Source organism: Pavona decussata, unplaced genomic scaffold (genome assembly GCF_977016875.1).
Source record: "Pavona decussata unplaced genomic scaffold, jaPavDecu1.1 SCAFFOLD_322, whole genome shotgun sequence".
Lineage (NCBI taxonomy): Eukaryota > Metazoa > Cnidaria > Anthozoa > Scleractinia > Agariciidae > Pavona > Pavona decussata.
In genome coordinates, this window is record NW_028145712.1 from 1,052,341 (window position 1) to 1,193,882 (window position 141,542).

At 39.4% G+C, this 141,542-nt stretch overlaps 12 protein-coding genes and 3 long non-coding RNA genes across 20 annotated transcripts in view; 5 read left to right on the top strand and 10 right to left on the bottom strand.

Annotated features, from left to right (window-relative positions):
- LOC146453841 (cation-independent mannose-6-phosphate receptor-like) overlaps positions 1-17,050 on the bottom strand; it is a 72,755-nt gene extending 55,705 nt beyond the window's left edge. For both annotated transcript variants that reach the window (XM_085096148.1, XM_085096147.1), the window contains exons 1-4: positions 16,891-17,050; positions 16,405-16,684; positions 12,024-12,198; positions 1,476-1,768 (exon numbers count right to left, since the gene is read on the bottom strand). In XM_085096148.1, the coding sequence (XP_084952274.1) occupies positions 1,476-1,768; positions 12,024-12,198; positions 16,405-16,684; positions 16,891-17,036 (894 nt within the window). In that variant the 5' untranslated portion in view covers positions 17,037-17,050. The remainder of the gene's footprint in view (positions 1-1,475; positions 1,769-12,023; positions 12,199-16,404; positions 16,685-16,890) is intronic.
- LOC146453842 (uncharacterized) lies at positions 3,108-8,683 on the top strand. Its single transcript, XM_085096117.1, has one exon. The coding sequence runs from the start codon at positions 3,296-3,298 to the stop codon at positions 8,321-8,323; it is 5,028 nt and encodes a 1,675-aa protein (XP_084952243.1). The 5' UTR covers positions 3,108-3,295; the 3' UTR covers positions 8,324-8,683.
- Positions 17,051-19,735: 2,685 nt separating the features above from the next.
- Positions 19,736-37,597, bottom strand: LOC146453843 (myophilin-like). Of its 2 annotated transcripts, none has more exons than XM_085096126.1 (6): positions 37,437-37,597; positions 32,083-32,216; positions 31,473-31,539; positions 22,160-22,264; positions 20,791-20,823; positions 19,736-20,339 (listed from the first exon to the last, which is right to left on the bottom strand). In XM_085096126.1, exons 1-6 carry the CDS (start codon positions 37,482-37,484, stop codon positions 20,313-20,315), a joined length of 414 nt encoding a protein of 137 aa, XP_084952252.1. In that variant the 5' UTR covers positions 37,485-37,597; the 3' UTR covers positions 19,736-20,312. The 2 variants fall into 2 exon arrangements, with proteins under 2 accessions (XP_084952252.1, XP_084952253.1); XM_085096127.1 differs by lacking the exon at positions 37,437-37,597 and adding an exon at positions 33,805-33,945 and having other exon boundaries at positions 20,224-20,339.
- LOC146453844 (uncharacterized) lies at positions 22,335-24,791 on the top strand. The gene is given in 6 exon segments (XM_085096138.1): positions 22,335-23,312; positions 23,315-23,366; positions 23,427-23,538; positions 23,642-23,765; positions 23,947-24,051; positions 24,505-24,791. Coding segments are annotated over 6 exon segments (726 nt in total). The 5' UTR covers positions 22,335-23,260; the 3' UTR covers positions 24,786-24,791.
- On the top strand, positions 26,294-30,766 carry LOC146453845 (uncharacterized). 2 transcript variants are annotated; one of them, XM_085096120.1, is made up of 7 exons: positions 26,294-26,421; positions 26,608-26,827; positions 27,171-27,323; positions 27,460-27,869; positions 28,544-28,784; positions 28,987-29,285; positions 30,079-30,766. In XM_085096120.1, the coding sequence occupies exons 1-7, from the start codon at positions 26,417-26,419 to the stop codon at positions 30,281-30,283; spliced, it is 1,533 nt and encodes a 510-aa protein (XP_084952246.1). In that variant the 5' UTR covers positions 26,294-26,416; the 3' UTR covers positions 30,284-30,766. The 2 variants fall into 2 exon arrangements, with proteins under 2 accessions (XP_084952246.1, XP_084952245.1); XM_085096119.1 differs by having other exon boundaries at positions 26,341-26,827.
- A 1,662-nt stretch (positions 37,598-39,259) lies between the features above and the next one.
- LOC146453846 (calponin-1-like) lies at positions 39,260-46,952 on the bottom strand. The gene is made up of 6 exons (XM_085096111.1): positions 46,643-46,952; positions 42,848-42,996; positions 42,154-42,238; positions 41,401-41,499; positions 40,703-40,735; positions 39,260-40,025 (listed from the first exon to the last, which is right to left on the bottom strand). The coding sequence occupies exons 1-6, from the start codon at positions 46,694-46,696 to the stop codon at positions 39,813-39,815; spliced, it is 633 nt and encodes a 210-aa protein (XP_084952237.1). The 5' UTR covers positions 46,697-46,952; the 3' UTR covers positions 39,260-39,812.
- A 398-nt stretch (positions 46,953-47,350) lies between these two features.
- Positions 47,351-55,608, top strand: LOC146453847 (uncharacterized). Its single transcript, XR_014859419.1, has 3 exons — positions 47,351-47,596; positions 49,337-49,417; positions 55,141-55,608. It is a non-coding gene; the product is annotated as an uncharacterized LOC146453847 (long non-coding RNA).
- On the bottom strand, positions 52,515-54,676 carry LOC146453848 (uncharacterized). Its single transcript, XM_085096189.1, has one exon. It carries the CDS (start codon positions 54,468-54,470, stop codon positions 52,515-52,517), a length of 1,956 nt encoding a protein of 651 aa, XP_084952315.1. The 5' UTR covers positions 54,471-54,676.
- A 768-nt stretch (positions 55,609-56,376) lies between the features above and the next one.
- LOC146453849 (transgelin-2-like) lies at positions 56,377-68,831 on the bottom strand. The gene is made up of 6 exons (XM_085096218.1): positions 68,661-68,831; positions 60,695-60,834; positions 59,484-59,544; positions 58,374-58,478; positions 57,997-58,029; positions 56,377-56,800 (listed from the first exon to the last, which is right to left on the bottom strand). The coding sequence occupies exons 1-6, from the start codon at positions 68,709-68,711 to the stop codon at positions 56,603-56,605; spliced, it is 588 nt and encodes a 195-aa protein (XP_084952344.1). The 5' UTR covers positions 68,712-68,831; the 3' UTR covers positions 56,377-56,602.
- A 1,727-nt stretch (positions 68,832-70,558) lies between these two features.
- LOC146453850 (muscle-specific protein 20-like) lies at positions 70,559-85,258 on the bottom strand. Of its 2 annotated transcripts, none has more exons than XM_085096211.1 (6): positions 85,099-85,258; positions 81,991-82,130; positions 79,725-79,812; positions 78,564-78,671; positions 78,349-78,381; positions 70,559-71,015 (listed from the first exon to the last, which is right to left on the bottom strand). In XM_085096211.1, exons 1-6 carry the CDS (start codon positions 85,147-85,149, stop codon positions 70,818-70,820), a joined length of 618 nt encoding a protein of 205 aa, XP_084952337.1. In that variant the 5' UTR covers positions 85,150-85,258; the 3' UTR covers positions 70,559-70,817. The 2 variants fall into 2 exon arrangements, with proteins under 2 accessions (XP_084952337.1, XP_084952336.1); XM_085096210.1 differs by lacking the exon at positions 70,559-71,015 and adding an exon at positions 73,290-74,743.
- Positions 85,259-87,823: 2,565 nt separating this feature from the next.
- On the bottom strand, positions 87,824-93,844 carry LOC146453851 (uncharacterized). The gene is made up of 3 exons (XR_014859403.1): positions 92,761-93,844; positions 90,706-92,365; positions 87,824-89,728 (listed from the first exon to the last, which is right to left on the bottom strand). It is a non-coding gene; the product is annotated as an uncharacterized LOC146453851 (long non-coding RNA).
- A 3,660-nt stretch (positions 93,845-97,504) lies between these two features.
- LOC146453852 (uncharacterized) lies at positions 97,505-99,902 on the bottom strand. 2 transcript variants are annotated; one of them, XR_014859409.1, is made up of 4 exons: positions 99,406-99,902; positions 98,722-98,795; positions 98,315-98,362; positions 97,505-97,695 (listed from the first exon to the last, which is right to left on the bottom strand). It is a non-coding gene; the product is annotated as an uncharacterized LOC146453852 (long non-coding RNA). The 2 variants fall into 2 exon arrangements; XR_014859408.1 differs by lacking the exon at positions 99,406-99,902 and having other exon boundaries at positions 98,722-98,963.
- Positions 99,903-105,891: 5,989 nt separating this feature from the next.
- LOC146453853 (protein MFI-like) lies at positions 105,892-118,233 on the bottom strand. Its single transcript, XM_085096195.1, has 13 exons — positions 117,959-118,233; positions 117,509-117,561; positions 116,243-116,331; positions 115,149-115,296; positions 114,402-114,731; positions 113,665-113,757; positions 112,189-112,242; positions 111,741-111,891; positions 110,874-111,010; positions 110,199-110,263; positions 108,664-108,837; positions 107,453-107,508; positions 105,892-106,201 (listed from the first exon to the last, which is right to left on the bottom strand). The coding sequence occupies exons 1-13, from the start codon at positions 118,017-118,019 to the stop codon at positions 106,146-106,148; spliced, it is 1,467 nt and encodes a 488-aa protein (XP_084952321.1). The 5' UTR covers positions 118,020-118,233; the 3' UTR covers positions 105,892-106,145.
- A 2,068-nt stretch (positions 118,234-120,301) lies between these two features.
- LOC146453854 (armadillo repeat-containing protein 2-like) lies at positions 120,302-139,035 on the bottom strand. Its single transcript, XM_085096166.1, has 17 exons — positions 138,668-139,035; positions 137,302-137,428; positions 136,172-136,918; positions 135,289-135,391; positions 134,594-134,769; positions 133,490-133,540; positions 132,756-132,901; positions 132,212-132,311; positions 130,916-131,056; positions 130,208-130,294; positions 129,860-129,956; positions 128,105-128,227; positions 126,676-126,789; positions 125,631-125,763; positions 124,484-124,564; positions 123,701-123,780; positions 120,302-122,829 (listed from the first exon to the last, which is right to left on the bottom strand). The coding sequence occupies exons 1-17, from the start codon at positions 138,889-138,891 to the stop codon at positions 122,663-122,665; spliced, it is 2,697 nt and encodes an 898-aa protein (XP_084952292.1). The 5' UTR covers positions 138,892-139,035; the 3' UTR covers positions 120,302-122,662.
- A 41-nt stretch (positions 139,036-139,076) lies between these two features.
- LOC146453855 (anaphase-promoting complex subunit 4-like) overlaps positions 139,077-141,542 on the top strand; it is a 3,320-nt gene continuing 854 nt past the window's right edge. The window contains exon 1 of the mRNA XM_085096172.1: positions 139,077-141,542. This exon is cut by the window's right edge and continues 854 nt beyond it. Within this exon, the coding sequence (XP_084952298.1) occupies positions 139,190-141,514 (2,325 nt within the window). The 5' untranslated portion in view covers positions 139,077-139,189 and the 3' untranslated portion in view covers positions 141,515-141,542.

Here is a 141,542-nt window from a genome sequence, read left to right on the forward strand (position 1 = left end):
GATTTTTTCATAAAGGGGCAAAAAATAAGCAATTATGAGTGAATTGGGATATAAAAATTTAATTATGACACATACAGTACCGTGCAAATGTAAGTTGACAGTCCCTTGAACCACGAACTTCGTGACTAGATCCTCGAAACTCGAAAGGTTCGAGTATCCAGGCGCGAGTCGAGTGCATCAACTTTCAAGGCAGGGAAACAAAGAACTTTTCGAGTGATAAGTTTTTCACACGTCTCATCCGAGGTCACAGTTCAGTTCCTTTCTACAGGAACCAACTCTGCGACACAGCCAACTGTGTTTGCGTTTTTGTTGGGGCGATGTGCGCACGTGTGTGCACGTGTATGATCAAGATGGAAAGAGTTCGCTCTTTAAGCGTTTCTCGGTTTCTTGCCAATTACAACCAAAAGTATTGAGCGTTTTTAATCAAGAAAATGCTGTTTTTGAAGTTTTGATTCGAAAGATTAAGGTACAATCAAGCATAATTTTGTGCATGCAGCGTACTAGTTTAGTGGGGTTAAAAGCGATCGCGCGTGACCATTCTCAGCTTGTGAAACAGCGGCTGAAAAAGCTGCAATCTTTTATTTTCGCTTCCTTCACTGTTAAAACTGGGTTTAGTGAACAAGTAATCCAGTCATCTGTCAGAGGAAGACACTGTTACAATCCGAAATCAGTTGATAGAAAATGAAGAAAACGTGACATTGCCTTTTGAGATGATCTCAATGACAATTATGCAAATTGGTAACACTACACCGAAGATGTAAACATTCGCGGCAGCTTTCAAAGTCTGCTAAAAAAAAAAAAGCGAACGGCCATGTTGAAGTTTCCCCGGTTCCTTGCCAAATTCCACCGAGGTATTATTCACCACCTTGGTTCAGAGTTTTTTATTGTTTCTTTTGCAGAAGGATCATAAGTGATGGATTTGTATCAGCAGTCCTGATAGGCTAACTCAAAGAGAAGAATTGTTTGCGTTGCGCCAATAAGCAATTCTTAAGAATGAAAAAGCTAGCACCAGGCCCCGAAACTGCCAAAAAATGAAAATGACGCCTTGAACTTCGATTGTTTGCGATGGTGTCGGAACGTTTCTTGGGCTTTTTCGAAATTTAATCGTCTTGAAACTAAGTGCAGACGTGTAATTTTTTCAGATTAGGCATTTATTTATGGTTTTTATTTAAGAATTGTGCATTTTTTTGTGAATTGTGCAATTTTTTATGAATTGTGCAATTGGATACGATTTGAGGTCAATTGTGTGAAATCGCACCATCGCACAATATCACATGGCCTGATTACAGTCACCATTACCTTACCATGAATTATATGCCCAGGCACCACTGTGGCAGCATGGCACTCCATGCAATACAAGCTACATGTAATGGTTATCAATAAGGTGTCACACAACTTCATCAAACAGGATGACATTACACTCTCAAAATTACATGTTCAGACATCTTTCATACTGCTCCTGTCCAATGGCTTACCGATTCTCTGGGACACTTGAATGTTATGGTAGTCACCGGATTTTCCCTGCATCCTTGGACCTTCTTGGTTGTATTATATACAAGGATTATGTCATTAGCTGAAGAGAAATATAGGTTGCTAGCAAAGTTGATATTCCCAATATCTTCTGAGGTTTGAAGGTTCTTGTCAACTCTACACATTGCACTGTTTGTTGGGCAACCTTGTGTGCGGCCACCAGGGACGCTGGTTATTCCTCTGCAAACGTTGATGTGAAAGTCAAAGTTTTTTATTGAAGTAGCAACTTCGTAGCCACCTGCAACAAAACAATAAAGGTAATTATTATTAATTGGAAGTGAAGGATAGAGTAAAATGTGACCTCTCACGCGAAAATGTTCCTTACCAATATGGTATGCCTTTTTTAAACGGATAGCCATTCATAAGCCATTCATGTCATTTGAACCATTCAAGCTATCTGTTTCAAAAAAACTGTGAGCCGTTCGGACAGCTTGATCTATCCATGCCCTGTACTGCATATTTACATATGTAAATTAACTTACTAGGGAACTTTCCATTCACCAGAAAAGGCTGGACAGATCAGGCAATTCACAAAATGATTACACGAATATTTGAAAGACCAGTTATTACATGTACACTGTATGTGGGTGTATTCTATAGTGGGGCAATTCTCATCAGATAACATAAACCCTTTGAGCCCAAATACCAACTGGCAGCATGTAAATGTAACTTCACCTTACAATGCATTACTACATGTATGTCATCAAACATGTAGGTCACAGAATGAAGGAACTTATCACCAAAAATAAAATCTCTTGATGTTTCAAACAAATTCTCCAAACAAGTACCACAAGAAATGATTGTATAGAGGACAGTGATGAGAATACAGTTGAACCTCTGCTAATGGACACTTCCGGTAAGGAGACACATGGTCATGCTCTCAGCTACAAGCAAACACTACATTTTTAGCCTTCCTGAAGCGGACACTTTTTCTGGTCCTGAGGGTCTCCACTTACGGGAGTTTCAACTGTATGCAACAACATGGTAGAAGCAGATTATCCTCACAAGATAGGAGAGTGCAGCTGTAGTTTTTAACAACAACAACAAATAATTTTATTTTAATTCCACACTGGAATACAGAAGAAATAAAAGTATACACTGCTTATGCAAGGTATAATGCCACCTAGAAAACAACTAATAAGGTGATCTAGCTAGGAGGCAAAACAATAACTACTGTATGTATAAATGTCAAAAGTAGTTGAAACAGGGAGGCACAAGTACAAAAATAAAAATAATGCACACACAACAGACTTTCTAAGTACATAATGTAGAAATAATGATGATGAAAAATAAAGAGGAAATGTTGAAAGATTTAATATGAAGTGGTAATAGCCTTTTTTGAGGAATGCTTGGAATTGTAGAGACTAAGGCTCTTTCAGGATTCTTTAATATTATTCCACACAACAGCTCCCTTAAAGCAAATATTAAATTAAGAAATAGTCAATTTAAGCAAGCTGTTTGGGTACACCCATGCAACCACCGCCATTACTCGCATAGTTTTATTGTTGTGCATAGTTCACGCTTTAGTTCACACCATAGTTCGCATAACTCTATTGTTACCTTGGTTACCTGTTCGCTTCGCGAGTGTGTTAGCTTTGCATTTTGATTCTCTGTTGAATAAACGTGGACGCTCGTTCGAAGTTTCTGCCCTAATCATTGGCGTGGTGGCAGCGTTTCGGTTCAACGGACCCACAAAAGACGTCAAAGTGTTCTTTTCGCCCCTTCGATCGATTGTGTCTGAATTTCGTGAGTTTAACTCTTCAAGATGACTTCCCATAGAGCGCCGAAACAGTGGTCGCTAACCTCGAACGAAACAATTACTTCAATTGAGGCTTGGGAGAACAACCTAAAGTATATTTTGTCCCTCGATCCTAATTTTGCAGATTTTCTTACCGATGGTTCGTCCTGGGGTAAGAAAACGAATGCTTCGCCTCTTCGCGGTTTCTCGAATGATCCTGAATCTGTTCCTGCGGCCCGAAGAAGAACTGCAGCTCAGAAGGTGACACATCTGGAAATGATGCTTGGCCAAATAGCGAACTACTCTCCAATTATTTCTAGGAATTCCATCGTTAAGAACTCAACTTCTATAAACGGCGTTTGGCAAGCGATCCGACAGCATTATGGCCTTCAGTCCACTGGTTCACGGTTCTTAGATCTCGCGTATATTTCTCTGAAACCTGAGCAACGTCCAGTGGATTTGTTCCAAAGCTTGATGGCCTTCGTTGAGGATAATCTTCTCACAACTTCTAGCGGTATTACTCATCACGGTGAGGCTCCTGTGGCCGACGAGGAACTTTCGCCTTCTCTAGAAAATTTTATCGTGTTAACTTGGCTTCGTTTGCTACATCCAAACCTACCTCGGCTTGTCAAACAGCGCTATGGTACTGAGTTACGTTGCAGAACTCTCGCTTCCGTGAAACCGGAAATTTCCCAAGCACTTGATTCACTTCTCGACGAGCTTCACACCAGCGATGAATTTAAAATCCTCCGCTCTGCTTCTCAAACGGAACATCGCGCATTGTTTGCTTTTACCCGTCGCAGAGGCCCTCCCAAACCGCGACCATTGAAGGTGTGCCCTCTGTGCCAACAGGCTGGACGCCCCGATTTACACTCTCACTTCTTGAGTAATTGCAAGTTCTTGCCTGAGTCTGACCGCCTTTTCATGTCTAGAATTCGACAAGTGGCTGGCCTTGACGTCGATATAAACAGTTGTGATTGTTATCAGAATTCCGACCCAGTGGAGTCTCCAGTTCCCCTAGACACACCCGTGATGCAGAATTGTGGCCCTGGTGTCCTTCCTACAATGGAGTCAACTGTTTCCAGACGTGTTAATATATCCCAGTCTCCGTTTCTTCACGCCTTTTTTCGTCACCATCCTTTACGTTTAACTATTGATACTGGCGCTGAAACGAACATGATGAGGGCTTCTCTAGCCAAACACATCGGTGCAAAGGTCACTAAAAGCACCCAGACCGCCCTACAAGCTGATGGTCGTACTCCGTTGTCCGTGGTTGGTGAGACCCGTCTCCAGCTGGTTCGCCGTGGCAGATCCTTTATGCTGGAGGCCCTCGTTGTAGAGGACTTAGACGTGGATATACTAGCTGGGACTCCCTTCATGACTTCAAATGACATAGCTGTTCGCCCTGCCAAATATGAGATCATTATTGCTGGGTGTGATGTAGCATCTTATGATTCTTCTCACATCTCTCAAGCCCATCACGCTGTTAGAGCCTGTCACCTTCTACGTGCTCCTTGCGCCAACACTACTGTCTGGCCCGGTGAGTTTCTTGAAGTCGACGCCCCTTCTGAGTTTCTTAAAGATTCTCCACTCGCCATCGAGCCTCGTACTGACTCAGTCTCATCTAATCACTGTAAACCTACACACGCATGGCCACAACCCATCATCGTCCAAGCTGTCGGGGGTAAACTGAGACTTCTCAATGACACTGATGAGCCCTTACTGATTCGTAAGAACGATCATTTCTGCCAAGCGCGCCTAACCGTTCCTGATCCTGCTTCAGATCCTTCTCCGGTCGAAACTTACCCGGCACCGAGTATGCTATCAGCACCTCTCCTTACGCCTGCCGAGTCAGTGTCAGTAGATCCTGATGGTTTATTGTCCTCCTCTCAGAAAGCTTCTTTCAACTCTCTTCTGAAGGAATTTCAAATTGTCTTCGATCCTCGCATCCCTGGTTATAATGGAACAGCTGGTCCCATCGAAGGAATTGTGAACATGGGTCCTGTAGAGCCTCCCCAGCGCAAAGGCCGCGTTCCACAGTACTCGCCCGATCAACTTGATCTGCTCCAGAGCAAGTTCGATGAACTAGAGGCTCAAGGTGTCTTCCGCCGCCCCGAAGACCTGAAGGTTGTTGTCGAGTACCTCAACCCTTCTTTCCTGGTGAAAAAGAAAAATGGTGGCTTTCGCCTGGTCACAGCCTTTACCGATGTAGGCCGTTACAGCAAACCTCAACCTTCGCTAATGCCGGACGTAGATTCCACCCTTCTAAAGATTGCCCGCTGGAAGTACATCGTGGTCTCCGATCTATCCAAGGCTTTTTATCAAATTCCTCTTTCAAAGGATTCAATGAAGTATTGCGGCGTAGTTACCCCTTTTAAAGGGGTCTGCGTCTACACACATTGTGCCATGGGTATCCCTGGTTCCGAGACAGCCTTAGAAGAGTTGATGTGCCGTGTCCTTGGCGACCTCCTACAAGAAGGGTGCGTTGCTAAGATAGCCGATGACCTTTACTGCGGCGGGGATACTCCTCAAGAGCTCCTCATGAACTGGCGGAAGGTCCTTTCCGCTTTAGACCGCTGTAATCTGTGCCTTTCCCCCGAAAAGACCGTCATTTGTCCTGCCTCCACCACCATTCTCGGTTGGATATGGTGCCAAGGCTCTATCCGTGCTTCACCTCATCGTGTAGCTGCTCTAGCATCGTGTGAGCCTCCCAAGAATGTTCGCGGTCTCCGCTCCTTTGTTGGTTCCTATAAAATGCTTGGACGAGTCTTGAGTGGCTGCGCTAAGTACCTCACTCCTCTTGAGTCTCTTGCGGCTGGCCGCCAATCTCAGGACACAGTGACCTGGTCTGATGAGCCCCTTGTATGTTTCCGCTCTTGCCAAGAGGTGCTTACTTCCAACAAATCCATCACCCTGCCAAAGCCTGAGGATCAGCTATGGATCGTAACCGACGGTTCCGTCAAGATGAGTGGACTTGGCGCCACCCTCTATGTTCCTCGCAACCAGAAACTGCATCTCGCCGGCTTCTTCAGTGCTAAGTTCAAAAGACATCAAGCCTCCTGGTTGCCCTGTGAAATAGAGGCTCTGTCTGTTGCTGCCGCTGTCAAGCATTTTGCTCCTTACACAATCCAAGCCAAGCCGAAGTCTTATGTCCTAACTGACAGCAAGCCTTGTGTACAAGCCTTCGATAAGTTATGCCGGGGTCAGTTTTCTTCCAGCCCTCGTGTGACGTCTTTCTTATCAGCAGTTAGTCGTTACCAAGTCTCACTGCTCCACTTAGCTGGCTCTGCGAACCTCCCTTCTGATTTCGCCAGTCGAAACGCCCCTGCCTGTGATGTCCCCCGTTGCCAGATTTGTTCATTCGTCTCAGAAGCTGAGGACTTGGCTGTTCGCCCTATTTCTGTTCAAGACGTACTGTCCGGACAGGCCTCTCTGCCCTTTACAAGTCGTGCCGCCTGGCTTCAAACTCAATTAGAGTGTCCGGATCTCAGACGAGTTCACTCTCATCTTAAGCAAGGTACTCGTCCCTCAAAGAAATTGACAAACATCAAGGACGTCAAGCGTTACCTGAACTCAGTCTCCATTTCTCGTGACGGTCTCCTTGTTGTTAGACGAGATGAACCTTTTTCTCCGCCAAGAGAGTGTATAGTCATCCCTCGCTCTGTCATAGATGGCTTTCTCACCGCCTTACATGTGAAACTGGACCATCCTTCGCGCCACCAGATGAAGCTGGTTACTCAGCGTTACTTCTTCGCATTGGACCTTGACAAAGCCCTGGACTGGTGCTCCCAGTGTTGCCACCTGTGCTCTTCCCTGAAAAAGGTTCCCTCCAGCCTCGTTGAGCAGTCTACCTCTGATCCTCCTGACGGTGTTGGTATATCCTTCGCCGCAGACATCATAAAGCGCTACCGTCAGTTGATACTTGTCGCCCGCGAGACTACAACCTCCTTCACAGCCACCTGTTTATTGGATGATGAGCGGCGCGAATCAATTCGTAACGGTCTTCTCCGCTTATGCCTTGAGCTGCGTCCCCTGGCTGGTCCCCCTTCCGTCGTAAGAGTAGATCCCGCTCCTGGCTTTTCCGCATTGTCAAGCGATGAAACTCTTCGGCAATATGGTCTTGCGTTGGAGGTCGGGCGTATCAAGAACCCTAATAAGAACCCTGTGGCTGAAAAGTGCATTGCCGAACTTGGGGACGAACTTCTACGTATTTGTCCAGGGGGTGGCCCAATCTCCCCCCTTTCCTTGGCTGTGGCGACCGCTAATCTCAATACCCATATCCGCAACAGAGGATTGTCTGCCCGAGAGATGTGGCTTCAGCGCGACCAGTTCACTAACCGGCAGATTCCTGTAACGGATCTCCAGCTTCTCAGAGAGCAGCACTCCTCACGCCTCAGAAACCACCCAGTTAGCGAGAGATCCAAGGCTCCTGGGCGCAGTCCTCCCACTTCACCGTCTGTTGAAGTAGGCAATCTCGTTTACATTACCTCTGACGGCTCCAAGAATCGTGCTCGTGATCGATATCTCGTGGTTTCTGTTGAGGGCCTGTGGTGTAATGTGCGGAAGTTTACCGGTTCTCAGTTGCGTTCTACCTCTTATCGCGTCAAACGGTCTGAGTGTTATCGCGTTCCTGAGCACGTTGACCCCTCGTTCAACCTCTCCCGTCGTTACAACGCCGATCCCTATTGTGAAGATGTCGCCGTGGAACCTCGTAGTGATGAATGCTTTAATGAGGAAACCAATCCTGTTCCTGTTCCTCCGCCCCCTCCTAGCCCGTTTGTCCCTGTGGTTCCTGTCGAGCTCGCTACACCTCCAGATCCTCAAGCAGCTGACACTTGTTCAGATTCCGAGCTTTCTCCAGCTCCGGAGGGAAACGCTCCCCACTTCGCTACGGCTGGTCCTCTTGCAGATCGAAGAGACTCTCTTACTCCACCCCTGTCAGACGATTTTAGTGTTCCAGTCTCCGAACAAACCTCCTCCTCTGCTAGTTCCGGTCCACGCAGGTCCAGCCGTTCAACTCGCCGCCCCGCTTATCTTAGTGACTATGTAACTTAGTTGTGAACTGCGTAATTAACTTTCGTTTATGTTTGTCTCCTTAAGCTGTGCTACTTCGCCAGTGCGCTGAGAATTTTACCCATTGCACGACTGTCATTTTTCCTGTAGTTTAGCTTCGCTTTGCTTTGTTGTTCCTTTTTTTCCTTCATTTGTAAGCGAGAGGAAGAAGAAGTCACGCCATTACTCGCATAGTTTTATTGTTGTGCATAGTTCACGCTTTAGTTCACACCATAGTTCGCATATCTCTATTGTTACCTTGGTTACCTGTTCGCTTCGCGAGTGTGTTAGTTTTGCATTTTGATTCTCTGTTGAATAAACGTGGATGCTCGTTCGAAGTTTCTGCCCTAATCATTGGCGCACATTATATTGTAACCACGTTGTGTAACAGTATCTATGATCTTTAACCCTTTCCCGACCAAGAGTGCCATATGGCACAAGACGCAATTATGAGCTCAGTATTTGGTCAATTTGTGTGAAATTTGCACAACCAAAAGATCTTTGAAAGATCTATAACTTGAAGGTATAAAATCATGCCCCCCCCCCCCCCCCTGCTATATAAGACTTGATTTACCACCCCTCAAACTTTTGGATTTTTTTTCCTTTTATTTCAGGATCTTTACATGTAGAATACATGATTTTAAACTGAACCTGCATCAGCACAGTTTTGACTGGAATGAGTTGGATGTGAATGAACCAAAATTGTACAAAAACGGTACAGTTAGGTATTTACTGTAACCAAATCTCATTTAATATTTCTTTAACTGAGCAATATTTTGCTCTAGTCACAACACTTTTTTTTTTTTTTTTTTTTTTTAATTATTTTATTATACAATACTTTCCTTACATTTACAATACTTACAATACAGTACAATATTGACATGCCAATAGAAGACTATGTTAGAAGCTATTTAGTTAGATTAATTACAAAGAATTACAGTACTTTAGGTAATGTCTGACGGTTTACATGTACCTTTTACAAAACGGTTCTACTAAACGTTACACTACTAATAAAGACAAAACTAAGAGAAACAGCACTAACAGATACGTTATTACTTAATAAGAGTAAGAAAAAAAAATTACACCAAAAGTGGAACATCAAGGAAAAAGAAACTAAAGGGCCAAGAAATAAAGGGTTAATTATTATTATTATTATTATTATTATTATTATTATTATTATTATTATTTATTTATTTTTTTTTTTTTGTTAAAGGAGAACCTTCAAAATATTCAAGTATAATCGTCTATTTTATGGGTTGTTGTCTATTTTAAGGAAAGATTAAGGAGTTATAATGACTGAAGTATTTGGTGCCACTTTTGCTGGAAAGCGTTTTGTGTTCCTGTAACAATAGAAACATGTTTTTCTACTTTTAAATTACATCTAACTTGATTAAGATATTCAATTAACATTTGTTCGCTCACTGTTTTAAAGAAAACTGGATCATCTGTATTCGGAGCGTAAATAGTGCAGATTGTCAAGGTCAGCTCACCAACTTCCAAATCAACAATAATGTATCTGCCCTCTTTATCACAGAGCTGCCTCAAGATTTTGAAGGAAAAGTTGTTATTAAAAAGAATAGCGACACCTAATTTGTTGCTCATCAGACCACTGAATAAAGCTGAATAGCCCCATTCAGCTGCCCAATTCTCAGAAGACTTTTCCGTACAATGAACTTCTTGTAACATATAAATAGAAAAATTTTTCTTTTTAAGCCAATAAAATAATTCTCTCCTTTTTTCATCATTAGCTAAGCCTCGGACATTAAGCGAAGATAAAGTTATTTTAGCCATCTATAAAGAAGTAAAGGAAAAAAAAACTATTGTAGGTATTCCGATATTTGCATACGTCATTCGTAGGGTTGTTAATCCTTTTGCAAAACTTGGCCATATACAAGACATACAGTGAAATAAAGACGAGTTTAAACAAATAGTTACATTAATTACAGAAAACATAAAAAGTATACTTAAGTTGGGTCCGGCTTAAAGGCTCCTGTAAAGACACTTGATACTCTGTTCACGGTTGCGGTCTGTATCTTTTACCATTTATGTACAGTTTGTCGTAAACCAGTTTTGTATCATGACCCTCCTTCTTTGCTTCTTTCATTGCCTTGATTAAACCCTTCCGTATTTCAACGATCTCTCTCGGAAAATCCTGTGAAATGCCATAATTTGTGCCTGCTAGTGTACGGGCATTCGATAGTATGCGCTCCTTATCTTTGTGAAAGCTGAACTTTGCAATGATTGGGCGAGGTTTCTTGTCTTGCCTGACCTTGCCAAGGCGATGTGCCCGTTCGATCGGTATTTCATCAATTTCTTCCTCCATATTGAGGTTTCTTTCTAGGAAGGTGTATAGCAGAGTTTCTGTCGTGGAACTGGATTCTTGTCACTCTTCGGGGATATTGTAGAAAATAAGATTATTCCGTCTGCTATGGCTTTCGAGCTTCACAGCACGTTCCTTTTCCACATCAACAGCTTGTGTTAATTTATTCACACTTTCGGTGAGCGTTGATAGCGTCTTCTGTTGAGCGTCGGCTTTCTCAGTCAAGGTCACTATGGACTTATGAGCAAACTCTAAGCTTTCTCTCAAATCGGAGTTTTCTTTCTCCAAAATACGCTGTTTTTCCTTGAGCTCTTCGATTTCCTTTATTCCAGCTAGAGCAATATCGAGTTTACGATTGATTTCTGTTAGCGTCGCCGCCATGGACGGATTCGTTTCGCCTGCCGTCAAAAGTTCGTCATCTGTCTGAGAGCCTTGCGTTGTCCTTTTTCTTTTACGACTATCTTGACCTATTTCCGCGGCGTTCCCCTCTTTATTTGACATTGTGTCTAAACGAAAGGAGCCCTCTTTCTACGCCATTCGAAGGATAAGTCGCAGAGCACAGAAAACAGCGTCTGTTCCTGTCGAAAGCTCGGCCCAGTCCTTCACAACACTTTATTAGTTCACTACATCGATATCAATAAATAATTTTTGAAATTCTGGTAATTTTGATTGTGTACAGATTCAAAAGAAATAAATTACGTATGTTTCAACATTGACATTTGTATCAACCCACTTGCAATCCTTTCTTTCATTCCTTCCAGGGAAAATTAGGAGCAATTGACTCCCAACTTAACAAGTTGAGGATTGTTTGCTATCAGAAGTACAGTTTATAAAAGTGAGTGTATCTGCATCTTATTTTGGTGCAAACTTGTGATGTTTTACATATAACAAAATTACATCACATATTAAACTTATCAACAATAGATGAACGTGTGGGAGAAGCTTGGAAGGTTGGTGGAACCAGGAACTGCATTCAAGTGAGGCAGGTAACCATGACAACCATGTGAGTGGCATCCACCCAGGCACTGTCACACTGAAAATCAGTGGAAAACTAGCATATTTATGTATACATGCCAAAAAGGGCGGGTAGGGTAAGGAAGCAGCAACTTTGCATGCGTGTGCAACATGAAGCAATACGAACGAAATGACCTGACCTCAACAGGGGAGCTGTAAATTCCCGACAGCCCCTGCAAAGTTATGCGGCCACCCCAAATAATTTGAACAGAAACTGCTGGCCACCCAGTCTCGAGTTTAACTTAGCCTAAATAACATGTAACCACGTATAATTTCGTAAATTGTCCTTGAGATCGAAAGCAACTCTGCAATTTTGGCATGGTGGTTGCAAAAAAACAGTGAAAAACATTGTTTTGTTATATTTTTTACCTTTTAGTTTTATCAAGGGTGTAAGATCCCTTAGCTGGTGATCATCTCCATACAGTGAACAAGGCATCTCAGGATCTAACGGCTTTTTGAGCTTGCAAACCTCATTTGTTACAAACTCAAACACTGCCACACACTTTTGAGCACTAATTGACTCATCCACAAATTGAGGTGACCCCTAAAATAAACAAAACAGGTGAGGTAGAGTTCAATGCTTTGGAATAGTTTGCCAGTCTCACATATGATTTATCCAGATTTTCACATGTACACTGTACAATTGTACATGTAGGGCCTCAAGACGTAGCTATTTAGCCAAGCTTATGCCTGAGCTAAACACTGTCATCATACATTATTTTATCACGTTCAAAGAAGGCAATCCTAATTGTGTGTCTGTTGCTTTGTGTGCAAGAAAAAAAAAACAGAAATAAAACAATATGTTTCTGAAAAGAATCAGAGACGTTTTCTGTTCCTACGTGTGATCAAATGGAGAAACATATTTTAGGGAAAAAAAAGGTTTCCACACCAAAGCTGTGTCATTTGCAGGGCCGTGAATATCTTACACCTGAACAAACTCACTATGGCTGAGGCAAATGTGGCCTGAGTTGGATGGGTTTCAGGGATGGATTCCAGGGACTTCTTACAAAGCTGTGTCTTAAAGATAAATCTTTTAATTAATTTAAGCACAAGGGGATTTGTTTCAGTATTAATCCTGTTTGTACAGCATGTACGTGACTGGTTTATATTCATTTGACAAATAGTCAGTGACAGGGACCTGTTCCACAGTGCATATGTGGAGACCATTCATTAAAATGACCACGAATCACAGGGACATGCAGGGCTGCAAATAACGGCCGGTCAACGGACAATGTCCGGTCAAAATCGGGTATTGACCGGACAAATCCTTGGATTGCCGGACATCTTGTCCGGCCCTTTACCGACTCGTTCAGAGAAATTTTCTATTTGATAATCACGAGGGACAACATTCGTGTTTCCGAAAGAAAGAAAAAAAAAACGAATATGAAACCAGACAAATTAGTGGTTGAGAAATTCGTGGTAGTCGCAAATTTCTACGGTGTCATCAAGTCCTGTCGCAACCGCAAATCATCGTGCCTTCCCGGCGTTATTTTATTTTACTTTAAGTATTCCAATTTAGTATAGGGTTTTACCTTTGGCTAGATACCATGATTGACTCTTAAATAAAGTGATTGATTGTTTGATTGACTGAATGATCGGAAAGCACCCTCACGAAGAATAATCTCGCTTCACCGAGAATACTCCATGTAACATTTGCTGCAAAGTGAGAAAAGCGAACAAACTATACGTTACTCCGGCACACCCTACAAAACATGCTTGGTTACTAAACTTTCTGGTGATTTCATCACTTGATGCAACTCAAAAATGGAGCGTATAACAAAAAAAAGTGGAAGAATAAGGTTGTCTTAAAGGGATTCTAAATGGAAGAAAGTCAGCGAGCGCAACAATTGTACTTTGAATAAGACGCCATGCATTTAATACAATTACATACAGTGCTGCGAATTTCGAAACCCCAAGACAATATGAATTAAAGTTAAGTGTTTCTTGTTTATGTTTACATTTCAGTTAGCTTCTTTTTTCAAATTAATTAAGAGATCGATTGAACCCTTCAGCTTTCATATATTCTGCACATTTTACTTAAAGTTCAGTTGTAGAAATGATGTGGCGATTGCCAAAGTGTAATGTTTAATTATAAGTGATTTTGCCAGATCAGTAAAAGTAAAACGGACAATTGCGATTGTATCTTGCGTAACCGTTCCACATACTGAATATGAGGCTGCTTCTCCAGTAAAGAGTAGTAAAACTATTAACTTGTAATTTTATTGCCAAACCGACTTGGATTCAGTTGTTTTTTAGTTATAAATGGATTACTATGCAATCTGGGTTCACTATCGCAAGAGTTACGACTGTTAAAATTTGACCGGCCAAAAACGGGTAGTGTCCGAGCAAAAACATGTTTGACCGGACAACGTGACCGGCGCCTGCCCGTTAGTTATTTGCAGCCCTGACATGCATGTATTGAATGGAGCAAATTTTAGTCCCTATAACCAGATTTTTTAAGGGTAGATCACACAAAGGGATACAAAGACTTGGTACCACAACAGGGCATCAGTACGTGAGGCTAGCATTAGAGATAATGGGTACAATGAGCTGGAAGATTTCCATGAAGTCCTGTACATTAATTACACATGCACCACTGTCATACTGTAATTATGCATCAGTCAATTCCAGCAATTCCCCCCTCCCTTGGCTTAATGGGGCATTTTTCCACATTACCCATTGAACAGGTCAGACAGTACCCAACCCCAGGTCATTTGACGGCTTTGTGATTTTTACGTCATAGCACTCTCACTTCCATTCAGTCTAGTAAAGACAATAAATCCATGATCCACAATCACCTAGATACAATGTACAGTGCAGGCCAAAATTAAGCAAACCAAAACATACGCGTATAACAGGTCTGCTGAGAGAACTTAGTACGATGAATAATGCGTTTTGGCATGTACAGTATGCATAGTTCGCTTGATTCTGGCCTGCACTGACCTAAGGAGGGGAAAAATGAGATGGTAGACAACAACAACAATACTTTATTTCAGATCCACAGAAGAAATGATTGCTGTGACAACAATAAGAAATGAGACTGATTTGAGATTTAGTTTAGCCCAAATTAACATTCTTACAATAAAGGTAGGGACATTACTGGAAATTGACTGAGCCTATAAAGAACAGACATGACAAGAGTTAAGAGTCAGAAACTGCATACATGCTTTATAATAATAAAATAGCTTATTATATCCCTTAGTTATGTCTGGGTCAATTCCAAAAGCGATCATCCCCCCCAGGCAAACCCCCGGGCATTTGACTTTTTTAAAAATGCCTGATCAAATTCCCCGCTATATGGGCCGATTTCTAGGTCAAATGCCCCACTGGTTGGGGCTGAAAAGTCATCGTGTTGTTTTTTTTTTTTGTTTTTCAATAGCTCTATTAATATAATATCTGGTATTGACGACGGAATTATTAACGAAATATTCTCATAAAGTACAGCGCAAGGATTACAGTCAACCCAGGTCACGCGTGAACAGAATTTCCAAGAATGAAATGAACATTCGAATTTCTCTTTGTAATGTCCGACGTGTGAATGGAATGTTGGACATTTCTCTAAAAATCGTTCCGAAAAAGACGCATTAACTGAAAAAAAAGATTCAAAATACTTGAGAAACAATTGTTATTCTTGAAATATTCAATTTTGCAATGTAAAGAAAAATGCATAGCTTTATCCTGTCAATAAGCTAGGGAAATTTATGCGGGAACTCCGAAATCTCGTTGGCGATGTTCAAAACTGACATGTAAATTTCAAAACTCCGTTCAAATTTCGAAAATACCGTTCACGCGTGACCTGGGTTGACTGTAAAACCGAAGCCCGAACAAAAATTACGCATCAATGCATCATCATCCAAAATCGTTATGTACTTGTGCTAGCGATTTTATAGTTTCGAAGGATTCGACTAGACTCTCAGTGCATGGCTAACGCTTTTGTGTGCTGAACGCTTCATTAGTGTAGTGTGCTTGCTCCCGATAATTGTACGCCGCGATAATTTTAAGAGTACGCTTTAGATTACTAAAGATTAGCTAAAGAAAGGCTTCACAGCTTTCGAATGTTGACGCTAAAACAGCTTTCCTCACGTCCTTCTGAAAATTCCAAACCTTGTATAATGGCATATTTCTGAATATTTTAATACGCTGGAGCTCGCATATATCGACATAAATTTTGTCGAAAATCACGAGGAGTTGTGACATGTTACATGGAGTACAAATCATTTTTAAACGTGATCGCTGACCAGCATTTTTTCGACGGGTCAAATGCCCGATGGGTCGGGTTTCTATTCGCGTCAAATGCCCCACTATGTGGAGCCGAACAGGGGTCAAATGCCCGGGGGTTGCCCGGGGGGGGGGGGGGGGGGATGATCGCGCTTGGAATTGACTGATACATTAGTGTGCACAGTGTGATTGGTCAATTTTGCGGGGGCCGTATTTCATTGTATGGTCCACTAAATTTGAAAGTTTCTTTTCTCGCGCACCTAGTTAACCTCAGAGATCTAATAAATATCTTACTAACCTCGTTTTCTCAGCCCGTACTGTAAGTTATGGATCCTTGTTTTTTCCGGTTGATTTATCAACATGGCCCATGCACTTCAAGCTTTGGCCATAAATCAACAGTAAAAAAATTGGTCTGTAACTTACAATATGGACCGCAAACTCACTAAGTAAGAGGCATGTATGGCGCTGGGTGGAAATCTTTCCCAGGTAGCTACTTATTGGAGCACTAAGGCTAATGAGTAATTCAACTTACCAGAAACTTTCCGCATTTCATAAAGATCGTGGTAGTCCAACTTTTTGATCCACTACTATGGCCATTGCAATTCCCACCTGTATACTCTATGCTAAAACCTGCAGCGTCAGCTGTGGTGTTAATAACTCTATTACTTAAAGATCCAAGATTCTCTCGAGTATCTGGTGCGTCATCAAGTGAAGAAGAACACACGGATGAGTCCTTATCGCAACCATTATGTGCGACATGCGCGCAAACGTTGATGTAATATATCGTCTTGTCTACAATGACCTTCCAGTTCCTGAAAGAGAAAAACGATTTGGAGCCAAGGTTTAGCTCAATCCAACACGAAAAATTTTAAAACGTTACCATCGGGACCAATGAAATGAAAACCTTATTCTCTCTTTCAGCTCAGCTCAGCTGAGATCGCGAGGAGGAAGTTTCGAACCAGATGTTTTGTTTGGTTTTACGAAACTGTAAGAAGCATACTTAGTTCAATTTTCTTACCAATTTGTGATTGAGTAATTATCTTTTCCAACTGTGATCGTGCATTTCGCTGGAAGGTCGGCGTACGTGCATGGCGCAAATAAAAACAACAACCATAGAGAAACTTGAAAGCCTTTCAATTCGGCCGCCATTTTGGATTTTGGCATTACAATGCGTAACGATTACGTCAACCTCAGAAAGTTATCATGTGACAATCCAGTGATCGTCATCGTAAAACAAAGGTTGCGTGACAGCCCACATCATGTACTGTGAAAGCATGAAATAGCCAGCAAGGACTGAAGGAATATTCATAACACAGTCAAACCTCCCGTAGGCGGACACCTCTCGTAAGCGGACACTTGGTCAAATTTTCAGCTTCATACAAACACTGCGGGTCAGTTATTAAATGACAGTTTAGGCGATGCTAAGCCATGTCTGCTGCTGATATGACAGTAACAAGAAGGCTTGCATCCCACTGACTAGAAAACTGTTTATCTACTTAAAATAAAGCACTTATAAACAGATTTGGAGGCCCACTTATTGTCTTAAGCCGCAGCCTAAGTTAGACTCCGGCCCGACATTTTTTACCTGGCTCATAAACGGACACCTCTCTAAGGACCCTTTTTTTGGTCCCAAGGGGGTCAGCTAACGGGAAGTTCGACCCTTGTGGATAGATGTGGTTCGACTGTAGGCATATTTTCAAATAGTATCACTGTGAAGATCTGTTACATTAAAGAAACAAAGTAAGTAAACGTATAAAAGCAAGATATAACATCCATATTTTAAGATACTTGTAAGTATGATATCTTTCATGTACATGTAAACATCCTTGGAGACCCAGGTCATAGGGGAATAGATATGATTGAGTGAGAGAGTGTTTTGCGAAGATGGTGGACAGTTGAATAAGGCCCCAATGATTTAGGCTTCATTTTGTTAATTTTTAGACTGCAGGGCTGAGTTGCTCGAAGCATAGTTAGCGCTAACCATTGGTTAAGAGGTATTAAAACCTATAGGTTGTCATGGTATTTAACCCGGGTTAGCGCTAACCATGCTTCGAGCAACTGGTCCCAGAATGCCCTGGATGCCATAAGCCTTAATTTTAAGCAAGCAAGGAGTTTTTCGTTTGTTTGTTTGTTTGTTTGTTTGTTTGTTTGTTTGTTAGGCCGAGTTTTGCTGTTGTCGTCATTGTTGTTGTTTTGGTTTTCATTTTTTTTTTTTTTTTTGGTCTGTCGTACGAATATTCGTGATCTTCATACACTAAAAGGGAAAAGGAAAGTGTGGCTGTAGATTCAGAGCAGAAAAAAGCGCTGCCCAGTTTTTCCGGTTAGCGGGTTGATGATCTCAGTTATGCTCAGTCAGCTCTCCAGCGGCTCCAGTGAAGTTGTCTTTACACGGCTCCCTATTATCGTTGCCCAAAATATGGCTAACTCTTGATACTGGTGGTATAATTGATGTTAGGCATTTCGTTACGAGTTAGCGTATGTTATATGGGTAAACTTATCCGCTGAGAGCGGCTGGGGATTGAGGAGACACCCTAGTTGCTCGGGCGCGAGCGTCGGCACTTAGTGCCCCACAAGATCATGCTTTATGCGATTCGCCTCTCTCACTTTAACAATCTGAAATGTCTGCGCTATCTTTGCACTAACAAAAACAAAGACAAAAATGAAATGTTTGTTTTGAGGAGCTCAGTGACACCGGAGACTACAAATCAATTATAGATATTGTTTGAAATAACCAATTAACGCTCCTCGTTCATTGTCCAATACCAGGAAAAATCTCGTTGGTAAAGCAAGTTCGCGCAAGTTAGACGGGTTAGCGCCATGCGCGCGCGGTGTATTTCGTCACAAAGCATTACAATTCTGATTTCTCAATGGGCATGCACTTTGCGAGTGGTAGATCAACATCTAAAAGTGCTGAACAAGAAACAACTTTTCTTCAGTGAAAATAGAGAGCTTCGATAATGCCGAGAGATCACTTCCATAAATCTTTCGAAGAGGAGCAACGGAGAGAAAGAAAGCGCGGAAGAAGACGGCGTCGCAAAGAAGTAGCGCAAAAGGCAAGCCGCAGGGAACAGCATCACCCGGGAACATTTCCCATAATTGTGGAACGCACAAGGGCCAGCCCTTCCTCAAGACACAGAAGTAGAAAATACTATTCACCTGAACCATCGTCTTCCCATAGCGGTTATGAATCTGCAGAATACAGCGAAGGTGAGGAGTTTTACAGTATAGGGTGTCTTAATCGAGAACCTGCCGCTTACAGTACAAGAACCAAGCTGCCCGCGCCAAAGCCGGTGGCAGAACCGTCCTATCAGAAGAAGCGATCCAGGAAGAAGAAAAAAGGAATTAAAATGGATGAGGATCACACACACCCTCTGTACCCCGGTTATTTAGAGAGACCCCCATCCCGAAACGGAATTAGTTTTCCGGTGGATTCATCCCAGTACCGAAGTGTGGATCCTATTCCCGCGAGAAAAAGCATGGAGAGTATGCCAGGTTTCTGTGACATTCCAGATATTAGGTGCATCAAGAGACCAAAGAAACTCCCTCCGATAGACAAAGAAAACAAGGGCCATACAGATGAATTTCCTTTTATGAAGCGTTACTAGTTTGAACTGCAGTTTAAAAATGTTAATCATAACTGCTCAACTGCCTCAGATTTAATCGATCACTAGTAAAATCAAAATTTTGTCGAAAACATGACTTTGTTAACCTAATTTAAATTGTGATCATCATTTTATTTGTATCAATATTTTTAGCACGCATTAAAGCTCCTGATGTCCTAATTCCTTCAGTTTCCTGTCATTATCGATCAGGCTTCGAGCATCTTTATCCCACAAATAAATAGACCAGACCTGAAAGACCTGCACGGTATTGTAAAATGAAACGTTTATTTAAGACATATTTATAAACTATAGTTGTGAGGATGAAGGAAAACAAAGAGTTAACTAAATTACGACTTCAATATCGCGTCAGTTTGAAAACATCAATTTTATAATTTTCAAACGAAACGAAAGGAGAGTGCGAACAAAAAGAACGCACTTGAAAATAAGAAACTTGGACGCGCAAACCTTCATTTTTCCCTCCCTTTTCCCCTTCCCCCTGACACACACACAAGCACAATACCCCTTTTCTCTCGCATTTGCTCCTACTTGAATTTTCACGCAGTGTATGCCACTCAGACCGGGCCTCACCATGCGTACGTTTTGTCGAATAGTTCTGATAGTCACTCTGTTCTTCAAGCCAAACGACCGGTGTGATTCCGAAATGCCAAGCCGCCGAGTTCACAACATAGAGGTTTCGTAACCGGAATGCAGACGTCCATTTGCGAACTTTTTCCCAAAGGCGAAGGTAATTGAATTTTATCAAATTATACTGTCAGTTCAATATCTACATAGCTCAAAAAGAATGTCGCAGAGATGTGTTCAGGGACCATAAAGCTTCTTACAGCTTCACGCCTTTCTTTTCGGCCTGTAGGAAAAAAGAAATAAAACAAAATTGTTGTTACAGCTTTAACGCCCATAAATGTGACCCGTAGTAGATAAGAAAAACCTCTTGTGAACTTCTGGTGACTGAGGCCAGTTTTAATTGGCAGCTGCCAGCCAGGAAGCCGACTGAAATTCATGTTTGACCTTGAGCTGGTTTTCTAGTTTCTCGAATTCTGATTGGACGGTCGTTCTCACGGAGGAGGCGAGTTTATTGATAAGCTGCGTCTACACGAGCAATTTTTTGCCTGCATGGGCGATACGATTTTTTTCAAAACTTGTTGCTTCGCCAGAACACGGGGAAATATCTAACATCAATACCGATCAATGCAATTCAAAACGTCCTCATTTTTGCGCGCGTTATGATTATTTGAGTGAGAAGAGAAACAGTTAGTGAGGATTAAATATTACGAACGTTTAATGCTATGCAAACGTACCTCTTCTTTGAGCCATCTCAAAGCTATAAGGACCTGTAAGAACCAGACAAAATAAATCACGTTATAAAAAGGCCACACAAACATAAGTTTGCAGTTGAGTAAAAAAAATCAACGTCAATCATAACATTGTAAACCATATACGTTCTGTGAAATCTATCGCAAAACTGACGTTGCCACTCTAACTCCTTCATTAAGGGTGCGTTCGATTGACCCTATTCCGGAATAGGAATACATACAAGAGCATTCAACGATGACAAGAAATGCCTCGTGAGAGGTTTTAGGAGTTACTGGAGTACGAGACGGCTCTAACATGTGTCAGCGAAAGTTTGCAGAAATGGCTCCCAAAGTTACTTAAAAAAGAGAAATCCAACAGCTATTCCGCTTATTCTTATTCCAGAATAATACGGTCAATCGAACGCGACCTAAGGCTCTTCTAAAGCAATTTTGGGGAACTGGTCATGACAGGTTCGAAGAGGAACCACCCTTTCTGGGGTACAGGGGTTATCAAGGACACCACCTATCTCATGAACATTACCAACAAAATTGTATTGGCTTTAGAATTTGAGTTGACACAGAAATATTCAGCTAGCAAGAGTCAGCACTGCTAGATAAACAAGAAAAGTGAGGTTTGAATCTCATTGCTATTTTTTGCTGCTAAATAGTGGGGCGGCTATGCAATAAAGACACCTTTTCTCGATGTTGAGGGAGGCGGTGTAGGCAGAGACAACCATCTATTTTGTGGTTTGGTGGGTCCTGCTCGAGTATAGCCTGCGAGCAAGCTCTCGAGGGGTAGGGGGTGGGGTCCTTCTCCCTCCCTCCCCCCCCCCCCCCGAGAGCTTGCTCTCAGGCTAGCTCGAGTATAGTAGTTTTACCACTCCCCTTATGCCAGGATACCAAAAATCAAGAACTACTACACTCACATTTTAAATGGAAGAAAGATCCTCCCAGTTACTACGCAACTTAAACAGTTGCGAAAAGAAAGCCTGAAAAAAAAATTTCTGAAAAAAAGGCTTTCTTTTCGCAACTGCTTAAGTTGCGTTCTAACTGCGTGGATCTTTCTTCTATTTGACCACAAGTGTATTACGAACTCACAATATGACCAGCTCCAAGTTGGCTTGATAGTTCAGTTGGTAGAGCACTGCACCGGCATCGCAGAGGTCATGGGTTCAAATCCCGTTCAAGTCTGAATTTTTTCCGGCTTCCTTTTCGAAGCTGCTTTAGTTGCGTACCAACTGCGAGGATCTTTCTTCTATTTGATCTTTCATCCGCAGTTCAAAACTGATATATGTTTCACATATTTACATCTATTTACTCACATTTTAGTAATTATACTTCCATTATTTCGAATGGCAAATAAGTCCGTTCTCACCTGAGGTACATTCTGTTTCTCGTACAAATCTACGGTGACAAAGACGTACTCCTTTTGAACGCCATAAGCAGTCAAAAATTCGCTAAACCAGCCTATGTTTTCCATCTGCAATTAGTGAAACCGGAAAAAAAGTAATTATCATAATCATCATATACTGATATAACAACGACGACAGGGCTCAAAAACGGCTGGGCATGCGCAGTGGGAGCCATTCCTTCTTCCCGCCATTCGATTTTCAAAATGGCGGACGACGAATCAAAATTTAACACGTCATTGTAACGGCCCCTCGCAGCACCCTGCTCGCTCTTGGTTCGCAAAAACAAACGGCCAGACTTGTACAAACACTTGTGCTCAATTTTTTTTCTCTGATCGAAGAGATCGAGACAGCGTTTTCCAGTTTTTCAAGCGATGAACACACCTCCCTAACGGGGAAATTTGTAGCGCTACTGAATTTAATTTAAGGTACAGTTTTGCCGTAATATAAGGTCCTCTCACGTTTGCTAAGGTTTTGAAGCGAAAATTTTTGTAGCTTGTTTATTTCTATGGAACATATCAAATATGACTTTTGATTCGTTCTGATGAAAATTTTTAAATGCTTCTTGTTCATGGACTTCACTCACATTGGTAAAGACGAAGAGGTGGACGACAAAATCGTGAGTAGAAAACACTAAAGTTCCTGCTCTCGTTGTGTTTTAAGTCGTGATAATTTTCATTCGTCTCTAATATGGCGATTATGAATCGTATGCTAATAGATGAAAGGTTCATTTTATGTCAACGAGATTTCAAATGGCAATGAAATCTGCAGTATAGTGTAGTATCAGCTGTAGTACTGTGCACTTGAAAGCTAAATAAATCGTTTTATATCTTCTATCCGTGTGTGTATCTATTGATTCTTGTTCCTTGGCCACGCAAAATTCCCGCCTAAATCCGCGGCTGCCAGGCGTGTTACCAGCGTCGTTGTGACGCAATTAAATTGTTGCAAGTCGGTGTTCAAGTTTTTTTTTTTCTGACCCGTTATGTATTGTATTTACGAGAAACGGAACCTTAGAAATGGCCCTCGTTCCACCTGTTGGGGGAATGTTTGTTCATATAACGGGATAGATGCACGATCCGCCGGTTTCACTGTAAATGTTTCGCTGTGCAAAAAGCACCATGGTGAAAAAACGCGTGAAAACGCAAGAAACTGTTGCTTCCCTTTGAAAAGCCAGTCAACATGAGTCGGTGGTACAGTCCCGTGTCCACAACGTCTGTTTCCGGTGTTTGACAGTTGCCTGGCGACAGGTTTTACGCCAGGCACTTTCATATGCCGGAAGCACCTGAAATCCGCGGAGCAGGACAAGGGAATTTGTTCAAAAGAAAATTACACACCGCCAAAAAAGGTAAATAAGTTTAATTGCTTTACTTGTCTGTTTTTCCCCTCTTTGTTCCGTGGAAGAATAACGCATAAATTCTTTTTAAAAGTGTGTGCTTTATCCGGTATAGCGCTCATACACGTCCTGTGATGAGACCGTGAACTATGGAGACCTAATGAAAAAAGTACAGATATTGGAAGAGGAAAAGAAACAGTACAAGGAAAGAGAAACGATGCTTCTAAAAAATCTAGAAGGTATTAGCTCAATGTCTCTAGAGAATAAATTATTTACGCCATGCTCAAGAAATAAAAAAATATATTTAAAAAAGTGAATGTTGTTGCCCAACATAACTGCTACATATGTTTAAAGATGAAATAATCCCACTAATTAAAGACTTTTAAAAAAATTTAAATTCTGTTGATTTTACACTGTCAGACATCTCACAGAAAAATGCTCAGCTGGTTGAAATGCAAAGGCAGCTTCAGGACAAGAATCATGAACTCCAAAATGAAACACTAATACTTCAGAGGAAAATTAAAGGTAAAACCAAAACCAGATTTCCCAGTGCATTAACCTCCTTTCCCCCCCCCCCCCCCACCCAAAGCCCTCTCCTCTACTCCAATGATTTTGCATACAGCACCTGTAAGAAGGCACATCTAGTACTATTACTTTTTGCACAAAGCTATTGTATATTATTCTATTTGTGCCACATAGCATACAAAGAGAGATTAAAATTACTTAAAACATTATATCTGTACATTAAAATAACTAAAACTATTAAACTGAGAGAAATATATATCTGGGATAAAATGTTTTCTGTCCACAATAAAACTTTGATATATTTGTAAGATTCTAAGGCCATAAGGAGTACTCCTTCATGCTCTCCTTTTGTCAGTGTCTTACAAAAAAGCATACAGTACATTAATTTAATAACTGGCCTGTACAATGTAAATAATATTTTAATCAGTCTCATTTAAAATCATTTTGCTAAAGGAGACACAACATTCAGTACACTGTTCAAACAGTTCCATACGGCCCTCACAAGACACTATGCCAGTGGTGGAGCAAGCCTTTACAACCCTTCACAAATGGAAGCCTTTTGTAACAAGCACTCCCCAGGAATGTTTGAAGACATACATGAAGCCATATATAATGATGACAAGAGAACACCATCACTGAAAAGAAGGAATCTTCAAAAAACTAGAGTTGTTGCCATTCTTCATAATCTGAGTTTCTTTCGAAACCAGGTAGTTTGTTACATGTACATGTCTTAAAATCCCTGAATGATAAATCATGTTTATTCATTCATTTGTTTAAGAAATCATTCTTAAGTGCAAAACAAAACTGGAAAATAAGAATATAAAAAATGTACCGATAAAAACAGTTTGGCTGCCAACCAAAACCTTAGGGAACAAAGGAGATTTTCTTATAAAAATGATAAGATCAGACAAAAAAGCTACCCAAGAAACAAAGAAGTGCATACACAGAAAAGGCCTACATACAAGATTCCCCAAAAAGTATTTGCAACCCCAGCTACTACTTATTGTTATATACACAACACAGATTCTAATGGAATGACTCATGTGTTCATCTGCAGAAAAACAACAGACTGCAAAAGGCAAATGGCCTCAATTTAAAGTTTTCAGGGGCATCCTATAATTCCCTTATGGCTGGCCAAGTGATGGGATATTCTGTCCATCCCAATTCAGTTCGTAACCACCAAAAAGAACTGGCGACCAAAAACCAAAAGGAAATTCAAAAGGTCATACAAGAAGCAATTCAGGTATACATTGAAATAACTTTTTCCTCAATTAAGTGGCCAACACCTCAAATGAACACCAATCAGGGTCATGAAATCTGTCGAGGCTGCTTTATGCTATGATTTATCAACCAGATCTGTTGCCTTGACAATACCAGACCATACATTGTTTATGTATCTCGACAGCTCATTTACAGGTTGTTCATGAAATAAAAGTTGGTTTGATATAGAAAATCTGTTGCAGAAAAACAGATTTGTCATTCTCAAAGGACCTGCCCTTGAACAAAAATTCAAAGTCAAAATTGGGTAACAAAAAGTTATTTCATACAGATACTGTACTGCCCCAACAAATAACTTGTTACATGTTAACCAGTCATGCACCCTCTCCAACAAGATCAAGATGAAAGGGTGTACTTATTTCTCATTTAATGGCAAGAATAAAAATAATTGTCCAAAATACAAGCCAAACAAAATGATGCTAAACACTCACTTGAGGAAATATAGTAATAAAAAATCTAAGCAACTTACATTACTGAACATTGAAATTGAGTTGACCATTACCTCTGAAGTTTCCAGACAGCAAAATGCAATAGTGCATGAGCACTCATGCGAGTTAATTATTTGAAATTACTATACAGTTCAACAGGTCCAGGTTTTAATGTCTATCAACCTGCTCATTTCAATAAATGTTTCATTACATGTACATGTAGAAGAGAGCCCTCATCATACTGATCGAGGATGACATCCATTTCATCCATGCATCCCATCAACCGACCACGAGTCAAACAAGTACTGCCTGGCACATGTGCACTGGACTCATTGATGTCCACAAATCTGTATTAGCAGTCCCTAGACCATGTCAAATTCAAAATGTCCATCGTACTGTTGATGTTGTGAACAAAAATGGTGTTATCCAAAGGTGCAGAGGAGGAATTTCTGTCCAAGCAATCCTTCAACATTTCTCTGGATCTCTTTCACATTACTTCAATTCAAGCTACATGGCCACACTGTCCCCAGAGCACAGAACGCTGAAGATGGCTGATGCCAAGGAGAGCTGTGAAAACCTACGGTAAAAAAAAAAAAGAAAAAGAAAAGGAAAAAAAGTGCCACCCTTAGACTTGTGTTTGTACATGCACTTTTATCCATATGAAGTATGCACATTTTTAATCACATTATTGTAGAAACTTAACACAATTTGCAGGGCCCCACTGAAAACTGCCAGGGCTAGTGGGCTCCCTGGATAAATATCATTATTATTATTACAAGCATTTATCCATGTAATGACCCAAGAACAAGAAAATGTCAGTGAGAAAGAGTTATATCATTCAATTTTCTAGGGTCTACTCTGATGAAGCCAGGCATGAACTGGAACTGTTGAAGACAACATGGTTGATAGATGAGTTTGAACAAAAACTGAAGAGTGTGCAAGACTATGAGAAGTCTCTGGAGCAACTTTTGCATACAGCCCCTGAACTTAAGGAATACCTCAGTCACTTTGTGGCAGTCATTACAGGAGACTACCCTACATGGAAATACAACAAGAAAATCATTGCAAAGGTGGCCATTGAACCATTTATGTGCTCATTGATCTCCTTTTCAGCAAGAGTAAATTAATTTGAACACAGTTCCTTACCAGTCAGCTTCTTAATTCTGAATTTGCACAATGTTTTCAGTTTGGATATTGGACCACTTTTATTATCATCCCCACTAAACCTTCCTCCAACTATTCGACTCCCTTTGCTGTGCAAGAAAAGATGCTGAAATTCACTCTTTGTTGTGGGTACACATGTACATGTGGCTAAGTTACAATAAAAGTGGGGAGGATACAATGTACATTTAACTTGAATGTAACATGAACACTGATCTCTCTTTTTTTATTCTGATGTATTTTCATCTACAGTGGAAGAGCGAGGTTAATCCGTCAAGCCCAATCCCCTCTCTTATTCCTTGGCAAGGACCATTCCATGTATCTTTGAATGGAGATGAATCAACTGTGTTACTGTTTAGACCTTTCTTTGCAAAACTGTACAAGGCACTTTTTGGAAGAAACAAGGTATTGGTATGGTAACATTAGAAACAACTCAAGTTTACAGGACATGCTGGATGTGCTGAATGTATTATTCTGTACACAAAAGTAAATTTACTCTCTTACATCCACAAATCTTTTTTTTTCTATTAAAATTTATTAGGTGTTGCCAAACAAACCCAAAGCTCACAAAATAGCAACACTTACTACTGTGGCATTTGGCGGCTGGACGATAATCCGTGAGCAAGTTCTTCAGCTGTTTGGACAGGTCTGCAAGGATCCTGAGTATATGCTACTCCTCCACTTGTTTGATGAAATCCTTCCACTGCTCTTCTTCTTTTACAACACAGTGTTCAGGGGTGGTGATTTTAATGCATGGCTTGTGGCATTACTGCGAACTTCCTTGACGTTTATCACATTTAGAAGGCGTAATTATGACAAGGCTACCCTGTGCCAGCTGTCAGACATAGTGTACCACCTAAATGAGAACAAGGAGCTTATTTCCAGAATACAACAACACCTACAAATGTTTACTGAGAAGAAAGTAGAAATTTTCCACTCTGTCTTAAGAAGGTTTGTAAAATGCCAATGAAAATTTATTTGTTACAAATTTATTATTGCCCCATATGTTCAACATGCTTTATCAAAGATTAGTATCATGTGATGATTAAAATTTAATCACATGAAATAAACACTCTATATTTAATATACAGTGTATATTTCATTGTATGTAACTTCAAAATCTGTTGCAATAAAATTTTTTTATCTACACTGTATGATGTATCTATCAGATCTTTGTATACAGAAAGCTTGTCTATAGACCGTATGCAAAAACTGGCTGGCATTTTAATATTCTTTGTTTGCATTCAAATTAGCCCTACTTACCTTGTTCTTGAGTTCAAGAATCAAAAGAAAACTATGCGTTGAATACATGTAAGGCTTAAAGGGCTAAACTAAATGCAGACAAAAGAATATTAAAATGTCCGCGTCATTTATCATAAGGTCTATGAGTATGCAATTTTTCGTATAAAAAAAAAAAAAACAGGAGAAGTATGTTGAAGTGACAAGTCTTAAGTGAATTTATGTCAAAGTGATTTCAAACTTAATAATTTCTATTTTTCATTACTACAAATGTAGGGAACAAAGGTTAATATAAATTTAACTAACTTGAAATTCCTTTTGAGCTACGACATTTATTTATTCAGTTATTTATGCATCGGCTGTTTGCTTTTTTTTTTCTTGATCAGAAATGTACCTGTGTGGGCACTGCCATGTCAAATCCGCATCATGGCACATGCTTTAAGTGGCAGAAGATTTGACAGTGATTTTGTTCAGTGGTTCCTGCCCATGTACTCAAGGGGTAGAGGGAGACAGAATCTGGCTCAGTTAGTGTTTGTGGCAGCAGAGTTTCTGATCAGTATTTTCGAAAAGGTTTGGACCAGCCAAGGGATGGTACAAAAAATACCAAAAGGAAGGAGAAAGTATCAGGTACTGGGAAAACTTTTCATGTTTTAATTTAAAATAATAATAGCATTATAACATTGGAATTATACTTTAAGAAAATGTAGTTATATCCAATCCATTTACAGACAAACAGCAAATGCATCATGTTTTATTCCACCATACCTCAACAAATTAAACAATAATTGTTTAATTTGTAAGTAAAAATTATTTTTACTTACTTTTTTAGTCATACTATTTCCCAGTCATGGATGCAACCCTTGATCAGCGCTCTCTACCACTTGGGTATGCATTCCCTGGACATGAACCTGACCCAACAGCAGCGTGCGATAGCCAGATGTGTCACAACAAGAATGACTTTGACAAGGATACATTTCGTTTAACTTGTGGACACACCTTCCACAAAGGATGTATCCTCGAACAAAAGGACAACATGGACCACAGCTATTCAATGACAGAAGTTAAATGCCCAATATGTTATCCTCTCCTGCAACAGAGGATGGAGGAACTAGCACTGACATTCAATAAGTAAGCAAATCCATTTGTATTGGTTAGGAAAACCCAATCTTGCTATTAAACTAAAACAGAATCTGACTCAGTCATTGTTCATGGCAGCAGGCTGAGTCAGGTTGCGCTAATTGCATGTACAACTTTGAAAGGGGGCAAAGCTGAAAGGGTGATAAATTAATACTTCTGGAACATGCACGGCAGCTAGAAGCTGGGCTACTAAGATTGAGTCATCAAGCACCCCTGAATTTGTGCACTGTTACAAGATGAAAATTATACAAAACAAATACACGCAGCTTCCTTTGTATTCGGTTGAATTTGTCAAAATTATCAAACTTTGTAAAGTTGTCAAAATAGCGGTGATTTGACAAGGTAATTATAAACAATCTATCACAAAACGTTCTACTTATTTAGTACAATTTTTTTTTTAATTTAAAGGCATAATTTTATAATTAAGCTTATAACAACAAACGAAGCCAAATATAAAATAATATCACCTTGAAACGACTCGAAGTTGATAGACTACAGTGCAAGCAAGTTTAAACATATTTAAAAACTTCATCAATCATTCATTCAAACAGCTCAGAACTTGAGATTATTAAAAACTGTCCACATTTGGGAGTACACTGTAAGAGCATCTATCGACAACTTTCGAGGAAAAAACCGTCCGAGTGTAGCGGTTTTCATTAGTCCAAGTAAGGAGAAAAGTCAACAGTTCACAAAGTGTGACATGTCTGACATCATAAAGTTATGATTTAAAGCCACACTGGAAAAAGCCAAAATAAAACTGACCTGATATTTCCTTGGCTTTCAGATATCTAGTTGGAGATGACGAGATCGAGGAAGACGATGGCAGTGACGATGAAAATGGCGAAGATCCTCATGATTCCGAAGACGAAGAAACGACAACTTGCGACGAAGACGAGGATTCAGACTTTGATGAGGACACGTATTTCAGTCGAGTAAAGATCATCCAAAAAACGGCCATGGCAAGGTTTACAGCCCTAAAGCAAACGTGAAGCCAAAGCCAGCCAAAGAGTCCAAAGAGAAAGTTCAACGTGCCGTGCTGTGCGAAGATTTCAGCCCTTTAGCAGAGTATCCCGTGTCGTTCATCAGCAGTTTCACCACAAAGGAGTCTCCAACCAAAAACGGCTTTTTTCAAAGCCACTCAAGATAAATAAAAGTCAATGGCCAACACACATAACCTTGCATGCCAACGCTTTGACGCAGTTGATCGTAAATTAAACTGCACGAAAACAGCAATTCACAACCGGATTTACTAGTCCCACCCCACTTTTCCATTTCCACTTTCCTTACTTCAGATAATCGAATGTCTTAAGTCTTGAAGACGTCTTGAAAATACACGATTATTTCGCCAACTTCCTTCGCCACCGGTCCGCCATCGAAGAAAACGTGATGGAATATCCAAACGCAAGCATGCGCAATAACGCCACTCTAGCGTTGTGACGTAATTTTTTGTCGACCAATCAGCCGTTTTTGAGCCCTGTCTATAACAACTTTACTGAAGAAGAAAAAACTTCAAAAGGGTTACAAGAAAGAAGAACCAAATCCCTATATTCAAGTTGTACCCCTAACTTTACAAAGAAAAATCCAAAAGTCCAAAATAAAAAAAATATAAAAAAATACAAAAATAGAATCTAAATGTAATAAAATACTATACTATATTATATATATTATATGGAGTAATAATTCACTGATCAACAGTTTTATAGCGCCATGTGAAGGTAAAAGACCTTTAAGTCTAAAAATTAAGAAAATACAATCAATAAGGCCATAAAGAATCTACAAAAGGTGAAATTTGAGCATAGTGGTAGACATTATTAGTATATACTACACAAGTGAATAGTACTTTTCGCGCGCGCTGATTGGCTAGCTCGGAGGTGATTAGCCAAGTACTATTCACCTCCACTTCGGTGAGTAATCGTTAACTATGACAAAAAATAATCTTTTAAAATAAAAACTAGCGAAATTACTAAGGAACAATGTTTCGCCGTCTTCATGACAGCATTGTAAAGTTCAAATGCCAGTGTCAAATTCGGTGAAGTATTTATGAACATAATTATAGATCTAGTATGAAAAAAATGAGAAAAAATGCAGTAGAGTATTGTGAATACAATTACATGTAAGCCTTTGTTAAGTTGTTAAGCCTTTTTGTTTCTTTTCTACTTCCTCGTTGAGGGAACTTACCATCATAAACGGCATCTTCATTTTGTTGATCTTCTTTATCGTTCCTGGTTGAATCTTATTCGCCAGCCTTCCGAGATTAAAAAGAAAGTTAAATGGTAAAATTAGAAGCAAATTGGGGCAACCCTATTTCCGTCTCCAGGCGTTTCGAGGTCCGCTCACCTACATGTTCTCGTAAGTGCCCGGGAGTAAGGTTCCTTCCGTGAGTGAGCTATACGTCTCCTCGGCCCTAATTCAGGATTTACGCGGGCAATGTCTAGGCACGGGGCTGACCCGGCTTAAAACAAACTAACATTAAATACGCTGGCCTGGTTTTCAAAACTTGGTTGCCAAAGAACTCCTCCATCACTATCAACCCCTTCAGAAATTATTAAAAGTCTTTTTTCCTAAGGTTTTCTTTCTAAAGCTGCAGTCATCTTCTTCCTCCACTCCCCCCCCCCCCCCCCCCCACCTTCCCTCAGCAATGAGCGGGTCATGGAGTGTATATGTTCTCTCTAACTTAATACCGTCTGCAATGGCTATTGTAACGGGCGAGCCAGTTCTCTTAGGAGTAGTGAAGACAATCCTCTCTCACTCCCAAAAGTCCCCTTGTAACACAAAAACGACAACATACTGGCAGAGTGTTTGGCCATTCTTTAACTCCTCGGCAAAAGCTGATGGATCATCATATGGCACGGACGCGCCAGTTGCTCTGTTAATCCAAGAGCAAATATCCTTCGCAAGATCTTTGTCCCACTTTGATGACATCTGAACGCAAAGAAAAATATTCTGTTCTTTTCTGTCGCACTAGTGGCATAACGACATCAGAACTTCGACATTACGGCATGTAGAGAAAAGATCATTTGTTTTCCTAGTGTCGTTATGTTTATGTTATTATGTTCCTCTGTTGTCGTTATATCGTGTTTGTTCACACCGGTAACATAAAGGCGACCTTGCTGATATGCCGTTATCTCGCTAGTGTGAACCAGATATTAAAGTAATTTGTTCGCCTCATCATATGCTTCTGAAACAGTGAACACTACACTAGGACTATTACATGTAAAGGGATCTTTAACAATAAATCGAAGCAAATTCTTTCTACAAAAACTGACGCATGGAATGTAATTCAAGTTCCAGAAAAACGGGGGAAAATCACAGAACATCAGCCCAACACTAAAAACAACAAGTAATACAGTCTTCTTTGAGAGGTGCACGGCGTAGAAGTCGAGCAGAATATTCAACAGGACCTTCGAAACTTTGCTTTTTTGCTGCTACACTCCGTGATTGGTTAAAGGGGAAGTATCATGAGGTTTTTGACCTCTTCTGTTAAAAATGGTGAAATAAGACCTTCACTTTGCTACAAAATAATTCTAGAACAACGAGAGGAGAAAAATCAACTCAATTCCTGACAGGAATAACACGTACTCTGTTCTAGCACATTTTGGAAACAAAAATACGAAAACTTGAAAAACATTAGCCTAATATTTTTCAAGTTTCAATCCATACCGGCCTACTCTGTCTCTGGCCAGAGGCACTAATCGACAGTTTTATTGCACTGGAGTGATAATTTATAAAAAAAACTAGACAATATTTTTTTGTTTCTGTTCTCAGACAAACATTTCTGGGTTTTGAAATGGCATCAAATTTACGTGATACTTCCCCTTTAACAAGCCTCGCGCCACTTTTTCAACCAATGAGAAGCAAAATCAAAACCAATCGTGAGCGGTCGTGAGATACTCGCACGCGCTTTCCCGGGTAACGTGCATATGTATCTGTTTCGAGTTCTGATTGGTCCATTGTTGTTCGCGTCTGTTGTATAATTTGGTTACAGCAATTACATTGGTTTTGACGTTATGACGCCCAAATGAAAACTGTTCTACATTGAACTTACTCATAAATTTCTACCGTCTGCAGCACTGACTTTAATTTTTCCTTGTTTGGTTTATTACGTTGCTTCGACATTACTGACCCTAGAAGCAGAACGTGAGTGTTTCGCATAAAAATATAGTCACAAGTCTCCCTGCAGCTCACTGGTTTGTGTATTCGACCCATCGATTTCGTTGCAGTTTTTCAGTAATCTCCCACATCAATCTTGTCAAGAAATCGCTATTTAAACACAACGTTATCAACGCCCCTAGTAGTAGAAGCTTTTGACTCATTCAGTTCATATAGGCTGAATGATCCCTGCATCAGTATAAAGTCACTGTACGTGCACGATGTATGCAGACATAATAATATTATGAGTCGTCTCAAGTCATCCACAAAAAAACTTGCCCTTATATGTTAATCAAGAGAACTATGAATTAGCTGGTAAGAAGATTTATCAACTACATTAAAAAAGGTGTACGAACTATACCTTGTTCAAGTAGTTTTGTCTTCGGTAAAACTCGTAAAGGTGATAACTTTAAAACCAAAGGTAACACGCTTGGATCGCTGTATCACAAACGGCGAGAAATTTGCATTGTATTGTTAAAATTCGAAATCAACTGCATTATTTAGCAGTGTTTGACATAGATGAATCTGCATAACAATGAAAAAGCTTTCAACTGAGAAAATGTTGGAGACAGTAGACCCGTGTAATCTTGACTTAGTCCAATCAGAACAGTTTCAACCAGTGAGTCTTAATGGATTTACAGCCAGTTATAATGAAGCGTTGAAGGCCATCAAAGACAAAAGAATATTTAAGCAAAAAAAATTGGCACTTTGATGAAATCTTTTGCATTGGCATTGGATTAAAAGTGACCACAGAGTATATCAATTCTGGTGGAATTTTAAGTTCTTCATCGCGTTACTGTATGTCTCTTTAGTTTGCAGTTCTTTGCTTTCATTAATTATGGCGAAATTTTTCTCCTAGTTCAAGATAAACATTTGGTCTCATTTAATTATGATACATCGGAAACAGGGAGTGTTCCCTTGGCGCTGTGGAGTTTGGAAGCGAAGGGTTTTGCGGGATGATACGAATTTAAAGTGCGGGATACGGGATGTGCTCTCTTGCTGACGGGATGCGGGAAAAGTATTGAAATCTGTGTTCAGGAGAAATTTAATTGCGATCGAAAATTCAGCAAACTTAAACACATCGGGTCAAGCAAAACGTTTATGGAATTTAGTTATTTTGATCATTGTAAATATCCGTAACTATCAGGTCTTCACAGCAACAGACAAGTGACACAGCACTATTCAGTTTCGAAGACATTTTTGTAGGTTCTGCCGGAGGGCAAATTAATTGAAGTTACGATGGCAGTGGAACGTATCAAGCCAAATCTTCGAAACTGAAAATTGTTGAGTTTTTTCAATATAATAATAATAATTTCTAACTATCTATTTAGCGACGAATAAGTACACCTTATTCTGAGGTGTACATAAATAAGGATATTTTACGAGTTACGGAGTTTTGCGTAGCAATGGCCTCAACGCGAGAATATATTCGAGCAATGAGCAAAAAAAAAAATGTACTAGGTGTTATACCCGCAACGCTTTGCGAGAAGCTTGTCAAACCCAGCCTCGTTCCAGCGGTTGACGTCACATACGACGCCGAGTTCGGGAATCGAATCAGAGCCACATTGGTGGGAGACGAGTGCTCTCACCACTGCGCCATCCCTGCATCCCTGCTTTTGCTTTGTTTTTTTATTATTTATTGTTTTTGTTGTTGTTGTTGTTTTCTTTTTTCCCCCTTCTTTTACTCTTAAGTTTGAAATAAATTTTACTAAGTCATAAGTCAGTTTGAGAAATGGAAAAAAGCAGTGTCCAAGTTTGACACAGCTTCGTCGCGCAGTCGAATGTAGGTTGAGTTTGTTGTTGGTTCTCATTCTTACTCCGTGACGTTTTTCTCCGATCCCCTATAACACAGGACACCCACCCGCAATCTCGCGTAAAATGATGTAGTAGACGCTTACTTACTTCATCAACCGATCCCAAATTAGCGATAAAAGAAGCAGAGACCGATACAACGTAGAATTACGGTTTAAATAATTCTACGTTGTACCGGTCTCTGCTTCTTTTATCATTTGTATTTTTTAAAGCCGATCAGATCTACAATTGATCCAACGTATACCAGCAGGATTATTGTCCACGGTTGTTGCTTGGACTTGACCCAAATTAGCGCCCTGTGGTATTGTTTGTTTACTTTTGTTGAAATGTTTACTGTCGGTTTCCATTCAATTTATCGATTCTAGCACGATTTTCGTGCCAACACAAAAGCTATCTAGTATAATGTGCTCTCAGCCTTGTACAAGTTTGTACCTCTTTCCCAGGGTCTCTCCTCTTCCTGTTGGAGAGACCCCGGAAAGGAGGTTGCGAAGGCATGTCTGATACCCGGCGGATCATAAGGATTTATCAACTACTTCTACCGTCTACTGGAAAAGGTCAACCGGAAACAACAACGAGAGAATTTCGAACAGACCTCATTGCCTGTAACCGGCTATTTAAAGAAATTGAAGTTGAAAGTTCGCGTTTAATTCAGTGTTGTTTGGAAACAAATCAGTATTTTAATAATTTAAAAATGTAAGGTTGGACAAGAAGTTATTTACGAACCTGTAGTTGTAGTTTTTCTATGGTATTTAGAGAATGCCACACCTTTTGCTCGGGTAATGTTATCCAGTTAATCTCTATTGGCCATCTTGACAATTACAAAAATTTTGAACTTTCTATATGCAGAGGTAATTAAACTGAGGTTTGACATCGCATGAGTTTATATCTAGCTGTCTTACATACTTTTTTTCTCGCATTTTTAAGTGAAAACGAAGAGTAAGCGATGGAAGACTTTTATCAAAAGATGATGGGCTTTAGATCCGTTCTCCACACCTAAAACCCTGGGCCCAGTTTTTCAAAGCACGATTTTCTAATTTGATTTCAGTTTAATGACTAATCGACAAAGCTTTCTCCTAAATAATTCTGCCTTCCAGTTTCGACTTTCACCTTTCTTTAACTTTAGCTTCAAATTAGCTTTTAGAAACATTTACAACGATCAAGATGAAAACTTTGGTTAACTTTCAATCGTGGATTGGCGTTACAACCTGGTTCTGAGATTTACTGAAAGCTCCATGCTAATTTGGCGGGAAAAAACGCGGTAAGTGCAATATATTAATCCCCCCTTATCAATATTAACTTTCCCTTACAATCCATATTTATAAAGTTTTGGCGTCTTCCTAGGTGATATTGTAAGATATATTTGATGAAAAAGTTGTTCTATCCGAGGATTTTACCTCCTTCCGTAAAAGACGCCAATCCCTGTATTTTCATCAAAGCATAAAAGCAAGGAGAAATGTGTAGTTTGCTTGAATGTTTTGTCTGGCTCGAAGATAGAAGCTAAACCATTTAATTTACTGTTCAGTATAAAATTCATGCGATTATCAGTCAGCATTCAAGGTTTTAAAACAGAACGAAGGGCTGAAACCTTTAGTTGTCTGAGTTGTGTTTAATCCCGTTACGATCGAAATGAAATTTCTCGCAAGGTTCTTTGGTATAATTCAACCACTGTTTACAAGAACCATTTTTAATAATTTCATGTAAACTATATACATCTGCTCCTTGAGGGTATTCAAATATTCATTGATATTATGGTTCTATTGTATTTTAAAAGAATAGTCGAATTAAATACCTTAATCTTTGGACTTTAAACCCAGACAAACATTGCTAAGAGCCTCAGACTATAGCTACGTACTCTGACATGAGAGAAATTATCCGCGCGAAAATTCTTACTCAAACAAAAGCTTTTCACAGCCGATGAACAAACAGTATAATATTTGACGCATACACACCGCTATGATCCACATTCACACGTGTTTGTGCTTTCAATTTCAAACTATAAACGAGTAAGAGGTTAAAGTAATGACCAAGAACTACTATCAGCAGGCAAATTTGATACGTTTTCAAAGATTATAGAGTCCAAGACGCCTATGCAAACCACTTGATCTATCTACACCAAAGGAATTGATTTTATCACGGTTCAACGCTTAAACAGAGTTCAAAACTTGCAAGTACAAAAATTACCTTGCTTTCGCCACCGGGTGAGGACGGATGGTACGGTCTGTACGCCATTTTTGAGGTGGATTTCAGAAACAGACTGTTGTGAATGACTAGGTAGACGGTTGTGAATGAAAATTAACGCGACGAAACAAACTCACGATTGGCATGTGTCACGCCTCTGTCACGCGCTCACGCCTGTGTCCTTTGTATCAACAGGGGCTAAATAATGTTAATTATAGCGATCAAGATCAAGCATCAATTAAAACGATCAATCAACTGAAGGTTTTTAAATTAGTAATGTCAAAGGTCTGAATCAACAAAATGTTGCCCGACTTTATTCTAAGGCTCGGTTTGCACTAAATGTTTCATGGGCATCCACGAGAACTTCGGAAAGCTAAACAGTGGCATTCCCCGGCATCATTTTATGGCCCTTTAAAAAGCGTAACACAGTTTGTCCTGTTCGGATTTTTTGGCTGAATTTTTAATTGAAGTAAAATTGCCGAAACTTTTAAGACGCAGAATCTTATTCCCCGAATTTAACATTTGCTGTTGGCTTTACGAGATGACAGCTTGTCTTTTTTCGCAATTTTAGCGACGTATTTGCCCCCCCAGAAAACAAAAGGGATTGTTTTTTCACCGTTGCGAAAGTTTGAGGTGACTTCCTGACTTAGAGCGGTTTTCGAAAGTAATTTCGCGATTGCTTTGGTTTTGCATTACTACGTTCAACCCGCGCCACTTCCTCAACCAATAGGAATCCAAACTTTAACCAATCGTGTTTTGGCCTCACGCGTTTTCCCGCGCTTGACGCCGGTTGTATTTGCTTCGAATTCTGATTGGTTCATTGTGCTGTTTACATCTGATACGATTGGTCAGATTAAGTTTTACCACACTAAATTGGAAAACCGCTCTAAGATAAGGCTAGTTTTTCATTACAATTAAATCCGAATTTCTGAGGCGGGAATTGTCTTTCCGAACAGATATTCCACCGAAACCAACCGTTGAGTACCGTAAACGTAAAAGTATATTTTGGCAGCACAGGAATTTTATATCCGTATCACCTGTCCACACCTAATGTTTACTGATTTTCTTCGAGAACTCTCACCTACTTGATGCGTTTTAGACTGTTCCACCCTAAAACGATCGACGGATAGCGAGGCCAGCGTGTCAATCCGTGTCTACACACTACGTGTAATGCACGGTTTAAAACGATCCGATTTGTTTTCACCCCTGTCCAAACTAAGGAGCGCCTCGATGCGTTTTCTCCACATTTGAAACCGTGTTTGAAAAGATGTGGGACCCTGGAGATGCACTGAAACGTGTACGTTCACGAAACTTTAGGTAATTAATATTTCCTTTAGTCTAAAACTAAGCCTTTAATTCATCGAGGGCTGAGGTTATCGCCAGGAAAATGTGACCGGCGTTCCATATACATAGACTCATTTTACAATTTGTAGACTGAAGAGCCGGATGTGTGGATTTGAGGCGTCTTCAGTCCCACTGGCTCGTTTCGCGTACTCAGTACAGCATTTCGTTCGACAATCAAAGAATAAAACGAGAGTTAGACAGTTAATGGGAATTTGACGTATAAACCCCCGGCCCTCTCCATTACATCCACGGAGACCCAGGGGCAGATAGTGGGGCCGAAGACGAAGTCAAAACGGGCGGGAAAAAAATCGACGAGCAAAAAGTGCGAAAGAAAAATAAGAGCTGTTCTGTTGTTCTTTGCCGTCGTGGACTGCCCTTCTTTGGTGTTCAGTATCCCATTTCTCCGCGCTCAAGGTGGCCCGGTCAATCCCGGAAACTATCCTTTGTATTCCTACATGCGCGACAAGTTTATTACAACTTAATACGGGTAACAGTACAGAAAACTGTATTCAGCAGATAAATCCTTTACCAGCGAATAAATTGTATTCATTCAGGTCAGTCTCAGTTTAATTGATAGAAATCGATAGCTATCAGCGATTGGCTGCGTGGCAGGCAATAGAAGTGGGAGGGAAGAGGAGAGTAAGGGGCAAGCGCGAGGCGAGGACAGCGCCCTTTCAAGCACCTACCACTGCTACCAGGCGTGCAGGCTAGCGATTGATATTTGATTATAATTAGGAACAATAATCACTGATTGCAATTAAATGGCCTCGTCTGGTGGACCATAAATAGCACTAAGAATGGAAACATTGTTTTGACTAGAATACATTTTATCCACTGGAAAAGTTGTAAAAGTAATAAACCCTTACAAAAGGAGGCCAATAAACGAGTCCAAGTTTTGCATGCCAAGCCGGCCAAACTTGATAAATGATGACATCACCGGCACTTGTACCAAGCCTTGAAAGATTTACAAAGTATATCTCATGAAAAGTATTTCTCTCGGCCGTATACAAAAAGGCCGTACTGTGTGCGCAGCACCTATTTCTTGTAGTCGCTCTCGGCACCAACTCCAGCAATCTGCCGGCCAAGACCAAAGTTCTGACCGCTTTGTGAGGCCAGTTTATTGGTACCAGCTTGCAGACCGATGTGACCTTCGCGACCAGCTTTCACTTGTTCTTCGGTGAAGCCTCTTTCATTTTTCTCGGCCATTTTGGGACCCAGGGTGCGGCCGTCAAAGCCTTTGCATTGTGCCTACAAAACAGTTGTAAAATGAACCCGTGAGCATTTCACGTTTAAGATTGTATCTTTTCAAAGAAAGGAAAGTTAACTTTCCTCTTGGAAAAAAATAAATTTAAACAACACGATTGGAAAGTAAAGACTGAGAGATGCAATGTTCAGCTTATACATGTCACGAGCAAGAGACGATAAAAGACGGAGGATTCGACGGGAACCTAGCCTGCCAGCAGTCGTTCTTGTTTGTTTCACGCGAGTTTTTAGCCGGAGTGAACCGGAGGAAACTGGAGCGAGAGAAAGTGCGCGGCCTTTGTCGCCGACTCGTGACTCGCGGCTTTGCCGCGCGTGTGCTCGTAACTCGCAGCTTCGCCATTCGCGTAAACAAACAAGAGGCCAGTTGCCAAGTACATATGGGGCACGCATCCTACGAAGTGTTAGGAACAGCAATGGTGAAAGTTCTGTGTAGTATAGAAATATAAGGCATTTTTTAAGTTCCTTATGAAATAAGAAAGAGGTAATGGAAAGTACTATTCAATAGTAGTAATAGGTAGAAGTAAGGGTTAGAACCATCTTGTACTAGCATCATAAGAAAGTACTTCTCATTCAGATAGTTTTCATTTTCTTAATTTCAACTCTCGAAGGAGTTCATTCACAGACTCGAAACCAAATTATGTTTTTAAGAAGGCAATTCTCACCGTACTCCCCAACTGGCATATGGTGTTGACAACCTGGAATTAATAAAAAAAAAACAGCTTGAAGACCTGAAAAGTTTTCCAACTTCACTTAATACTGTTTGAATAACGGGCGAGAAACGCGTAGGAATATGCGCCCATACAGCTTTCTTTGAATTTATCAGAAACGGTTAAATCAGTTGAGGTCAAATTAGTTGACAATTGATTCCTTATACCTACCAAAACCTGTAATAACATGTATATAGTACAAGTGCGTGCGAATAATGTAACATGAAAGAGTAAAAAATAAACTAATTAACAACTGGTTCATCGAAAGAGTTCTTGTCTTTAACACTGGAGTAGCCCGTGAACAGGCTCCCAAGTGCCTGTGAGTGGGGTATAGGGCGAAGACAAAAATTGAGCCTGTTCACAGGCTAACACTGGGGTGGTCCCAAAGTGCAGAACTCACAACGTCTATCAGGTACTGGCTGTCTGGTTCTAGCACAAAATAAGGCGATCTGGTATAATCTGCGGCCAGACTTACGAAGACTTCCAAAGAAAGGATTTATCGTACCTATTGTTTCTTAACAATAATCTACTGTTGGAATAACTGAATAGGCCATGAGACAATGCTTAAGAGGGCTTCCTGAATCTCGCCCTACACAAAAGCCTAATTTTGTTCACTGATTAAGTTTTGCCTGCACCCAAAAGCTCACACTTACCGACATGACATTTTGTTTCTGGTAAAGATAAGGAGTTGAGAAATGGTCTTTCACGCCATAGGCCTCGCAGAAGGTTAGAAACTTCTCGATGTTTTCTTTCTGGTGATCAAGAAAAATTTAAGAGATAGCTAAGCCAGGTTCTCTAGTTAAAATTGCTTAAACGCAAAATGCCTTTTTTTTTCTTACTCTTAAGTTTTGCATGCTTTTGCCGAACTTAGTAAGCTGCAAATCTTCAAAACGCTTGTTGTAGGCTGTTTATCACTGATTTCTTCCCATGTTTTGAACGTACATTAGTTTTATCTACCAGTAAAGTTTACTGGTAGTTATCTGAACTCTGTTTCTTTATATTTTTGCTTGTGTGCCCGACCTGAACACATAAAATATCTCCTTATTTCAGCTAGTCAGCACTCACCCCTCTTATTTGTGTGTTACATTGCAAATGCATCTTTGTAGAATCTGAGGTACATAAAGTTTGTTCAGTTGTTGTTGTAACTGATGGTGGCTTGTAAAAAAAAATCCCCGTACCGAAATAACGTACGCCGAAGGTGCCCTTTTTTCTACAGTAGATGCCGCATAGCCATTTCCAAACGAAACTCGCAATAGTTTTTTTCTGTCCAGGATGGTCGCCCGACGTCCAAGAAAAACAAGCGTGCGTGTAAACACGCTCCTCGAGTTTCTGCTCATCCTCTGACTTTCTCTCGCGCGTTTCTTTTCTCTTTCAGAAAACAGCAATTGCTTTAAGCAGGGTCTTACCTCTTTGTTAGCCCTCATGGCAGCATTGGAGACTTTCGTAGTCACGTTCATTTTCACGGCTCCTGGCTGCAGTTTGTTGGCGAGTCTGAGGACAAATGATGAAATAGTTAGTACGTGTGGCTAAAACGATCAATGGTAGAGAGGATTACTATGTATATAAACGGTTCTCTGAGAGGTAAAAGTTTTGCTATGTGGATCGATAAGATGGACCGCGTACCGCTCTCGAACTCGTGTTGTGCCTCCTGTTATCCGTGTAACAGCTAGTGTGATGTAGTCTTTATTTCCTTTTAACTGTACATAAACCTATTCTGAACGTATCTGATTAGTGATGCCAGATCTGTCTCCTTGTGGCCATTTCAAGCTGCAAATATGAATAGGAGTCAACCTCGCTCCAAGAAACGTGAAAAGAGGAGATCTTTGGAACGATGTTGAATGGGGTTCATTCATTCATTGTTTGTTTTGAAAACTGTACCAACGACTTCTTTGTGCCAAGTAACTGGAAACGATTCTTCCCGCCTTATGTACGGCTCCCCTTGACTTTACCCACAAATTTGCAAAAAATGAGTCCGAAAAAGCTTATTTCAAAAACATCTGTTTTACGTAGTTGAACCCCATATACAACCGCGCTTCTAAAGTGGAGAGGCGCGGCTGTACACAGTCAAAATATCGGTGGGGTTACAAACTGACGTCATACTTGCACAGAACCTCGCCGTTCTTCAAGCCGTCTGCAAACGCACTTCCGGGTGCGTCATCTTCCGCTCCCCACTCCACTGGCTCATCTACTACATCCTCGATCCAGCGCCTCACGTCCATCTCCACGTTTTTGTCATATTTGGCGTTTATCTGAAAAGAAGAACAAAAAAACGCTTTGAGAAGAGGCGACGGCAGCGAAGGGAAGGAAAGGTAAATGAGAGAGCAGCGACGAAGAAGACGAGAAAAAGTATGACGGGGCCGGGATATACTAAAAAGATCGGGCTTTTTTGTTGTTTTTTGTTTGTTTTTTTGTTTGTTTGTTTTTTCTAGGAAGAAAGTGCACATCCATAACATGGTCTGCGAAGTGTGAAATGCTGTAAGCGTAGACTATCGCGTGCCAGTTTCTCCCTAGTCTTGAGTCTCTCCAAGAGATCATTTTCTCTTTGTCTCTCCCAAGTCCCATTTGTTCCAAACCTTCTGCTCAAAGACCTCCCAAATTCGTACGCAGCAACCAACCCTTTCAAACATATAGGCTGTTACTGTGTTGTAGTCCAGAGCCGAAGGAGGGGGGGCCGGAGCGAATTGGCTGGGCGTTAGTCCCCCAAGTATTCCCAATAATCCTTTTCTTATAAATAGAGACGTCTTATTTCTTAGCTGAGGCGCGGTGGTGTAGTGGTTAGCGCGTCGGACTTTCCGGCGATCCAACGGTCGGAAGATCTGAGTGTCGTTGGTTCGACGCCATTGCTGTGCTGTTTTCTTAGACAAAAAACTTTGCTCTACATTGCCTCTCTTCACCCAGGTGTATAAATGGGTACAGGCGACATACTGCTGGGGGTAACCCTGCGATGGACTAGCATCCCATCCAGGGGGGAGTAGCAATACTCCTAGTTGCTTCATGCTACAGAGACCGGGGTAAGCTCTGGCCGTGTGGGCCACTTAGGCTCGAGTGCGACTTTACCCTTACCTTGAGGTGGGGGTACACCTGAAAGCCGTTTTCACGCCGCTAAAGTCGGTCAAATGGAAATATCTTGTTCGCATTTCAAGCAATACAAAAACCCTCCATTCATTACACAAATCAATGTTTTGGGGTGTTTTGCAAATTTTTGGGTGATTTTTAGGTATATTTGGGAGGAGATAGTTTTTCTCAAAAGAGTAGTAAAATTAAGAGAAATAAGAAATATTGAGGATTTAGTGAAGTTTTAAAATTAGAATTTGTAGTTAATAATTAATAGACGGATACCAAGTTAGTCCACTAGAAACCTGGGGTGCTCTTGCGTGGGTATCAACTGTCTGTTAGTGTTCCAAAAATCATTTTCTTTCTTCTATCCATTCTTAAAACCTCTTCAAATTTCACTCAAATTCAGGTAGAGCCCCGCCTTAACGTGCTCATTTGTTTTTGTTTTCGTTTTGTTTTTTTTACCAATTTGAACCTGAAAACGTTCTTAAGATGTTCCATAAATCAATGCGCACGAGAGGCCAAGGACCTATTAAAGAGCATTAATATTATTTGATGTAATGCATCAATGTATTTAAGTAACCAGTGACATGCTTGCGAGGCTTACTCTGGTGCTGCCAACTCTCCACATTTGGATTAATTGGACTGCATAGAGGCTACTTTTACCTACAATCATACTGCTCAATTGAAAAAAAAAACGAATGGTCAAATTAAAAACTCTTTCTTAACCGGTTGCCTCAGCCTGACATATGTTCTTGATATGGCGTTCTTATAAAAAGGTTATCATTAAAAAGAAAAAACAGAGTGTATGCGTCCATGCGTATGCGATTCAAGGTCTTTTCACCACCCTCCTCGTAACTTGAAATTGTTGCATTTCAGTCTTCCTGATTTAAAATTGCCCTCCCGTACCTCGAGGGCTCTCATTTTGAAACACTCTTGCTTTCCTTTTTATGTCGATTTGATATCTTAAATCGTTAATTTGATATGCCTTGGCACTTTTCCTTTCCTTTTTTGTTTTTTTCTTTTTTCACATATCATTTCTAAGTCAATGTATTATATAACACGTCCCAGTATGGTTCTTCCGGCCCAGACCTCCCTCCATCATAGTATTCCATTGTCCTTGATACTTTCCAAGTCTTTCCGAACTGAACAAAAGAATTCTGCTTTCAACCAAACAAAGCAGGACTGTCTCGCAGTAACAGTTACGCTCCACTAAAAAAAATATACTTTTGACTAGTGATCTGCTCCTTGGGAGGCGTGAAAACAATTTAGCAAAACAATCTTCACGGAATTTACGCAAAATTTTAAAATATATGAACAACCAAAATCTCTTTATTTTCGCGTGAAATTGTCTTGTTTATTTTCAGTAACGATGAGAAGCCACGAATTGGGAAGCGTTTCTAATCAATAGCATATTTGTTTTTCCATTTTGGTCTCATTTCGTTTTTTTTTTTTTTTTTTTAAGAGATTCTTTCATCTAATCAAACTCATCAAACAAAAGGAAGCAAAATCTATTGTTCATTTTTATTGCCTCTAAAATAATACTGAAGCCTGTTGTAGATTTAAATTTTTTTTTTTCTAATACAACATCGAACACTAAAAACTTTTGCCAAGTACACAAAAAGTAACAGACGTAAATCGATTTTTCGCATCACTTTCGACAAGAAAGTGCATAGTTTCATGTTGAATGAAAAGAACCAAATTATGGGGCGACTTCCAGAACGAACGCAACAGTTGAAGTTGAGGCGACACAAAATCTCTCTCGACTACAAAGAGTGATATCTGCTCATAGTTTAAAAATCTGCTCAACTGAGTTCAGTCACGACTGATCGCAACGCGATCCACGGAAGCACATTTGTTTCAGTACGGTTGCACTCGAACTTGTTGACATCCAGGCCCCAGTTGTTATAAGGCCGGATAACTTTATCCAGTGGATAAGTCACTATCCGACAGTTTCAATCTGTGCAAAGATTTCAGTATTTCGTCGCGTACAAGCGAATATGCACACCTAACCACAGCCTAGTTTACGAGTGTACGAAAACCTTGGACAACGTTTAACGTGAAGTATATTTTAGACCCCGAATAGTGCCTTATCCAGCGGATAAAGTTATCCGGTCTTTGAACAACTGGGGCCAGATGATCATTTAGCTGATAAATTTTGAACTGACTAGAAAGGGCTTACAACAACGGGTCCGTTGTAAAATTAAAAAGTACTCCATCAGTTAAAATCTGCACTTATCGACGGCTGTCAGTCCTTGTTTCTCAGTTCTTATATCAAAAGGAGGCAAAATAACCCCAGCAGGATGAACGAAAATTCAATAAAAACTCACGGTAACTTGATTAACAAATACACCTAAATAAGAAATGAAATCGATGAATTATTCATTTTACCTACCGAGCAAGGTGGGAGCCTATAGAGTTTTACGCCTGTCAAGTAATTCGAGAGACACGATTATGACTTCACTTTATAACTTTGCAGTTAGGGAAACATCACAACCAAATTTCGAACTGAAGGAGAGCGAATTAAATACTGCTATTATCTCTCTATTACCATCGAAGTAATGGCTGATAAATTTCCAGAATTGTTGCCTCTGTTTTTGACAGTGCCACAACAGAACTGAGTGACTGACTGACTTTCGTGTGTATGAGTTTAAACTGGGCCGTGCTGTTCGTTTATAAATTTTGCTGTCGCCACTGGATCATCGTTGAGTACGTACCTCTTCGTAGGTCTTTTATGAATCTTGCAAATTACCGTCCCCTAAAGTGTTCAATTTCACACTCAGGCCAAAGAATGAAAAACAAACAAAAACCTGAACATCAGCTGATTCAGGAGAATATTACCTTTCGTTGCACTTCTGCAGACAAACCAAACGATCTGCCTTTGTTTTCCGTCATGTTTGTTAGAACTCAAGCGAGATAACTCCAGCGAGTTGCTCTTGGACTGTAAACAGACGATTGTCGGCCCACACCTTTACAGTCTGGAAGACAAATGCCAAGAATGAAAGTCACGCCAGAATTTTAATCAAGAAGTTTCGGTCGGTGACCTTAAAAATCAAACATGCCGCAGAGGAACTGGAGGAATGAAGGCCTGTTTCTGGCAGATCACTCAGAACATTCCACCAACAACTCATTTGGCTGGAAGTCGTTATTTCGGTTGATGTACAGATGAAATAATAGTGATTTTGACTACTGTGTTCTTGTCATGCCAAGCTCGTAGCGAAATAATTTCAGTTTATGCCCCAAGAAATTTCTGCCGTGACTGATATTAATTCTTGTATGGAAATACAACACGGAACTGGAGTTTTCCATTACTTACAGTTGAGCTACAATGTTAACGAGTCACGGGATACGGGATAAAGATATTAAAGGAAATAAGTACACCCGTACGGGACATTAAGAATGGAGAGTCCGGAAAATCGAGCGTCTGATTTGGGGGTACAGCAACGTAACCTACCATTACTGAGTCTGTATGGCTCCTCAGCCAAAAAATAAATAGGGCACAAGATTTGCGATCGGCTTAAAAGTTTCTGTAGGTCGAACGCTGGAAAGCCAAACCACATTGCGCAGTTACGGTCCGCCTCTGAGTGTGAGAGACGTCAGTGGTAACGTGTGGACTTACAACATGTAGTCATAGTTAAAAAGGTGCTGGTATTTTTAACACTGGTATCGCCTGTCTGGTGTAGTAATCAGGAGAGAGCCACCGCCCGCCAGTTTGAAAAACACAGGTACTAACGGTCAATAGAATCGACAGCAGACGAACAGGAAAAGGTCATGTTGGTAATGAAACAAAGACAGGTCAGAATGGTTACTTTTTGTTTTCTACTTAAGACTGATTGGCATCAAATGTTAAATGGCTACTGTTTCAAATCGTAACCTGCTTAGCTGGTTAGCTGGTGTTAGTGTTAGCGCGAAAGGAGAGTTTGAGCTGCGGAGCCGTAAAAACAAGAAACGAATCCGCGAAGAGAAGTAGCAAGAAGGGCAGTTAAAATTTTTCCGTCCTCTCGACTTTGTAGCTTTTCGTCCTGACACGGTTCCGCCACCCGGACAAAGTTAACCTGGCGCAACTCAGAATGCCACCAGCTAAGCGGACTAATTTCAAGACAGGTTGCAAAATTGAAGAATATACCGCGAAGATACATTATTCTAATGACCAGCAAAGGTCTAATTACTAACTGAGAGAGTGAATATTTCGCGCAGAAGTTAAGATTGAAAGATGACTGATTTACTAATGTTACCCAGCTGAAAGTGGCTGTTTTGCCAGTTTTGTGTATGTTCAAGTGCTAAATTGTATCCATGAATTTCCCACTTAGCGTTAGCCCTAGTAACTAAAGGATATGGGGGACTGCACGAGGCAAAGGAAAAAATCTTTGACTTCGGCGGGAATCGAACCCACAACCTCCGGATTAGTTTGATCAACCATTGCTCTACCGACCGACCTACGAGGCCAGAGAGGAGTCAGACAGGAGCAAGTCGTGGGTGATTATGGCTGTAATTGCGGAGATATTTAGTTCGGTCTCCCATTTCCTTGCTAGGGCTAACGCTAACTGATGCCCCATTCACACCAAGGTTTAAACACGTTTAAAAGCTGGTTAGTTAAACTGTTTAAAATTGCTTTTTTTTTTTTTTTTTTTTCATAAAAGCTGGTTTCGGTGATTTTTGTTCACTACCGGATTTAGCACAAATGAAAGTTAAAGTTTACTTGAATCCTACGTCAAAGCCAATGGTTCAGCTTTCTGTCACCAATTTTCATTTTGTTAAACCTGGTTTAATTAAACATGTTTTGTTGGTATGGATACGACTTAAGACATTTATGGGTCCACTTGGCCATTAACATACACGGCAGCCGTTAACCTTCTGATCTATCATTTGTGTCCTTTGTACTAGCGGCACAACGTTCGTTGATTTTGGTAGTGTCAGGGGAAGTAAATACTCGCTAAAGAAGACTATGCGAACAGTTTAAACCTGTTTTTTGTAGCAGTCTAGAGAAGGTAAAAGGTTACATGGGTTTATTTTATTAATTTGCCAGATGATCTACTGAGAGACGCAAGATTTAACATAGACGGCCGCCAGATACGCCTAATCAGGAGTCCGTTAGCCGTAGCCTCGATCTATCTCTCATACCCTTGGAGTCAACCATTTCCTGAGCAGATGTATTTTTAGAGCAGGTCCCAGGGGACCTTAGAAACGCCCCCAGGTTTCTATACCCAATCAAAGAAGAGCAATGACAAATTAAATAGTCATACGTGGGAAAAAAAGTTCTACTAAAAATAAATCCACTGAAGAAAGGGTCGACTCAAGAAATTTTAAATACAGATACCGGCTCCTATTCATGGGCTCCTGGCCCTCCGCGCGCGAGGATAAGGCGATTTTCGCGCTCTCGCGTTTTTCGATCGTTCGACTATCGCCGAGAGAAATAAGGCTACTTGTTCCCATGGTAAATCGTACTTCGTGCTAGAGACTACCTGTAGTGTACATTTTTATCTGTTGTTTAACTTTCCAGTACACTTTTCACTGATTCACTTCCCATTTTTTTAGACTTTAAACCACTCTTTGGCAGTTCTCCTGATAGCAGGTTTCTTGGTGCTGGCTTCTTTTGGCCACAAAAACACAAAAGAGGTATGGCATTGGTTTATAGTTAAGTAAACAAACTTGTGAAAGAAATATGATGTTATCAGTTCTTAGCCTGGTGAATAATTTGTGATAGATAAATTTTTCAGTCAGTGAAAATCCAAGTTCGAGGGAGAACTCGGAGTTTCTTTTTCCGAGTATGCCGATTGGCTTTTGCGTCATTTGCGTGGTGAGGTCAGATGTGGTTTACAGTGGCTTTCAGTTGATTGTATATTGAGGGTCGTACAGGGGGGGTCTCTTGCACGGTTCACGAACAGAAAAAATAGCAAATCACGGATCACGGAAATGAAAATTTCATTTTCAAGCTCTTCATGGGTGACGCAAAACCTTCAGGTCACGGATTACGAAGAATAATTTATTACATTCACGTTTCACGGGAAATAAAATCAGCTAATCACGCATCACGAAAATACCCCTGTACGACCCTCTATATTGTCTTCGAGGGGGTTTCAATTCAATGTCGGGAGTATTTCGCGCTTACTCCTCATCCTCCAATCAGAGAGCGTACCTGGTAAAGCAAAACCAAAACGCTAATTACTCTTGTCACTCAGTTGCAAACCGCTCTAACAGATGCTCTTCGCTTTGCAACAGCGAAGACATTGTAAAATTTAACAAGCAAAGTTTAAGACTCTTATTGTATTTATTCGATTAACCGTGTTTATTGTCCGGTAGCATGTTGAAAACTGAATACATTAAGTTGCTGCGAGCAATAAATACACACTATCTGGATAGGTGCGTGACAATGCAAGTGCATGTGATTATTATACACTAAGGTGCAGATGAGTGATTATCACATGGTGTAACACCTTTCTCCTTTTTGAAGATAAGAAAAATAACTAACAGAATGTTTTTATATTGGTAACTTAAACGCTATTTCTCTGAGCTTTTCTCGGGCAAACAAAGTCTTTTAGCTCTCGAAGACAGTGTCTAAACTTTGTCAAACGCTCGCAAGAGTGTTTAGTCCATAAGAAAGTCTTTGAATCTTGAGGGAGGTCTACGTTCTCTGGTTGAACGGCGAGGTGGCGGTGTAGGTTCCGATTCAACTGGCTGATCCGTTTCCTCTATCGGTCCACTTTCAGATGGTAGGGATGCAGTTTCAAATCGGTCCAGTCTTCCATCATAGTTGTCGACTGGTTCTGCCTTTGCCTCCCTGATTTGTGCGTGGTTTCGCCGGACTGGTCCCATTGCTGTGTTCACAAGGCAGGACCTTGGGGCGGGTTTTCCAATTACCTCTCCATAAATCCAGGGGTGGTGTTTTTTCGTCGGTCTAGGTTTCACGTACACTCTATCTCCTTCTGAGAACTCGGCAAGCGGCACCGAGACCCTCTTGTCGAACTGAGCCTTTGATCTCCGTCTCCTTTCTGAAATGTTTTCTTGCACTAGACTTGGGGACACTGTATGTGGAGCAAGTTGACGCGGAGCTGTGGGGATGATGTCCCGTAGTCTTCTAGACATAAGGCGCTGTGCTGGCGAGTAATCATATCCTTGCTGGGGTGTGTTTCGGTAGGCAAGAGTGCCAGATAGGGGTCCTCATGGCGGGATTTTTTCAGAATGTTCTTTGCAATTTTGACTGCGGACTCCGCCTTTCCGTTCCCTCGGCTGTGGTATGGTGAAGATTTGCGTACGATGAAACCGTATTCTCGAGCAAAACGTGAATATTCATGGCTTTCAAACTGTGTGCCGTTATCGGATATGCACTCGTCTGGAATTCCGTGTCGAGCAAATTGTCTTTTCATGGCTCGAATGACTGCGTTGGCTGATGTGTTCCCACCCAGGGGGTCTAGTTCAAAGAAGTCGCTGTAATGGTCAACCATAACGAGGTAGTTGCTTCCATCCAGCTGAAAAAGGTCGGCACTTATTTTGGACCACGGTCTAGTGGGTATCTCATGGGATTTCATTGGTTCTCGCGATCGCTCGCTTAAGTACTGGGCACAAAGTCCACATGATAAACATTTCTCCCTGATTGCTGCCTACATTCCTGGCCAGAATAGAGACTCGCGTGCTCGTCTAATACTGCTGTCGGCTCCCTGGTGCGCTTTGTGTATCTTCTGTAACATCTCGTCTCGTAGAGTGGCTGGGACAATTACTTGATGGGACCTGTAGAGGACGCCGTCATAAACTGAAATCTCATCCCTGAAATTCCAGTACAGCCTAAGTACCTCTGGGGCTTCCTTTCTTTCTGAAGGCCACCCATTCATTATCACCATGTGCAGGGCTGCCAGAACTGGGTCTTTGGCGGTTTCTTGTCTTATTCGTTGCAGTGTGTCAGGTGTAACTCGATTTGGTTCAAGATCCATCTCAGCTATTTCCAGACGGAACACTTCGTATTCGTGTTTGGCAGTGGAGGAGGGCTGATCAGCGACAGCTGCGCGAGACAAAGTGTCCACAACGTAAAGTTCCTTCCCTTTCTTGTATCGGACAGTGAACTGATATCTTTGTAACTTCAGCATCATCCTTTGCAGTCTGCGAGGAGCTTTGCTGAGAGGCTTCTTGAAAATTGTCTCGAGCGGCTGGTGATCTGTGTGTACCGTTATGTCGTGTTTTCCGTATAGGTACTGGTGCCACTTATCCATGCAAGAAACGATCGCAAGGCACTCTTTTTCAATTTGGGCGTAGTTCTTTTCCGTGCTGTTGAGGGTATGAGATGTAAAACAAACAGGTTGATCATTTTGTAGCAATACGCCACCGATCGCATCTTCCGATGCATCCACTTGTAGCGTCACGGGGAGGGTTGTGTCGTAGTAGCGTAATGCGGTTGCTGAAGCGATGAGGTCCTTTGCCGAGTTAAATGCATTTTCATGATTGTTTGACCACAGGAATGCAGAATCCTCCTTGGTCAAGTCCCTCAAAGGAAGAACTGTTTCTGACAAGTTATGACAGAACTTGCTTAAGTATTGGCACATGCCAAGAAAACGCTGCACCCCAGATTTGTCAGTGGGCGTTGGCATCTCTGTAATTGCAGCTACTTTAGCTGGATCGGGCTCTACGCCTTTGTCGGTCAGCTTGTGTCCCATGAAAGTGACAGAGGGAGATTTAAACTGCAACTTTTTCGCCGAGAGTCGCAGGTCATGGCTGCTGCATTTTTCTAACAGGCTCGTGAAATTTTTGTCGTGATCGATGTCAGCTTCCTCTTTTGAATCTCCGCATCCAAAAACACAGATGTCGTCGGCAATGTTTCAGTTACCCCGTGTAAGCCGTCTAAGAATTCATGTTGGCGCCGTTGATACTCCTCCGGTCCCGAGGCGATCCCAAATGGCATGCGAGTATAACAGTAGCGGCCGTTTGGTCCCTGGAACGTAGTAAGTAGAGAAGACTCTTCATCCATCACGACGGTGTGAAAAGCTTCAAATACGTCAAGAATGGTGAATACTTTGGCCTTCGTCAGTTGTGGAAGCTTTTCTTCAATCGTCGGTATTGTGTACTTGGGTCTTTTGATGGCCTTGTTAATGGTTTGACTTGGATCGATGCATATTCGAAGTTTTCCATTCGGTTTCTCTTTCACCAGAATGTTTGAGAGCCAGTCTGTAGGCTGTGTGACCGGCCTTATGATGCGTTCATCACAAAGTCTCTTTAACTCGTCATTTACTCTGTCCAACTTTGCCACGGGAACGCGACGCGTTGAGGCGTGTACAGGAGTAACATTAGGATCTAGTTCGATGTGCAAGGGGGTTCCAAGAGGATTTCCACGGCCTAGCTTAAATACGTTTGAGTAGTGGTGAAGCACGTCTTCCTTTGTCAGTTTTCCTAGTGGTGGAAGTGACTGCATATTGTGCGGAATCTCTTCTTCAACTGCGTTTGTTTCATCAGCGTACACCTTCAAATAATCCAAGGCTTGTGCATCTCTTCCGCTGAGAAGTGGCGGTTTCTGATTAGGCACGTTGACCACAAGAAAGTCTATGGTGTGAATCTTGCCCCTTCTATCACAACACAGGGTTACTTGGCCTTCAGGACGCACAGTTTCGCTTCCATATGTGTTGATCTTGCTTCTGGTCCGCGAGATCTTTACGTCAGGAAACAACTCCTTTAGTAAACTGCTGGGTATAGTGTTGCACGTGGATGCCGAGTCGATTTGTGCTTTCACGACTTTTGTTTTCCTTCCATGTATGAGGTGTAGATGGGCAAAAAACTTCCTTGCCGGCTGTGGAGGTGTCTCGCAATTCGCCACAAACGCTTCTTCATCGTTGTCATCATCGAGAAAATTCGATTGCTGCTGTCGTCCTTGTCGTCTTGCCCCACCTCTACAGACACGGGCAAAATGACCATTGATCCCACACTTTCCACATCTTTTGCTAAATGCTGGGCAATGCTGTTGACGGGGCTGTTGATGGTTGCCGCCACACCAAAAACACTGTGACAATTGCTGTGTTGGCTTCAGGTTTTGACGCGGATTTACAAATGTTGCTTTGCTCGTAAAATTCACTTGTTCCTGCTGTGTGTTCCTGGCAGTTTTCATGAGCTGATTCGCGAATACTGTCGCTTCGAAAGTTTTGGCAACTTCGACAACTTCTCGTAGCGTAACTTTTGTTTGCGCACTGTCCCTATGTTTGTGTCCTTTTCCGATTAGTTTTACTCGAAGAGCATCAGAAATTAAACCGGCGATAAATTGGTCCCGCATAAGCTCGTCAGCATAGTCTTCATATTCACACTGTGCTGCTTGATTGCGTACTCGCGTCTCCCAGGAGGCGATCGATTCGTTTTCGTTTTGCAGCAAGCGAAGAAACTTTTGCCGTTCCCCTGAGACTCCAATGCTAGCGCCATAATATTCTCTAAGCGCGGCAACAACACAGTGAGGTTTCTTTTGATCGGCTTCGTCAAGGCCCAAGCTGTATTTGTAAACCCTTCTCGCTGCCGGAGATAAAGATGCCCGGAGACATGCCATAGCTTTATCAGGCTTGGTCCATTTCAGTGCGTCAGTTTCTTTCGATGGATCGAACCAATTTTGCATGATGCAGTAATCTGTCAAATCTTCTATGTATGTTTCCAGGTCGTGCTTGTCATCTCCTGTCGTCTTAAACTCGGGAAATGGAGTGTTCGAGGCCATCTCGTTGACTCGGTAAAGCGTTTGATCCGTTAGATTGCTAAAAAAACGACGTCGCTGCCACCATGTTTATTGTCCGGTAGCATGTTGAAAACTGAATACATTAAGTTGCTGCGAGCAATAAATACACACTATCTGGATAGGTGCGTGACAATGCAAGTGCATGTGATTATTATACACTAAGGTGCAGATGAGTGATTATCACATGGTGTAACAACCGCCCACCTTCGAATGAGCGCGCGCCCACCCTAAAAGACCAAAAAGTTAATAGGCGCCCACCCTCGAATAAGTACCCACCCTGAAAGCCCAAAAACTTTATAACCCCCCTCCAAAACAAAAAACATTTCTGTAATAGCCCAGCTAGCCTCCCACGCAGACGTCCTTAGGGGTTCGTCATGAGGCTATAGCCCAGCCTGAAGCTAGAGGAGCGACAATTGTGTTCCAAAATTGGTTTTGGGTACGCTAGTCAATGAACTTTTATATTGTTTATGGCTTGTTCATGTTACCTTTTTTATTCGTTAAAAATGTCCTTGCTTGCTGAAAATATTGGGAAAACAATAAGCGCCCACCCTCATGAGCCCAAAATCAAATAGGCGCCCAGGGCGGTTAATCGAATAAATACGCTATGTCTCTTAGAGGAAGAACACCAACTGACTCTTCTTTTTGTTTCCAGGAAGAAAGTGAAGCCGAACTTGAACAAAACGCCAGATTCTGGATAAATGCTCTTCTTGATCGTGTGGCTCTCAAACACGTTCAACATAAGGAAGACTTGCAAGAAAGCCTTAACAGCGGTGAAGCTACCGAGAACAGCTAATGGCATCCTCTTCAAACAAGTAACGGATAACGACGAAAAGAACGAAAAAGGCGAGGGAAACCAAATTAACACATTCTATTCCAAATCGACTTTCATCGCATGATACTGTTTACCTATCCACTGTTTGTGGAGTTTGGAAACGGGATCTTTAACCAATTGCTTTGGAATGAAATCAAATGCAACTGCGAAGAGAGGCGCTTTCCAGATTCTCGTAACTTGTAACTGAACGTCTCACGAATTTCCTGGTTATAATTTTTGGAACGAAATGAAAAAGACCATTTAGGAGGCTAATTTAGACAATAAATACAAATTTTAAGAGAACGTAAAGCTGTGTAATTCTAAATTATTTTTCTTGACAATTCTTTTCTTGCTTTTCCTTGTATTAATATAAAATTTGCCGAATATTCTGTTGTTATACAGTTTGACGTAGATATAGAAGTGATTGTTTTTGCACGCCCAAGGAACACCGGAGAACTCTGAAACACGCAATGATCACCAACAAACAAACTCAAGATCGTTCCTAAGAGAAAAGCTCCAGAAACGAGGTTCTGGAACCCCACATTGTTAGGGAAATAGGTTGGGGTGGGGGGGGGGGGGGGGGAACCTACGGGATCCCGATCCCGCCGACTATTTGTACGCCTCCCAAAGGATACGTAAAGTGGGAGAATTTGGACCATTTCGCAATATTGGGTATTATTAAAAACTGGATCATTGAATCTTCTTCTTGTTGTTTTTGCAAAGCGAAATCAGCAAGATCGGGAAATATTTCTTGATTGTTCTTAATAAAACAATTATTCCACTCGCGCTTGTTGGATATGAGATGATAGATAGCTAACTCGGTGCTACGCGCCTCGTTGGCTCTCTATCATCTCATATCCAACGCGCGCTCGTGGAATAATTGTTAAATATAACGCAGTAGGAACCAACGGATATTAACGGGAATTGAGAAATTGGTACCCTCCCCCTAAATTGACTCCCTCCCCACCCCCTCCCCCTCAGTTGTCTCTCTCCCCACCCCCTCCCCCGCAATTGTCTCCCTCCCCATCCCCGACCGGAGGGTAGTCTCAAAAATAGAAGTGTTCAATAGACAATCTGTTCATGACAAACACAAGTGTTATATTTGTATAAAACTACAGATTACCGTGTTCATTCTTGTAAGCCATTTATAAAAAACAGTTATGAAATCGCACTCACAAAATTATACGTATGTCACCGCTTACAAAGTACTAAGTCCCGCCGTTTCTAAACTTTAGTTACATCCTTGTTTATTTGCCATGAGAAATCTGCGCTCTTGAATGGAAATGCCGCGTGGGCCTGGAGCTTATTTGTAGACGTTAGCTCCTGCCACCTGCCTGGGGCGCCCAAAGTGGTCTCCTGCCTGCGAGGCTCCTTTATTGCTTCCCATCTGGAGCCCTATGATATTTTTACCCTCCTTTAGCTGCTCCTCGGTGAATTCACGGGCGTTCGCTTGAGCCTCTTTTGGACCCAGCTGGGGTACAGGTTTACCAACAGCATATGCCTATCAGATTCAACAAAACAGATTACTTAAAACCTATTAACAGTGATGGAGGTAGATCTGAGTTTTCAGTGCTCAGCTGTTTGAGGAACAAATCAGTGGATAAAGAGTTTCATTTTCTTTACTGAAGAAACTGTGGTGCTGCGTCGGTGGGGAGTGGAAACGAATGTTTGGTTTTATCCACAACAGAGTTGTTAACGTAATAAGGCATTACGGAGGCCAAATTACTTTATCAACTCTATTGACAACTGAACCAGATGTTTGAAGAACAGCTAGGCAGGAAACGATCGCAAGTAAGACCAGAAAACCGGGAGCAAACTCAGTGTCCTGGGTCGAGATGCATAAAAAGTCTTAAGGTGAGAAAACAAGCGCGAAACATTTTACCAATATCGGAAAAAAAAAGTTCGTCGCCACGCAGTAATTTCTACAAAATGAGAAGAACTTTGACACGAACTATCTGAACTTATCTTCAACCGTATTAATCATTAACAAAAAAATTTCAACAGTCGCAATTCAAAAACATTGGTAATTTAGTCTCTCTATAAACATTTAATGAAGTTTGTTGTGCAGGTTCCACTGCGGGCATATCAGAGACGCCATGTTGAAAATGTGAAATATTCCTGATTTAATATTGGACAATGGAAATCAAAGCCTCCACGGGCTGCTTCGGGCAAACAAACGAGAACTGACCGAAATCAATTTTTTCCCCCGCGTTTATTTATAGTTAATTTCTAGTAAACAAAAAAAAAAAGAGTGAAAAAATTCACTTGATGTATTCTTCCTCTTTCTGCTTGATAAGCTTCTTCCATTCAGTTGCACAGTTTTACAAAGCGAACAAAAAACCCTTCACAGGAGGAATGCCAATGGTTAGAGCGGTTTTCAATTGACTGTCGAAAACAATTTGGCAATCACTATGGTTTTGCTTTACTTCGCTCTGTGATTGGTTAGCAAAACTCGCGCCAATTTTTCAACCAATGAGAAACAAAACCAACACCAATCGCGTCTTGCTCGCACGCGTTTTCCCGCACTTGACACCGGTTACATTTACCTCGAGTTCTGATTGGTTCATTGTGCTGTTTACAAGTCTCGTGATTGGCTAGAGTAATAAACTTTGTTTTTGGTTTTACGGCACTCAAATGTAAACCGCTCTATAATAAAATATTACTATAAATGATGATAACAACAGTTTCTGAGCTAACCTTTCGGGCAAAAGCATGCAATCCTGAGATAACCTGGTGAGATGAATAAAAAAAACAGTTAACACTACGCCAGCTTCAAAGTCTTTCCATGAAAAAGTCTAAATGTTAAACATTTTGAATATGTTTAACTTAGAAATCTTAGCCTGCGAGCAAATGTTTCCCATTTCAAGGGAAGGAAACGGGAGACGTGTGCTCACAGGCTAGGAAATTTTTCTCGATGCAACTGTCGGTTGCGGCTATACTAGCTACAATTGCAGCTGTAAAGCCCCGGCCCCCGACCCCTACTCTATGAGAGCCAATGGAAAACGCAGAAATCCAGTAATACTGTTCCTCGCCCCTTACCCATGAGAACTGCCAGGGAAAGTTCTGCCACTTACCCCAGGAATGTTCTGGTTTTCGTACAAGTCAACTGTTTGGAATATGTCGGTTTTAGGAACCCCAAGTTGATCACAGAAGTCCAGAAATTTCCCAATGTTTTCCATCTGAAACGTTCACAAAACAGAATAAATAAGGTCATAAAGTTTGCAAGCGTATAAGCCACAACAACAAAACAAGTTTAACTTTAAATACGCGCTAAGGCGCTGTTACACAAGCCAATTTTTCTTGCAACTTGCCTCGAAATTTTGTTGCGCCGTTGCAACACAAGTTGCCTGGTATAACATGCCCTGAAATGATGCCTCGCAACGTTATGCGCCAATCACCGTTGCACGAAGTAGAACCGACTTCTACTTCTCGCAACGATTGCGGAAAAAAAAAGTGAGACATGTTCATTTCAGAGCAAGCATGTTTAATGTTACACTAGGCAACGATCCGTGCAACCAATCGCGAGATAAGTTGCAAGAAAAATTGCCCAGTGTAACAGCAAGCGGTTTAGGTGACAGATCGCAGGTGAGAGGTAAAGTAGCTTGATGACTAAGTTTTAACCGCGGCTAAGTTAAAAATGGACACCTAACGAAGAATATTGGGTAAAAGGCTTAAAATGCTTAATGATTTGCCAGAGCTATTTGGACCGACACTGTTTGAGGAGTATGTTCGAATTGTTTAGCTGTATACTCAAGTCATGGAAACTTTTGGCGAACGGAATGTTAAAACAGGCGCAAAATGAGCGAAGGCGCAATCCTAGCTTGCGTAGCAGGCGCATGAAAAATGTAAGGCGCACCCTCGCGTGTCTCCCTCCCTCGCGCTCCACGCTTTTTTTTTCGCGCCTTTTTTTTTTTTCACGCGCCTACCACAAGGCTGGCGCAATCCCAAGTGTGGAACAGCTGACTCTTGGAACGACCAGAAGAGGCTATGTAGACAAGCGAAGAAAATAATTACCAGTTGGTTTCAGAGACAAAAAAATCTTTGACTTGGGTTGACTTTGACTAAGTAACGAGTCGTAAACAATAAGGAGGAATTTCAACTTCTCTTTTCTTTTCTGGGGAAGGTTAATGCTATTAAAAAAGGCTGCGAAATATCAATTGGCCATAACGGCCACCTACACTTACCATCTTAAACGCCATCTTGCTAGAGTTCTTCTTGATCTGTCCACCGAGTTTATTCGCCAGACTATATTTTTAAAAAATATATGAAGTTGTTAGTAAGAGATTTACTACAGAGGTGCTGCAGTAGCTTCCCACGCAGTCGTTTTTAGGGGACTCGTTTTACCTCCTTTTGTGGTGAGGAGGTAATACGAGTCCCCTAAAAACGACTGCGTGGGAGGCTAGTGCTGCAGTGTCATATTGCCATTTATAAAAAGGTAACTTTGTGTTTGCCTTTGCCAGCGATTGTGCAGACAGACACTAAAGTACAGGTGCGTTCCTGGAAAAATTTAATCGCTTTGCATTCTTTTCAATCAGTCTCAACTAGCCTGCCAACTAGGCTATCAATCAATCAATCAATCAATCGATCAAAAACTAAATTCAACTTCGAATCTGCTGCCTAAAATCTCCGAAGTTAAAGTTAGCGTTGAAATCGGCAAAAATTCCTGTAAATACTAACCGGCTTTCTAAAACTATATTCACCGCCGTTTTAGCTGTGTTTAAAGGCCAATTTACAAATACCGATTATAATCGGGCCGATTTGGCCGAATTTTGTAGAAAAAATAATTGAGCGGACGCAGATCGGCCCGATTTATAAAAAATGTGTGGCAGTATTACAGATCTTTTGAATCATAGCGATTTTCACCCCGCACTACATAAACAGAAACAACTGTAACGTGTAAATTGGCCCTTGCGATTTAACCTAGTAACAGGCCGATAAATTGGCCAGTTTATGAAGGTTTTTAAGCTTTTCACCGGTCATTCATATGCGTTATAGCTGCGGTAATAATAATAATAATAATAATGATAATAATAATAATAATAATAATAATAATAATAATAATAATAATCATCATCATCATCATCATCATCATCATCATCATCATCTAAGCTACCAAGCATTACTACTATGTACAAAGAAAGGAAAGGAAGAGAAGAAGGAGAGGAGAGGAGAGGACAGGAGAGAAGAGAAGAGGAGGAGAGAGAGAAGGGAAGGAATTGGGAAGAGAAGAGAAGAAAGGAGAAGAGAAGAGAAGAGAAGAGAAGAGAAGAGAAGAGAAGAGAAGAGAAGAGAAGAGAAGAGAGGAGAGGAGAAGAGACAAGAGAGGAGAAGAGAGTAGAGGAGAGGAGAGGAGAGAAGAGGAAGGGGGGAAGAGAAATACTGCCTTCCATCTTACTCGACTAGGACTTCTCCACTCTTCAGACTTTCGTGGAAGTCTTTTTGATCCGGTTCAGGTTTAAGAACCTGTCCGCCAAGAACTGCATTCATCCAGTCTCTTATTTGCGCCTCCAACTCAGGGTCATATTTAGCGTCTTTCTGTATAAGTAAGTAATCAGATCGTTAAACTTTCCATAGCCGTTTAAAGGTAGAAGTTCCGACGGCCATGCCATGGTAGTAAAAGGAGTTTCGCAATCCCATCTGCTGACTGTGGTTTTCGATTGAGTGTCGTATACTTCTCAAAAAGGAACCAAAGAACAAAATTCGTATAATTATATTCATCAAGATCTATTTATACATCACCACTCATACATATACATCAAGATTCGCAAAAACCCATCTACGTAGACCCAGGAGCAGCTAGGCGGGAGGAAGGGATTTTCATGGGCGAAAGTTTACAACAAGAACGGTTCTTGTCGTAAACTCTCGCCCATGGAAATCCCTTCCTCCCAACAAGCTGCCCCTGGGTCTACGAGAATGGTTTTTATACATATATACGTCATTATTATTAAACACATTAGGAGGTTTTATACCACATTATGCGTCTGGATGAACTAACTCGTTTACAATTAGTCCGTCTTCAAAGACGCACGAAACGATTTAATATGTCCAGACGCATAATAAGTCTGGGCGTACGGGCAACTGACAGTTTTAAAATTGAAAACCCGTAACTGGGGGGGGGGGGGGGGGGAGCGGGGATGGAAAAATAAAGATTGTCTCCAGCTTTTCTGCAGTAAAACTGTGCTTCGTTATCACGCGTTGAATCAGTAATAAAAGAATGATCCTGCTCATTTTCGCGGAATATCCCCTGATTTCTGGCGGTATTTGCGTGATTTCGCAAGATAATTGTTTTAACGATCTTTACAAAAAATTCGTATATGAAAACATCAAGATCCACTATGCAGGATTTTGCGGGATTCGAATAAACCGCTCCCCACAAAACGACAGTTCCTAGGCCTCTCACTGTCTTTCATCTCGGGTCACGTGGTCCGGCCGTTCGCCTCGGTTACGTCACCGAAACGAATTGATCGTGAGGGCCTGGGAGAAAGCCACACAGGGACTTTGAAGGGGTCTTTCCAATTTTTTTCTGTTCTCTTCAAATAGTGTCTAAGTGAGTTAGTTCTGAGAAATCTAAGAGCCTCTCCTTTGAAGAACCCTCTCATATGCCATGCCGGGTGGCATGAGACGGACCAACAATATACTCTTTAAATCTTGAAACAGAAATTTTAAGTCAAAGCGCTCTAAAACCAATAGTCTGGAAACATTATAATGATTGATGACATTGTTTCCCTCTAGAACATTACCAGAAGGGAAATACTACAGTTTATTGAATAGGCTAGCATGCAATCACCATCACGGCTGAAATATCTGAAAGATAAACAACTTCTTGGACACCAACGTTTACAAAGGCGAGAGATTTAGAGAGGAGTCGGTGCTCGATGTACGTACCCATTTTAAATCTACCGAGACCTGCAACTTCGGCAGGTATTTGTCTCATCGAAACCGGTCGCAATATACACTCGATTCAAAACACGTTGTCGCGTACAAAGTGTGAATCCAGATGGAATTATGGAGTGATCTTATCAGCTGCGCAAATTTTGCGGGTTTTTGTTTGTTTGTTTGTTTTTTTTACTCTTTGGTCAGTAGACTTTTATTGTCTGTTTTCACTGGACCGTGATAACCTGTAGCTCCATTGCACTGTTTTGAGCATAGGTCGCCCTCTCTCTGTCCGAGAAAAATATGTAAATTTCAAGCCCTACAAACCACATGTTTTTATTTTCTAACAAAGAAAGCCGTTAGGTCATATTGTTCATGGTCTATACCTTGTACCTGACAACGCTCTTCCTTCAATTCAGTGTAGCCAAACTTTTCACCAAAACAAAGGAAAATTATCGCTCTTTTTGAATACAGCAATAAAAATTAGGTCTTCCCAGGCCCAAGAGTCCGCACCCATTGGTTGTAACCTACAGTGACAAAACCTCAAGCTTATTTTGCCCGGCCCGTCAAATTTTGCAGCTGTGACCTTTAAAATCATCTTTTAAAGGAGATTCAATGTTGAACTTTTTAAATTCATATGAAAAAATGTTCGGTTCTAAACCTTTTCTGAGTAGAAAAGGAAAATGGTCAAAATTCTGCGTGTTCTTGACTGCCCTTGAGTCTTGAGTCTCGGTGGGGGCGTGATCATCGAACCTTGTTAAACCCTAACAGTGATCAGCATCAAATTTCTCTTTGCTTATTCAACCCCTGATCATGAGGCCATGAGAATTAAGGACATTATCCGGCAACCAATGGGAATTTTCTTGATATTTTAATAACTTCCCCACGGTACTTGGGCGATAAGCAGGCATCAACAAAATCTCATGATACCCATATGTTGTTTCACAATAAATAGGCATTAAGAAACAAAACTGAAATTGCAAAAATAAAAGGGCCCTTTAAAGTGCTGCTATGACGAAATTCGCGTCTTTCTAATCTGAGCCATTTTAAAACATAAACAAGCAATCTGTATGAGAAGAAGAATGCTGTTTACTATTTTCAAATATCTCTTTTTGTTCCAGAGATATTCAAGTTTTTTAAATATGTAAATTAGCCAAGTGATGACATCACAAACTCAACGGAATTTTGGTCAAATATTATGAAAAAAGATATCTCAGCCAATTTGAATCAGAAATACTTGGTTCTTTGCAGTGACATTGTCCTAGGTGCGCTCCATAATATGAGCTTATCAGTTTTGTTACCATGGCAACAGACTGGGTTTCAGTCCTCCCTGATACTTAAGGCTTTGCTAGCCACCTTTGGCGTTCTATTTTGATACTTGCCAATGGTGCCTCATCTGCATGATCCAGCAAGCGTATAAATATGTTAGGTCAAGTTGGTGGCCTTGTCAATTGTTTTTCAAGCTGAAAATCACTAACATATTGAAATCAGGTTGGAGGGGACTGGAAAAGAGTGAGTTGCCATGGAAACCGAATTTTTATAGCCCTAGGTGTATTGCCTTTAGAACTATTAGCCTGCCAGGTTTCAATGGTCTTGCTGTAAATTGACTGAGATAGCTCTTTTTATATACTTGATGTTATATGGAGTTGAGAATATGACGTCATCAGTCCTCTCATTTACATATTTTACACATTTTTCAAACATGAATATCTCCGGAACCAATGCAGATATTTACAAACGGTAAACGGCGTTTTTAATGTTTCCTAGAATTATATGTGATAAACCTTAAAATTCAAGAGGTAAAACTTTGATCATAGTAGCACTTTAAAGGGGGACAAGAACATAGCTTTCTTAACATTTAAATCGAATTTACATTGGCAGATACATCCATCTGAAGTAGATACAAGTTAAAACGCGCCTTTAAAGATGTTAATATAACAGCAAAAAAAATTAAAAATAATTTGAGCAAAATGCTCCCCCGTCTCTGCTCCCCCCTACCCCCCTCATTGGGGTAGAGTTACTGAGCGCAGAGTCTCTGCAGAGTCCCACCCTCACCGGTCCACCCGCCGCGGGAGCTCTGAAAACCTGATGATGCTGAAAACATTATATATAGGACGCGACAGTGTCTTTCCCTCCCATGTGGGACACATTTTCTTAAACGTGCACGAGGCACGGCCTCGTTTTGGTGCGAAGCTTGTTTTCGTCCTATAGCATCATAAAATCACTTTTTTCGTTCACAACTCTGACAGAAGTCTTGAACGCGTGGATTTCTTGACATCTTTTGAGTTGATGTCGATTACATCAAGGATTTTCTTGAAAATGTTCGTCTTAAGGTGGGGGTTCGCCTGAAAGCCGTTTTCACGCCGCTTAAAATCGGTCAAATGGAAATATCTTGCTTGCATTTCAAGCAATACAAAAGCCCTCCATTCATAACACAAATCAATGCTTTGGGGTGTTTTATGAATTTTTGGGTGATTTTTAGGTATATTTGGAAGGAAATAATTTTTCTTGAAGGATTGGTAAAATTAAAAAAAATAAGAAATGTTGAAGATTTAGTGAAGTTTTAAAATTAGAATTTGTTGTTAATAATTAATAGACGGATACCAAGTTAGTCCACTAGCAACCTGGGGTGCTCTTGTGTGGTTATTGACTGTCTGTTAGTGTTCCAAAAATCATTTTCTTTTTTCTATCCATTCTTAAAACCTCTTCTAATTTCACTCAAATTCAGGTAGAGCCCGGCACCTTAAGATGATAATAGACCACACCTTGGCCAGTCTTTTGCGTGCAGAGGAAGAAAATTGTGTGGACGAAAAGATCAGTGGGATTGTTGAATACTCAGAATGAAATAACTGAGGAAAAGAGAAACCACGAGACTATACTAAGCACTCTGGTATTAATGTCACTGCCCTACTATCCCCAGTCTCCTTTCTTGCGCGGTATCGTACCCATCCGGAAGTGCAATTTGACTCTTTTATACGCTTCAAACAAGGAAAAATGATTTTTTTCGATTTCCATACGAGAACAACATTAACATTTGATCAAGCAAATAAAAAATGTCCATCATAAACACTTTACAGTAAGCATGTACGGAGTGCCGATCTTGTAGTTCTTTAAGGACGGTGCCTACTAATACCGAAGTATTTTTGTGCGGTTTATGACTATGCGGGAAAAGCAGATCTCAGCAAGGCCTATTGGAATCCAAAAAGAAAATTGGGGGTAACCAGGCATTTTTCAGAGATAATTAAGCAATGATATCTCTAAAAGACGCCAAAATATAAAGCAATGTATGGGATTTTTTCCTAAATTGAAGCTTAACAAGATGCCCCTCTAATGGCATTACACGGAATGCTTAATGTAGCCCCAATTATTCCCCATTGTATGTTTCGCAGATATTTAAAAAATATCCTCCCTTGGCCATTGAAACAAGATGCCTGCTATACTGGCATTACGCGAGATGCTGGGGCTGATTCATTTATTCCAACTGTATGCTTCGCCGATTGATAAAACTATCCTTGCTAATGGAATAGTTTGAGTCACGACGATCGCGTTACGTTGTTTTCCGTGTGTTACGCGACTCAGACTATCAGCGGAAATTTGTCAAATTCCATTACGATAACGTAAGCTTCTCAATGACCTCTTTTCAGTCTCGCGTCGTGGTCTAAGACTGTCAAACAAAGCACGATTCCTTCACTAAGAACTCACCAATTTCCACCGTTTTACGTGTCGGGTGCTTCTTAGAAGTTATTCTTTCGATTTACCGCTTCAAAATGGTGAAATTTCCCTTTGAAAACGGCACACTTGAGTCCAGAACATGTGAAAACAATATGGCGCGACTTAATCCGTCTTTAATAAATATATCAAATGATGCATTGACGTCACACAGGTAGGGGTGAGTGGGTCCCCTCCCTCGCGATGTAAGCGACAAGAATGGATTTTGATTGGCCTGCTTCTGTTGAAGACAATCAGAACAATACATCCCGAGTAGAAGAGGGGTGAGTTTAATGAATAAATTAATGTACCGATTTATAGCTACGAGGAAGAAAAAAAAAAAAAAGAAATCGACCCGTTTTTAGACACGGTATGCCCCTTCAGGGCATCCCGCGTAATAATTGTCTGAATGGTTTTATTCAGATATATTGCGTGATACTTATCGTTGTGTTACTAGAAATCATACCAGAAATAACTATGCAATAACGTCATGACCCCGCTGAACTGGTCTGGCCTCCTCTAGCTCTAATCCTTCGCGTTGATCATTCGATCTGTTTTTTAAAGCGGATTTTCTTTGCTGTGAACTCTCCCAATTTCCGCCGTTTCAACTGTCGAGTACTACCTAGAAGTTATTATTTCGATTTACTGCTTGAAAAAGGTTGGTTTTCTCTCTGAAAACGGCAGATCCGGAGTCTTAAATTCAGACATGTGGCCGCCATTGAACGAAAACAACTTTTCCAAATGATGATTTGCTTTGACGTCACACAAGTAGAGATGAGTGGGTCACCTCCCTTGTGATATACGCGCAGATAATGGAGTTTGATTGGGCCGCTTTTGTTCAAGACAATCAAAACAATAGATCCCTTCTGGGAGAGGGAAGAATTTAATCTAGTTTTAATGAATAAATCAATTGATGATTTGACGTCAAAAAGAAGTGATGAGTGGGTCCCCTCTCTCGTGATATGTGCCTGAAAAATAGATTTTGATTGGGCCGCTTCTGTTGAAGACAATCAGAACAATATATCCTTACTAGGGGAGGACAGAGTTTAATGCATAAATTAATGTGCACATTTATGACACCGATGAAGAAAAAGATACCCGACCGAAACCTAGACACGTCATGCCCTGCGGGCATTCCGTGTAATTATCTCTGAAAAATGCCTGGTTACCCCCAATTTTCTTGAGATACCAAAAGCATTTGCTAAATTCTGCTTTTCTCGTATAGTTTTAAACCGCGCAAAAATATTCCTGTATTAGTAGGCACCACCCATAGGAAATCCGAGTATCTCACGATGCGCAGAACATATGCGCAGTAACAATAGTAGGCACCGTCCTTAAATAACGCTGTCGCCTGCGTATGGGAGTAAAATATGCCTGACAACCGGGACAACAGAAAGTTTGTGAAGGGGTTAAGAAAGTACCTATCTTGCAGTATTTTTAAATAAAGCTGTCGTCTAGGTAAGGGATGAGAATAGACCGCTAGGGTTGTATTATTCTCATGCAGGCTAAATGCATGCCTAAAGTCTGCACGTGAGGACAATACAGGAAGCCGGGAAGAAGCTTACACATTTTAATCAACGCCATTTTTGGAAAATCATGAAACACATTTATAATTTGCCTTCACATGGACAATAATAGAAACTACACATTTTAATCAACGCCATTTTTGGTAAAATATTGATGTACACGAATTTCTAAACAAAAAAGGCAATAAAATTGTCGTTCAGAAAAATCTAGAAAGCAGGATGGGATGGCAGGTATGCGTGACACCGGAAACGCATTCTTCAGACAAACGATTTTCGCATTGTCAAAGAACTTGTTCATTTTTTTCACGACAGCTAACGAAAAGGACTGTAGGATTTGTGTACTAACTGTAGACGAGTTTTGCAACGAAGTTTACCAAAATCTAAGGAAATAAAAGCCCTGAAAATACCCATTACATATAAAGACGCTGCGTGACTTTCCATTTGAGGTTGGTACCTTGTTTGGTTTCGCGGAATGAGTGGGTTTATATTTCGGCTTCCACCGGCTCAATTTTAACGAAACCGAACCCTTGAAAACGCTCGTGGCACGCTGAAAACTTCTACGTAAGACATATTGATTATTTTGCTTGATTACAAGTAAGTAACACTGTACAAGAACAAAGTACTAAACAAAATTGCAACGAAAATGCAAAAATGAACACCATGGCCGCATGGATAATGTACAGTTTGAGAGCACCAGCTAGTAAAGGTTTTGGGAAGTTTGTGGAATATGCAATAGTAACCACACAACAATAACTTACTGAACGTGGTACCTTTGTTTCTCGACTATAAACCTTAAACAAAAGAACTCAACCGGTGTCCCATAAACTCGTCCGTTCTCCAACGTTTAAACGCAAACGTCTACCCGACGAGGCAATGCTTTGACATGCGATCCTTCTCTTAGGTTTTCAATTTTCTATATGCTTTTTCAGCCGAAGTTATGAGACGGAATCTACAAATAATGTGTCTAGAAATATATACTGTAATCATGTATACACTCGAACCGCACCCTTGAGAAGTCAATCGAGCAACGCAGGCGAAACGGACAATGGCCGATAGTTTCGAGATTGAAATGAACACGCATGAAGAGGGAAACTGACATTTCCAGACATGAAATGCCAAAAAAATTAACCCACGCTGAAAAATTTTGCGGTAATGTCAGCGATTTTCTTAATTGATCCATATAATTACTGCCCAGTACGTTAAAATAGGAACACAATCGCTAAAATATACTTCTATATATCACTTTCATTGTACCTTTCGCTGCAGTTCAGCGGTGAGTCCAAAACCTTTGGGTCGGGAAGCCATTCTGCCGCTTTAGAGGTCGGAGAGTACAATTTGCGTCAACAGAAATGCCTTTGGAGTGGTTTTACGGTGAGTTATAAATATGCAAGCCACCGGAAAATGAAAATCGATTCCAACGAATGACGTCAGTTTTACACGTCACGCAGTCACAACTCAATAACCTTATTGATGATTGTCATTTGATTTATTTCCGTTCAGACAGTAAATGTGCTTCGTAAGGTCTCGTCTATCCGCCTCTAGAGAACAAAAGAGTTTTAAACATGGACTTTTGAACTTATCTTGCCGAAACCCATTTTAGCCGTGAATATCACAGGAGAGCATCATGTGCAAAGTGAATAGTAATTAACAATTATTCCACGAGCACGCGTAAGCGAAATAAGTACCAAGTATAAAACCCATGGAGTCAAAGTCGTGACAGAAAAGAAAAATTACAAACAAATGAAATGTGACCTGCCATGCAAGAACTACTTCCATATTTTGATTTCTTCATAAAATGACGGAAGCACGACGATTTGCGAGAAATAAAAAAGCTCAATTATGCTTGGAATTGCATAAAACACTCAAGGGAATGGTTTTCAAATCTCCCAAACTATTTCAAATATTTCCATCAAGTCGTGGGCGCATAAACCCTGCTAGCTGAGGTTTCTTTCGAGAGGAAGTATTATTAGCCGACTACGCGAAATACAACAGACGCGAACGACTTCAGACATGCTAAAAGACTTAGCTTGCCAGAAAGAAACCTCTGCTAGCAGGGTAATGGACGCATTAACCAAAACAATGCGAGAAACAAACCAAGTCAGAGCAATTTTTTGATTCTTATAAGTCTAGGCATTGTCTACATTAACAGCTCTAAAATAGGTATACACAAAAATCGCCCACACTCAACTAACCAACCTGATCATATAAGCTTATGTTGTGCTTCAATTTTTTACCCTTGGTTTAAATTTTATTTTCCATTGTTTTAAACTCATTATCATACGTTACCATACTCAAGAACAATAGTACACAATAGGAAGGTAAAATATAAACCAAGGATAAATTTGAACCACAACATATATTCATATGCATATGATCAAAATTTAACGTGGCCTAAACTGAAAATCCAATGTGAACAGCCTTATCAAAATCACAATTGAAGGGGACTGTGTGGAAATATAAGGCCCCAAGCGACTTTTGATGTAAGATCAAATATTTTTTCCTTTTTTTCGACAAGTGAATACAAGGCAATTTGGAAGGAGAATCTAGCAACTGATCAGAACTCACTTAGGGCTTTTTTCCAGGCACCCCTTCAATTATTTGTTCAAAATTTGTTTAAAATCAATATTACATTCAACCATGTTCTCACAAGTGTCGGGATAAAGGTAACAATGTGGAACATGACAACATCATTACTTAACAGACTACACTGTGCCTGCATTGACAAATATGTAGTCGCAAAGTAGAGTAAGCCATAGTCAACTTGGATCATATTTTAACTGTAGGTAGAGTCGACTGATACATCGACCGCTATATCGCTTGAGACTCAGTCGATAGCCGGTCAATAGTTGGTTAATAGTCGGTTTACAGTCGGTCAACAGTAGGTCGATAGCTGGTCGATACTCAGCCGATAGTCTATCGTTCTCTCGATCGAGTCTCAACCGATTATCAACTGACTATCGACCTAGGTACTGTTCACCGCCTGTCGACCAACTATCCACCACTATATCGATAATTTGCGGTCGATACATATCGGTTGACACTACCTATAGTAAACATGATCTGTCAACTTAATAAAATTTTTCCAAGGAGGCAGATTAGAAATGATCACCAGTGACAATGTAGGCAATGTTATGATACAGAAAACAAGCCAATTAATGGTGCACTAAATGCACTATAGTCAAATTTATTCAGTTTTAAGCAAGTATTTATCCATCCATCCATAAAAAAATTCTTGGTTGGAAATACTACAATTTTGTGAAAACTGTTGATCTAGTTTACACTTTTATCTCTAACATTTTAACCAAAACTGTCTCTGTGCAGCTTACTAAGTGAAAAACAAACTAGATTGTTTACAACTCACATGAGAAAAACACGTCTAACAGAAGAGTTTGATTTCCATCAGTTTTCCACTCAGTTATAAGCAGTATCTCCAGCAATCTGCCTGGGACGTCCATAATGGTCTCCCGCCTGTGAGGCAAATTTATTGCTTCCCATCTGGATCCCTATGACATTTTGCCCCTCCTTTAGCTGCTCCTCTGTGAATTCACGTACATTGGCTTCTGCTTCCTTAGGGCCAAGGAGAGGAACATTTAGTCCTTTAGCACCAGCCTGTCAAATAAAGAGCACAAAAATATTTGGGGGTGAGTTCACATAATCTGCAGCATGTGGATATCTTTGGGAGAAGGCTTTCAGACTGGTCCTGTGACCTGCAGTATGATATACGTGCCAACTTTTTCTGAGTCAAATGCGTGAGATTTTTGTCTCGTTATAACCGGGATTTCCGAAAACGTCCAAACCACTTCCGAAGATTTCCGTTGATTTTCCGAAGACTTACTAATGTTGCCGAAAATGTCCGAAGATATTCCGACGACCTTTGAACACGTTAATACGTTTCAAACAGATTGTAGACATTTGAAAGCTTTTGCGATTGTTATAAAGAGCAAAGAAATAAATTATAATACATAACAAATCTGAAATGAAATGAAACTGTTTTTAGAACAGCTCGTCCGGATTTGTGAGTCAGGCGTGAGAAATTGTCCTTGACGCGTGAGATCGATGTCTTTAGTCCGCAGGCCTTAGACTCACGCATAATGTGTGAGAGTTGGCAGGTAAAGTATGATGATGATGATGATGATGATGATGATGATGATGATGATGAATTTCTGATTAACAAATAGTGGTTTTTGCAGGTAATGAGTTTTTAACCCTTTAAATGAGCATCTAATTTCTCCTTACAAAGTCACTCCTTTATCAAACATAGAGGTGATGAGAATAAAATAACAATCACCAAAAATACAGTCTTTATATTCAAACAAATTATTCCAACTATAGTACTACCATAACAAATATGGAAAGAACCGTTGGAATGTTTAATATAAGTGTGTATTGGCAGAATTTAAAATGTGCAACCCCACCTTACGACCACATTGTTAATACAACCACTCTTTTGCTCCCTGAACGAATTGAAAGTCTAGTCATTTAGTAATACTTAGTTTCACAACTTTAGTAATCCGACCACCACATTATCACAACCACATTTTCATGGCCCAAAGGTGGTCGTGGTTCCATTGTATATAAAGTTTTTTTTTTTTTTTTCTGAATGACTCAGAGAACCCTTTCCCATCATATTCCACCCACAAATCCATACGATTATCTGATATACTGTCAGTATGAGACAGGGGCAGTGTGATACTGTATTAAACAACAGGTGTTCCAGACTTGCAATCTTCCTCTAGCTCTCCGGGCATTGGCTGAGTTTTTAACACAACCTTTAATTCCCAGTTCAAATGTTAATCCAAGCTTTGTAATAGCCAACTGGAGAACTTGTTATGTTTGTGACAATATTTTGGAATTCAATTCAAAATATAAATATTTGTCCCTGTAATCAAGTCATTAAGACATGTGTGAATGAATATCAAGCTTTGTAATAACCAACTGGAGAGCCTGTATGTGACATATTTCGGGAATTCAATTCAAGGCAAGTATATATTTGTACCTGTAATCACGTCAAGTCATGTGAAAATGAATATCAAAAGAACAACTCACCTTACCATGTAACTCAGTGATTCATGGAGTGACTGAATCTGATGGTGGATATTACTCTGAATGATCAGGATTGACAGGTGGAAACTTGTTCAAAGTACAGTTTTAAGGTGAACTATGACCTGCTTCAGCTAGCTAGCTCTAACATTTCTACTGTAATGTTTCTTCACTAAAACCTAATATTTACTTTAATTTAACTAAACTAAAAGAGCATTCAGCCTGTTTGAACTCAAATCCTCTAAACTGATTTACTCTGATGAAGGGCTAATTTACGCTCAAAACGTCAGCACTCAAATCACTAAACCAAACGTTCATTATTCAAATATTATTGATTAAGTGTCTTCTCTTACAATTTTGTTGCTGTTGTTGTTTTACTATGCTCAAGAGGATTTTTAATCATATTTAGCTGTCTATAGGTCATGTAATTTAATTGACAGAAACTGAAATTCTGTGCATCTATACATGCATGTTTTCTTGCATGAATTTGTCCTAAAGATTATAATTATTATTTATACCTCATAAACTTTGAGACTAAACTTATTCTATACTAAAAACATAGATAATACAAAAATAGACAATTATGATATTAAAACAAACCAAAAACTTATTATTTTAATTAAAAGATACAGCATTTTAAAACTGGCTTCAGGAAAAAAATTGAACAGGAAATTTGTCATCTTCTTTATACATGCGTACACCTGTTGGTTCATACGAAAACTGAAACACATTGACACCTACACCAACAGTCAGACTGAGTTCAAACCTCATATGCTAAAAATTAAAAAAAAAAACTTTAAATGTAACATCACCTTATAAAAATTGACCACTCCGATATCAGTATGCAGCACACTCAGTGATCTTTATTACAAATTAAACTCTGCTGAATATTACAAAATCTACTGAATGTTTGATGAGGATTACAACATGAAAGGTGACATGCACTAAAGATAATTGACAAAAAAATAATGAACTACAACCAAATAATGAACACATGAAGCTTCCATGCAAAGAACAATCTAACCATGGCGTCACACACCAACCAACACCACAAGTTGCTTTAAATGTATTCACCTGTCAACTTAGTGCTTTTGCCTAAATTATTTACTGTTCGAAAAGTGCAAAATTAAAATAAGTTAAACCCAGTATTAAGGTAAAACCTCCACCTAAAACTGACGTGACCAAAAAAAAATTTACAAATTAACAACACATGATCAACTTTGATAAAAAGTTATCACACAAAAATTATAATAAAAACTTGTTGTTCACGACTGGACTTGATTTATTTCAGAGGATTTTAACACTCTCTTTTAATTTGACTTGAATCACAAAAAAACTCATTTGATTTATCATGTTTTTTACTACATGTATCTATCACTGGTTCAGTTACACAAGAGTTATTGTGGCAGTCTTAACCTACAGTGCCTGGTCATGATGCATACCGTATTTATTCGATTAATTGCCCTGGGCGCTTATTTAATTTTGGGCCCATGAGGGTGGGTGCTTTTTCGAGGAAGGCACTTATTCTAGGGTGGGCACTTATTATTTTACCAACATTTTTAGAGAATAACAAAACAAGGTATAACAATTTTTTTTTTCGCTTCAACAAGACAAAACAAAGTGCAAAAACTAACATTAACAAGCCATAAATTAAACAAGATAAAAGTTCATTGAATGTACTGTATCTGAAATCAATTTTGGAACACAACTGACGCTCCTTTTACATTACGCTGGGCTAGTACAGAAAGGTTTTTTTGTTGGGAGGGGGGTGGGGGTGGGCACTTATTAACTTTTTGGGCTTTCAGGGTGGGTGGTTAATATTTGAATAAATACGGTATATCAGCCATAGGAGGTTCCATGGTTTAAAACTGTCTCCAATTTACCTACATCTAAAGGTTATTGATTATTGATTTAACATTAAACTTATTTAAAATATTAACCTAATGGCTTCAAGAAACATACTATTCAAAAAGAAAACTTTTACTATTATTAATAACTGCTTATGATAACAAGTATTACCAACAGTCTAGCTATAGGAAAAAAAATGTCAAATTATTAGATCACTAGGTTTGCTTTTGTATTCAGCTCTCAACAGTGGCTTATTTGTAGACGTTAGCCCCAGCCACCTGCCTGGGCCGACCAAAGTGATCACCAGATTGCGAAGCAAGTTTGTTGGTTCCCATCTGAATTCCAATGATGTGTTCACCAGCCTTCATCTGCTCTTCACTGAATTCTCGTTTATTTGCAGTTGCTTCTTTGGGTCCCAGGGCAGGAACAGATAAACCTTTTACAGCAGACTGAAGAGTACACATGATTGCAAGAGTGAGTATGGGATGTGGAATGCCAATTATGTGTGGAATATTCAACTGAAAACTCAAGTAACCTCATTGCTTTTAAGCATTGACATTACTTCTTTAAAAAGGAGCAATGTCATGCAATGGCATAAACTGCATCTTGGTTCCCACTAGCACCACGATCTTAAAGCATGTCATCATTTATAGCGCCATTTACTGTATGTTGCAAGGGATCTTGTGTCTTATAGGGGGCCTCGATCGATAGTGAGGGTCGATATGTCGGTCGACTCACGATCGACTGACAGTCGAGATCTCGGTCGATGCATCCACCGAGTATTGGTCAATCGTCGGTCGAGCATCGGCCGCTATATAGGCGACGGATCGACCGATCTTCGGTAGAGAGATCGACTGACAGTCGGTCGCGGTAGCATCAGCAGTGTGTCGGCAATATATCGGTGAACCGTCGGTGAAGTATCGGTAAAGTATCGGTCGATACATCGGCCGATACTCGGTCGACATGAAAAGAAACGAGGATTTTGCCTGCAAACGGCAAAGTATAAGTCCGCGTCAAAAATATACAAGAATAACAAAAGAAAAGACAAGGAAAGTGTGATAGGCAAAGAGAGAACGCAAGTAGCTTATAAGCAAAAATCGCAAATACAGTAGAATTCCGAAAGACTGTGGAACCTCTCCTTACGGACACCTCTTTAATACGGACACAATACCAATCAATCAATCAATCAATAAATCTTTATTTAAACACGGTAAAATCCATCAGGAGTGTAAAAATTAGAAATAACCTAACTATCCTAAACAAAATTCAATACCTGACTACAACTAATCTAACTAAAACCTGTTTTTCATGAATGCCGGGTATACTAGTACTCTAACATTAAAAATGAACATTAACTAATCTTTTGAATTGACTAAGAGATTCAGCTTCTCTCACATGACAGGGTAGGCTGTTCCAGAGAGCTATATTGGCCATCAACTGATATGACCACCGATAGATCGGTGGGGTAGGTACACAAATGCCGATCGAGATAAGGACGAAGTGTCGATAAAACATATCGATAGAATATTGACCGATATATCGGCCGATACTATCGGCCGGTAAGCGGTGAAATATCGATGAAGTATCGGTGATGTGTCGGTGAAGTGTCGGTGTATTGCTATCTATATCGGCCGACAGCCACCTCGGTCGATACGACGATCGCCACAGCGGTACAACATTGACCGAGTCATCCCCAATTATCGACCGAGTGTCGACCGAGTAGCGACCGTGGCTCGGCCGAGATCTCGACCGTCAGTCGATCGTGAGTCGACCGATATATCGACCGTTACTATCGATCGAGGCCCCCTATAAGACACAAGATCCAAGATATCTTTTACTGGGAATTTAGGAGATAGAGATTCAATTAAAAGCAAACATACACAACTAAAAATATACTCTTGACAATCTTGGAGTTTGAATATGCTTATACTGACTTGTCTCCGTCACAAACTTATTACTAATTTTATATAAATTATATATAACACTGTTTTAAGTTTACTGTAAACTAAGGTTATTCTAACTTTTGAGTCTGTGGATGAAATCCTATAGCGTGACGGATCTAATGAAAGCTAAAGAGCAGTGCCTTCCTTTGGTGTTGAAACAAAGACCATTTTAATTTTATAAAACGATCAATGTCACCAGAAGGTGGATCTCAGCATAAATTACTAAAAATGGACATTAAGCTCTGTAAATTCTTAAGGATGATTTCTTAACAACAGATCCAAGGGTAAACAGGATTGTACTAGACATCATTGCTTTCTAAGAACTATCAAAACAACTGAGGCACTATACTAGTATGACTGTCTAGCAAGCCTTTTGTTAACCTGTGTGATCAAATGTCAGTGGTGGTAAATCGTGCATGCATAAAGTGCCAATCTAGAAAGGGAGAATGCAGGTACGAGTATACGTTTGAGGTAGTCATTTTGAGGATTTTTAATGAAACGACTGTTTTAGAATGTATATACGAAAATATTCAGGAGGTAGTGATTTCGGTAATGATTTGATTTTAATATATAATAATTATTTTTATGATGTATATGAGTAGTATTAATACAAGTCATACACATCACAAAAATAATTATTATATACCATGTACAGTAATTATGATCAAAAGCACATTACACCTAGTGAAATGAAAAAAATCCAAAAAAAATATAATAAATAAAACTACACATTACATGTATGTTAGTAAGTAGATCAAATGATGATGATCAAATGCGTATTACACCTATAAGTAAAATGAAAATAGGCATAAAATAAAACTACATATTGTGCAGTTTTATTTATTATTATTATCATTATTTTTTTTGGCTCTTCCCATTTCACTGGGTGTAATGCACATTTAATCATATTTACATGTTAATTTGCACAGTAGAAATATTAAATTTATTGTTATTATTATTATTATTATTATTATTATTATTATTATTATTATTATTATTATTATTATTGCTGTATACTTAAAGCTAACATGCATTGCAGACCAAACCAGCCTGCAGAATAGAATCCAACTCTTAAAACTGAGAGTTATAGGCTATAGACAAAAGTAAAATACATCAAATTTAACAAGACTTGGAAGGGAAGTAGGTGGATAAATTTCCTAGCGATTGGTCATTATTTCATTCGATTTAACTGTCATTGTGATGTCACAAATAATGCCTAAATTTGGCATCAGAATTAAAATTCAGGAAAATAATGTGAAAAGTGCTATATTGGTTTTCGGTATAGAATTCTATGATTTCTGGTGAAAACCCCATCTCAATCAGATAAAAAGGCAAAAAGTTACAGCTAATTAAAGAAATTCAAATTTCCGGCCACATGACCGTATATATATTTATCCACCTACTTCCCTTCCAAGTCTTGTTACATTCAATGCATTCTCCTTCTGTCTATAGCCTATAAATCTCAGTTTTGAGAGCTGCGGGAGGAAAAGCCCTAGCAAGCGACCTTCGTGATCTGTGAATCAGCGTCAGCTTTTCACTGATCCTTTGCTCCCTCCCCCCCACCCCAAGGGGGTACTCCCATACAGAATTAAAAGTCGCTAAAGAGTAAATTAATAATCAAAGTGTAAATCGACTTTGTCTTACAAGGGTGACATTTTACAGTCTCTTATGACTGACAAACTTGTGGCCCTCAGATTCAGGGTCGAATTGGAATTTGGAAATGTTGGTTTTTTAGGAGAGGGGAAAACCGAAGTACCTGGAATAAAACCTCTCAGAGCAAGGATGAGGAACCAACAACAAACTCAACCCACATATGACACTGAGTCCGGGAATCAAACCCAAGCCATATTGGTGGGAGGCGAGTGCCGTCACCACTGTGCCATTCCTGCTACCCCTTTCATAATTTATGAAGAACTTGTTAATAGACAAAAACTAACAGACAAGAATCTAGTACTTTGCTGGGGGGTCTAGAACAGGGATTTTGGCACTACCATCCAGACAGCTTTTACTCAGGTGATTGGATTTGTCTGTGACACACGCTGAAACAACCAAATCCAGCTGACAAACTTGTACTATTCATTTAATTAATAACACTAGGAAAATGTGCTCACCCTACGTCCAGCTGCATGAATCTGGGAGATAACCTAAAAGATAACATTTGTAGGTGTTACTTTTATTGTCATTAATGTTTTGTCAGTTTTCAGTAACTTAAATGCATTGACTGATTGATTGATTGATTGATCCCCAATTCCCAATTCCAGATCCCTTATCCCAGATCCTGCTTATCCAGCAAACCCTTATCAATACCACTGCAAGCTTTACTTACCGACCCCATGTTTTGTTTCTCGTACAAGTCTACTGTCTGAAAGAGATCCCCCTTTGGTACTCCAAGATACTGCTCACAGAACTTTATATAATTGCCAATGTTTTCCATCTGAAACAAACGAAGTTCATGGTTGAAATGTCATCAGAAAAGACTGGCCAATCAATCAGAATCCAGTGTCTGTGCATATACATTTATAGGTCTTAGGAGGGCATAGAAAGGAAGGCTTTTGTCCTATGCATAAAAGATCAAATTTCAGTAAAATGGATGCCACATGGATGCCAATTTCGCATTTTCAGAAGGAAAAAAACACCTTTCCAAAACAGTAAATCGAAAGAGGAACTGCTTAGGACTAACGCGTAAACGAATAAATTTTTCATTTCAGATAGTTTTTGTCTGTTTTTCTATCTATTTTCATTGATGAAACATAGCAACTACATAATCTTGTGTAAACAAACAGATGTCCTTGCTAGTGGATCAAATTCACCCATGTGATGCAAGGGTCAAATTCCATCTAAATGTTCTAAATTTTTACTTTCAAGTTTGTTTTTTTGGAAAAGTTTTAATTGGCAGCTGGTGTATTTTATTCGATAATTAGAAATTTTAACTATTTAGACCAAAGGGGTGTGGTTTTGTTTTACCCTGTTAAGATATGTATTATTACTGCACATGGAGTTGTTTATTGCCACTTTGCTTATTTGGCAATAAAATTTCCTGGAAAACCCTAGGTGACGTTGGTAGACTAATTGGGTTAAGAAGGAAGGTAATGAAAACCCTTTAAATTGAATGAAAACTCTTTAAATTACTGGCATTGACTATGATGAACAAGACAAGTTTGAAGCGGAAAGCCTTAAAATTACTTAACCTTGTGAACTAGAACTGAGATCAAAGTCTGATCTTGTTTCGTTAGTTTTGTTACATTCCAGTTACAGTTGAAGTTAGAGCAAGTTCCAATTTGTTCCGGTAGTGAAACAACGTGTGCTTTTTTAATAAATTATCAGCTTGTTTTGAAACATTTTTTATTCTGCTTATAAGCCTTTACAAAATTGTATAAGCCCAGGGCTTGCTAACCAGCATTTTATGGTATGGCTCTTCTGAAACTAATATCTGCCACAGAATGAACACTTTTCAAAATAAATAATTTATTTGTGCAGTACAATATACCTTTTTGAATGGTTGATTCATGGTGTTTACTTTGATTTCTGGGCCACAGCTATTGTTAGGGTCTGCTTTACGGAGTTCATTGGCCAGTCTACCAGGAAAAAAAGAAATTACAAAATGAGACTACTGAGCAGACTGTCTTTGAACTTGGTTAACATCTATTAGCAATCTGGATATATCAAGCAACTCATGGTTATTACCCAAGTATGTGTGTCATGTCTAATGGCTATAGACAACAAAACATGAAATGTAAAAGGTGTTAAGAGTGGGTTATATTTGGGTATAAACTAAAACATCTTCAAGGCTGTTGCCTAACAAGCGCCCAGGAGCCCGGAGCACCCAAGAAAGTACTAACGGGCGCCTTAATTTTTTCTTACAGCACCTAATATTTTCACAGGTTAGGCTCCTAAATTCTCGGCTTTTGGCCTTGCGGGTTCCTTGACATTTTTCTTAGATAATTAACAGCCTTGGAACTTAGCTTGGAAGCTATATGCTCCTCTAACCACTGCACACTTCCCCCCAAAGCTTCTTTCTTGACTGTAATGCTTTATTACGTAAGCACAGTCAACTCTCGCCTTGCAGACACCTTGCTATCGCAGACACCTCAATAATATGGACAGCAACTAAACCTCCAGCAAAATTAAAACACAAGGTTTGGCTGAAATAAATTCCCACTATTAAGGTTACCCGGTACCTTCAGAGGTGTCTTCAGAGGTGTCTCGCGTCCAAGCGATGTAGCGCGTCCGGTTTAAACTGTAGATACTTGAACCCTTATATCAAATTAAAGCTTATAGAACTGGCTATCCAACAAAACCAAGAATTTTGAAATAAAATGAATTGCCGAATTTTTAGTGCTGTTTTCCTCGAATAATTTTTTTTTCACTTGGAGGAGCCACTTCAAAGAGCTAAAACTCAAAAGGAACTTGTTCGTTTGCCTTCAAATGTGGACAGTAGCTAGTTTAACATATAAACAACAAAAATGTGTCTGCGAATTTTTTCTTTCGAAATATTTTTTCTCTGAGAGCGATTTTTGTACGATTACCCCACATTTTTTTCATCCTATTTCGAAAATGCTCTATAACTTTTCGCTGCGACTGAATATGGCAAAACGCAGACACGTTTTTTTAGCGCTTTGGGTCCGGAAACTGAGGAGCAAATTAAATTAAATTAGCAAAAAACAAAATTCACTTTGACTTGTAGCTTTAAAAAGGTGATTTGGACGCTCGCAATTAGAGGTTGTGAAAAATTCAAAAATTCATTTTATTTCAAAATTCTTGGTATAGTTTGATAGCCAGCTCTATAAGCTTTAATTTGATATGGGGTTTAGGTATGTAAAGTTTAAAGTGGACGCGCTACATCGCTTAAACGGGAGACACCTCTGAAGGTATCGGGTAACCTTAAGGACTCTTGCTATTAGGGACACTAACTTAGGGTGCCGAGGGTGTCTGCAATAAAGGGAGACTGTACTTTGTAAATTTAACTAAAATTAATATTGCAGTGTGAATAAAATGTTCAGCTGAAGTACTGTAGCTAGCAAAGGGGTCAATCAGTGAACACAGATTTATTAAATGGTTTGATGTTAAATTGAAAACAAAAAGGATTTGTTTTCACAATTTTTCAAACCCTGTGCAAATTTACAAGCCCCACCATCTTGTAGACCTGTGGTGCGAGGGGGTGGGGGAGGGTAACTCCCAGATAAATTCTATGTAGGTATGTGCCACTGTTAAGGATATGTTTTCAAGCAGTTAAGTCTGGGAAAAGGTATAGAAATCAGAAAGTTATGGTCTAGAACAGCCCGTATCATTGAAAAAAAAATTTAGCCTGGAACAAGTCCCCAGGAATAAGATGTAAGACTCAAGTCTTGGATAGTATAGGGATTTTTGGTGTTTAGTCTAGAAGGGTGGCAAAATGCAGCTGAACATGGTCTGGTATAGAATAAGGGTTTCAGATTCCCAGTGGCAGAACCCCTCCCCCCTCCTGAATAATATAATGAGTTCCCTCCCCAACCCAAACCCAGGCTTTTGGACTGCCACATCTACAAACTAAGGAAAAAGTAAGTAATGGTTTTAGTATCTAAAGAAACTATGGCGCTGTGTGATGGTGGGGAGTAGATATGAAATGATGTTTGGTTTATCAACAGAGTTGATGACTAAAGGTAAATTGGCCACCATATTAAAGAGTTTTGAGTATTACTGATATTTCGAGCATTAGCCCTTTGTCAGAACAAATCAAGGATAGAGTGACCAGTTATTTTATAACTGATACTAACTCAACTAGAACCTGTCCATCAGCCAAGACTTCATGTACAGCATCTGGTCCAGATTTACCACCAAACACATCTCTTCCCAGAACATCTTTAATCCATTGTGTTGCCTCTGCTTCTTCCTCTAGGTTGTATTTAGCATCTTTCTACAATAGAAATGCAAACATTTGCTACTGGTTCTCATCCCTTGTTTGAGAAGTCTTGCTCTGGATCTTCTCTGGTATTCCTCCCTCCACAAAACCAAGCAGTAATTTCATTTCAGAATCCAAGGGTCACAGTTCTGTGAAGTGGTTAGATACCCTGCTAACAGAGTCGCTTTGAATCTTTCCTAGTTAAGTTGGGAAAGAGGAAGGCCTCCCTTTTTTCTGATTTATCATGGACAGATTAAAGCGACTCTGCTAGCAGAGTAGTCTTTAGACTGCTATGACTTACATGAACCTGTCATCCTTGTTTCTAAATTAGCCTAATCAAAATTGTTTTGAGTAGTAGGCAAGATGGTTTTAGTAGTAGGCAACTAGTAGACACCAAGTATTAATTTTTGAGACGTAATATTAATTTTTAATGTGAAACAGGTGGCAGATATTTCATTGAACTAGGCAGCAAAATCACCAGCTACCGGAACATTTTGACTGGGCTGCTAAAATTCTTTTAAAACCCTCACAGGCTTTCACAAAATAAATATTCTGCTTTTCGTTCAGTAAAATCTTACACAAAAAAGAAAAAATCTGAGAAGTGACATTCAAGCTTGAGAACTACACAATGACTAGGAAAGATTTCTGCATAGCACCATACATTAATTATACATGTACCATTGTCACACTAACCATCTACCTCAAAGAACCAATATGAATAGTTTGAATCGTAAAATGTAACAGACATAATATTTATTGACATATGGGGAGCCCTGTGCAGAAATCTTGCCCACTGATGACAGATGGACTGTAAATTCAAATTCTTTAAGGACGGTGCCTACTTTTGTTACTGCGCATACGTTCTGCGCATCTCGAGATACTCGGGTTTCCTATGGGTGGTGCCTACTAATACAGGAATATTTTTGCGCGGTTTAAAACTATACAGAGAACGCAGAACTTAGCAAATGCTTTTGGTATCTCAAAAGAAAATTGGGGGTAGCCATGCATTTTTCAGAAATAATTAAGCTTCAATTTAGGAAAAAATCCCATACTTTGCTTTATATTTTGGCGCTTTTTAGAGATATTATTGCTTAGTTATCTCTGAAAAATGCATGGCTACCCCCAATTTTCTTTTTGGATTCCAATAGCCCTTGCTAAGATCTGCTTTTCCCACATAGTCATAAACCACACAAAAATACTTCGGTATTAGTAGGCACCGTCCTTAAACAAGTGCTCTGTTAATTTCGACTTAGTAACGATGGCGTTCACCTGGGATTCATAACAAAAGAATTTAGGGTGCTTTCCAAGACAGTAATAAAACAGAAGGTCACCGACTTAGGTTTTGAGATATTTTGCAAAAACTGAAAGTTTGAGGTCCTTTTTGTAGAGCTGACTTGTTGCCATGGTAACTGCAATGATATCAGAACTTCCTTTAATAAAGTATTGCCTAACGACTAAGTTACAAAGATGTTTCTAGTTTGTCCACATGATCAGAAGCAATTTTTTCTTGTAATCTTTCATCATTTCACAAACACTACAACAATGAAAAACCCTTACGAGCCTCCTTAAAAATAATAGGAATGGCATGGCACAAACTTCAAAATGGAAGCTGTTGTATTACAAATTCCTTCATCTTTTAAGTCAAGCTGTTCATTTAGATACGTTGGAGGTAACGTATCTAAAAACGAGGTATGACACAACAGGCAGGAGAGCTGTACCATGAAATGTACCCAACTGCAAGACAGACAAGATTTTCCGCAGCTCAGCTCTCTCTCTCTGCGCGCCCCAGTCAAAACAAAAACTTTTCTCTCAATCAGCACCGAGGCCCAAGTTTAAAATCAGTTACACTGCCCTGAAAAATATTTACCAGCTGTTAGATTTGGCACATATACTTCAAGATTCTCTCCACGCATATTAAACAGCTACGTGAAATGAAACAGCACACGGACAACTGCCATCTTCCCGCCATCTTGAAATGTTCAGGGGGACTGGGGCTAGTGTCTCCCAGTATCAAATGAATGTGACATCCCGTTGACATGACTACACAAGTTTTAAACACAAAGCCTCTTTTACAGAATTGCTTTGGTAAATATTTTAATTGAATTTATTCGGATGACGAAGACTGTACTTAAGAATGAAATCCCATTATTTGAGGAGGATTTTGGTCAATTTTTTTCGCCGGAGGCGGGTGCTAAATGTTCACTAGATGGTCGTTATCACGATAACGTGTAAGTTGTATTAAAAATTTGGCAACCAAAAAAAAACATAATGCAATCTCAGGAATGACAGCTTATTTACTTAATCTTACTTGCCATAATCCCAACTATGAAAGGTGTTTCCTTTCACAGTACAAAAAAGGTTACATTTTACACTTGCATCGTGAGTAAAAGAGGATTTAATTTTTAATAAAAAATTGCTTTCAAATAGAGCGAATTTACATGACAAAAGAAGCCCTTTTATGGTTAATAAAAGTATTTAAAATGAACACTTCATGTTTGAGTGGAGATGTGATCGGATACAGTCTTCATTTGCAATGGATTGATCCCGACATCACATTGTATCTGTTTTAAACAAGAAGACGCAGTTTACTCAAAAACCGAACTGAACATTTCAGAAACATGCAAGAGGTTAATAGCAATGAGTTGTAATCAAAAACAAAAAGAAGCGAGCGGGTATTGCTGAAAAAATAACTCCAGATGTGGCCTGCTGTAGCTCTGGAAACCGCCTCAGACGAAAATTCACAACTCAGTAACTTTTGAAAAATTCGTTTAGTTTTCAAAACATTTACGAACAGCAAAGGAAATGAAAGTAAATGCTTCCAAAAAAGCATTCCCTCAAGTAATTGACTAAAGCATGTATGTAGTAAAATTCGGGAGTTCTCTGACACTGGGCTAAGCTGATTGAGGTTTCAATAACCATGAACCACTGTTCGTTCTCCCCTAAAAAGCGTCGTAATTTTTTTTTCGGCTGTTTAAATCCTTACCTTTCGTTGCAATTCTGCTGATAATCCGTGTCCTCTGGGCCTTTGCGCCATGGCGTGTCTTGTTTTGTAAAGCAAACAACAGAAAAGGTGTTCAAGCAGAGCTGACGACTTCACTGCACTAAGGAGCGTACAAGTGTTGATATCAAAAGACCGCCGCGCAGCTCTTGATATCTCGAGCTCCAGAATCCCAGATATTTGGGTGGGACATGGGGTCATGACATGGGTATTATGGCACGAGACCAACTAAATTCACAATTAAATTAGAAACTGCAATTAAAAGTCACTTTCAACTGAACAAGGGTAAACGGGATAGATGTCAAAGAAATAAAACCTGGAAGGTTGGGAGTATAGTATTTAAATACAATGTGTTTCTATCGTCAAATGAAATGAAATTAAACATGAAATGAAATGTGAATGAAGCATGAAGCACTTGACTCAAAGTGGGGTTCTACTTAACAAATCATCATTTTTTGCGGCTTTCAATATCTGACAGAAGTAAGAGATGAGCTTTGACAGAAACGGAGAATGTTCATGACACTAATTTTTATTGTCGATATTTTTTAGGCCTTACGTGTCACTTAGGTAATATTTATATTTAAATCAGTGGGAATGTTTTGCGTTCTGCAGTCTTTAATTGGTTATACCCGCGAGCAGCCCGAAATCGCGATAAAATCGCCAGACATTGAATAAATATTAGTCTATATGTCATTCATAACAAGACATGAAAGCTAGGACATTCAAAAGTAAAATTGTCTCAATTATTTATGCCTATTTCAGGTCGCGAACGCGCGAACGATTAAAACGAACATAATACTTCAGTGCGAAAAACTATTTGTGGATTTCTATGCACTAAAAGAAAGATTTCAAGAACATGTCTTTTTAAGCTTATAATCGAAGGGAACAGTTTTGCGATGTTAATCTAGAGCATCGATACACCCTCAAGGGTTACCTAGTGTTAGATGTCAATTTCTTTTCCTTTTCAGCAATTTCGTTATTTTTTGTTGATTAGTTAATTCATTTTTTGCCAGCACCTCTGACTTCAAAAGGTTTTGTTCCACTCAGATCGGGCAAACATTTTATAAGAACAACAGCAACAGTTACTATAATTCAGAGTGGCAATTTAAATTTGGCAGACAATTAAGAACTATGCCTAATTGTTATGCCCTTTTTCCACAGGTGGGTTACTCGGGTATAAACGTGACGGGGGGGTCCGACGGAGCCTAATATTTTGCACCCAAAAAAATACATGGACCTTCTATTGTGCACCCAAAAAAATACAAGACCCAAAAATACATGAATTGCGTAAGAACTATTAGCCTGGCGGAAATTCGAACCCAAAAAAATACGCGCAGATTTTTCAGACCCCAAAAAAATACACGGTTAAATCTTCAACCCAAAAAAATACAAGAGTTGAAAATTTTAGACCCAAAAAAATACGTCGGACCCCCCCGTCACGTTTATACCCGAGTAACCCACCTGGGCCTTCTTCATTCCATCATGTTGACACGGAGTAATGTCTTCTGTTTGCAATGCGTGGACAATGAAACGTAGGGTGGCGAGGGGTACGGTGAGAGGGATGACTACTTGACCAAGGGTGGGGAGATAGAAAGGGGAGTACAATTTAAAATTTGAGTAAACATAGACTGCGAACCGAAAGGATAGCAATTTAAAAGCAGGAATTCCTGCAAAAATTACAACGCAAAGATTAGCGTGAATTTCGGCAAAAGTTGATATGTGAAAACTGAAGGTTTTGAACTTTCAGGCAGAACCTCTCAGCATGAACCTTTATTGTGTACCCCACTCCACCTCACCGGATCGTCGTTTCCTTCAGAAATGTAGGCTGTCGTATGAGTTACCCACAGGACTCGGGATCAACCGGAGGCCGATTGTTGTCGGCCGAAGTCGGCGACGCTACGAAGAAGATTTCGACTGGAACTGGAAATCGCGCAAGGCAAGCCTCTGACACCCAGGGGTGGCCAAATCAATAATGAAATGAAATTGTAATGAAACCAGATTTTGGAAGTCTGTAGTCTCATTCTAACAAGACGCTTATGATAACATAACGAATGACCGAGCCATACACATACAGGCCTGACTCACGTTTACTATTGAATGGTTTGAATGATTCCGTTATAGCGTCAAATCGTCCAGGGCTCATATCGCAATGTACAATTTTTTCACCAAATATTTCAAATCAGGGCACAAGCTTCCTCGTAAAAGTATTAAATTGGCAAAATGGCACATTTCTCTAAACGGTGTTAAAGTTTAGTTTCAAAGGAGATTGAAGGGCTTGTGGAACCATTCAGGCTTCCTCAATTTGTCAGACCGTTTATCAGTTTGTCAGTCCAGCAAGTCAATTCAATTGTTGTTTCATCGGAACACTGTATTTGGTGTTGAGACTTTGGCCACATTTACTTCTTTTTGCATCTCTGCACAGAGGTTTCTGGTGGGGATGAGACCCCGGATGCAAGCCAAGCGTCGCTTTCAATTTTAGTTTTGTGAGATTTGTAACAAATAAACTCTTACACCAGTGGAAACCTAAAAATAATTGTCATTTTTTTTTTTTTTTGGTTTGTTAAAAAGTTATCATACCACGGGTGGTAAGATTGCAACTTTTAATTAAATAAAGGCCAATCTTTTTAGGACCTCTTTTAGTCCTACCCCTGTGTTTTGAAAAGTTGATAAATAGCGGATAATGGTTTGTCCTCCCTTTGAGAAAATCACTTGATATGTTTATGAGAAGAGGTATTTACTTTCCGCTGCAAAACACTTGAAAATCCCCGGCGACATAGCCCGTTTAAGAAAGATCAGGAGATTGTTCGAATGGGAGCGTGTTAGAATTTGGTGTTGGACGTCCACTAAATTATTTTTGACTCAGAGGCAAATCATTTAGCTTGGACGAGGGCTTAGATCAAACACAACCTCTCTTCATTTCTGCTCTCGTTGCATCCAATCTTTACAATTTGTCCAACATCAGAGTTGAACATTTGTAGCTTCGTATGTCGTTATTTTTAAAGATATTAAATAGTAGAACAACATAAGACGAGGCTGGTGTAACCTGCGTCACAGTCATTCCAGAGAGCAAAGGAAAGCGATCAGAAGCCAGGGCGTATGGACTATTTGAGATCAAAACTGGCATAAGATCAGAATCTTAATGTTATATATATTGCCCAAAATATTGCCACAGGAAATTACGTCCCAGTGCACTGGTAAGCTATAGTCTGCAGAACATGCAGGCGTTATTGTATTTTAACGTTTTTTGTCTTGCGTTTTTCAAGGGAGCAGAGGCAAGCTTGCCTCCGTTCGCTTGAAAAACGCAAAATGCAAAAATAAATTAAAAAAATAACGCCTGTTCTGCAGGCTAGTGTTGCTAAAAGGCTGAATTTTATTTGATATTGACTGATCGCATGTGTGCTCTCGGAAATGACTGCTACTCAAGTTACAGTGGTGGAAAACATTTTTTTTTTATTTTAAAATCATTCTCATTAAATTTGTTGCACATCTTCCTTACGCCGAATAATATTACGAAAGTTAACAAGTACATTATTCTATATTTTTAATTAGTTGCATAGCTCTACGTACATATAATTTCTCCTGAGTAACAGCAACCGAAACTCTTTGAAGTGTCACCATAAAAATCAACGAGTTTGATAGGCCAGCACAGTAAACCTTTTTAACTGATGCAAATTAGCAAAATCATCAAGACACAGGAGAACTAAATTTTACAGGAATCCACATTTTAAAATAAACTTTAAGACCCCATACTTAAAGAACCATTATATACTAAAGTGTCCCGGGCTCGGCAGGATAAATGGGCATTTTAAGTTTAAAATTAGTTTTAAGTTATTTTTTATTTTACTTTTCATTTTTAGTTTTAATTTAATGTTTATTTCATTTTAATTCCTTTAAAATTGAGAGTTTAAACTTAAATAATGAGGATTCCTATAAACATTTTCTTGCCCTTCATTTAATGTATTGAATTATCTCAGTCGAAAAATTGGTAGCCTAAGACGAACTAAATCTAGCGATGAAAACGCTTATCGATACACGAGATCATTAAAAAAAACATACGGGTTAACGTTAAATCCTACATTGGTTCACTGAGATACAGAAAAATAGGGTCCAGGAAATTACGCTAACTCAGCCTAATAAAAGGGCCTTCCTTTTTACATTCATGAAATGTTTACGCGAAAAATTCAGGGTGCCAACGAATGATCGAGGCACAAACTGTTCTCAGGCCACTGACTTGGCAAACCAAACGTTCCACCTATAGATCTACTGTATAGTTAAGTTTCTAAAGTTGTTTCATTTTCAAGCTGGAAAAAAAGTCCCGATGTTTGCTCAATGTCGCTGTAGCCAAACGCCTCGCGGCCAAAGTAATCGTAGGCTAGCAGTCATTATCACAACTCGGTGGTCTTCACCCAATGTTATTTCGCAGTGATGGGAATCTGATTACGAAATTTCAATGTTCAGGCAACGCCATTTTCGTCTTGAGATTTAAAGACATTCAGTGTTGATTCTTAACCAATGATGTAGAGTGAAGGCTGGCTGAAGAATCTTGCTGTTCAGTTTTCACACGGATAAACTATAGCTTTAAAAACTTCGTGAGACTTCAACCACAGAAAACACTCTAAACGGAAAAAAGCAAAAATGAATTAATTGTAAGTCTGATAATTGTTAATTGATAATTAATACATTGATACATCCATCTACGTTTAACTTTTATTGCTACAGCATAGAAGTATATACGATCAAGAGTTTTGTTAGAGATAGTATGCCTGTCTCACTGACTGAAAAATTAGTATATCGCTTATTCACCAGGCTTAAAACATAACATCTCATTTCTTACAAACATGTTCTGCCAAACCATAGTTAGTACAGGAGACTAACTATGGCCAAACCACGAAACTATTTAAGACCATTTTCCAGACCTTCTTCCAATTCAGACGAAAAACGGCACAAATCTCTACCCTACTCCAATACTAGCTCACTGGAGAACAAACCTCTTTTAACACTAAAATTACCCCCGTATTTTCTCGATTTAACGCCGGCCCATAAACGTCCGGTCAAAACTGCTAATTTTTAAATAAACGCCGGGAGTGTTTGATCGAGGTCCGGTCCGGTATGTTCTCTTGAATAGCACTGCTACGGCATACTAGTACTGCTTTCCTAATTTCAATAAATGTTCAAAGGAAAACTGGCGTAACATAGCTAGGATGGATGTTGTACAACAAAATGAAACATAGCAATGTTCGTTCGTGTCGTATTACTGAAAAACCGGTTCCTTCTTGTGTTATGCGTCCTTTGGGAACTTTTCCCAGGCTGGTGTTCTTTCAACTCTGCTGCGCCTCCGAGGATGGGTAATGAGAAATTGGCCTGAAAAAAAATGTCAGAAGACTGCACTTTATCAATAAACGCCGGCTTTCAAAGGCGGGACCAAAACTGCTGATTTTTTAATTAACACCGGGGACGTTTAATCGAGCAAATACGGCATCTAAACTTGCTATAATACTCTTCTCAAAATCCAGTGACACAAGAGCCACACACTTTTGAGCTGCACATACCTTATTATTGAATAAGTGAGGAAGTACATTGACCCCATCTTACCTTCAAGAAATAGCCCATAGCGATAACCGCTTACTAACTCCTTCATGATAGTTCACATCAGAAGAAAACGCTCATCCATCCTTCGTCAGCTTTCCCTCGCGTTTCCATGATAGTAACTCCGCGGATAGTTGAGGTGCTCATACCCATCTGGAGTAGTCTTCCCTGAAAAGAAGGAGAATAGTCCATATTTTTCAATTTTTATATTTTTTGCGCATATGCTACACATTAACATTCAAATCCAAGGCAGTATACAGGATGTTTGCCCAATAAACTTTAGAAGTTTAATAGCCTTAGCTCCCACGCGTCTCCTGTACATATAGCTCAGTGGTAGAGAATACGAACGTAGAAATCGGAAGGTCTCAGGGTCCATTTCTCATAGGAGGACTCAGATTTCCTTTTTCAGAGTATGTCTTTCGCCGAATAATAAATCGTTTCAGTTCATTCACATTTTAGCTCTGTGGTAGAGCATCCAAAATAGTAAACGGAAGATCTTAACTTCAACTCCTTATAGGAGGACTCGGACATCCCTGGAAATCCTGTTTCCGAGAGTGCCTCAGTGTCATTCACTGAAGAATACATGATTCTCATTCAACCACCAGGCTTAAAAAATTTAAAACTAAGCAGTATGCAGGATGTTTGTCCCATGAACCTACGAAGTAACATAGCATATGCTCCCACATGTCTTTTGTATCTCAGTGGTAAAGCATCCGGACAGTACTGAGTAATCGGAAGGGCTTAGCCGGGTTTGACTCCTTATAGGAGAACTCAGATATTCTGTATAGCCCAGCGTCATTTCACTGAATGATACATAATTCCCATTCATGCTTGATCATTCACCAGGATTATAGTATACCATCAGATTTAATCACACGTAGCTCTGTGGTAGATCTTCCGAACAAGGAATCGGAGGGGCTTAAATTCGACTCCTCATAGTGGCACCGGCTCGGATACCCTGTTTCCTTAGTGTCCTTCACTGAATAATACATCATTCTCATTCATTCACCAGGATTAAACTATACCACGAGATATAAAGATATGGAGCTCTATGGTACCCTGATCCGAACAAGTAATCGGATGGGCTTAAATTCGACTCGTCACAGAAGGACTCGGATATCCTGATTCCGAGTACAGTTCATTCTCGTTCATTGTCTTCATTCATCGGGATTACAGTATACCATCAGATTTAATCACATGTAGCTCTGTGGTAAAGCATGTGAACTAGTAATCGGAAGGGCTTCGTTTCGACTCCTCATAGGAGGACTAGGATGTCCAATTTCCGAGTGTAGCTCAGTGTCAGTAATCGGAAGGGCTTCATTTTAACTCCTTATAGGAGAACTCGGATATCCAATTTCCGAGTGTACCTTAGTGTCAGTAATCGGAACGGCTTCGTTTCGACTCCTTATGGGAGGACTCGGATATGCAATTTTTGAGTATAGCTTAGTGTCAGTATTCGGAAAAGCTTCGTTTCGACTTGTTATAGGAGAACTCGCATATTCAATTTCCGACTGTAACTTAGTGTCGGTAATCAGAAGGGCATCGTTTCGACTCCTTATAGGAGGACTCCGAAATCCAATTCCGAATGTGGCTCAGTGTAGATAATCGGAAGGGCTTTATTTTCGCTCCTTATAGGAGAACTCGGATATCCAATTTCCGAGTGTAGCTCAGTGCGGTAATCAAAATGGCTTTTATTTCTAAACACGGATATCCAATTTCCGAGTGTAGCTTAGTGTGGTAATCAGAATGGCTTTATTTCTACTCCTTATAGGAGAATTCGGATATCCAATTTCCGAGTGTAGCTTAGTATCGGTAATCGAAAGGGATTCATTTTGCTTCCTTATCAGATAACTCGGATATTCAATTTCCGAGTGTAGCTTAGTATCAGTAATCGGAAGGGCTTCATTTTAACTCCTTATTGGAGGACTCCGATATCCAATTTCCGAAGGTAGCTTAGTATCAGTAATCGGAAGGGCTTTATTTGACTCTAGTGTCGGTAATAGTAAGGACTTCATTTTGACTCCTTATAGGAGAATCCGGATATCCAATTTCCGAATGTACCTTAGTGTCGGTAATCGGAAGGGCTTCGTTTCGACTCCTTATAGGGGAACTCGGACATTTAATTTCCGAGTGTAGCTTAGTCTTCATAATAGGAAGGTCTTCTTTTCGAGTCCTAATAAGAGAACTCGGATATCCAATTTCCGAGTGTAGCTTCGTGTCGGTAATAGTAAGGGCTTCATTTCGACTCTTTATAGGCCGGAGAACACGGATATCCAATTTCCGAGTGTAGCTTCGTGTCGGTAATGGTAAGGGCTTCATTTTGACTCCTTATAGGAGAACTCGGATATCAAATTTCCGAGTGTAGCTTAGTGTCGGTAATCGGAAGGGCTTTGTTTCGACTCGTTATAGGAGGACTCCGAAATCCAATTTCCGAGTGTCGCCTGGTGTCGGTAATCGGGTGGGCTTCATTTCGACTCTTTAAACGAGAACTCGGATATCCAATTTCCGAGTGTAGCTTAGTGTCAGTAATAGGAAGGGCTTTATTTGACTCGTTATAGGAGAACTCAAATATCTAATTGCCGGGTGTAGCTAGGTGTCGGTAATCGGAAGGGCTTCGTTTCTACTCTTTATAATAAGACTAGGAAACCCAAAATCCGAGTGTAGCTTAGTTTCGGAAATCGGAAGGCCTTTATTTCGACTCCTTATAGGAGAACTTGAATATCCAATTTCCGAATGTAGCTTAGTGTCGGTAATAGTGAGGGCTTCATTTTGACTCCTTATAGAAGAACTCGGATATCCAATTTCCGAGTGTAGCTTAGTGTCGGTAATCGGAAGAGCTTCGTTTCGACTCGTTATAGGAGGACTCGGATATCCAATTTCCGACTGTAGGTGTCAGTAATAGGAAGGGCTTCATTTTGAGTCGTTATAGGAGAACTCGGATATATAATTTTCGGGTGTTGCTTTGTGTCGGCAATCGGAAGGGCTTCGTTTCTTCTCCTTATTATAAGACTCGGATATCCAATTTCCGAGTGTAGCTTAGTGTCGGTAATCGGAAGGGCTTCTTTTCGTCTCCTTATAGGAGAACTCGGATATCCAATTTTCGAGTGTAGCTCATTGTCGGCAATAGTAAGTCTTTCATTTTGCCTCCTTATATCAGATAACTCGGATATCCAATTTCCGCATGTAGCTTAGTGTCGGTAATCGGAAGGGCTTCGTTTCGTCTCCTTATAGGAGAACTCGGATATCCATATTCCGAGTGTAGCTTAGTGTCGGTAATCGGAAGGGCTTCGTTTCGACTCCTCATAGGAGAACTCGGATATCCTGTTTCCGAGTATAGCTCAGTATCATTCACTGAATAATACATCATTTTCATTAACCACCAATATTAAAGTATACTATCAGATTTAATCATATCAGTGTAGCTTTGTAGTAGAGCTTTCGAATACATCGTTCGCATTTATTTACCAGGATTATAGTTAAGTGTCAGATTTAATCACATTCTTCGGAACTTAAAATTGGAATTTGTAAGGATCGACCAAGTTACTCTTTTTCCCCTCTGATATCCTTTTCGCGAGTATACCGTCCGTTTCGGTTTCTTTGACTGAGTAATGCATAATTCTTAATATAACTTTGCCATTTGTTTTTCATTTGTGCATTTTGATCCTTTTAATTCTTTTTCGTTTACTTTTTTGCATAGGACAATTATTTTCCTTAGTCCAATTTAATTCTTGGGGGTTAATGTAATTCGTATTTAATAAACCAATATAGACCCAGGAATCTTGTAAAAGAAATTCAATACCACTGATTAAGACTCTTGCAGACGCGGAATTAGTTTTAGTAAGTTTGGTAGACATACCTGTGAAGCGTTAGATATCCCTCAATGTATCTATAATCTGTAAACAGAGGCTGTTAGTAAAACTAGGGGCTTTGTAGCCCGGTCAGTCCAGAATGGGTTCTACGTCATAACGAAACTTGTTTTAGTTAACATCCTGGACTTTTAAGTGAAACCATTTGAACTGTATCACATTTTTCTGCAGATCAGTGGAACTCATTTATACACAAATAAATTTAAGTTTTCTTGGTGGCTTTGATTGAGGCTATTAGAATTGTATCACATATGTTTGTGGATCAGTGGAATTCATTTCATATTCCCTGTCCCATAAATAGTGGTTTTTTAATAGCCCCTTCTATTGCAAAGCAACAACTCCTTCTATGGAACCACAAGATGAATTTAAAGCTAAGACTTAGGTAATTTGGTTTCCGCGAAAATTGAAAAAAATTCTGACCCCCGCTTGAATACAGACGGTCCTCTGGAACCAGCCATGAACTCTCACACAGCGACCCAGTATATTGCCTGTCACCCTAACAGGTCACGGTTCAGTTAGTTGCCGGTGTAACCCGGCCTGTATTCAACTGAGTTGACTACTGTACCTGTGTGCAATGCCTGCTGAGTGCATACGGCAGACCGGGATGGGTTGATCATCACAACTATACGGGCCTCGGGAAGCGCGAAAGTAAGACAAGCACCAAGTGGAGCGCGCGAAACCCTCCACCCAGCTTGGGGTCACGTGGTTGGCAACTATTGGCCACCTTTCCGTATTTGATACGGTAACTATTTTTTAGTCATAGTTTAGAGTTTGGTTCAGTCGAAAGAGATGTTACAGCCTTAAACTTACTGTGCTAGGTAAATACGTGCCGTTGGTTTAGTGTTTGGCCGGTCCAGCCGTGGCTCTTTTGAAAAGACTTTTCGTTATTCCTTCCTCCTGCAGTGTATTGGACACTTAAGATACAGTGGTGATTTAGAGGTTGTTCTCCGCAAAATATTAATACTGACCTCTAATATTTACCTTACAAGTGTTGTGGAAAGTAGCCCATTTTCGTGAAGGTCAACCTGAAAAGGTAAACAATATTGGTTAACAAAGATCTTGGGTGTTGTTAGTTGCCTTAGTGTATGCCGACGTGTATAAAATTCCAGGGCTCGGTTGAAAGCAGCACTAAGATAAGAACAGTATACCTGTTTTGAATCTCGGTTCATATATGGCTCATCCATATGGATTCTTGGTGTTTCTTCTCATGCTCATATGCGTCACCACAAGTTCGTTTCTCCTGCGTGAATACTCGGGTACCTGCAAAAAACAAAATAATAAAGAATAAATGAATAAATACATAAATCTATATATAGCTAGTGACGATGATGATGATAATTATTATTATTATTATTATTATTATCATTATTATTATTATTATTATTATTATTATTATTATTATTATTATTAACAATCTGTTTCTCGCTCTCCCTTCTGCTCTCGAAGGATGTGTAGTGGTAACACGCATCAAAAAATTGGGACGAGGAGGATTGGGACCAGGCAAAAGCGTCTCGTCCCAACCCCTACTCGTTCACACCCCTATTGTAGGTCGCCTTCGACAGATTGATTAGGGACCTTCAGATTTTACTACGAGTACGAGATTGAGTGCGAGTACGAGTTTTCAAATCTAGTTTGCGTGGTTCAAATAACTGCTTGTCGCACCAACCTTGTTTTTTAGGCCTCCTTATGCGCTGATAAACAAAGGGGATTAGTGAGAGTTCTGGGGACGTGACTAGTCTGAAATTTGAAAGTCGCACTTGAACTCAATCACGTACTCGTGCTCTGATCTGAAGGTCGCTATTAACCCTCGAGTACGGCGGCCGACAGTGGCCATCGAAAGTAAAAACTCAAAATCAAAAGTCGATTTTTAAAGTCAAAATCAAATATCAAAAGTCGATTTACGAAATAAAAAGTCCAATTAAAAAGTAGATTGTTAAACTGGAAAGTCGAAAAAAAAATCGATTTTCTCACTTCTCAATTTCGACTTTCGAGTTTTCACTTTGACCACCCCTCCCCTCCCCTAAACTTTTTTCATAACAGAGCCGAAGACTGGGGCGAAGTTTTCCTTCGATGAACAGATGGTGCGCGGTAAGAACTTACTTTGCATTGCAAAAGAGCAATTAAATTCACGACTGACGTAGTACAAACCAAAATACGTCTTTACTTTCTGCTCAAATTCTAGTTGAAACACTCGTAGATAAATTGCTACAACTCAATAAAAGACCATAGATTATTTTGAAGTATTTGCAAAGGGATCTTGGAATCCGTTGGAGGTTTGTAGTTTGAGGACTTTGAGAGCTTTGATTAATGGTTTTACAACTCATAAGCTTAAGAAACTTCCTTTCTTTCCTTATTAATACGAAAGTGTCCATTGTTTAACTCCGTGTACTTCATAAATCTTGTGGCATAATCTTTGGTCTCTGTACATGTAAATAACTTAAATAAGCTTCCCCCCCCCCCCCCCCCTTACAAATAATGTATATTATATAACTTGCTTGTCACGCTGACATGTACAGTATCATGTTCTCTTGACAGTAATAATTATTATAGCTTGCAAAGCAGGCGTAAATTGAGAGAGAATGGATAAGGGAACAGCAAAAATTGGTTGCGGGGGGGGGGGGGGGGGTGGGTTGGGGGTTGCTGGAGAATATAATAGTTATTGGAGGGGATGCCTGTAATACAGACTATGTTCTGTTCATTCTGCCTTTGCCGACAACACTCTGATTGGCTAAATTATCTGTGCAAGATGTATATGAAATAATTGAAGTGAGAACATCACTTCCGTACAGTGTGATTGAGGCCAAGCGGGTAGCTGCCCAGCTTCGACTAATGGCTGGTCAGCTTGACCGCTTGGCCGATCAAATTTTAGAACAAGTGAAGTTGTCGGCATAGGCAGTCGCACTTTGAATAAGAATTCATGAACAATCACACTTTGTAAAGAATTTTCAACATTTTAATAGGAAAGCATTTATTAGAAAATGACAGTTGTAATAAATCATGTAACAGAACTGCCATCACATGTTATTGTTCTCAGTCTTTAATCACTTTCTTCAATTTGTCATCTGCTTCTTCCTTGCCATATCCTAAGGGTATTTGCCAGTCAATTTCCTATTGAGTTTTCTTTAAATCTCTAAAATAAAAGAAAATAGTTTAATCAACCAGTAATTATTTAAAACATTTAGTCCCTAAAAAAACTTGTGGAGTCCCTATTGATATGGTTATAGAGAAAAACATTAGGTCAGGGGGTAATGGATATTCAAAGAATGTAAGCTTGTGGACAATGTTTGTAATATATAGATACTATTTAGTTTTATTTGTTTTTTCTGCAAGCTCTAGATGTGGACCTCACCCCCCTAAAGCCCTCTCCAAACCCCCTCTTCTAATATTAAGGTCTACTGTCACTGAACTGATGTGTGGTTATTGAACTCAATTGAGAGAAAAAAATGATAATAGTTAATAATAATTATTATTATCATATGTACCTGAAAAAAATACCATGCATGCATGCATAAATAAAGTTATATCCTATTTTGTTTTAGAGTGCTGATTATTAAGGGGACCCCACTCTCCCCTCTTGTCTATCTTATCAAGTGACATTATCCGTAAAACTACAGAATACAAGGCTCTTCAGTCCACCTCACTTGCATGTGTTAGAAGCTTGTGTAGAATGGGGCATATCACAATGGGAACTATTGTTATTCAGTGACATGCAAATAAGTGCCCTGCATTCTGTACTTGCTCCGTATTACCTCTTCCTGGATTCCCATAACTCTTCCAATTCAATGCCCTTTGAGCATCTATGGACAAAATGCATAATATTACTTGTAAACAACCAATATACTATAAATTATTCATAGACTAACATAGGGAACCATCCAAGCATGCCCAAAGAACGTTTGAAATCTAGAAATACAACCTATATCAACTAACCGAAATAACAAAAAAAAGAAGAAAGACGACAGATAAATATACAGCAAAAACCAAACAATAAATATACTTTTAGCGTGTCGACACGAACTGTGACCTTTATGTTTCTGTTTTTTTTTTTCATGTTTCAGTTCTTTGATGGAGACACACTAAGTACGCATTATGCACCATTATTTGAGAATTAATGATAAAGTGACACATATTCGGCAACAAAACTCTGAAAACTTACCCATCAGGCGTTTTCTGTCAGAGTAATTTATCTAGGTCTCTGATATCCATGTTCAGAAAAGCATCTTCGCTTATCTGTTGGATCAAGTAAAATTAAAAATATGATAATCTCAACTCCGGATTTTTTATCCACTAATGTAATACCAAAAGAATAGAAAGCAGTAAAGAAAACAAAAATAACTCAATCGCTTAAAATATTTTATTTATATATTTTTGTTTTCGTTGGGGGGGGGGGGGGTGGGGGAAGGGAAGGGGGGTACTAACATTTTCTTACTCCAGCATCGATGCTTCCCTGTGTGTCAGGGTATATTTCAAAAAACTAGCCAATGTCCTTCAAATTCTACGCCTGAAGGCAAAGCTTTGGCCGTGGTGATTTCTTTTTTCTGTGAGAAAGCGCGCGGTGTACGCCAGTCAGGGGATGCCACGCTGGAGATATTAGGCGTGATCATGAACCACAGTTAACTTCAAAAATAAGACAGAGCAATTGAAATACATATAAAATGAGCCGTTTAACTGAAAATGCATTAAATTATCCGAAACATTTACTCAGTCCACAAGCTACAATCGTCCATCTGCAGTTTTTAATAAAATGATGGTTCAATAACATCCGGTACGTGCACGAGCTTTGAGTTTTCAAAAGTACTGAATATTTACTTCAGCTTTTTAATATTAAGGTACGTCTCACCTCATTCAGTTGAAACAACTGTTTGATGTCCTTTTGCACAAATGAATGCTGCAGCTTTGTCCAAAGTGTGTGAGCCGTGAAGAGCGGGAAAGGGGAACACACATGAATGCGCGATCGATGCCAGCAGTTGAGGTGCTGGGCGAGGCTACCAAGTCTTCCGCTTTGATAGGGGAGGGGGGTGGAGGGGTGGTCAAAGTGGAAAGTGAGAAGTGAGAATTGCGTTTTTCAAAAAGCGATTTTCTGTTGTAATAGTTAGTTTTCGATTTTGGAAAATCGATTTTCAGTTTTGACTTTAAACTCCATAAATCGATTTTTGACTTTGACTTTCGCTTTGCAAATCGAATTTGGATGTTGACTTTCCAATTTGAAAATCGACCTTTTAATTCGACTTTTTATTTCGTAAATCGACTTTTGAAATTTGATTTTGACTTTTCACTTTGAAAATCGACTTTTGATTTTGAGTTTTTACTTTCGATGGCCACTGTCGGCCACGGTACTCGAGGGAACAGTTAATTGATTAATTAATAAGTTTATTTAAGAGTCTAAGTATTTAGCCTTGTAACGCTTATTGGGGACACTATAAGCCTGTTAAATAAATACACAAACAAAACAGAACATTTGTTAAAGAATCCCAACTGGTGGGAGGCAAACCAAATGGCTGTTTACAAATTGAAAACGGAGCTACCGTGACACAAATCCAAGTGGTCAGAGCAGGATTTGAACCCGGGATCTCTGGATTACAAGTCCAGCGCCCTAGCCACTAGGCCACGCCGCCTCCCTGTATGTATGGTATGTCTAATAATTATAATAATAATAATAATAATAATAATAATAATAATAATAATAATAATAATAATAATAATAATAATAATAATAATAATAATAATAATAATAATAATAATATAGTTCATCTTATACATTTGCAGTCCATGACTGAATTCCTGACCTACTACAATCAGGAGCCCATAATGGGCTCCTGCTACAATTCAAGGATTAATAATATTATTAATGATAATAGAGAAATCTAGATTATACTGTCTGGTATGCAGCTTTATCACCGGTTTAAGCAGTGAATGAAAACTGACAATAAACAGTCTAGCAAAAAGGCAAAAAGGACTTCATGTTGACTGGATGTTAAGTACTGCATTTCTTTTCAGCTAAAGAAAAAAAATTAAATCAGCAATGAAAGTTTATCGCTTTGTCCCAGTTTCAAAATAGCACGTCTGCACACCCTTTTCAGAATTATCCCTGGAAGTTGGGCGTCACTCCTGAGACAGTTTCTGATAGCGTATTTCCCTACCCACGGAAACTGAAGATTTGATAAATCTGAGTCAGATTCCACCTCTTTTGGAAAACATATTCTCAAATTTATATACAAACTCATTCTTTAAAAAAGAACTAAGATGGTAATGGTAAAGGCAATGTTTTTATACCACATATATCACATAATCTCATGGCGGTTTAGAATTCTTCTGTGGAGTCAGTGGGATCGGACGTCAGCATGTAAAGCCGCCACTGGCAGACGCTATTAATCCATGTTTTGATCCAACCCACCCACCCAACCCACGCGTGAATGTGAAAGACAGATGGAATCAGAGATAAATACACCTTGGACTACGTCCCTTACTCTTTTCGAACAGTGTGTGGGTTCTTTAAGTCCCACAGATTGTTAGGAACAAATGTTACGAAACGGGAGATAAGGTTTATCGTCCTTATCCGAGAAGACTAAGTCTAACCGTTCGTAGATGTCATTACAAAGGCAGTACTTTCACAAGTTCTAATTTTGGTGCTCATTTCAAGGCGACTCGGTACAGCCTTCTTTCTCCAAAATATGTCACCCGGCTGGCCAAGAACCGTTCTCAAACAGACTTGGAAATTATATTAGTTTTTGTTAATCATTTGAATTCACTGCCAGAAGTTTCAAGAGAAATGCTAAACTTTCAAGTGACAAATGGCATTTTCTCGTTTTCTGCTCACGACTTCAGTAAATTGCGGCCAGATAATCTAAGATGTACTTTGAAGTAAGGGAAATTAGTGTTTCTTTCAAAACTTTTATCTCGGGAATTCGCACAAACCAGTTTTTGAGCTTAATTATGGATATAAAGAAATGCGACACCACCGTTACTTTTAGATTTTTACGGTACTGACGTTTCCAGTTTCGCTTTTTTTCCCCTTCTTTTTGCTGGGATCTTTGCGGGGTATCTAGAAAACGTTCATTTCGGCCATTTATACAAGAGAAATTAAGTTTTTAAAGCCGCCAAGAATATCAAAATGTGTCATTGCTTACAAGACAAAAACAAAAAGGACACCGTCTTAGATAGGTAAAAAACTTACCACTGTCACTGTTTTTGCATCAGCGAACATTCTACATTGTATCGTTTTCTTTGCAAAAAAAGGCCATTTGCACCTATTTGGTTCTGTTTGCTTTTCTGTACCATATATTGGTCCTTAGTTGTTGAGATAAACGTGACTCGTTAACGGTCTTTTGTTGTTGCTTTCTATTTTCTTTTTTTTCTTTTTTTTTGGGAGCGCGAGCAGCGCGGCGCGCTCTTTTTCCCGCCAAAAAAACTGGTTACCAGGTCATCACGGTAAACATTTACGCACAGCCCACGTATGGTGAGAGAATTAGAATTACGTTAGAAATGACCACGTGACCATGTTTGTCCTATACATTTATCACTCGCTGTTTTCAGTTTCTCAGTAAAATTATTGCAATAGCATCAAAGGCCAAAATAGTTTGCACTACTGTCATCTGTGTACTCATTTTTCTCAAGAAAACAAAAACGCGAATCTCTTGTTTCCCATAAAAGCGACTCTAAATCTCTCTTAAGATGTTTCGGTAAGGCGCCAAGTTTTTATAAAATGTCATTTTTACGAGCAACTAAACTAAGTTGTGGCTTAAGAAAGACGCCCTTATTTCCCCAGCTAAGATATTATTTATGGCCTACATGTTATTTTTTTCGATGCATTTATGAAGGATCTCAATGGAGTTACCCGTCAGCCGTCAAACAGCCTAAAATTTAACCGTCAATCGCCTAAAAAAGGGCAATTTTTACTGTCAGCCGTCAGAAAAAGCAGATATTGTTAGCCATCAAATGGTTTCAAGGTCTTTCAAAAATCACTATTTTAGTTGCTCATTCTGGACTCCTGGCTCCAATTGAATTGTTTCGACTGGTAATTCCAGTACATGTTCCCCAAACTTTAACCATTGACCGTCGAAATCGGTAAAATTTAACCGTCAAATGTCAATGCTACCCCCTCCCTCCCCCACTGAGACCCTCTTTATACGGTAATTTTACGACTTAGGTGAGCCATAGCTTATATGAATGTCCCTTATGTCCCAAAAGAAAGAGTACATTCAGTTTTGGCAAGAACAAGGGGTCCATAAAGGGACACAAGAACAAGAAGTACTAGAAGCCTGGTCCCAAACGGTTAGTGGAGGCGGCAGGGGAGTGAGGGGTTACGAACTGTTCGTGAAATAATCGTGGGATTTGATCGGTAAATAAATAAATAAAATATACAATAATTAATTAATTAATTAATTAATTAATTAATGAGAAATACTAAAATTGTACTCAGGAATGGACATAATATAATCTTAAAGTTATCAGACTCTGTTATCTTCGTCATCTCGCTCTGCTCGGTGATCTTTTGTTACACGTTGTCACTGCATTTAGCAACGACGAAGGCCGAATATTTTCGACCGGCGGAAACTCTTTTTCTAAGTTTTTGATAAATGTTGTTTTAAAGTTTTTCCAAGTCAGAGTCCGACACAGTTTAAGATTGTATTAAATAGATAAATAATTTTCTAATACTTACATTTGCCATCACTCATGGAAGAGGTTGTTTGATTCGCGATAAAAGCAAAGATCTAAAGCAAAGAGTATAAAAACGGCTATAAGAAACATGAAGAAATAATCCTCTTTAGTATAGTTCCACATTAACGAATATCATTTCTTGATGCTGACTACTAACTGTTACGTTACGATTTTAAGAACCCATTTGAGCTGAGCTGCGCATGGGTGAATAAATTTTTGGTACAGTTCATCTATCACGAAAATCATGAATAACCATTGTGTAAGAAAATATCACAATGGAGCGTGTTTCAGTTCAGTATCGATTAGCATAATCTAAAATGCTGAGATTTTTGCCACTTAAGAAACAATAAAGCTCAATAGGCGCAAAGGCGGCCAGTTTTTTTGTTGCCCAAACGGATGTCCATATTTTACAGCCTAAATACCAAATCAATGCCCATTTTTAGCACTCTACCATAAATCCCTTGATACCATTTTCAGACCAAAACAGGTCAAAACCCATTTCCATTGGGAATGTTTGATCAAACTAAAGACACTAAAGGTAAGTTGGCCATCGTAAAGAGATTCGAGTGCTGACGTTTAGAACGTAAACCTTTCGTCCTGAGCGCCAGCTCTGCGCTCTAACGAAGGGAAGAATCTCTTTTAAGGTGGCCAATTTACCTTTAATCATCAACTATGTTGATAAACCAAACATTCGTTTCTATTCCTCACCGACGCAGCACAACAGTTTCTTCATTTCCATTGGGACCCTACAGGTATACCCTGGTCCCGGTTGCTCAAAGAGCAGATAACTTTATCCAGTGGATAAATCGCTATCCAGCGGATAAAATGTACTCCAACCAATACATTTTAACCGCTGGATAGCGACTTATCTGCTGGATAAAGTTATCCGCTCTTTGTGCAACCGGGGCCTGGAGCATATATAAGGGAGAACCACCCCCTGGCCACCGTCACCGTTGGGTAGTACTCTTTTATAAGAACCTTTTTTTATAAGAACGTTGAGGCTGAAGTTCACCCAGATGTTCCTTCAAAAGGGTTAATTTTCTTTTTGGAAACGGCATAGTTAAGTCTAAAACATGTAAACAATATCGCCGCCACAATAGTGGACAAAAACATCCCTTCTAAGAGAGAGGAGAATTTAATTCAGATTTAATGAATAAATCAAATGATGATTTGACGTCACACAGGTAGGGATGAGGAGGTCCCCCCCTCATGATATACGCGCCGATAATAGATTTTGGGCCGTTTTTGGTGAAGACAATATCAGAACAATAAATCCCTTCTAGAAGAGAGCAGAGTTTAATGAATAAATTAATGTGCAGATTTGAAGCTACCATGAAGAAAGAAAAAAGATACCCAGCCCAATTTTAGACATGGTCTGCCCTCAGGGCATCCCGGGTAATAAGCTGAGAAAAGAATGGAAAATATGTGATTCGGTGCTCATGATCATCTTAACGAGACAGCAGGGAGATTCCCCTCTGATGGTTTGAATGAAAGAGTCGGATTATTCTTATCAGCTAGTTGTGATTTTTATGTGTGATTGTCTACATGCCTGAAAGGACGTCCTGAATGACCCATTGCGACATAGCCTGTTCTGGTCCTGCGTTCAGACAGTGGGGAGCGACCCGAAGAAAATTGTGCGCGCGAAAAATACGAGAAGAGGCTCCCTACCATAATCTGATTCAAATGATTTAGCAACAAAACGGAAACGTCAGTTGACAACGGCGCGCATCAAGAATACTCACAAAGCCGGTGACACACTACGTGATTTTATATTACTTTCGAGGCGCCCATGACCACAAAACGTATATACACCATACAGTCTAACCTCCATGTGCGACCACCTATTGTAAGCGACCACCTATCCAAAACATCAAATTTTTCCCAGTCAAAGCCCTATGGTTGGTCGCTTACAAAAGTCGAACCAGAGGGGATCTCTAATAGGAAAAGGTCTGACACATCTACTTATTGAAGGGTATTTATTGTATACATTTTCTCAGAAACAATACGAGCAGTGCCAGGTTGTCACCAAAAGTTCCTCGAAAATTCTGATTAGCGTAGCACATCTCTGAGCCTAATCTCGTACCCAGATCTAAGTCCGGGGATGTCGAAATGTGACCGAAAGAGATCTGGGTACGAGATTACTTTAAGCCAACATGGAGATCATATTATGTGTCAAAATCAAGTGGTCGCTTAGAAGAGGCTGAAAAAATAAAATGAAAAATTATAATGCCATCACCTCAAAGAGCGTTGTGTGATGATTGCAAAGATGGTAACATTCGATCTACAATTACACATGCATCCACAAGGGTTTTTGAAACCATAATCTCCCGCTGTTTGTAACATCTTATATAGACCCGTAAAGACAGCCACTTTGAAAAATAAAACAAACGCATGTGCAGTCTGTTTTTGTCTGGACTTTCCCCGGCCGTTCGCCTTGGATACATCACCGAAACGAATTGACCGTGAGGGCCTGGGAGAAAGCCGTACAGGGCCGGACAAGGCAAGCCACACATCACGCTAGCAGTATGCAGGATGTTTGTCCCATGAACCTAGTTTAATAGCCTTAGCTCCCACGAGTCTCCTGTAGCTCAGTGGTAGAGCATCCGCCAATCGAAGGTCTAAGGTTCTACACCTGATAGGAGCACTCAGATTTTTTTTCCGAGTATGCCTGTGTCACTGAATAATACATCATTCTAAAATTAGATAAGAAAAACTTCAAAATCAGCCTCGCTTTCATAATGAGGTTTACAGCAACTCGAAAATGGCCAATTAACACTCTAAAGAGAAGACAAAAATCCTATTTGTAGGCCAAACAAAAAATTTATTTATACACTACTTACAGAAAGACAGCCTATGTACAATTTTCACAACTCTAAACACTATCACTGTTCACACTATAAAACAACTAAGCTAGAGCTACTGTTATCTGGACATCAAAGTTAGTGAGAACGGATCGTCTGGTAAAAACTTGGTTTGTTCTGAAAAAAAAAAAAAGAGAAGAATGCTTAGTACAGATTGATGACTATCAATGAAATGCACCATAGAGCGGTTTTCAACTGAGTGTTGTAAAACCAAAGCCAAAGTAATTACTGTGGCCAATCGCAACAGATGTAAACAACACAACGAGCCAATCAGAATTCGAAGCAAATACATGTAACTGGCGCCAAGCGCGGGAAAACGCGTGCGGCCAAAACGCGATTGGTTTTGGTTTGGCTTCCCATTGGTTGAGAAAGTGGCGCGAGTTTTGTTAACCAATCACAGAGCGTAGTAATGCGAAACCAAAGCCAAACGCGAAGTTACTTTCGACACATAATCGAAAACCACTCTATTATCGTGAGGAAATAGCTGCAGCCTTGTGGCCTCGTAGCATAAGCCTCGTGGTTTCTTTCAAGTTTTCTCGCCATTTATTTTCTTTCGTCAATTTTCATCATTTTTTTCCATATGTAATTGTTGTATATGGCAAAATAAATATTGTTTTGTATTGTATCACCCTTCTTGCTCTTAAATCTTCAATCAAAATATAGCGAGACTTTGATGAGAAAGAATAAGTTGATAACCGAGTTTGAATGAGACAGTAAAAGTTTGTTTATATATTCAGTTGTTGCCGGCTACGCATAGTATGATATAGCACTCTGAGTCCCTGTAGTATCCCCTGGGTCACCCCCAACTCGTTGTCAATATCTCTCGCACTTCATGATTATTACACGAACACTGATGTAGTTCCGAATACGTCTCTATAAAGTCCGCATATCTCGCTTCGCCGCTCCGTTCTAGTAACCGTCCTTATGGGGACCTTACGAAAACGCGACGGCAACGACAACGCCACGAAACAAAAGGCTTTATGAACAAAAACAATCGCCCTACACGTACGTTTTAAATTTTGGTACATTCTCTCATCCTCTCTTGTCTGCAAACAACAACGTGAAATGACCAAATTCAAGGTTTTGCAGAGAACGTGAACACACGACGGTGAAATTTCGTTCTCTTTCTTTAACTCCTACCAATTTGGTTTCTGCGTAGTTTGTCGTTTGTTTAAAGTTGAACGAGTTAAAATAATCGCACAGTAGCACAAATGAAATAAAGTTACATTTTCAAATGACGTTTTCGTTGGCGTCTTCGTCGTGCATTCGTGAGGTCCCTAATATTGTCTATCTCACTTCACCTTGAAATTCAGTGCACACTTTTAATACTAATGCCTGGTCTCATGAGACTTGGACAATACAACTGACCTGTTTGGTATTCTGAGCCTGCACTCGTGGCAACCTCTTTCCAGTCGTAAAGATATCTGAGGAAGATAAAAACAAACAGTGATGCTGAGACAAAACTATCTGACCTCTGATGTTCAAAACTCGATCAAAAATCAAGCCTGCGTAGTAAGCGGCATGTTGAGCGAAGGAGCAGCGAAGCCGGAGGTGAATAAGGAAAAAGCGGCGTACGCCACCAAAACTTTATACCCGCGCAGACATTACCGGCAGCTAGGAAGCCAATGATGGCTGTGATCAACACCTTATCTCATTAGGCCGTCCGCCCTGCCCGCAACATCTTCTCATACAACTAAGTAGGGGACGTTAATGAACCCACCCTGTTTCTCCTGGAAAAGGGTAGTTGTTGCGGTATGGCCTATTCATTATTGTTCTCTCATTACATGAATGGGGAGGGTGGGAAGGGTGGATAAGATCATAGATGGATTGATAGCTCCGGCCATCCTCGGAGACCCAGGGGCAGCAAGTAGGGACTTGTCCCGGGGTTTCCGAGAATGAGCTCCGGTCAGAGGAGCTGACGTATGATATCGTAGGAGTTTTTTTTTTTTTTTTTTTTTTTTTCATGTTAGAGCGGTTTTCAACTAAGTGTTGTAAGACCAAAAGCAAAGTAATTTCTCTGGCCAATCACAACAGATGTAAACAGCGCAATCAGCCAATCAGAACTCGAAGCAAATACATGTAACCTGCGTCAAGCGCGGGAAAACGCATGTGACCAAGCACGATTGGTTTTGGTTTGGCTTCCCATTGGTTGAGAAAGTGGCGCAAACTTTGCCAACTAATCATAGAGTCTAGTAAAGCAAAACCAAAGCAAACGTGAAATTACTTTCGACACTCAATTGAAAACCGCTCTAAACAGAGGCGATTGTCTGTCTGTTGCTTCGCGACACAGTTGTTGGTATAAGCAGTCGCGATGATGAACTGAACTGAACTTTATTGAACGTGGAAGAAAATAAGAAAGTCATAAAAGAAAATATTTTATGAGCCAAATAGCGGCGAATACGTTCAGTGCCGCACGTTTTACATTTTAATACCCTTCTTTTACCTCCCCGACCCTGCAAAACAACAACGTGGATTGTGGACATTTAACGCTTTATAGAGAACAGGTGGTAATTGTTGTCATTGCGGCGTGTTCAACTGGGGATGGTTTGTTTAAAGGTGAACAGAGTAATTCAACATACTGATCAAAGTTCAGTCCGTTGGTCCACTCCAGAAGTTCATCCACTTCCCAATCTTCCACAGCATCCTGCCCTCGTGTGTCTGTGATGGTCAGCATTCCTTCAGCCACAGACTGCACGACTTGTTCAGTCTCAATGTCTTCTCCTTGCCTCGCCTTTAACATGCCCTCCTTGTACCTGAGGACAGCACAAAAAACAACATCTCTCAACCGTCTGAAATGAGCAACGTCACTAGACTGCGAGCAGTCTCTCTTTTATAAGTACGTAAATTAAGATCATCCGGGTGAGTGTAGTCCTGAGAAGGACTGTTTGTGGTGACTTTAACGGACGTTTCGACAACCTGAGCGGAAGTCATCTTCAGAGTCAAGTGAATTGTGGAACGTCAGTAGGTGGTATATATGTCTCTGGTTGTTAACCTGATTGGTCAACGAAGTCGAGATGTTATTGGTCGTTTGTCAGTAAGCCGTGATGTTATTGAGTTATTGGCTGTGAAGACTGTGAAGACTCGAAAATCAACGGGAAAAATCGAAAAAAAAAAAAAAAAAAACCCGAGTATGAGGCGTCCCACCCCTCATACCGTATATCTTACGTTCTTTCCCGCGGATTTTCGAGCAAAAGAGAGACTGCTCGCAGTCTACAACGTCACCTATTTTCAGTGTCGCCTTGAATGACCGAAAAACGTTTTGTAACCACGGGAACGATAAACTAATGGCCCAGTTCTGTTTACAATAATTATTGCTTTACTATTTCACAAAAAAAACTAGTGCCAATCACTTTTGCAGGCAGATGATTCAGTATATGAAACTGAAATGAATTGCAACTTGAAAAATTTGGCAAATGAAATAATTGTTTCAAGTTCTCTCCTTGTATCTGAGAAATTGGAAACTGAACCTTTTATAGTTTGTTCTTTCCTTGAGATCTCCTACGGATCTCCTACAACATCGAAAACTTGCTCAAAAATTGCTACGTATTCGCAGATCATGCTCACCGGTCGACATCGGTGTACGAAATTACACTCAGCGTGCGTTAACATTGCCAGTGGTATGCGTTTTGTTTCTGTCTACAGTAGAAGTATCACACGAATTTGATGTCATTTCAAAACCCAAAAATGTTTGTCCGTCAACAGAAACATAAAAAAATAATAATTGTCTAGTTTTGTTATAAATTATCACCCCAGTCAGCAACAAAACTGTTGATTAGTACCTCTGGCCATGCAGAGACAGTATTTCGGAATGGATTGAAACTTGAAAAATGTTAGGCTTATGCTTTTCAAGTTCTCGCATTTTTGTTTCCAAAATGCGCTAGAACAGATCACAAGTTGTTTCTTTCAAGGATTGAGTTGATTTCTTTCTTGTTATTGTTCTAGAACTATTTTGTAGCTATGTGAAGGTCTTATTTGTTTTCAAGAACCCCAAGACACTTCCACTTTAATTCAAAGAACTACGACTCAGATACATGTATTGCAAGTAAGTTTAAAAATGGCACATTTTTCTACTTGTGCTTCACATCCAAGAAGAAGAAATTGACGCGGCACTCACATTTTTTTCATCCACTCTACTTTTTTTCTTTTCCGCTTTCTTTCAAGGTCTTCTCTTCTAACAACCTGTGAAAACACCGTTTTCAGCACTCCTGGAGACACATTTACTACATTTACACTTGTAATTACAACCAACAATCGGGGCCCTTGTTATTGTACGCTAATGCAGAAACGAATTAAAGAACATTGGCAACGAGTGTTCCCCCTAAGTTGACTAGATTGGGAGGCGTTTCCAAGGGATAAGAGAGTTTTGTCCCGATAGCCTAAAAACTTACCGTCACAATAAAATTGACCTCTGATGCCAATTTAATAGAACGCCTACACTTGTAACTGTAACAAGCTGGGCCCTTGCTAATATGTGCAAACACAACAAGGACGGCCAATAAAGAATCGTCAATGTTTGCTGAGATCACTGTAACACGTCTAAAAATAACTCTACTCGTGAAGAGGCACAGATTTATGAAAGCTGGGTCTTCTTTCCTTCAGGAAATGTCGACCCAATGTTTTACCCGTTGCTTTGCGCTCCGCTTTGTGATAAAAACGGGCATCTTGCCCATAATAATTGGGTTTTATTAGTGTAACTTTCACCCAGAACGCTTTCACCCAGTCAAAAGTATTGCTCCTGAGTTCCATTCACTTAATATCTCTTTCACTTTTGCTCTTAATCAGTGATTACCTTGTTGTGACTAAACAGCTCTTTTTTGAGTGTGGACTCATAAACAACAGGATCTTGATCAACTCGTTTCATCACTCGGTCAGACACGAGTCTCCAGCCATTGTTTTCCCATCGCTGATACCAGCCTGATTTGTCATCTATAACGCAACAACACACGCTTTGTTATTTACAGTGCAGTTAGAAATGATCACCATCACAATTCAGATGCTATGCATGCAACTGAAAACTTCCTCAAACACTTCCTACTGTTTGCAAGGAGCTGCCTACATTGAATCTTTTTGTATTAGTCACATGGTCATGGCCCCACCTTAAATTACTTTGACAGACATGGGAATAGACCTATTCGGCTAACCCAATGTTGTACCCAATTCAGATCCCCGGGGTTAAGATTCTTTTTTTTTTTATAATTGCATTTGCATTATAATGTAGCATTCACATTTAAATGACATGGAAATACTTAGAACAAAACATTTTATGCCCAAACGATTTGAATTGGGTACAACATTGCGTTAGCCGAATAGGTCTATACAGTGCTGCCATGTCAGTCTGTCAATAAAATGCATTCCATTAACTAAATATTGTGGGCTTCCCGTGGTTGCATGTCAAGGCAATGCTAGCTTACTGTGAAGATGCTACTTGGTAGGTCAGGATGATGCAAGACTCACAAAACAAACAGAGTAATTTCACAACAATATCCCAAAGTTATCTTGTAATTATTTTCTTAACTATTTTAAGCCCTTGTGGTCCACCAAAGAACAATGTCCATAATACTTATTATATACTGTACCCTCTCAGAAGTGAAACGACAGGCAAATAAACTAACTGGCTACAGACAAGTGTAATAAGCAAAATTAACTGAGCACTCACCTTCCTCAGCAATTTGTCTTTTGCTGTGAATATATTCTGCAGGAAGTCGTTTTGTCGTAGCTTGTGTGTAATCTCTTGGGGCGTTAGCACCCATATCCACAATATTGCGATGAGTAAAAATCTTGTAGTAAATGTTGGGAGGGAATTTTTCCTGATTGAAAGTTTAAAGATAACAAAATTGTAAATTTCACAGTTATTACAATGATGCACAAGTTTCCACTCACGTCATAATAGACCAATTTTGATATGTTAAAATTCTAGCTTGGCTACAAGGCTTAGGGGAGTAAAAACAGAAATTACATTGAGGCTTAGAGATGAATAATTAATTTCTGTTGTTTTATTCTCCTAAGACTCGTAAACAAGCAGAAGCAAGCTAAAATTTTAATATATTGAAATTGATCCATTTATTACTGACCAGTTCAGTGACTCCAAAATTTTAAATACTCACCCCCGCCAACCTAAATTTTATGTGTACTCCCGCAGCAGCATCTAAAAGCTCAGCCTTGAGAAGAAATAAAGTGAAGAAGTTAGTGTATAACCATTATCCCGAACTTTCTCGATTAAATGCTGGGCTCAAAAAAATGCCAAGTCTACGAGGCTGAGTCTGAAATAAATGAGCCTGGCTATTATTCAGCCTCTAGCATTTGTTTGAGATGCCGGGTATTCAGTATTATTATGTGCTAACTGCACAGTTTTAAGTACTTTAAGGACGGTGCCTACTAATACAGAAGTATTTTTGTGCGGTTTATGACTATGCAGGAAGAGCAGATGTTAGCAAGGGCTATTGAAATCCAAAAAGAAAATTGGGGGTAACCACGCATTTTTCAGAGATAATTAAGCAACAATAATTCCAAAAAGCGCCCAAATATAAAGCAATGTATGGCAGTTTTTCCTAAATAGAAGCTTAAGTATCTCTGAAAAATGCGTGGTTACCCCAAATTTTCTTTTTGGATACCAAGAGCACTTGCTAAGTTCTGCTTTCTCCGCATAGTTTTAACCGCGCAAAAATATCCCTGAGCACTACCCATAGGAAACCCGAGTATCTCGAGATGCGCAGAACATATGCGCAGTAACAATAGTAGGCACCGTCCTTAATTTCCTATTGTTTTATTTGAATTGGAGATTCAAATAAGAGAGATTTATTTGAATTGGAAATCCACTAATTGGCAGTCAGCTCCAAGATGGAGACTGCTCCCATAGCTGGCAAATCCTGGCAACCCAGTCCAGGTGCATGTGCATGTGTAAACACCGCTGACCACAACAGGCATACTGGTGCTCTTTGTTATTAGCTCCATTAAACTGCATTTAACTGCATTAAAGCTCTAAATGATACAATCAACATTATTATAATATTGTACTCTAACTGAAACAGATAAAAAATATTGCATCAGGTAATGTGTCAATCTTTTTTTAAAATCATGGTTCCATAGCTTTTCCGTGGGCCTGCCAAAGAAGCAAGCTTTCTTTCTCTCTGATTGCGAAGAGTGTTACCCTTTCTATCTCAAAGGTCATTTCTTCAAAAATTCCTTGATGTTCCAGATTTTGCCTTTCTTAGAACTAAATGGTGAAAAATTCACTTAATAAAATAAACACCTGGCCCCAGTTGTTCAAAGAGTGGATAACTTTATCCACTGGATAAGTTGCTATCCAGCGGCACAAATGTACTCCAACCGACGCTTTTGGCAAGTTTTTCATGCAACCCCATACTTAAATTTGACATGTGCTTCTACTCTATTCACAAATTATAGGATTATCGGAAAAATTCTGCACACATTTTATTTGCCGGATAGCAACCTATCCAGTGGATAAAATTATCTGCTCTTTGAATAACCACTGGACTAAATGCTGGGTCTACAAGGCTGAGTTTGAAATAAATGCTCCTGGCATTTCATTATCTATCTATATATTAAATAGAAAGTCTAACCTCTCTTGGATTTATACATTTAAGCATTGAAAAAGGGTCTCCACGACTCTTGAAGTTGATCAGATCTCTGTAATATCTGTAAACTTGAATATCCTAGGGAGTAAAAAAGACGCAGCTTTTTGAATTATTTCATGTCAGTCCTTCCCTATCTAGACCAGGGAAGAGAGAGGGGGCGGGGAATTCTGCCCACAGCGACTTTGAACCTGAATAACTTTTTTAATATTTGAGCAAATAGCCTGAAACTTCAGTACTTTGTAGGAAATTTATCTGGGAACGATTTGATGTTATTGATTACTGTTCACTGACTTTGATCTTGCCATGGCAACCAATATTTGACAGGCTGTTTGTTCAGAAAATGGAAAATCCCTATTTAAAATGAAGAAAAATTACTTTTCTTTCTGTAACTTTTATGTTTTTAGCACATATTAGTGTTCTTTTTTTGGATCTGACTACTTTTCGCTTAATGTCAGCACTTTCCTGAAGTTTTGGAGAAATCCAGAAATCCAAGATGGTGAATCTAAGATGGCCGTCATTATTTTGACAATCATGACGTCAAATGTACTACATGTAGTTGGGATAATTGTTGCTTTTTTGCTAATATTCTCATAATCTGAAGGTATAATCAAGCAGTGATATTGTAAAGAGAAATTCGCTGTTGGTCACTATTGGGGCATTCCAATGAAAGATCTCAAGCAGCTCTTTATTGTACATAAATTTGTTATAATTTTATCTCTTACAATGTGTTTCCTCCATGATCTCTGAATGATTTGTGCTGCCTCTTCTCTGTCGATAATCCTTTTCCTTCCTGACCCTTCAGTATCAGCTGTACCCAAGCGCTCAGGCCCAGCTCCCACTACCGATAAGCCTCCAATTGTAGTAGGCGGTGGTGGTCTAGGCATGTCTGGTTTCAGTAACATTGCGCGCCACCACTCTTGAATGAGCACAGCACAGAGCTCTGTGTATGTCATCAGTTTACATGACGGTCCTTGTTCTTTGATTACACACTCACAATACTCTTTGTATCGTTTCTTTGTTTTCGGCAAGGCATTGGCTGGAAGGGGAGGTCCCTGTGTCAATCAAACAGTTATTATTGTAATAAATAAAGTTTTACAGGTGCTAAAGAAAACAATTCCATCATCACAATGGCTCAATACATTTTTCATAACTATAACATATTACTGTTTTGCATTTTGTACATTTATTTTAAATTACTTCTAGGCCCCAGTTTTTCTTCCAGCAAGCTTTTATATTAAATTGGAAATCAGGTATCTATCATTACATTAAGCTAGGTTTGGAAATTGGTGATCGTGGGTTGTTTATAATAGCTGCAATGTTGGAAGAGCAAAATCAAAAGGAATTACAAAACTACTAATTCATTTGAGTCTTTTGGTATTTCATCCAGCCAGTTGTATAAAGAAAATTAATTTGATCAGAAAATTGTCCAAAATTAAAAACGTCACATATCAGTTTGACATGAGTCTAACCTTTGATGAAGGCTGCGGTGTTGAATGAGGAGCAGTGGGTGTGACTGTTCTTACATCACTGAGTCTTGATGGACTATGCATGAATCTACTGCCAATGGCTGTAGACATGACACTGGCGCTTGGATGAAGAATTCCAAACAGTTTACATCTGTCATAACAATATTGTGAAAGACAAACATAGTAAGCACAAGGCTTAAACAAAATGATGACACATTTACTGTTGTTGCTGTCAGTTCAACAGGTTTAAATAGTTTCCTATTCAGATAACAGAAAACATGGCAAATTAAAGTGCTAATAAAAAGTGTTTATGAATTCGCATTGCTGCACAGCAGTTACAACAGTTACCGGTCCAACAATGTTTCCGGACGATGCCTACCTTTTCTACTGCGCAAATGTTCTGTGCGTCTTGGGATGGTCTGAGAAACCTTAAGGGGCTTTTTTGTCCTATGGGCAATGTCTACTATTATACAGGGATATTTTTATGCAGTTCATAACTATGTGGAAAAAGCAGATCTTAGCAAGGGTTATTGTTATCCGAAAAGAAAACTAGGGGTAACCGTGCATTTTCCAGAGATAATTGAGGTTCAATTTACAAAAAAAATGCCATACATTGCTTTGAATTTTACAGCTTTTTAGAATTATTATAATTGCTGCTTCAGTATCTCCAAAAAATGTGCTGCTACCCTCAATTTTCCTTTTGGAGATCTCCTTTTCTGGCATAGTCATAAATAATGAAATACTGCATCTGTATACTTAACAATAAGCCACGAGCGCGCGTTGGATATTAGATGATAGATAGCTAACAAGGCGCGTAGCGCCGAGTTGGCTATAATAATCTCATATTCAACAAGCGTGAGTGGAATAATTGTTTTATAATAATAGTATTAATTATCAAGAAATATTGCTAGATTCTGCTGAGTTCACTTTGCAAGAACAATAAATATTAGAAGACAATTTAATGGTCTCTATTTCTTGGGCATGGTAGTTAATGGTTCATATACCATGACCGCTTGGCCAATCAAATCGCTCAAATTGCATTATGCAATGATCCAGTTTTTAACAAGTAACCATATGGTTGCAACTTAGGAACTAACCTTGCATAGTAACCCCTCCACACACGTTGTATTTCAACCGCACCAGCAATCCTCACTTCTTCCTCATCTGCATTCTCACGAATTAATTTCTGTTTGGCCACAAAATATGATGAAGAGAAAGTTCAGCACCTAGGAGCTATATTTGTTGCTAATAATAACATGCTGACCAAGAAAAGACTTCAGGAGCATGGCTAATGGGTTAGCCTGCATGCAAATGTCCCCTAGTTCCTTTGAGTGGAAAGAAGACATGTCTGTGGAATGCCATTACTAATCGCGTTCCAGTATCCTGTTGATTTCTCTAAATGTAAGGGTACATGGTAGGCATTTTTTTTATAGTAAGTAGTCAATTTATCGAACAAACTGAACATGTTATAACAAGTTACAAATTAAGTTAAAAAATTTGTGCATGTAGAAAAAGTGTTACAACATAGATATGAGATAATGATCCTGTCTTGCCATGCCTACATGTGCATAAAGCTAGGGGGAGGGTGACGTAGTCACGTCAAGCTATTTGTCTATTTTAAACTGAATAATGAGTTTGGACATAAATTCAGAGGTGTCTACTTTCTTTTGCATTGTTTTGCACGCATAACACTAGTCATTGTTAATGTTTTGTGTAGCCTGCGCTACAATCGGAATCAAATAAAAGTACATTGTAAATACCATCTGCAAATTAACGCCTAAATCCTTGTTCTAGATACACAAAGAAGCCAATGGAATACTGGAAGTCACTTTTGAAATCCCCTTCAGCCTAATTGACTAGAACCAGACCAACCAAACAATGACCTTGTGCAAAGGACAATCACAATGTGTACTCAGATCCTGGTACTGCATTGGGGGTATAGAATGCCCAAGGATTTGGGTGCCAATTCACAGACAGCATTTGCTTCTTCCTTTGCTCACATTTTAAGAATGAGACATACCCATATACCAAGTGTGTGAGCCTTGTAGGTACTCTTTCAAGAAGGGTTTTAAAGTGGCAGGGCATTCTGTAGTCAAGCCAGGAAAAATCTTAATTTGCAACAAATATGGACCTGCACAGACTGAGTGCAACAAGGTCTTTTAAAACAACATGACCTCAAGAAGATACAAAAATTATATTCCCACACATTTGACCATCAAACCAATCACATAGTAATTATAATTTCCCATTCTGTGTTCCTCATATCTACAGCTCTGCTAGCCTGAATTTTAGTAATCTCCTCGGCAACTCAAAATTTAGGCTACAGCTCTGCAAAGTTCTACTATGAATTTGTCTTTACTTACCCGCCTTTCTGCTTTTGTAGTGAGAGCAACTTTTAAGTGCTTTCCTGCTGATCCTGAAATACAATTTTGTGGTTTTGAAGTTTATATATCTAGCACGAGACTCGGTTAAAATCAAACCTAATCAGTTGAAACGGCAAAGTACATTTCGAGTGATAGAAAAGTGACACAATCAGATACTACGGAGTTTAAGGTGAGCTTAAATAAGTTTAACTATGGTACTTGGAATAACAATTTTCAAGGCAACTTTAACTTACGTAAACTAATACCTTATTCTGTAACTCTTGCACTCGAAAGTCATTAATATTTGAAAGATTCCTTCATAATTTATTTAACAGCAAAACGTGAATACTTAATTAGCATCGAAATTTAGCACCGAACAACAATAAGAAGTCAGATAAATACACAAACAAATTAAGCTTATCTGCCAAATTATCTCGTTTCAATCTTCACCTGGTAAGTCAGCATTCCTCAGAATTCTACGCGCTTCTTCGTGGCTAAGCTTTGTACTCATGGCGAATTTGTGATGCTTAATGGACCTAACTAAATTTAAACTTCATATTTTAAATCATTTAAAGGCAGATCTTCTGCGAAATTGCCATGAAAAGGAAGGAAATTTCGACGAAGCTGCATGGAACCGTAGCAACAAATTAACCACTGAATAGCGCGGGCGCGTATGAATATTTGGCGCGCTGAATCTGCGATACTAAAGCGGTGAGCTTCAACAGGAAGGTAAGTGCCTGTATTTCGCTTCATATATGGTAATTATTATATCCCCGATTTTTATCTTTTACATTTTGGTTTCGTTAAAAATACGACATAAAATCCACTGACTTGGCTTTTTGGATAAACTGACAACTGTTCTAGAGATCTTTGGTAAGAGTCTTGCTAGAAGTTCTAACTGATATTAAAGTCACAGGCTTATTTTCCTGTGTTTGCTACTACAGTTGTAGAATTATAAATTGTGATGGTATAGGTTTAAAAAACGATAATGATGTATCAACAGTATTATTCAGTCAGTATTAAACACAGGCATACTTGTTCAAACTCCTGTTTGGAGAATTTGGATTTCCCTTTTTCCGAGTATGTCTCTGTCACTGACTGAATGATACATCATTCTCACTTATGAAATTATTCTTTCTAAGGGCTTTTTGTAAAGGTGAAAATGAAAAATAGATGCTCAAAATTTTGACACGATTTTGACCTTTGTTATTTTGAAGTTTGCGAGTGGCTTGACACACCTTGAGTAAAATACAGGAACGGCAAAGTTCAAAGTGATATTTTTCAGCATTATTATTTCATTTTAATTAGTCTAAAAAGCTCTAAATATCGTACTTAGAGAGACTAAATTTATTATTAAACCAACACAGCCATTCAAAGCATATTCCACCACACAGAGGATAGTTTTGTAAGCTTGTAATAATTTAATAAGTCTTTTGATGATGACAAATAAACCACAAACCATAATTTTGATATAAGCAGCTGGTTGGGGTTTGTGTCTTACTGGAATGCTATGGATGTCTGAGTCTGAGAAGGGGAAACTACCCTATATAAGCTACACAGGTGTGCCTTCCCTCAAGGGGTATGGTTTTAAGCAATTTTGGACCAAAAATTTGGTAAAGATTTGAACCATTTGGTCTAAAGTCTGAAGACAGGTATGGATTTTAGAGGCCAGGTCTGAAAATAATTATGGACTTTACAGGTCGTGTCTGGGGATGCGTATGGATTTTTGAGGTTGGGTCCAAAAACATTGAAAGATTAAAATTTTTGGCCCCAAATATTATCAGAGTGTAAAGTGCTGGATAACATACCCCCATCAAAATTCTGAGGAGTACACCTTGCCCCCCTCCCCAGGTCCCAGAGGGATCATAAGACCAACAATAGTTGTCAGTTTTAAAGAGGTATCCATCTTACAGAGGTGTTCACCCCATACCTCAGGAACACCCCACGATAGTGTCTCTGCCAACAATTTTGCAATATTGCTTGTAGTGCCACTGGACTAGTGGAAAATAAGTGCACTATTATAACAATGAATTTCTTCCTTCTAGCCCTGAATACCATGCCATGAGTGTGCAGATAAAGCCAGGAACTCCTTCAACAGAAGATTTGCTGAATATTAGTGCTCATATTATGTCCAGTTGGGAGTTGCTGGCAAAGGTCTTAGGCTTCCATGACCCAGAGCTTGACGAACTCATGGCAGACAATACAGAAATATTTGAACAGTGCTATCAAATGCTTCTGCGATGGAAACAGAAGTGTGGCTCACAAGGAAGTTACGAGGCATTAGCTCAAGCGTTAAAACATCCTGTTGTGAACCAAGAACATCTTGCCCTTCAATACTGTTACAAGCTGTAAAACACTTGGGATTATACTGCATAATTTAATAAAATACTATAAAAAATACTATAGGGCATGTGGCCTAAGGAGACTTGATGCGACTGTTCTTGTGGAGTACCCAAGATAGGATAGTACAGGGGAATGCAAGCACTTTCCTTCTAGATGAAAAATTTTTAAAATTGCTAAAAATGCTTGTTTTCAGCAGTTTGAGTTTTTGACGTAAATTAAAACATACATCTGTCTTGCGTAAAACCCTTCAATTTGTACATGAAAATAAAGAAAATTTAATAAGTACACACTTATTAATATATCGCTCAAAATTAATAAGGTCATCACATGTTGGTAACATCAATCAAGATTTGTTGTGCAGATTCTACTCACATCATATTTGGATGTGTAGGCAAGTTTGTTATATTTTAAAACATCCATCAACTATCTAAAATATAGACACATTGAAGCTAAGGTGGCAGAGTTTTTTATTTTATTTAAAATTCTTTTCTTTCCACACTCTTCCAAAGATAATAAATAAAAATGAATATTTAAAGCTTATATGTACAAAACACACCAATTAGTTAATACACATTCTGCACCTTTATACTTTTTACAACCTTTCGACATGGAAAAACAGAAATTAACTAATAACGATGTGCTTCTATTTTATCCTTGGTTCAATTTATATTTTCCTTTGTTTTGTATATGGTTAAGCTATCTAGTAGGTTTATTACTTTAAGACTAAAGGCTTTAATGATAATGAGTATAAAACAAAGAAAAATAAAAATTGAACCACAACATCTATATTTTTCTTTTCTATATATTAACTGCAGTGAGGTCAAAGTACTGGAAATACTGTTTTTCCTTCAACAAAAGTGGACATTTTTGGCCCAAATGATGCCAGGTCACATCACTTTTCCCAAACCAACTAAATGGTGTTTGCACATACAAGTTCATTCCAGTTCCCTGTTATGGCTCGGTACTCATCTACATAGTTAACCCTTTAAACCCCAATATTATTGATATCAACATACATACTCTCCTAACTGTTCTCCACATATTTTTATGAAAATATAAGGGAGAATTTGTTTAAACAACGACTTTTCTTTGGAGATCATTTCCCATATTCTCATGACATCTATGCTTCATTAAATACTGATGACGTAAGGAGAAACTTCATGTTGATCACTATCGGGACTAACAGCGTTAAGTTTCATTAAGGACAGTCCCTACTATTGTTACTGCGCATACATTCTGTGCATCTCGAGATACTTGGGTTTCCTAAAGGTGGTGCCAACTAATACACGGATATTTTTGCACGCTTTAAAACTATGCAGAGAAAGCAGGTGTTTCAATAGCCCTTGCTAAGATCTGCTTTCCCCTCATAGTCACAAGCCACAAAAAATACTTCTTTATTAGTAGGCACCGTCCTTAAAATCTTGTACCAGCACAAGCTGTATAATTATAGGCTATTGAGGTGAGACTGGGAAGCTATAATTATGGGGCCAAGTTCTCATTCTGGCATGAAAACTTGCACTAATCGCTAGTAGTGTCAATGGAGTACAGTATGGCCATTCATTTCATGCTTATTTTAGTTTTGAAGATTCAGTTTTAACAACAGAGTTGATAAAGGCAATTTGGCCACCATAAAGAGATTTGAGAGCTGACGTTTCAGTGTTAACCCTTTGTCAGAGCAAATAAAAAGACGAAGGGCTAACGCTTGAAACGTCAGCCCTCAAATCTCTTTATGGTGGCCAATTACCTTTATACTGACTGTTTATAAAACCAAATATTTGTTTCCACCCCCCCCCCCCCCCCACTGATGTAGCATCACATCACAGTTGGTTGGCCGCTAAAATAAGCTGTTGTTAAAATGAATTTATTATGAAGTGCAAAGAACCTGGCTCTCTAAGGGTGAAATAATCCTTTCTAGAGTGACACCTGAGCTGAGCCATTCCAACTTTCAAGTTTGGACATAATCCTATCCAAAAAGATGATTGATCACTTTATTTTAAATAATAAATAAAAAGAATGTAAGGGTTTACCCTGGTATTAAAACTTCGCTAGTTCCTGTTGTTGTTTTGTAAGCTATTGTTTTCCTGCACTATACAATTTAAACTTTTTTCAACTTATTTTTATGTCAACCATGCTGAGCTGTAAACGTTTCACACCAATGTCAAGCTGCATTAACATGTTTATCCCTAATGTCAAAGAACAAATTCTCCTAACTTGTCCCCATACTTTTCTTATAAAAGTACTGGGGAGAAGTTATCAAAATATCAAGAAAATTCACCTTGAGTGATCATATCCTTAATTCTCATGACCTCAGGGGTTGAATAAGCATGATATTATAAGGATAAATTGGATACTGACTGATCACTGTTAGCTGACTTAAAGGGTTTAGCAGTAACCTATGCTACCAGTAATCTTTGGGGAGTTTGAAATTGGGTGGTCTTGGATGATGATCGATATATAGCTACAGTTAATTATTAGATTATGAGCTCAAAATTTCTATTGCGCGATAGTTGATTCGGGCGAAATAATCTAAAATTTTGTTTTTATAATAGTATAAATCTACTAGTCGTTCAAAACTTGACAAGACAAGTTCACATTTTATTGAATAACAATATAAATAGGTCAGGCCACGTGCTACTCACTATCTAGGACAGAATAGTGAGTAGAGTAGCCAACAAGAGGACAGTATTCATGATAGAACGCTATTAGATTTATACTAAAACCAGATAGATAACAATGTCTACCAACAGGGAAGCATACACATGTATCCAAACCAATCCATCTCATGCAAGGTTCAAGGAGTTAATGCCGTTGCTAGCTGGGTATCTCTAATGGTACAAGGTCTGTGTGGTGCAACTTGACTCTCTGGAGCAGATGTTCACCAACAGGTACAAACTGACCCTCCCACATGTCTCGCAGCACTTCTGGGATATTTGACTCTGCAGCTTCTAATTCACTGGGATCAAGGGCTATGTCCTCATCTGAAAATGAAAGCAATAATTAAAATACTTCAATAACCTGAATAAGTGGAATCTTCAAAGGGAGTAAGCCCATCACTACATTTGTGCTTGTAGCTATTGGTACACACATAAAAATAATGCAAAACTGGTGGGTGCAAGTGAAGTAAAGTAAAACAAAATAAATAATAAAAATGTAAGGGACAGAGCGAAAGGGGCAGTATAGTGCAGCTAATTTAAAAGCTCCCTCAGCTCCTTGATCATGATAACGTGAAGATCTTTCCAGTTGTTTAGAGTCCTTTGTTGCAAAACTGTACTAACATCTTATACAGGATAAACTGTAGCTAAATCAGTGTTTCCTGGAAAAGTGCAGGTGAAGGGATGAGCATAATATTATTACAAAAAATATTATTACTTGTATTGTGCAAATTAGCATGTACTTATGATCAAAGGCGCATGACAAACTAATTTAAAGGGAGTTTAAGCAGCTACTATGGTGACGGCAATGAGAACATCACAAAACAATAGGATTTAACGAAAAAAAAAATAGCCCTGCACATGTGTTATAAATTTTGGTACATTTCTTTACTGTCCTCTGCCAAACAGCAATGTGAAATGACCAAATTTAATTATTCAAGGTTTTGAGGAGATTGTTAGCACATGATGGTAAACTTTTCATTTTATGTCTAATCTTGAATGCTATTCCCACCTGTTCTGTTACTGGATAGTTTGGCCACATTGTACAAGTTGAACAAATTGGAACAAAATTTTAACTTGTAAGAGGATGAGAAATGACACAGGCTCAAACCATTTTTGTTGTTTTTGAAAGCTGTTGGGTCTTCGAATCTAATCTTGTCATACTCATAAATTTTAAAATTAAAAAAAATCATCATACCCAGGTATTGTGTGAGAATATCCATCAACTCTAAAGCCTCTTGCTCACCAAATGTCTCTGAGGAGCTGGTTATCTTGTCACTAAAACCCAAGAGAGAAAGAGTCAAATAAGCTGTACAATATTGCCAATGTTCTCTCATGAGAAAAATAAGTTTTAGGGGCAACTTTAGAGACTTTTTAAACAATGACACTACAGGTCTAGCAATGTTTCTACAAGCCTGAGACTTCCTAAGCCTTGTAAAAGAAATCAAGACTTTGAGATGGAAAAAAAACTTCATGAGTACAAGACCGTAAAAGTTTGATTGAAATTTTGTGAGGTGTGTAATTTTTGGAGGACCATCTGTCAGATTGTACAATTAGATAACTTTATACAGGCCATCATTTAAACCAGCATAAGCTACATGTAAAATAGACCTGCCTGTATAAATATTGCTTACAAATAAATAAATAAATAAATAAGTAAATATATAAACATTTAAATAAATTTACTAGGTACAGTGTAAAAGAACATTAATTTGCAGGACAACATTTTAATTTTGTGAAGTAACTTTACAAAATTAATGATTCAATAACAACATGGCTATTTACAGCCTTTACTAATTTACAAAGCCTGAAAAAGCATTAAAAAATACTGTTAATTTCTCTAACGAACAATTTTAGGCTGGAGAGAGTTGATATATCCAATGAGTTAGCAGCTAAACATGAAAGATTATTAAAACATAACACAGAACAAGTTACCTACTTCATCATTATTAAACTTTATGGTGATGTTCAAATGACCTACCTATAGTTCCAAAGGATTTGACAAACCATACTTGATAACTGCCAATCATGCTTGCCAAAGTCACGCAACACATCCACCAGTCTAAAAAGGAAAGAGTGAAGGGAAAATGACTAACGAAAGAAAATTTATGACATCACTGTCAATGATCATGATGCCATGAAGACATGGAAACCTTGTTGCTACTTTTCTCCCTCTGTTTGTAAATCTGCCTTCTATCGTCTTTGAAACATCTCCCGTATAAGAAAATTGCTATCCATTAAAACCACTGAGACTCTAGTCCACGCTTTTATAACCTCCAAGCTGGATCACTGTAACTCTCTTTTATACAATGTTCCGAAATATGTTATTAAAAAGCTTCAGTCAGTACAGAATGCCGCGGCTCGACTGATCACAGGCTCTTGCAAGTATGACCACATAACCCCTATTTTATTCGACCTCCACTGGCTTCCAGTTTCCGAGTGAATTAAATTCAAAATAATTCTGCTCTTCCACAAAGCTCTTCACCAACAGTCCCCCATCTACATACAAGACCTGATACCCTGCTATTCAACTTCAAGAACGCTCCGGTCGACGTACGCATTTCGCCTGTGTCATGTCAACTATAATCTAAAGTCGTATGGCTCCAGATCGGCCCCAGAACTCTGGAACAAACTACCTATTGACATCCGTTCTTGTGACAATTTAAATCTTTTTAAACGTAAACTTAACACTCATCTTTTTTTCGAATTATTTTAAACAGATATGATTTTTTAAAACTTTGTAAAGCACTTAGAACAGATCTGGATAAGCGCTATATAAGTAGTTATTATTATTATTACTATTATTATTATTATTATTATTATTATTATTACTATTATTATTATTATTATTGTTGTCAATGTGAAAATGCATCTCACAATCTTCTCTAACATGACTACGGTATAACTACAAAATTACCAGGTAGAACTAAGACTAAAAACGTTTCAGATTTTAACATTTAGGTTAAAAATAGAAATCAAGTCATTTGGTGTAAACATGAGGCTAACATTATTTCAAGCTTCAAGGCTTAATTCAGAAGCACACCTCCACCCAAAATGTCTCGGCTGCAAATTTGCTGCCTCGACATGGAAGAACATACTAGGTGTTTTCTTAAATTATTAGTACTCACTTTTTAATTCCATCTTCCTCTTTTAACTTTGGTTTGATCTGTTCATCTATCATGAGGTTGATGAGTACACCACATGCCGTAAAAACAGTTTCTCTCTCACCAGCATCCAATAACGCAATCATTATCTCGTCAACTAAACAGAAATGACCAACAAAGAGTTATTATATTACAGCATTCTGACAAGAAATTGAATTTTGTAAGATGACTTAAAGTGTATACATGTATGACATAATTTTTTTATTTGCTTGATCAAATGTTAATGTTGTTCTTATATGATAATCAAAAAAAAAAATTCCTCATCAATTTTTCATCCCTGCATTTGAGGAATATATTAAACATGTCAAATTTCACTTCTGGTTGGATACAATACTGCGCAAGATAGGAGACTGGGGATGGAAGGGCTGTGACGACAATAGAGGAAAGTTTTGTCTTGTGGTTTCTCTATTTCTCAGTTGTTTCATTCCGATTATTGAACAATCCCATTCATACTTTCGTCCACATAGTTTTCTTCCTAAGCACACAAAAAAACATCTGAGGAATAGAGGTGAGGTAATAATAATAATTATAAAACAGGGGAAACGGCTGTTAATTTGAGTTAGTGCAAGATCAGTAGGAAGGCAGACTTTTTACTCTAACTTATAAAATTTGGTATTACTGCACTTAGTAGTAATGTACAAGTAACAAGAGCTTAATATATAAAGAAACAATAGAAGGAATTACATTGCAACAAGGAAGGTATTCTGCAAATGATGTTCCCAATGCAAATGTGATGAAAGAGGCAAAAAGAAATACTAAGTCTTAGCCATGAACTACTCCCCCCCCCCCCACCCCCGCCCTCAATAAAATACTGTATAAACTGACTCAGATTTGCCTGACTGAATTATTTGTTGTGTGTCCATAATCTAACATCAAACTATTGCAGCTAAGTTAGCATGAAAGGGCAACTGTTCCTTGGAAAACACCCTAGTTGTAACTGTTTGTCCAGCAAAACTGCCCTGACAATGAAAAAGAATGGATGCTATGTAATGACTTTTAAATAAATTACCTTTATGTTCAGCAAGCACTGCTCTGACCTCCCTGGATCTTGAGAAGTTTCCAAAAACACGACTGGCTTCCACCATTGCGTCCATATTCTCTGGCATTAGCAATGATATAAGCACTGGCAAAACATCATCAAGCAAAATGCATTAATAATATAAGTACACTGTATTAAAAATAAATTTTAACCACTTACATGTAGGATTCTACTTTTTTATAAAACTCTTCTTACATTTATATTTATATGTTCTCATTTTTTTACAGTATAGAAACAAATTTTGTTTAGTATGCACCATGCATCCAGAAGATACTAAGTGAACTAAGGATTCTGGGATTTCAAAGATGTAACAGAACCCTCACTGGTTCAAACGAACTTCACCTATTTACTAAAGGGATGTTATTGCAGCTTGCATGAGATTCCATCCTTTTCCTGGACATAAACAGTGTTTTCAATCTGGTCATAATAAATTATTTTTATTCATGTCTCTGCAGACTAAACCAAGTTATTTTCAGCCTTCTGAAATTCTGTTCAAGTCTGGATGATGTTTACATAACAAAAACATGGGTTTCAATAATTTTTGAAGAACGGGACCAACAGAGCTAGCCAGCAATTTGACTAAGCACCTACTGGTAAGAGTACTCCTTGACTTCCAATTTGCCCAGTTCAACACTATATCAATGTAAAGTTCCAGAAAATGTCTATATCCCCCCACCACCCCCCCCCCCCCCAAGAAAAAAAACAACAACAACAACAACAACAACCAACCAATGGATTGAAAATTCCAAGCTCTGGAGGTAGGGGCCCATCAAACGCCAAGAATTTGAAAGGAAAGTATGAGACTAAAATGTTTTTTTCAGAGGGGTAGGGTGCTCCTGTGTACAAGGGATATATGGATGTTTTCTAGAATTACACCTGACCATACTCCACACATGAAAGATTGCTGAAAATTCCCAGGGAGAGGGTGATCTGATTAGATACAATGTACAGTGGAACCCTGCCTTATGGCCACCTCGGTAATATGGTCACCTCGTTATTACGGCCACGTTTTTTTGGCCTGGCAAAACGGCCATACATTTTCCTATAAAAAAACCCTTGTTAATGCAGTTACTTGTAGTACGGCCAACGGCCACATTTTATAATCCCAAACAGTAGAATCCTTTATAATTTCACCCCTTTAATACGGCCACTCACACTAAATTTAGTAAACGAAAACACATGTGACATGCCAACTGTTTAATAAAGAGAACAGCTGTTCGTTTGTTTGTTAAAAGTGTGAACACGATATATTTGTCATTACGGCCCCTAAGTCATGAAATTTGACCCTGTCCCGGTAATACGGCCACGCTGTTAATACGGCCAATTTTTTTTTACCCATTAGTGACTGTATTAACAGGGTTCCACTGTAGTTGATTGCCTCATGCTGCCATTGACTTACTCTCTGTGATCTCTACTTGTCTCTGTTGTACAACACTGCCAGCATCATTGTAGAATGACAGGTTATTGAGTGTTGCCACTGTGTTTAGGACAAGCTCTTCACTGTTGGCCGCATCTTTAAGATCTAAAACAATCCAGTAAACATTTCAGGGAGGATCAAGATCCATTTTCTCCTTATCAAAAGGCTGTGAGGCAGGCAGGTAAAGAGATTAAAGACAACAATCAAACAGGGGATATTGTTTTCAGTTCATGTAACTGAATGTTTGGATAAATCTGCATGGAACATTGAAAGTAATAAACAGAAGATTTGAAAACTTATTTTAAAGTTTTTTAACCCTTTGACTCCTGTCGTGTTGCCATGGTTTTCGCATACATTACCTTTTTTCTGGAGCGGCTTTACGAGATAAACTGCGCACTAGATAAATAAATATTCTTGGCTTCCAAAATTAACTGCATATTAAACTGGAATGATTAAACAAATGTTTTCCGACGTAAAATAATATGGTTACCGATTAATCATTTGCCAAAAAACACACTTGAACGCAAAAATTGCTAAAATTCACGGCATGTTGATGAAAACCTTTGGCATATCAAATTTCAACCCGCTTATGCAAATTGCCCTTGATTACGCATCTGTTTCTTCTCAAACGAATATATGAATTGACAAAGACTCAAAAATCAACAAAAAGCTTTTCCAACAAAACTTTTTATTGAAATAAACAATATATTTGCTATTAGAGGCAAAAAACTTTCAGTTTTTTTGCGTGCGTGCAAACACGCATGTAAAATTTGAAGACGCTCCGTGTTTGTACAAAGCGATCACTCGCAGTAAATTCGGGCACGTTTGCGATGAAAATTACAGAAGTTACAGAATTCTGGTTCAAATCATCACTTAAACTATTTGTAAAAAGCAAATCCACATCGGAAAACATCATTTACCGTGTTGTCACCATTGTCCTGGTCTTATAAACTCTGTTTGGCATAAGACTTACTTCGGTAGCGGCGTGGAAATATAAGAGATCACAACGCGAAACGGCTTTTCGCCGTTTTTTAACGCCTCCAAGTTCTCTTTTTTGACGGTAGATTATTGTTCACGGTTATTTCTTTCCATTGTGAGCTTAAAAAAGATGTACTTGCTTTAAAAGATGAAAAAAACATCTCTTGAAACTTCAGGACCGATTCACACGCGGCACCATTTTGTAATTTTGCTCAGCTCCATGCGGTAGGTTCAAAAGGATCCTTTCCCCTACCCCCTAAAATGCCTTAAAATATGCGCAAAAGACAGATTTTGATTGGTTTATCATTCTACTAGCTATTGTGACCTTTTCAGGACGAAAAGAACTCCAGGAGGGGAGGGAGAACGTATCGAGTTTCATGCGCGGAGCATGCGCGAGGGACGGCCGGTTTTGGCCGGTGTAGGAGTCAATGGGTTAAGTATTTTAAAATAAATAAGAATCACATAAAAAAGTTAATCAAAATGGTAAATAGGTGAGAACAGACTATTTTTGAAGAAAAATTTTTAATTGCCACCAGTAACTGTTTTTTTTTTTTTTTTTTTAGAAGAAGTGTCTCCAGTTGTGCCAGAGTATAACAATGTGTTTTAAAACCCTGCTGTGCTTCCGCATCCAATAATTGGATGCCAAAATTATTTTGGTTTCTCAGCCACCTCCACACTATATTGGTGTGAAGTCATCCTTGACTTGAAGTGCTCTTAAAAAAAAGGTCATGATTTTTTAACTTAAAAATGTCAGCTTACCAAGAATCTGGATCAAGAGATCAACAAATGGTTCATTGGCAGCAATACCAGCTCCAGCTTCTTCATTGATGGAAAGGTTGGCAATAACTCTGATAGCCTGCAATTCAAAGATTGAACTCCATTTCTTCTGAGAACTGTTACCTAACCTGCTACACGAAATATCAGGCATATGAAAAATAAAGGGCGCCAGAAAGAGCACTATGCACAAGGGAGGGAGATACAGTGTACGCTTGTCTCCCTCCCTTGCAAACCCCACTCTTTCGTGAACCCTATTACTTTTACCAAAAAAATGACAGTACTACTCAAAACAAAAGAAAAATGAAGAACAAAGAACAAAGTGACAGCTACCTTGATGAGAACTTCTTCATTCCTGTTAGGTCCTTCATTTTCTCCATTAAGTTGCTTTTCCTCAGCTGTAGGTCCATTCTTCAAAACCTTCAATCATTTACACGCAATGAACATTATCATTTATAGCTCAACACAGTGCTGGCGATAGTTTCTTCCAGTCTTATCCAACTGCATACTGGTCAAAATGTGTTTTTAGTTATTTTCAACAAGAAAAATCTATTCTCTCATATTGGGGCACAATCCCCAGTATGATTATTGAAAGAATACCAGAATTCTCTGGAAAACTTAACAAGCTATAAGCTAATGTATAATGTTTGAGCTATAAGTTATTTTACAATAACTGTCCAAATTTCCGTGCGCTGATTGGCTCTTAGCTATTGTCTATAAGAGTACAGATAATAAAAATGATGTCAGATGTAACGCATGCGCTTTCTCAACGAAAAAAAATAGCTAATTCCGCTCGTAATTTTTCCATGTTATAGTAAAAAACAATTGACGGCAGTTTTCTATGGTCTATACTCTTATAGACCATAAAATGATGCCATAAAATGTCCCAAACTTGGCAGTGAAACCACTCGCCTGCGGCTCGTGGTTCCACTTGAGTTTTGAACATTTTTTGACGTCATTTTATGGTCTATAAGAGTACAGACCATAGAAAACTGCCGTCAATTTGTTAAATGTTGAATCATCTACAAGAACGCTACAAACCTCCATCTCCAAGTTAAAGTATGTCTGCATCACAGACACTAACACTTCCATGAAGGACTCATCAGAGAAAATGGCCTCTCTTACTTTCTCACTCTTGGATGTTAAATTGCCCAGAATGAAGCAGACACGAACAACCAACTCCTGTTGGACAATCAAGCAAAATGTTCAACATGAATACTGATATATTAAACAAACATAAAGAATCAAACTTAAAAATGGGGCCTTTTTAATTTTAAGGTGTGACTAAGAAAGCCGCAAACACTAAGAATGATTTTTGGAATGTCTGCTGTTCTATGACCAATCTGATGCTAGATCAACCCGAAAAAAAAAAAAAGAAAAAAAAAAACCAACAACACCATAAACTACCACCATCACGGCTTGCAGATTATCCAGCTCATATGTGAGCAATGGTTTTCTTTCCCAACAATTTAAAAATACAGTTCAAATAATTCCAGTGTTCAAAGCTTTCTTAGTTGTACTGAAGGCTGCTTTAAATTATGTACTTTGTAGCAACAATGTACATGTATGTATTTATTTTTGACCTCTTCTCTCTCCTCTGCCCTCCCAATCCCCACCCCCCCCTCAAAAAAAATGTTAGGACATCCCCAGTTTACTACCATTGCCTAACACATTTTTTTAAATCAGTCATACACTAAACTTTTAATAAGTACTTTTTTCTTCATGACTTCTGAGAAAGAGACTGAAGTTCTCTATAGCTACACAGTTTTCCACTGTCTTTTTTGTAGTAAAGAAACTAACTACAATAGGCCAGTTCGGAGTTGCTGTGAACCTCATTATCAAAGCGAGGCTAAGTGCAAAGTTTTTATTATGAAAATTAGTTTTCATTCATATGCAAACAAAACTAATTTTCATATGAAAAGCTTTTGCACTTAGCCTCGCTTTCATAATGAGGTTCACAGCAAATCGGAACCGGCCTATTTAGTTCTGACAACAAGGTTTTAAAGGGGTTTTAACAGGGTTCCAGGGTTATAGGGATCCAGAAACATAAGGCTCTTGGCTAGGCTCAAAATGGCCTCAGGCTCCAGGCTCTGAGCTCCACAGGAGAAATAATTTTGGGAATCCAAGGCTCCAAAGACCTCTGCCCCCTTTTGGACCCTGAGACAACATGTGGAGACTTAACGATAAAACCCTTTGCATGCCTGTTAGAATGAGACCAATCTGCATGTACAGCTCCTCAATTATTGAAAATTAATAATTACAGCTTGTTAAAAAGAAATCTTATTGTCTAAAAGGATATTAATTTTACACAAAGATCAACAAAGAAGATCTCCTTACTTGTTTCTTTTCATAGTCTGATAAGATTTTCCGTAGAGATTGAAGCCAAGTGCAGGACTCTGACAATTCAATGCATGATTCTGTGTACAATGTCAGCTTGCTGTGGCCAAAAAATGGTTGCAATGACTTTGTTGAATCCCATGACGTTAGAACACAAAATTATTTAGAACTTATACTCATTTAGTGTTAGTAAGAGAGCATGCAGACACAATGATGAGACATCTGGGCGACAAAAAATAATTAAATTCTAAATTTGCTTTGTTTGGGGGCTGGGTTAAATAACAAGACGGTGAAATCATACAGTCATTTTAGGAAACGCCATCTCGAAGCATTGAGCACTAGGGCAACATTATCGACACAATGTCAATCCTGTTATGCAGAAACACAACCTTGGCCCAGTTGCTCGAAGCATGGTCAGCACTAACCCGGGTTAAATGCCATGACAACCTTTAGGTTTTAATACCTCTTAACCAATGGTTGGCACTAACCATGCTTCGAGCAACTCAGCCCTGCAAATTAATAACTCCCACATGTATGATCTCACCTTAAAGCTCTGCACACATTCCACACTACATCATTATCAGATGAATATGGCCCTAGAACAATGGCCAGGTTTCTAATAACCCCAGTACTGAGAAAGATCTCCTTGGCACCCGTGACATCAGCAAGATTCCGAAGACCTCCAGTCACCTGCAAGATGGAGTAAGGTAAATAACTGAAAGGATAAATAGAGTTCTAAAGTGTGACGTCACAAATATTTGAATTTTTGAAATTATGGCATTTGCTAGTATATTCGGAGAGGGCATGATGAAAAATGTCTACTTGCCAAAAATCAGCATCTTATTGCAATTTGGGAGGGAGATATTAGCTCTGTTATGCCGTGATGACTCCATACCAATCCTTCTAATTTTGTCTCAGTTCCAAACATTAAGAACTGAGACAAAATTAGAAGGATTTGTATGGAGTCCCCAGGGCATAACAGAGCTAATATCTTGCCCCCAAACTGAATGACCGTTATTGAACATACTTCAGAATGTTGACAACTAAAAATTGGATTTACTCAGATTGATGTGATTAAAAGCTAGCAGTCATTGACACTTTGCTGTGGGTCCTCTCTACACTAAGTTTGACATAAATAAATGTAATTAAATAATAACAGGCTTATGGTGACCTCTGAACATCAAATTAATAATTTACTTTTCATTATTTGCAATCTAATCAATCACTCAACCTAATTTTATTAACACCATCGCCTACTACAAAAAAAAAATCACTTGCCTGAACAAGCAAACTTGTAAACTGTGAATTTCCTTTCATGGACATCAGCACCTAACACAGATGTAGAAAAAGTTAGTTTCAAATCTTGCATTTTTGTGCAGTTAGGGTTTCAGCACATTATAAACTCTGCAGGTGGATAGCATTACATCAAAGATCCGGCACTACTTGCTTCAATTACTTTTGTTGGTGTCAGGCTCTACGTAAAGACAACTGACTAAATACACGTCATGTTAAATGTCAAATGTAATGAGATTTTAGCACAAAATTGAAGTTATGTTGGCAAGCCGTAACTCTCCGATACTGCAGAGTCACCCAACAGGCAATTCTTTATTGGGTCTACGTTAGCGGCACCCCTTCAGCCCTGTGCTGGATCCCCATCAGGGAGGGGGGTAATTATTATTTCCTTCTCTACTGGACTGGCAGGCTGAACTTGGTCCCAGAACATTACCCCACCCAGGATATGCCCTTCTTTGCAGTAGAGGCATGAGGTCCCCTGACTGTATTTGCTGAGGCCCCTTATCTGGTGGGTTCATCTGCTCGGTGGGTTCTATGCAAGCCTTGCCAGTACATTCCCTTACCCAATTTAAATTTGATTTTATTTTGTTTCGCCTACGCACAGGAAAACAGAAAAATAATAACTGGCATGTAGACAGGGAGACCACAACAGCTTAACCAATAAATAATTATTATAGCAGATCCATTTCAGTTCACAAGAGAGTTGTGTAGTTTGTTTCTGTGAGCCTATTTTCTAGGAAATTTTTCACAGAAAAATGAATCTCAAGTTACCAGTAATTGTGGTAAGTTAATTCCAATTATTATCCTTTTTTATTGTAACAACATTTTTGTTCCTTTAAAAGAGGTGTAATTTATATTTTTGTTGTTCTTTAAAAACTTGTTTACAATTTCTTTCTAACCACATTCTTGCACTAAAATTCACCATCTGTCATAAATCTCTCATCTGGTATGTGCATTTAGGCAGCTGTTTGTTCTATAAAGTGTGGCACCAGTAACACAGCAATGAATGTCATACAACCACTCTGCAATTCCCAATATTAAGGGCAACATCATTGTTTGTGTTTAAGACGTCCGTTATCACAAACTTACATCTTTACTGACGGCAACAAGAATTTGTCCTAAACTCTCTATCCCCTCAAGAGAAACCAACTCCTTTTGAGTAGTGGGATTGTTACTTGAAAGATGCTTGATGGCTCCTGCTGTGTATACCAGGGCATCATGATGGCTGCCTATCTCACAGCTCTTGATAGTGTCTACAAGGTGTCCTGAAACAAAGAAAAAAAAAAGGGAAAAAAATAAACATTGAAAGCAACCATTACTGGTAAAATACTGGCAGATGGGCTTCACTTCAGATAAACTGTCTCCACTTTACATTTGGAAGCTCATTAATTGAATGGCAAAAGGTTAAATTTGGGAGAGCAGGGATGGCGCAGTGGTGAGAGCACTCGGCTACAAACAATGTGGCCCAGGTTCGATTCCCGGACTCAGCGTCATATGTAGGTTGAGTTTGTTGTTGTTTCTCATCCTTGCTCTGAGAGGTTTTTCTCCGGGTACTCTGGTTTAAAATCATCTCCTAAAAACCAACACTTTGGAAAGCGTTCATTAACACTTAAATAAAGTGATTGTTTTTATTCATATTTTTTTTTATTAAAAGTCAAGTCTTAAGAGAGAATCAAACAAATAATTAAATGTTACTCAACTGGACTGAAAGTGAATTGTCAAGACTGTTCAATAACCAAGAAACTCTTGACAATAACAAAAAGAGATTGTGAACAATGACTTACTTAGCATGTCCTCTTCATGGAACAGCTGATCATTTTTCTCTGTTTTAGCTACTCTGTACACAACCATACATATGTTGGTTAAATTATTACCCGTTACTTTCATCTGCAATTAAAAAAGTAAATGAAGTTAAATCTCGTTCCATTTCCATTGAGATAGATAGATAGATAGATAGATAGATAGATAGATAGATAGATAGATAGATAGATAGATAGATAGATAGATAGATAGATAGATAGATAGATAGATAGATAGATAGATAGATAGATAGATAGATAGATAGATAGATAGATAGATAGATAGATAGATAGATAGATAGATAGATAGATAGATAGATAGATAGATAGATAGATAGATAGATAGATAGATAGATAGATAGATAGATAGATAGATAGATAGATAGATAGATAGATAGATAGATAGATAGATAGATACTTTATTATAAACACCATTGCAGCCATAAGCTGAATTACGGGATATTTACAAATTCTAATAATAACAAAGAGAACTTCCGGAAAAATTTTATCAATAAGTACATGTAATATGCCTTTTAAAAATTATGATCGTACAGAAACTGACATTTGGGTCTATGCAGAATTCCCTCAATTTTGGCATATTACCTACAATTCACTCCAGAAAATGCAGCTCACTATTTTTTTCCTCCAATGCTTGGCTACAGGTTCACAGTAGTTCTGTAAAAATTATGTCAATGAAGCAGACTTTATTTCCATTATGACAAATGCCACTTCATTGCCTTTGTTTTCACTTGCAAAGGATAATTATTAACAGGTTCCTTTGTTCTTATTTTGGAGGTTTTACCAAAGATACAATTAACTTCCTTCCAATAAGAAGTAACATTACTACTCAGTGAATGGATGTACTTACAGAAAGAATCAACTTGCCAAGCCTTAGCAGTAACCTTGGTTCAGTGATATCCAAAAACTTAAAAACCGTCCTTAAAATCTCTCCTCTTCTTCGTGCTGAAAAGCTTCCGCTGGCCTTTCCAATAAGACCTTTCTTTTCCAGTGCATTCCACAGTTTTAAACAATCATGACAAAGCTCCTTCACGTTCCTCTCAGCAAATCTCTCCTCCATTTGACTCAATAAAGGTTTCACATGCTCGTCGTAATAAATAACAAGCTCGTCCTTTGGTTTGTCGTCCTCTGGTTGAGATTTCTTCTTACGTTTATCTCCACTGCCACCTCTCTCACTTCCTTTTTTGCGTCTTTCCATAACTGGAGATGTTTGTTCATTAGTTTGATCCCCAGAGAGCACAGTGGCATCTCCACGCTCAAGAGGACCACTCTTGACACGAGTGAGGGAATTGACAACTGGTGGGCTGCGTTCCTTAGGCCCACTTCTAACTCTCCTTGTTCCAACAACATCCCTTGGCACAGCAGGGGGTATTGGAAAAGCCTCAGCAGAGTTACGACGAAAGGGGTCAGCCAAAGCTGGGGACGTTCTTGATGGAGATCCCTTTTTTGGTGGAGAGGGACAGAGTTCATGTTGAGGTTCTTTATCTTGCTGACCGATAACAGCATTACGCAGTTTCTGGTTGAGTTTGTCAGCACTTAACTCCTCGGGAGGACCTGGTAGAGAGCTCCGTATAGGCCTTCTGCCTTTTCCAGAGGGCTGAGGAATCAACAACGACAACGTTTAATAGATTGTCAACAAAAAGTTTTTTTTCTTTAATATTATCAATTGTGGCTGGTTTCATAGCCAGTTGTTATGTTTTCAAGAGTACTCTGCTTATCCAGACCTGTATTTTTGAGAAAAATTCGGATCCCTTACCCAAAACTACAAATTAAAACTTCCACCCCTCGTGCCAGAAAAGTACACAGCCTGGTCCTAAAAATAAATCCTACTCCAAGTCTAATGATGCCAGATCCGAGTCCTAGGATCTTTGAACACTGCCACTCCTTTGAAATCTTACCCCATATGCATCTTGCCAAAACCCAGGCTGCTGACAGTCTGGGCATCAAGATTATTACAAAAAAGAACGGTGAAGAACCTACCACACCAGATGGTGGAGATGGAAGAACAGAGTCACCAAGTGGAATGTACGGAGCATTCTCTATAGGGGTCAGCCTCCTTCCTGATGGTGGACGAGATGATTCTCCTTCAGACTGGTAGCTACCTAAGCTGTAAATGAGAAACTGATGTATTAATAACCTACCTCCACGTACAACCAGTCCTTGGTTGACTCAGTTGGCCACCAATTTGGGTGTGTCAGTGTGTGTTGCATGCTTCTTGAAATCCTTACATTATTTCTGACAACAATATGTGATCTTCCCTACTCTATTTCAGACCACACCCTTAATATTGTAAACACTCTTTGAGCTCGTCAAGCACTCCTCCCCAAAATCATCTGTGCAGGAGGCTATTAATATTGATACCCCATTACACTGCACCATCACAACACAAGTTGCATGAATCGTTACCTAGTGTTCCACAAAATGCCCTGAAATGAACTTGTCTCTTAATATTTTTGTTGCAATCATCATTGCACAAAGAAGAACCAACTCCTACTTTTTGCAACTGTTGCAGCAACAAAAAAATTGAGAGACATGCTCATTTCAGGGCATACTGCACTAGACAATGATTCGTGCAACTTGTGTCAAAATTAAAATTGGGAGGCACGTTGCGAGAAAAATTGCCTAGTGTAACAACGCCTTAAAGAAATTAGCTGCATTTTATTTTTTATCTTTTTACAATAATGCTTTCAATGTACTATAACAGCTGAAGAAAACGTTATCTATTTTAAAAGTTACGACCAATATGCTGTAACCATATAATCAGCAATCGCTTTCTCCAAAACATGTAGTTCTAAAAATATAAATAATGACATTATCAACTGCGTAGATAGTTGAAAAAAAAAGTGTTAGAATTGGAAGCATTTACACTACAAAGTTTTTAAGGCGTTAATTATTAAAGTAAAGTCTGGGTCTTCAATTTTTCGGGGGAAAAAAAACATTAACATCACTATTCCCCCTTCGCCCAATTTTTTCTTCAAGAGTACGTTCCGAGGGAGACAAATGTGCCTAAGTCTGGAGATAAACTGTAGCAGGTTGACATCTTGATAAACACCTGCACGTGAAGTGCGTAATTTTTAGAATCCTCTTAGCAAAATTTGAATATTGGAGAAGTACACAGTGATTAAACATGAGGTTATGAGGTCAAATGTGAGCAATTAAGGGCATCTGCCTTGTACAAGTGAGAGCTGCTTGTTCCAGTGACGTTACAATGTTGACAATAAACGCAGCAGTAATCAAATAAACTAACAACTGACATTTCACAAATATTTTGCACTCAACACCAAACAGTCGTAGCAAGTGAGCTGATAGTATTACTGCTGTCTACAAGCGCCCAGCTAGTTTATACCTGAACGCAGATGGTGGTCTTCCCTCGTACGGCCTCGACGAGGTTCCTCCAAATAGAGTTCTGTTAGATTCGACTGGTGTAAAAGGCCTCTTGGTGTCTAAAGAACGGAGAGAAGACCGGGCTTCCGCAACAATGTTTGCGCTTGTCGGGCCGTCTGTCGCATAGAACGGACGGTTGGAAGCCTTTTCTCCTTTGCGCGATTTCGGCGGCCTAGGAGGGTCCATTGTTGACAAAGAAACCTGAGCTACATTCTTATATCATTATGAAGTAGACACCGCAATAACCACATTGCCAGACAAATTATACCATTTAGATTTTTCCAAGGTTACAGCGTTCGTTCCTAAGAACGCCTTGATGGCCGAACTCGTTCGCGCGAAACCTCGATCCCAGTTCAAGATGGCGGCACGAGAAGTCGTCGAGCAGCGTTCCGAAGTTTTTCCGATTATGATTACCCAATCATAAAACACAATAGTGGTTTCGTACAATTGTCGTGAATCATCGGACTTGGTCACAACAAAGAGGATGACCGTGTCAGCGGTCTCAAATATTCGAATACCGTATTCCAAAATGGCGGGATCATGCGGATCGTTTCGGCAGCTCGAAGACAAGCCCTGTTCTGCGGAGATACTTTATCAAGAATGGTCTCCGAAGATGGATTTACTCGCTCTTGTGACTGTCGAGGGAGAAGTGTGGTTGCAGAGGCTGTCTTGGAAACGAGTGTGGTCGATTTCTGCCTCAGAAGCCGGGCGGGCCCTGACTGTTTCTTGGAGACCTGACGGCAAGATTTTAGCCGTTGCATTCAGCGATGGTGCAATCAAACTCTTCGACATCGAAAACGCTGAATGCGTTCATAAAACTCAAATTGAGACGGCGCCTACATCCTTGAATTGGATAGAAGAACAAAAGAACAACATGGGCGATGAAACGCTTCTGAAGGATATGCACATTTTCGTTGAAAAGTCAAACCTCTACCTTCCTTCTCTTTCACACCTACCCAAATCTACTGGAGCCTTGTTTTCAAAGGAAGCCTCACAGGAGGAATCAGATGACCCCAAAAAGCTCAAGTCCTTGCCCGAACAGTTGAGCGTGTTGGTTGTTGGTGATAGCAGCGGAGCTGTTCACTTGTTTCTTTATGGCATTTTCAAGTGTGCGTTAGTAAATACTTCAGATGCCTTTCAGAAGCGACAACATTGTGAATATCAAGTTATCAGTGCTACCGTGTCACATGATTTAAAGGTGCTCTCAGTGGTTGTCAAGGCAAATGACCACAGATCAGACAAACAACCGGTGTTTTTAATGCTATATGACACAGGTCTCCTTTCCTCGAGGTGCCGTGAGCTTGTAGTTGTTGCTAAGAAAGTGGGGGAAGTCTCCTGTTTGATGGAATATTTTTATAGCACGTTGCAATCCATGTCAGATGCTTGGGAAGACATTCTTCTTGAGATGGGTACTAAGTTAACGGAATTTGCAGCACAGCGACTAACAGCAGGATCAAGTGTGAGCAGTGAATTTCTAACCTTGCTTACTCGAGGTGTCACAAGCCCCGAATTGCAGTCCTTCCTGATTCATGATCTTACAGAAAAAGGCCTTAAGAAACTAGGAAACAGCATTGAGAATTCATACACAAGTATACAAAATCTTGCTTTGAAGCACTTACACTGTGTCACACAATCTCTTCTGTACCATGTGACAGAAATTCACGGCATGTCAAGGTGGAATGAGCATTTTGGCATTTTGGGACTTTCAGAGTATGATATCCAAACAGTTGTCACCAGCCTTGGCTCTATTATGTTAAAAACGCAAGAGCTTGTCCATGTCATTGAAACAAGCCTCAAGAGTTTCAAAGCATTCTTTCAGTGGTTGTATTACATCATTCTGAGCCTCTCTGATGCTGAAATCCCAGACTTTGTGAAACAGAGGAGTCAACGAGAAGTTATACTTGTGTCAAATTTCATTCAAGACCAGCTTGCCGTCAACAGTCAAGGAAAGTTTACCTTGGAGAGGGTTGGACAGTATTTTGATCCTAAACCTCTTGCCGTGAAACCTCCATTTGGAAACAATGACTGGACACGGTTTGTTGATGGTCACCCAACACTTAACTCCAGTCCACTGCTAATACCCAACAACTCAACTGACTCACTGATTAGTTTGTCAACACAACTGCATAAACATGTTCAGAAAGCCTTTGCAGAACCAATGAACACAGTCAGCAAATCAATCTCTTGCTGGAATTACTTCCCACTCTGTGAGATTAACAGTAGCAACACATCCTCTCTTTGTGTCACTCAAGCCTCAGTAGGAACTCCTGCACATCCAATTGTGGCTTTTCTTGATGATGACAAGCTCTGTGTTACCTCTTTCAAGACAAATCAGCGTCAGTTATTTTTCACAAGAATTTGTGTTGACAATCTGTCATCTGACATTGAACCAGTGAAATACTCTTTCTCTGATGTAAAGTTCTATGATGCAGAGTTTTTGTCAGTTTTGCTTCAGCAACAGAAGTTAGATGACAGTGATGATGAAGAGGACAGCCTTTCAATACTGGCTCAAATTCGTTTCCAATGGCTTGAAGAGAAGGACTTTTGTGACGTCACCCCAGTCAAAGAAATCTGCATCAATTCACTCTCAGATCCTCCGGCCATCAATGTAGGTCCGAGAATCACCCATTACCGGAAACTGACTGGATTGAGAGCAAAGCATTTGGCTGTCAGTGGAACTCGAAAAGTGTCCTGTGTGTTGTCATCGTCACGGAGACATGTCCGACTTTTTGAGATGGATGCTGAAGATGAGGAAACAGAGGATGAAACTGATAACGAAAATATGAATGATTGCTCTGAAGAGCAGTAAATCAAACTCTCACACAGCTAGGAGAAAG

What these genes read in the sequence shown, in the direction of transcription:
- LOC146453842 (XM_085096117.1), top strand. Translation starts at nt 3,296, where the DNA reads ATGACTTCCCATAGAGCGCCGAAACAGTGGTCGCTAACCTCGAACGAA.
- LOC146453845 (XM_085096119.1), top strand. Translation starts at nt 26,570, where the DNA reads ATGTCAGTGAGAAAGAGTTATATCATTCAATTTTCTAGGGTCTACTCT. An exon ending in ACAAGAAAATCATTGCAAAG is followed by an intron (nt 26,828 to 27,170) that starts GTGGCCATTGAA and finishes TTTCATCTACAG; the next exon opens with TGGAAGAGCGAGGTTAATCC. An exon ending in CTAGCACTGACATTCAATAA is followed by an intron (nt 29,286 to 30,078) that starts GTAAGCAAATCC and finishes CTTGGCTTTCAG; the next exon opens with ATATCTAGTTGGAGATGACG.
- LOC146453843 (XM_085096126.1), bottom strand. Translation starts at nt 37,484, where the DNA reads ATGGCGTACAGACCGTACCATCCGTCCTCACCCGGTGGCGAAAGCAAG. An exon ending in AGAAACAGAATGTACCTCAG is followed by an intron (nt 20,824 to 22,159) that starts GTGAGAACGGAC and finishes TGGTTCTTACAG; the next exon opens with GTCCTTATAGCTTTGAGATG. An exon ending in TGAGATGGCTCAAAGAAGAG is followed by an intron (nt 20,340 to 20,790) that starts GTACGTTTGCAT and finishes TTTTTCCTACAG; the next exon opens with GCCGAAAAGAAAGGCGTGAA.
- LOC146453846 (XM_085096111.1), bottom strand. Translation starts at nt 46,696, where the DNA reads ATGACGGAAAACAAAGGCAGATCGTTTGGTTTGTCTGCAGAAGTGCAA. An exon ending in AACGGCGAGGTTCTGTGCAA is followed by an intron (nt 42,239 to 42,847) that starts GTATGACGTCAG and finishes ATTTGTCCTCAG; the next exon opens with ACTCGCCAACAAACTGCAGC. An exon ending in CCATGAGGGCTAACAAAGAG is followed by an intron (nt 41,500 to 42,153) that starts GTAAGACCCTGC and finishes CTTGATCACCAG; the next exon opens with AAAGAAAACATCGAGAAGTT.
- LOC146453848 (XM_085096189.1), bottom strand. Translation starts at nt 54,470, where the DNA reads ATGGCCTCGAACACTCCATTTCCCGAGTTTAAGACGACAGGAGATGAC.
- LOC146453849 (XM_085096218.1), bottom strand. Translation starts at nt 68,711, where the DNA reads ATGGCTTCCCGACCCAAAGGTTTTGGACTCACCGCTGAACTGCAGCGA. An exon ending in GCAAGATGGCGTTTAAGATG is followed by an intron (nt 58,479 to 59,483) that starts GTAAGTGTAGGT and finishes TGAACGTTTCAG; the next exon opens with ATGGAAAACATTGGGAAATT. An exon ending in TGCATGCTTTTGCCCGAAAG is followed by an intron (nt 56,801 to 57,996) that starts GTTAGCTCAGAA and finishes TGAATCTGATAG; the next exon opens with GCATATGCTGTTGGTAAACC.
- LOC146453850 (XM_085096211.1), bottom strand. Translation starts at nt 85,149, where the DNA reads ATGGCGCAAAGGCCCAGAGGACACGGATTATCAGCAGAATTGCAACGA. An exon ending in AGAAACAAAACATGGGGTCG is followed by an intron (nt 78,382 to 78,563) that starts GTAAGTAAAGCT and finishes GTTATCTTTTAG; the next exon opens with GTTATCTCCCAGATTCATGC. An exon ending in TTCATGCAGCTGGACGTAGG is followed by an intron (nt 71,016 to 78,348) that starts GTGAGCACATTT and finishes TTTATTTGACAG; the next exon opens with GCTGGTGCTAAAGGACTAAA.
- LOC146453853 (XM_085096195.1), bottom strand. Translation starts at nt 118,019, where the DNA reads ATGAGTACAAAGCTTAGCCACGAAGAAGCGCGTAGAATTCTGAGGAAT. An exon ending in TAAAATTTAGGTTGGCGGGG is followed by an intron (nt 111,892 to 112,188) that starts GTGAGTATTTAA and finishes ACTTTCAATCAG; the next exon opens with GAAAAATTCCCTCCCAACAT. An exon ending in AGGCTCAGAATACCAAACAG is followed by an intron (nt 106,202 to 107,452) that starts GTCAGTTGTATT and finishes TTTTTTTTTCAG; the next exon opens with AACAAACCAAGTTTTTACCA.
- LOC146453854 (XM_085096166.1), bottom strand. Translation starts at nt 138,891, where the DNA reads ATGGACCCTCCTAGGCCGCCGAAATCGCGCAAAGGAGAAAAGGCTTCC. An exon ending in AGACCACCATCTGCGTTCAG is followed by an intron (nt 137,429 to 138,667) that starts GTATAAACTAGC and finishes TCTCATTTACAG; the next exon opens with CTTAGGTAGCTACCAGTCTG. An exon ending in TTGGCAAGTTGATTCTTTCT is followed by an intron (nt 135,392 to 136,171) that starts GTAAGTACATCC and finishes TTTTAATTGCAG; the next exon opens with ATGAAAGTAACGGGTAATAA.